Here is a 134088-nt window from a genome sequence, read left to right as displayed (position 1 = left end):
ACAGGACTGTCCCTTGAAATCGTCTGGTTACACTGTCTAGCGCCCCCTAAAACTCTTGAATGAACAGGCCAAGGAAATGCAATTTTCCCGGGCAATTTTCACATTTGAAATTAATGTATTGAAGGTTGACAATTATGTTGATTATGTATGAATGAAAATGAGCTAGGCTTCTATATTTATAAGCTTTTTCCCACATATTTTTTTCTGGCATTAAATTTTAGATATCTGGACGTCCAGAGTTTTGGTTATTTTGAAAGTTGAACAATCCATATTAGTCCTCCAATCTTGACAGTTGGAAGATCTGCTGATTCAGTTCAAAGCCAAATTAACATTTGACACAGTTTCAGTATTCGGAAGCCGGCAACAGCTAAAAATTTATATTGCAGATTACTGGAAAAGACCACACTTGAGAAACCTGGAATAATTATTGTTATATTCATTTATATTTATTCATCTTCTAATTTGTACATATTTTACTATCAAAACTTCATCACAAGGGCCCAGCTTGTGAAGTCACTTCAAGTCAGACAGTTACATATCGTATTAATCATGATATATCATCTGAGATGATTTGTTCGTTACCCCCGGGGCCACTTACATTGACGAGTGGATACCATACGCAACCAAAAAATAACACGTAAAAGGATGTCTTTTTCAAGATATGGCACGTTACATACGTAACGTGAGAAAGTGTCAAAAACACAAAAATAATGAAAAAAGGGTATATTTCGTTAGGAAAATAACGTGTTTAGGGTCGAATTTGCGGGGATGATAAAACAAAATTAAAATGTTTTACAAAGGATGTCCTTTTTACCCCAACACTTCGCGTTTGGGAGTCCGATTTGCGCGAGGTGTAGAAGGTGGGGTCGTACTAAACCAAATAAGGTAAAGCCGACGACCGAAGGACCCGTAACAATAAAAAAATTACTGTACTTGTTTAGGGGTTCATTTCAAGGAATATTTGCCAAGAGTATCCTTTTGGTTTCCAATACTTGTTAAGGGGTGCTTTTTCAGAATATGGAAATTACGTGTTTAGGGTGCTTTTCGAGACCCCATGGTCGCGCATGGTATCCACTCGTGAATGGAAGTGGCCCCCTCCCCGGGTCGTTACCTCAAACGGCTTCAAGAATAAAACACACTATTCAAAATGAATAAGTCAACTTTAAATCAAACCTGTGCCAAATATATACTGAATTAAATGTACATTCAATCTTTGGTTGATTCGCTAAATTCTATAGCAACATTAAAAAGCAAGAGTTCTTTTACAAACAATGAACAAACATAAGAATACGATTAACAAAACTGAAATATAACAAGATTGTCAATTAAGTTCAAACACCCTGCAAATGATAATATTGTATAACAATCATAATCTGCCTTTTCAGGCAAGAACAAACACCAGACGAGAAAAGTTACTACATTATAATATTGACAATCTCTCAATATGAAGTTGTTTTTTTTTCATGTGTAAAGCACACAGACGACTCTTCAAAATGTTGCAGCAATGTGCAAAATAATTTAAAAAATTCTCTAAAGATCTATTCAGAATATATAATTAATTTAGAAGAGCATTACACTACTTTTGTTATATCTCTATGTTTACCCAGAGAGGGAGGTACTATGGGATCTCCACTGAAAAATATCAAGTACACAAACATGGCAGAAATGTCCATACCACATCTTGTCACACACAGTCAACACATCATATTACCAATCTGATTTATCAAACAGCTAAACTTTTTTGTTCTTCCTGGTTCAATTTCTTTCAAACCTTTTATCTATCAGTTTCTTCTTATCCTCCCCCCCAAAAAAGGATTTTAATGCAAAGGTTGAAAAAGGGGGGAAAGGCGGAAAAGGGCATTTTTACATTACAAATTTTAATTTTGCTTCTCAAAAGGGGGCATGAGCCCTCCCCCCCCCCTGGATCCGTGCCTGCTTTAAAGCATAGCATCCCACAGACATGGGCAGCTCACTTTTCAATGAGATGTACTAAAAAAATATAAACTAAATGTAGAATATACCATTCACACAAAGCAAGTAAGGCATATACACCTGTAAAGCTTTTAAAAATGTTCAGTGCTCTTATATTACCGTCTCTGGTAAAATAAATATGCTCCCGATTGGGACTCGCAACATTCGGTATAAAGATCTCCACTTAACACCCGGCATTAATTGCCTGTATTGGAGTGCAGTCTTTTATTTCAAATGGGACTGAAGCTGCAGTGAAGAAGATATACCTTAATTCATCATTGAGTTGAGATGAATGTGACTACATGTAACGGCAGATCAAGATGGGGGGGGGGAGGGGGAGTGCCCCCTCCCCTTCCCCTAGCATTCAAGGGGAGGGTGGGTTTGTGATTGAGGCTATGATCTATTCCTCTTTTATTAGGAAGTAAAACAAAAATGAAAATTGGTCAGAATATTTTTGAAGGAAAAGGGGCCACCTCCCCCCCCCCCCCCCCCTAACATCAATCCTGCATTTATCACTGGATATGATGCCCTACAGGTAACTTAAATACGATCTTCCAATATGGTGCATCAACTTGCCATGAATTACAAGGAGACTGTCATAACGCTACATGTGCTCAATTAAAAATATATATTCTTGATCATTAGTCAATTACAGATTGTGAAATGAGTTTTAGATCACTTCCCATACAGTATGGTCTAATCATTATTTTCCTTTTTTGCCAAAAGTTTGATATACTGTTGACTTGTCTGTACTAAAACCCCAATCCAGAATAGAATGAAAAACAAAATTATGATGTCACTTAGGGTTAAGAACTGATGCATTACATCAGAAATTTCACAATCGTGCAATAGACAGTGTTATGCCCATTTGACCAATTCTAGAGATACTGTACATTAACTATGAACTAATATTCAAATGATTGTTAACTCCTTAAAAGTCCATCTATCAAAAGTTGATTTGAATCAAAAGAGAAAAATTAAACAAGCATAATACTGAAAATTCCATTAAAAAATTAAGGTCAAAGTACTGTAAAACTAATAAGATTTGAATCATTATAATCAATTGCACTCACTGAAATCACCAACTTTTGAACACGAACATGCATCACATGATATTTGAGATGTAGATGGCAACATGAAAATAAAAAACAAAACATTGCAGAGCTTCTGAAAATACAATTCTCCATAGCTATCGAAAATAATTATTGGCAAAAAATGTAACAAAACTAATTAACAGCCGATATAAGCAGCAAAGGTCGGCAACATTTCTCTATGAGATTAAGCGATTTGTTACTGAGACAAAAAAAATGTTTCATACATGTACAAGCCACTGAACAATAGAATGATCAAAAGGGTTAACATGGAATCACCAAAGTCCGGCCAACAAACCCATGTCATGTTTTTGCATCTATGAGCAACAAGAAACATTCAAAGAGACTTTAATGACATTGATTTGACTTTTTTTAAATCTGAGCTGCAAGGTCCAAGGCCCCCCCCCATGATTTCAAAAAAATAATCCCCCAAAAAACTAATCCAAAATATTGCTTATTGGTGAATTGAAAGTGAAAAACAAAGTTACCAGATAAACATCTGAAATTTTCCATATACTAGTTCCGTTACAATGAGAATTCCAGGAGATAAGTTTTTTTTAAGCCAGATATGTCAGCCAGATACAAGTGTCTGGAAAATTTCTTCTTTTTTTTTTCCTGAGTGTTATATTTGGAATAAGATCTTTGTAATGTTAACCCGTAAGACATAAAAATGTACATTTATTAATAGAAGATAAATTATTTTATCTTACCCATGTGTGAACACTGAAAACAAATATTAATTATTAAAGTATCATATTAATAATAATAATAATCAGCTTTTATATAGCGCTTAATACATCGGAACCATGTGTCTAAGCGCTTAATAGATATATTATTATCTCGGTCATCGGATTAAATCAGTCATCACGCCTTAATACCGAGACAAGATTTAACTCCTTACAAAATTACTGAACTGGGCCACATCTTACAAAGAGTTGCAATTGATCCAATCAACCACAGAAAAAGTTTTCTTGGCAATCTATTGCCAAGAAAATGTTCTGTTCACCTTTGTTGACAATTTCCTGTAAAATCAATTATGACACTGATGGATTTTCATGAAGTTCCGAATCAATCCTAACCATTTGTAAGACTGAGCCCTGATATGTTTATCATTCATCTTTATAAACATCTTGTCTATATCTATACGTAATTCAAAATGTACAAGGTAACTCCGCAATAAGGCTTGAAAAAAATATCTCTCTCTGACATGGAATACCACATACAACTCACCAAATACAAGTACATTGGAAGATTACATTGTACCACATCTTGCATATAAGGCACTTCAATATTACATAATGTGGAAACTATTTGTTGAAACTAATGTTGAAAAATCGAAAAAAATATATGAAATACATGCATAACATAGAAATAATGGCTATTTATATAGTGTAGCCGTGTTTACAATGTTTGTGATAAGAATAATGTAGGCATGTTCAATATAAATGGAATAGAAATAGAGATCAAAATAGATCATACATGAAATCCTAAACACAGTATACTTTAGAATCAATGAGAGAGGACCCCCTCCAATCCAATACATATTATCATGGATTACATGTATGTAATTAAACAATAGTTGCCAGATCTTCATACATGTAGCATTTCTCGTATATGTATTGAGAAACTGTGCACAATGAACACATTGACGGTCTTTGACCTCAACAAAACATGACCCAAGTTATATATCAGTACGGTACTATAAAGGGTATGAGTTGCATGGGTGCATGAGTTTTAATTACTATGGTTACTGGATTAAATACATGTACCTGACCCCCCCAAAAAAAAAAAAAAAAAAAAAAATCTAGATCTGGAGGAAAAAAATTACTTATAGTTCAGCAAGGGCACATCATAGTTTATAATGCACTTTTAATGAAACAGCTAGATAAAACAATGATGTAACTAGATTTACATGTGTCGTTTTTCCTTCCTGATGAGATTTAATAATTTACATTCACTCTAACTGGCCTGGAAGCCATTTCTTTGCGCCATTTGTGCGCCTCGAAATAGAATATTTCTAGATAGATGGCGCTATATAAATGCCTATTATTATTAATTGTACTTAGAACAAACAAACAAAACAAGTGGAGTGCCTCTGTCAGTCTCGCCAGCATTATGGGATTCAATACAGCAGCAGTGCTGACTTTCAATAAAATAATTTATTTACAATAACCACCAGACATAAAAAAAATAAGAATACTCTATCTCCACAGTCTCGTTAGGGACGTTCTTATCATTATCATTTTTACAAGTACCCTGGATTAACCGACATAAATTAGTAATATAATGCTGCACTGGATGGTACATGGGCCTTGTCTTCCAGATATTTGAATGTTAATAATAATAATAACACATTTATTATGCGCTATCTTACTAGTAAACTATTCCAAGGCGCATATTAAACCCGTTATCCATACATGCAGTTCGGAAATTCTCACTTGTATTTTAATACATATTATACATATGGCATAGTGTACGGGTAGACTTAAGTAGTTAATACGCACCCTGTTAAATTTATTTCAAATGATAATATAGGCCTATTTGAGGTTTGTAGAGGTGGGGGATTGTCCATCAGCCTGTCTTCTCGGGAGTACATAGCACACATGCTAAAAAAACGTCTCTAGATAATAGACGAAATGCAACATTGAACGTAAAACAAAGTAATACATCACTTATTTCATGAGAAAGTCTTCATAATCAAGGTTTATTGTAACCAGATTGTCATAGATCTAGATCTTGTACATTGAAATAAACTTTATCTTGGTGAATTCATGAAATCTTAGCTGCAATCCGAGAATTCTGATGATCACTAACACAGTGTTTGAATACTGCTTGGAAAAATACCCAATATTTTATGGAATTCCATGCTTATTTAGCTTATTTCTCAGCAATTACACATTTTTTTCCAGAGCCATTTGGCACAAATGTTTTTTTATTTCAAACAAACACTTGGGTAGTCATTTCATTGGATTCTGTTTAAATTCATTTCAGGATTGTTAACACAACTGGCATTCTATCTTTAGTTTTGGTAAATATAAAAAAAAAGCATGTTATTGTCGTGTTTGGGACAATCATGAATATAATAGTTTTGAAGTCTAAGCTTAAGATTCTGAAGTTTTTAAAATATTGGATAGACGTCTAAGTCTTGAAGTCAGTCTATATGGATCAGCGTGGGTCTAGTTTTCTCTCTTTCTAATAATCAAGACTTCAAGAAGTCTTATTCATATCAGTAGTTTTGGGGGTGTAACAATTGAAGGTGGGAAGAATCTAAACTTGATCTGATTGGTGTACAGGTAACCGTCTATCAAACTTTCTCTGGTATAAGGGGTGTGGTGATGCTCTGTGCAAGTGACTGGGGCTGGAAGTGTGAAGCAAACTTCTCAGAACGTTTGCTCCTCTAAGTTAGCCGATGTCACCGAGGATTGGTCATTTACAGTCAGTGTTTAGGAGTTAAATGGTATTGGGGGTTTTGGAATTCTCAGATAAGTGAAAGTAAACGACTGAATAGATAACAGTAAGTTAAATACATACTACATAACATTACTATCCAAAGTCAATATACTAGAACATATTAATGCATGTGCCACATAACGGTTGTCGTGTGAAGGATATGAACTAAAAATGTGTGTTATTGAATAAAATTATAGATTTTACATTAAATATTAATTTAATCAGATGGCTGATTAAACTAGAATATCTTTGTACTTGTCTTGTTTATATAGAACACTTTCTCAAGAATGAAATGGGCTGAAAATGTCAGGATATAATCTGTCAGTAGCTTTCTAATACCCAATTTAAACTGAACATGTTGAGTAAGGGCTATTTAAAATAAAAGCTTGAACTATCACTGAAGGTGATTAATATCCCTGTCCTACGCCATTACCATGGCAACAGTTTCCAACACATGGGGAAAATATGCCTTGCCCATCTTTACCCCAAGACCTATATGTGAGTGAAATATGAGAATTGGATAAAGACTGATGAAGTAGTTTGAACTGCAAGATTTTCACCTTAATTTCGGCAAAATATAGTTGCCATGGTAACAAAATTTCTGATACATGCAAAAAAATGTGTCTTGCACATCTTCACCCCAACATCACCATGTGTTCCAAGTTTCATGAGAATTGGTTATAAAAAAAACTAAGTGGTTTGATGCGCAAGTTTTGCATGGACAGACGATTCCTTTCGACCCCTTCAAACTTCCTTTGGCGTGGATTTAATAAATATATCATCAAAAGAGGATGCTAGATTAAAATTCAAATCCTGAAAGTCGTGATAAATGCTGTAATCAAATTCTAAGGGGTAAAAATGCGACCGATGATCATTTCTTGTGATAAATTCATTAGCGATGGTTTAGCGCGTAAGAAAGGATCACCAGTCGTTCTTGAAGTTGCTCTTAACTTAAGAACAGCTTTACGAAATGGACCCCGGGCCATGGAGGATTATATATTGTTACTGGGACTGCTGTGATAATTCTCAGCACCCCTAGTAACAACATAACATTCTCCTTGACAGGATCCCTGGTGATGCTTAATCAATCCCCCCCTTGAGTTGCATGCAAAGGCAATTACTAATGAAAAATTTCATCTATCATGATGCATGAATGGAATATGATTGGAATATGATTGCTAAAAACACAATACAATGAAGATTGTCTTCGGAGTAATAGAAATAAAATCCTTGAAAGAAATAGTTTAATCCACTAAGATTCCAATATGGACTATGATTGTTGAAAGAATATTTTGGATGTGGCTTAATGATAACTATCTGTGTACCTTATCGCATACAAAAAAGAATAAAATTTCAGCATGTCAGCTTTCTCTGATATCGACTTCCGTCTCTTCTTTATTTTCTAAGTCCATGTCATCATCGCTATTACTGGTATCGTCAGTTTCTTTTTTAGAATGAGATGCTTTCCATTTCTTTGCTGTAACACCAAGAGAGCTAGCCATAACCAAAGCAGCTCCGAGCAGCGACAGCCAAAATGGGACAGTTCCAAAGACGGCGAATTCAAGCAAGAAAGCCATGATGACATTGTTGCTCTTCACAACGGCTACATAAGCTGCCTTATCTAATTTGAATGCATAAGTCATGGAAATCTGTGCCAGGAAGCCTATGACTGCAACAAAGATGAGCACGAGGCGATCCATCCCGCATCTGGGGACAATCAAGAGTCCAAGAATGGCAGTCAACATGGTTGTCATGATAAAACCAAAAATTCCGAAGTAAAACACACTTGGGTGAAAGGATGCAGGCTGATTCCGCCAAGCTTCCTGATGAGCACAAAAACAATTGCTACGAAAAGAGCAGAAATCAATGCACACACAACACCAAGAACAGTGTTTCCCTCTCCAGACACCTCTGCTTGTACACGGTTTCCAAAGAGGAAAGATGGACGGGCGATTAAGACAACACCAACAAGTGCAAATACAGCTAAGCCAACATCCACAAGGGAGAACTTCTCTCCAAGAAGCATCCAGGCAAAGAATCCTGTGAAAATGGGACTGATAAAGAAAATAGCATTGGCATCGCCAACAGGGATGTTTTGGTAGGCATAAAAGACAAGGCAGATTCCTATAGTTCCACAAGTGACTCTGAGCAGCAGCCAAGGTAGCTGCTTCATGGTAACCCGAAAAGAAATCTTATAGCATAAACCAAGTATTGCACTAAGGACAAAATAGGCAAGAAGGCGAGCTGCTGCAATCTCAGTGGGTGGGATTCTGCCAGAGAGCAGTTTAACCCCGATTGCCCCACTTGCTTGGAAAATACAGGACAGAAGTGCAAGGAGTAGCCCCTTATGGAGAGAACATGCTTTCATAAGTCTTGCACAAGGTCCACGTTCTCGGACATCCCTCAAAGAAGTCTTAGATGATATCATACTATCGTCTCCTTGAAAATCATCCTCTTGATGATCAAGCGACCCTGCAGCATCATCACAATGCTGTCTTTGCCTCATATTTATTCCATCATCACACTTGTTCTTAGTCATCGTGATCAATATCAATATTTACGATTAGAATAGAGAATGGAAAGGGGGGTAATACAGGAAAAAAAAAATCATTTGCTTCTTTTGAAGGTGATGAGTTTCACAACAGACGAGAAGATTCTGTCATATCTACATACCCATAGCTTCAGTCATTTTATGGAGATAAAATAGTACATTCTTTGGTACAAACCTCATTTACACTACCACATCTTAAACATTACGCCTACGCAAAATTCATAATACTGTTCAACTGAACGAAAAAAAATACTTAAACGGATGCTCTGATATTACAAGTACACAGTTACACCTTTATAACTACACATCAACATATTCATTGAAACATTACATGCAGTACTTATTCTTACTCATTCAACAGAGTTCTGCGAGCTCACACACGGACCTCATTCCTTTCTTCTTTTACATCTATCTTCTTGTATCCTGATCAGTGCTTTTTTGTCTTTTTTTTTTGTATAAGCAATAACCCATCAAAGAACCCTTCTTTTGGCTGAGAAAACCAGCAATGTACATATGCACACAAGCAGACTGTGGTGAAGAATAGCTTTCAGTATAAAGGTTGACAATTTCTGTTCCATTAGATTTCAATCTTTGTTGACATCTCCGACTATACTCATTGTCCAGATGGCTACTCTCATGCCTGCACACAAAAAAATCAAATAAAAAATACATACAGGTATCTATACATAAATTTCCATGTACATTATACTGTTATGAATATTCAACAGCTGGTGGATTTCCATCATTTCTTCTTGAGACTTTTACAAGTATGCATCGAATAACTTATCTAGATTAGGATGTTGTTTCATTTCAATGTTCTTTATGACATGTTGTTTTGTAATTGTATTAATCATGATTACTTGCAAAATGTATCCGATCATAGCTGTAAGGCTGAGGTGTGCAATTTTTTTTACTATTGAAATAAATAAATCAGGGTTCCAACAGAAATTTGAAAACAGAATTCCATGACTTTTCCGTGACTTCCTGTGACATCCCAACTCCTAGGATGTCACAGGAAGTCACGGAAAAGTCATGGAATTCTGTTTTCAAATTTCTGAAAACTGAAAAGAAATGGAAATCATGAACACCAATTATGATATCATAACAGCAGAGTGTGGTCAGAGTATGACAGTTGCGAGACACGACAAACTGGAAAGCTGCAATAGCCAAGAAGTAAATGCAATTCCACGACTTTTCACAAATTTTCTAGATTCCCGGACTTTTCCCTGACTTTCCATGACCACATTTTTTCCTGGGGTGGTATTCTGTAACTCTGTCATAACTTTTGTCATAAATTTTGTCATTTCTCTCCGAGATGTGACACCGCTATGATTGTCACAAATCGGTATTCTGAACATTGTCTTTTCCCTGTCATATCTCTCAAAGTTCCCGCCCATCTTTTCGGAAGCAATCCAATCAAAATCATCGTTAGTTCCAAGTGGGAGCCCTTCTAGCCAATAGGAATGCCCCGTGACAGGTAGGGGGTATTCCCAATTCTGTTGGTGGCATCGCGCAACTACGCGAATATTGATGCGCTTAATTACAAAGAGAGACAGGGAGCTGTGAAGGATTTTAGAGGAGAAGTAGAAAAATAAGGAAAACAGAGAAAAAAAAGAGAAATTAATAATAGAGCCTAACTAATTGTAGCATGAAAAAATTATTTTAAAAATTGTCGTGGATGATGAGTGAAACTAATACCACAATCTAATCTAAATGATATCGTTATATGCTTGACATTCAGTCGGCAGGGTATCGGGATATTTGGTACTAAAAGATAAGACAAAATTTATGACTGCTACCCCCTGTCATAACTTTTGTCATATCTTTTGCTTGTATAAAAGGATTACGCGCATTAAAGCCGCGTATTTTTGGTGCGCGCCAAAGAGATAAGACAAAATTTATGACAATTTTTGTGACAAAAGTTATGACATCCACCAGAATACCGATTTTGTCATATCTCTGAGATAAGATAAAATATGGAGATAAGACAATGTTCAGAATACCGCCCCTGGATTTTCCATAACTGTGGGAACCCTGTAAATAAATCACTATGAATCGAAGTATTCCTTTCCAGGAATTTATTATTAATGACACCAATTTTTTATTCAAAATGCAATGGCACTAAAACAAGTTCTGTTACATTCCATTGACCTGTACATGCACAACTCAAAGAAAAGTCAGCAAATTGTCTTTGCTTATCAGAAAATAAATGGGTGCTCTCTCTTCAAGGATCCTAATGTATATAAATTCCTGGGCCCCTTCTTGAGGAGAGTTGCAATGATCCGATCAACATAATCTATTTGGAAATCCATCAATGTCAAAATGTTCCTACAACAAATACGCACAACATACCTTTAAATGAAGACCATACTGAAATGTCAAGAAAACAATGAATGTACCTGTACATCATACCTTAAAAATATTTTAAACATGCATTTTAAATGTTGATAGTTGCTGGCTTTCCATAGTTGTGGTTGATCGGATCAAGCTCAATTCTTTGTAAGACGGGGCCTTGAACATCACAATCTCTCTATAGCTCCACTATCAGGTTGCACAACTACATGTATCTACCTTGGAAGGACCACCAGATGGAACTCATTCGCCACAAAGGACAAAATTGACTTGGTCTAATGAGAAAATGATAGAATGATATGTACACCTCAGTTGGTTTTCTCTACATTTGTCATAATATGCTACCTTGGATGTGCTACACGGGTCATTAAAGATATCCTTCAAAGCAACAACTCTCTCTCTGTTATAACCCAAAATGTAAGGTCATTTCGTATTTGCATTTAAGACATTGGAGGAGAATATGGACCTATGTTTAAGGCCAGTATCTAAAAATTGGGGCCATATTTAGGGATTTTTCAGCATAAACCTATACCCCATGTTGAAAGATTTCTTAAAAAAAAGCGACCAATTCCAGTGGCACAGCTTCGTAAGCCTTATTTCGTGAGTACCCTCCCACCCCCCCCCAGTAGATAAAAGCTTTTAAAAAACATTGTAAACGATGGTAGAAATTTTCAGAATAATTCAATAATATAACAATTTCAAGCTGAAAGCATGTCAACTTTGTCTGACATTGACTTCCATTTCTTCTTCATTTTCCAAGTCTATGTCATCATCCCTATCACTGGTATTATCAGTTTCTTTTTTAGAATGAGATGCCTTCCATTTCTTTGCTGTAACACCAAGAGAGCTAGCCATAACCAAAGCAGCTCCGATTAGTGACAGCCAAAATGGGACAGTACCGAAGATGGCAAATTCAAGCAGGAAAGCCAGGATGACATTGTTGCTCTTCACAACGGCTACATAAGCTGCCTTTTCTAATTTGAATGCATAAGTCATGGAAATCTGTGCCAGGAAGCCTATGACGGCAATAAAGATGAGCACAAGGCGATCCATCCCGCATCTGGGGACAATCAAGAGTCCAAGAACAGCAGTCAACACGGTTGTCATGATAAAACCAAAAAGCCCAAAGTAAAAAATCTGGGTGAGAGGATGCAGACTGATTCCGCCAAGCTTCCTGATGAGCACAAACACCAACGATGCAAACAGAGCCGCAAGCAATGCTGCAACAACACCAAGAACAGTGTTTCTTTCTCCTGAGGCCTCTACAAATTTCCCAAAGAGGAAAGACGGACGGGCGATTAAGACAACACCAACAAGTGCAAACACAGCTAAGCCAACATCCACAAGGGTGAACTTCTCACCAAGAAGTATCCAAGCACAGAATCCTGTGAGGACTGGACTGATAAAGATAATTGCATTAGCATCCCCAACAGGGATGTTTTGGTAGGCGTAAAAGGCAAGGCACATTGCAATGGTTCCACATGTGATTCGGAGCAGTAGCCATGGTAGCTGCTTCAGAGTAACTCGAGGAGATATCTTATAGTACAAACTGAGTACTGCAGCAAAGAGAGAATAGGAGATTAGTCGAACTGCAGCAATCTCAGTTGGTGGGATTCTGCCATAAAGTAGTTTAACCCCTATCGCGCCACTTGCTTGGAATATACAGGACAGAAGTGCAAGGAGTAGCCCCTTATGGAGAGAACATGCTTTCCTAAACCTTGCACAAGGTCCACGCTCTTGGGCATCCCTCAAAGAAGTCTTAGATGATATCATACTATCGTCTCCTTGAATATCATTCCCATTCAATTCATCCTCTTGATTATCATGCGAATCTGCAACATCACCGCAATGATGTCTTTGCCGGATATTTATACCATCATCACACTTGTTCTTAGTCATTGTGATCAATATCAATATTTACGATTAGAATAGAGATTGGAAAACGGAGTATTACTGACAAAAACACACTAGCAACTATCCCTAGATTCAGCCTTTCAGTAATTCAACTTATTGATCATTCAATATAAAATGCAAACAGATACAACATATACAACAAAATGTGAATGTAATCACAACAAAAGCCTATAGGTATGGCTTTGATGGTGATTTTGAATATTGTGAAGATACAAGAAAAATACTGTTCAGCAATTTATCGATTAACCGTCTGACGGTAGTTATTTCAGCCATTACATAGAGTTGCAAAGCTTTGATTACTTATTAACCATATTTTCAACAGAAATAAACATGACTTTGATAAACATACAAGTTTACACATGTACATTGAAAATACTTTCAAATACTGTTCAATTGAAATACTTCTCTGTTCAAGCTATTATAAGTACAGTACACATCCTACAATTAAAATTCAATATATTCATAACGTTTTCACTCTTACTTAATCATTCACTATGAAGATAATTTTAAAGTTCTTTCTATCAACGGAATTCTGATAAATGCCAGCTCAAACACGGACCTCATTTCTTTCTTTCGTCCCTTATACTCTATACCTCGTGTTCCCTGATGAGTGGTAGTATCATCTACAGCTCACATTGGCTAGGTAAGCAATAACCAATCAAAGACCTCGGTTCTTGGCTGAGATGCAGTCTGTGGACAAGAATAGCTTTCTGTAAGGTTGACAAACGTTTTTCCATTAGCTTTCAATCTCTGCTGACATCTGCCACTATTCTCACTGTCCAGATGGCTACTCATATGCCTGTAAAACAATCAAACAGAGAATACATAATCTGAATACATAAATTTATTTATTTATTTCGTTTTATTTATACAGGGTAGCCCCATCAGTAGTCATGTACTGTTTTCCAGGGGGCCCTGTAAACAAATGTTTACAATATAACAAACAAGCAAATTACATAAGGAAAAACAAACAGAACATGCAAAATAATCAGAAGTGAATACATGGGAAAAAGATGATGGTACATAGGTACCATGTAGGGAAGTAACATTAATTCATCTAGATTTCAATCAGCATTACAATACAGGAAAAACACCCCCCTACATTTCAATTATTTAAATTAAGGTTAATCAGTGTGATTGCTACTCAATGTGATGTAATATAAAGTTACATTTATATTATATACTGATACAAACATTAGTAGAACTGTAGAATATCAACAATTATGCTTTTAAAAAAACAAACAATGGTTTTAAGAAAGAAAACAAAGAATACCCTATCTGCCCTTTATTAGAACTAATTCACTTCCTTAAAAAACAAAGGAAGACAAAATTTCACCATATCACATTCATCTACACACAAATGTTTCATATATTTTCTTTAATAGTGGGCAATAATTGGACACTCCCAAGTTTATGCATCCATATTATTATTGGAAATATGAAAACTGGAAGCCATTAGAGAGAGAGGGAGAAAAAAAGTGCAGGAAAAGAATATCATGTAGAATCTCAAGATGTAGGTGTCTTCATTGTCTTCTGAAGTGAAAATATTTGTGTATTTTTGCTTGACAGTTTAAGAAATGGGCACAGGTATCTTTCCTCTAAAAAAATATGTAAGTTTCTCTTCACAATAAAATAATAGGCTAAATTCATCCTCTGCATTACTAATGGTAAATCTCAAAAGGTATATTTCAAGACCGCTTACATTCCTAAGGTTCGGATATTCCAAAGGTTCATTATTCCGAAGGTTCGTATACCCGAAGGTTCATTAGTCCGAAAACAAAATGAGGTTCGTAATTCCGAAGGTTCGTTAATCCTACAAAACTAAATGAGGTTCATAATTCTGAAGGTTCGTTAGTCCGAAAACGAAATGATCAACGAACCTAATTTCGTTTTGGGATTAACGAACCTTCGGAACATCGAACTTAATTTCGTTCTCGGATTATCTAACCTTCGGAATAATGCCACAAATGTTTGGATTAATGAACCCTTTTACGTTTTCGGATTAACGAACATCGAGGTATAGACAATTTACGTGTTTCGGAATTACGAACCTTCGGAATTGCGAAGTGTAACCTTTCAAGACTACTCATTTACAACACATAGTCAATGAGAGAAATCATGCAGTGTTGGCAAGTTCGCCCCACCCCCATTTAAAAACCTTACCTAAATGTCTGTGTTCTGTTGTCGACTTGATGTTCAAACCTAGCTGACATCCTCAGCAGGATAGCACACTGTCTTGGTCAAAACAATTACAGCTGAATGAAAACAAGTAAATAAATAAAGCATGAATTACAGGTTGGCAAAAAATAAGTTGAATTGACAAGCAAAATAAACTGAATAACTTGACCTTTTATAGCAGCAAGGTTATTATGTAAAATTTTTGCTTCTTATATTAAAGTTTGAGACAATGATGAATAAAAGCCTAGTGTGTCATATTTCATGCAGTGGAAGAGTAGTCTTGTGACTAAACATACATGGATGCAAGAAAACAATTACATGGACATGTACATGGCCATTGAGATAACCCTTGTGCCAGCCTAAGGAGTGTTATTGATAAAATAATGTAATTTGCGAAAGGTTTATCTGAGGAAATGCAAAATGGGAAAGAGTAATAGTTGTCTTGACCTTACAAATCAGAATTAAACAATGTTTAAAAATTCAAAATGTCTTAGCATTACAAGACTTGCAAAAAAGGTGAAATAAGAAATTACTGATACAAGGTCCTCAGAGAAGTTTACCTTAGTGACCAATCAAATAACAAAAAGGAAACTCGTCCAATTCCTAATGTCCAATTTTGAATGATTATTTTGTGTTTGATAGATAAATAGACTTGAATATTGGATATCAGGGGAACATTTCATAAAACAACTAGTCAGTGATTTTTACTGACAACAGATACAAATAAAAATAATTGGCATTCATATAGCGCTTTATCAATCTACGACGGTTCAAAGCGCTTCATAATAATTATTACCCGGTCACTGGATTCATAGCATTTCAAGCAGCCTGTTAGGCGCACACTTGCTAAACCAACCACAATGACGGTTGTTTAGTACCGTTACCCAATTAGCACCTGGGTGAGAGTGGCAATGTGTGGATTGACGCCTTGCCAAAGGGCGCTACATGTAGGCCATGGTGGGATTCAAACACACGACCCTCTGATTACAAGGTGAGAGTCAGAACCGCTACACCACGGCGCTTCCAATAAAATAAAAAGCTACAAAGATCCTTGCACCTCATTGAATCATAACATATTAGTCAGTATAAATCACAGACAATGTGCCTCGTGAATATAAAAACACTCCCATGGGGACCTTTGAGAATAAACTTAAGATTTAATCACTATTCCACATGCACTCTGAAAGCAATACTTACCAATTACAAAATCTGATTTTTTTAGGCCAATACAGGAAGGAAATACCAGTCCTTCAGAGCATGACGATAGTTATTCCTGCAATATCAATCATTTCTGAGCATCTATTAAAAGACAAAAAAAAAGGTTTTTCAAAAGTGGTGTTAACAGATCTGGGCCTAGAGGCAGTGGTGTAATGAGCAAAAAAAAAAGAAAGGAAGAAAAATGGCACAACATGCCGAATGTAGGAAAATTTCTTAAGGCAATTGAATAAGCAAGCGAACATTTTGCCATTTATAAATAGAAATCTGAAAATCATTTTACGTCTTTTTCCCCCTTTTATCTTGGTTTTGGATGGGGGGGGGACTGCAAGCCCCCCCCCACCCCCATGCCAGTGCCTACAGGGACAAAAATTAATCATATAATCAAAATCATAGAGATAATAGCAATAATCTTTAATGCAAAATATATCTTAGAGCTATGGATCAAATCAAGGAATCTTTATGAGAGCAAATTATGTTCCAGTAAATGAGCCAAGATGGCTTCTTAGAATACTTTGGAAAATATTGTTATTCACCTTGAAATTGGGTTATCCATGTGAGCTACAATCACTTGTTATACTTTCAGAGCTACCAAGTCTCACGCATTATGCGTGAGACTCAAGCATTCTGGACTCTTGTTCAACCCTCAAAATCTCAAATCTTCGTCTCACGCAACAATCACAGCCTATTTCCATATACATTGTACACAATGTCTGTGATCTCACTCAGATTCACAGAAAATCTCACGCAAAGCTGGTCTTTGAACTTGGCATCTCTGTACTTTCCATTATGGTCTCAACCTGCAAGGTAGGAATCTTTATTTGGTGTAATTGTTATTTAGCCCTTTCACCCATTAGTATTAAATTCCCTGTCATCTTAAACCTACATACTGTTGCCTAATATCCAACACCACTATTAAAAGCCTACATGTACATGTACCAGGGGTGGATACAGGATTTTCCAAATGGGGGGCACATTTTCTCTATGAAAATTCTACAACCAAAAAATAATGTATATATTAGGTCATTTCGTCTGTGGAAAATTGGAAAAAGCCCTCCCCAAAGATCCTCATTTACATTTCAAATTTAATTATGGCTCTCAAAAACGGAGGGAGGACACAGGCTGACTTCCCTCCCACCCCCCTCCGCCACTGAAGTATATGTTTATGTACCGGTACCAAACTTTTATTGAAAAGTGTTAGAAAGCAAACTTGTATGAATGAAGTATAATTTGGATCCCTCTGGGTAATTACACTATAAAATGGCATTTACCTTAGTGATGTGATAGTTTGTGCGATATTAGTCTATCAGAAAAGTATGTAATAATGATAATATTCCGCATTTATATAGCGCTTTACATCGGAACGACGTCTCTAAACGCTTTTCAGACATATTATTACCCCGGTCATCGGATCCTTGCATGCCCGCATACAATGTATGCACCTTCTCCACTCCCTGGGGAGCATTCAAACAAGAGTTCCAAGACTCAATTGCTAGGCATAATACATGTACATGTAGGCTTTCACATCCTACCGGGTACCCATTTAGCACCTGGGTGGAGAGTGGCAAAGTGTGGATTAACGCCTAGCCAAAGGACGCTAGGCCATGGTGGGATTCGAACACACGACCCTCTGATTATAATGCGAGAGTCAGAACCACTACACCACAACGCTTCCATGTACATGTAGACCAACTGCTTGTAGACATTGTGAATAAACCATAATGATGTACACTGCCATAACTGTTTAGCATTTCTTAGCAATGGCAGAGGTGAAGAAAATACATATGAAATTGAATATATATATGCAGGTATTTACTTACAAATGGTCAGATCTGCAGCCAATGTCCAATCTAAACAAGAAGAACTGTACAGTAGCACAGCCTAAACTGAAAAAAAAATGGGGAGAAGAATGGTCTTCAGTGAAAGAATCAACAAACAATGGCTATGTGAATATCTCAATAATATATCCTTTCTACGATCAGAGATCAAGTACAAACAAAGAATGACTATGTCAATAAGATAATATGATAACATATCCTCTTTAAGTCAAGTATACATGTAGGAAGAATGGCTATGTCAATGATAACATATCCTCTTAAAGAGAAATTCCAGTAGTTGCAGTAAACACTGATTTCATGAGAAAGTCTGTAAAACAAGGCTTAATTGCCAGTATATCATCGAGGATCTAGATCTGGTACAGTTACATTAACTGGACTTTGTGAAATCTTGAAATCTACGCTGAAAAATGTTCACACCGAAAATCCCCAACACAGATAAGCGCACGTGGGACAATGTATAATTATTGCTTAGGGCGTCGGGTATTTGCTGATTTCGCAGCAATTACACAATTTCTTCTAGAATCCTTTGGCACATGCGTTTTATTTATACTAACAGACACTTTAGTGGTCATTTCATTGGATTCTGTACGAACTCATTTTGATATCGTTACCAAAACTAGCATTTACCTTTAATCACGATAATAAAAGTCAAGTCTAGGAAGAATGGCTATGTTATTGTCAGTAATAATATCTTACAGATATGTACCGGTATTCTCTAGAGATAAGGAAAGTAAACTATAGGAATAATTGATAGATGTGAATTTGACAATATTCCAATAATATTAATATAAAGTACATGTATCCTCTTTAAGGTGATAAGAAAAGTCAAGCATAGGAAGAATGGCTATGTCAATAAGATAATATCTAAATGATCAAATAATGTTTGCTCTCAATAGTGATAAGATAATAATCAAATAAAGCAAACAAAAGAGAAAGACACATGACTAGAATCAATTTAAAATGCAACCAAGTTGGAGGTGCTATGGATTAAGGGGAATCCAACCCAAATAATAAACTTCACTTTAGAGGAAAAAGAAAATCAGACAAGTTCATTGTTAAAAGTTTGAAAAAACTTAAACAATAAAAAAGTCATGAATTCTTTTAAAGTTGTAAAAATTTGTAGTCACTATAAAATGGAGACTTCAAACTGGCTGCATATAGTGATAAACTAAGCAAGGACTAATCTTCCACATGTACTCCAATACATACAATAAATTGAAAAAATGTAAAAAAAATAGATAAAAGTTTTACTTCAAATTATATGTTTCTTTCATGAGGATGTAATACAATATACTAACTGAATATATTTAGATTACTGTCCAGGGATTTAGGTATTTAGGAAAAAACCACAAAAATGACAAAATCCTAATAATTAGTACATAGCCTATAGGAAAGTTGTCAGTAGGTGGTTTCAAACCGCCTCGATAACAGAATCACCGTTAAATTACGAGAACTTTTTAAGGCTAAAAAATACCCGTTAATTATTCCTGCATTCACACCACCCCGAAACACATCCTTCGGGATAAGTTCCCAAAGTTACGAGCATGCGCAGTGTGGTCTGATAAGCAGGCAAGGCGCGAGATTCAAAATCACTAGCCCAGCAGCCACCCACGCCGCCGCGCCCAACGACAGGCTGGGCTAGAAGTTCCCGTAATTTGCTTTCACATTGCCAAAATACCTGCGACCTTGGAAAAATCCCCACGAAAGTTCTCGTAATCTCGCCTAGTACCTACTATTTAGCGGGTATTTTCTTTCGGGGAAATTACGCGTAGTTTGCTTTCACATTACCAAAATACCTGGTATTTTCTGATCAGGGTAAATTTCCCGATCAGAGAATACCTGGAACTGGCGAACTTCGAGGCGGTCTGAAACCACCTAGACTAAGGGATCTCAATTTAAAGCAGCCATACATGTAGCTTTCTTATTGCTTGTCCAATTTCTTTCAATTTTTTACTGTTTTATTTATTTTTTCCTTTACAACACACCATTTTATGAGAAATGATAAAATTTCCCTTTCATGCTAAATTTAAAAAGCAATATTGCTCTCATCTTTGACATGAATTTTAGATTATTATAAGGAATTCATTTACAGTATCAGTGCAACTTTCCAGTGCCCCCTCCCCTTACACAAGGCTTGAAATCATCATTACGCAACTGCCATTACTCTAATGTAACAACATATAGATCTGCTGGTACATGCTGATCCTACATGCAATTGGCAAAATAAAAAAATTTATAAAATTTTTATGCATGTAAATGTAGGAACATCTCTAATCAACCGGCATGAGCTAGAATATTATTTATAGACCAGAATGATGGGCAGATCTTGTAGGGGGTGGAAGTTTTTTTCATGAAAAAAAAAAGAATATGATTAGAGGGGTCAGTACTCCTGCATGGGGCAAAAACGTACATCCTTTATAAAAACCTTTTAGTCTTGATTGTCTATACCCTCGCAAATTTGACCCTATACACATAGCTTTTCTAGCGAAATAGATACCCTTTTTTCATTATTTTAGTGTTTTTGACACCCTTATTACGTTACGCACATATACGTAACGTGCCCTATCTTGAAAAAGACATCCTTTTTACGTGTTTTTTGGTTGCGCATGGTATCCACTCGTCAATGTAAGTGGCCCCCCGGGCCTAATGAATATCCATGACGACTGTTTTCACAATATATTGCTACACTTAAAACTCCAATAACTTTATTATTTGTTATCCGATTTTGATGAAATTTTCAGCATCTTGCTCAGTGAATTCTACTCTATGGAAATAAATATTTTAAGCCCAGACCATCCCTTTAAATGCTAGCTAACAAATTTTGCTAGCTAACAAATTTTATTTGTTTATCATGCATTTTCTGAAATATCGGATCCCGCATACAGCGCATCATAAAAGATGGGGACACGAAAGACGGTCCATGGAAAGACCCTTTCATGCAATCAGCCCCTGGTATACCAAGTTGTTGGGTGTCTGGACAGTTGATTTTAAACAGCCAATTGAAAAAGTTCACAATTCAAATCTCTTAAATGTTTTAGCACAAAATGTTTGACAATATACAAATAGCGAGATGATGGTGATATCGTGATGCTTTGTACTCACTGCCATTTAACAAATTATTTATAACATAATAAATTTTAAAATTTGTAAAAATAATTTTTATCTATAATGGTTTTTAAAAACGGCGTCGTTAGCCGGGAGTACGTCGTACATAGGCGGTTTAAGGCCGGGGGGGGGGGTACTCGACCAAAAAAGTGGTAGGGGTGTGCCACGGGGGAGACAAAAACGGGGGCCTTGGAACGGACTTTATTGTAAAAAGGAGGGTCCTCGGAACGGGCTTTGGAACTACAATTTTGTGAAAACGGGGGTCCTTGGAACGGATCACCAGCGTGTGAGTACGTGCGTATGCACCCCTTTGGAACGGGCATGCGTGCATGATGCAGCTAGCGTGGCCTCCGCCGGGTGCGTTCGGGCAGAGACGATGGTCGGACAGTGCTAGGCGGCCGGTTTTCATCAAAATTGCAGATCAATGCGACCGGAACGGCGTAATGAAAAATATGCAAAGCTTTGGAGCGTATTTCTTCCTTCTTTTTTCTTGATAAGAACAAAATGCTATGCCATGGAGCGGCTTTCTTTTTTTTCTTCTCAATAATACAAAAATGTTATGCCTTGGAACGGAAATTTGGGTGTGAAAATGGGGGTCCCCTCCGCGGCACATACCCACTATGCATTATATACTGCGGAATCAGGGACAACTCGGACCACGGGACATCTCGGACCGCGGGCCGAGTTGTCCCACCCATTACGAGATTTTTTTTCTCACAAATTTGCGTCTATTTTTCCGTCATTTCGAAATTTCTTGTAAAGATTTTCTAGAGATATGGTCTGATGGTAATGTTCTTCACTTTCTATTACTTTTTTTTCGCTGAAATAAAAAAAAGTGTAATTTTAGGCGTTTTTCGACAGCTCGCGATTCCCATAGGCGAGCGTGTATTAACTGTGTCGGTGCTCGGCTCGGCCCCGCTCAATAACTGACTTGATTTTGTGATCATTTCTCCTCAAAGTACCACTTTTATCGCAGAAGATGGACTTTGTTGTATTCCATTACCTCCATTTTCTCATCACAAGGATAAAATTTGGTGTATCTGCACGATTTTGATCAAGTTTTTCACCTTTTTCTCTCTGGTCGCAAGAAGCGAACAACCGATGAACGGTCCGCTGCTCTTCATCGTAATTCTCCGTAGCTCGGCCGCCTAAACTGGCGGGGTGGGATTCAGACCGAATCCACAATGGAAGTGGGCGTGCACAGCAAAGAGCTGAGCTTGACTGAGTGAGAGTGAACTCGAGTTTGAAGCTTGGCAGTGTCGTATAGGCTCTGCCTTTTTTTGTAAATATATATTTTTTCAATTTTTTCTATATTGATTTTCCCTGGTTTCGAGCTCTAAGATTGTAATGATATAATTATGCTTCAATTTCTTTGACTGAGTGTGACTATGGTGTGGATGTTTGAGTTGCTCAAAAATATTTTTACGTGGGTGGGGGCTCGGGGCGATTTCACTCTTGCCCCCGAAATGCGAAAAAAATATATTCGGGGTGTAGCTGTGTGGGCATGCCGGGCTGAGGCTAGCCATCAATAATTTTTTTTTTTTTTTTGAGAGAGAGAGGGGGGGGGGCTTAATTTTTCACTTTAAATTGATCATTTTTAGGCCTTTTTTTCCATTTTATTTTTAATATTGAATTTCCGTGGTGTAGAGTTGAGTTTTAAGTTGCAATAATCAATATGCTTTAATTTCTTTGACTTTGAATGTGACTGTGGTGTGGATGTTTGAGTCGAACAAAAAATACTTTTACGTGGGTGGGGGCTCGGGGCGATTTCACTCCTGCCCCCTAAATGCGAAAAATAGTGGGGGCTCGGGGCGATTTCACTCCTGCCCCCTAAATGCGAAAAATATTCGGGATGTAGCTGTGTGGGCATGCGGGGCTGAGGGTAGCCCTCAATAAAAAATTGTTGTTTTTTTTTGGGGGGGCTTAATTTTTCACTTTAAATTTATTATTTTTAGGCCTATTTTTTGTACATTCTATTTTTCATATTGAGTTTCCCTGGTGTAGAGAGTTGAGTTTTAAGTTGCAATAATTAATATGCTTCAATTTCTTTGACTTTGAGTGTGACCGTGGTGTGGATGTTTTGAGTCGAACAAAATACTTTTACGAGCTAGGGTGGTGGCTCAGGGCGATTTCACTCTGCCTCCGAAATGTGAAAATGATCTAAGTGTATCTGTGTGGGCATGTCAGGCTGAGGGTAGCCATCAATTAAAAAAAGTGTTTTATTTGGGGGCTTGATTTTTAATTAATTATTTGTATTTTTTTACAGGATTTAAATTAAAACTGATTTACTTTCTTTAATTTCATTTCTTGGTCTCAAGGGTGGATGTCAGGCTGCCGGGATGGAATTCAGCCACAATTGCCAATGGAAGTGGACATACTTGTACAGTCGTGAGCTTGGAGACTGAAGCTTTGCCCTACAGCTTAGAATATTTTTTAATCAAGTTTTAGGCCACTCAGTCTTATTCCCATTTGAAATATAATCAGGGCCGGATCCAAAATTTCCCTACAGGGCCGGGGGGCATTTTGTCTAGGAATTTTTGACAAAAGGTCTTTACTGCCAAATCACAGTAATTTTTTCTCAGGAAAAATTTGACAAGCAAAAAAAAAAGAAAAAAATGTTGTAAGTTGCCTTTTCAGTACTTTTTAAAGGGGGCGAATGTGCCCCCTCCCTCGATTCGCCACTAGAACTTATGTCCATATTATTTAGTTTTAATTTTTACAGGAGGAAAGAATACCAAATTAAATAAGTTTTATGTTTTGCATTTTTACCAATTATTGTTTATTCAAGTAAAATGTATTTAATTTAGTATTGTTCCAAAATGCATCACCTAATTAACTTGTTTGAATTTAAAATGCAAACCTGAATAAAAATGAATTATGAACTTTGAATAAATAGAAAATAATATGTTATATTCTGTAAATTGTAATATTTTCAAATCATATTTTATCTCCATTCTTATCTTATCATTGTCTCCCTTTCTCATTATGTTCATCACTCTCATTTCAATTAAATTTATATTCTAATACTGGAATAAAAAAAGACAATACTCAACAATGAAACATCGATCAATAGAAAAAAAACAAAGAAAAAGAGGGAAAATACAAAGAAATGACAGGTACAAGGAGGGGGGGGGTAACAACAAGTCATTCTTGTCTGGGTTTTAAAAACAGGAGAAGAGTCGTCAATACAATATTGCAAATAGCAACTATGAAGAGGGTTTGGTTTTTATCAAATAATTTTTGCAGTTCCTTTGGAGTGATGTTGTTTTTGTTTCACCCATTCTAGAAAGTGAACTTTGTATCTAACACTAAGTTGCCCTAGTGTTGTTTTCCAATCTACATTTTCTAGTTCCTTGTATCATGTATGGATGAAATCATTTAAGGTGTACCAGTTAGAAAATTGTTGACTTTTGGTATATATTTACATTAATCATGCAAGTTGCAGGTATGATCACCTTCTCAATGACTCTTAAGACAAGCTTCTGCAATTAATAAAATATATTGTATTTACTAGATAATTTGAACAACTGGACCAAATTGTGGCAAGATTAATGAGCTATATATAAGTGACAATGTGGAACCCGAGGCTGATAATGATATGATTTGAGCAAAGAAACAATAAAAATTTGATCAAAATCGGATAAGGAAAAACAATATTATCGCTGCATTTTAAAGAATGATTTGTATTTTTCTGGTGAAACAGGTCTGGCCTTTCTTCATGGATATTTAATCAGCAACCTCATACATGATGTCATATCCTCACTTGTTCTTTGTATTTTATTATGTGAAATTAGATTAATTTTTTAAAGTTGAATTCAATAACCCCGCTATTTGTTATCAGATTTTTATGAAATAAGCACTTTGATATGTGAATGTTGCTATGTCTACATTATTCATATATAAATATTTTCATCCCGGAGCATCCCTTTAAATGATTTATTTATTATTTCTTTTTCTCGAGAAAGAGTATAGTCTCTACAATAAAACAAGTCATTTAATAACCTTCGGTTATTAAATGACAGCATTAAGATTTGATGTTGATGCTGCCGTCGGAAAAGCGGCGCCTATAGTCTCACTCTGCCATCCAGGTGAGACAAAAATCATGACATGCACAGTGATGAAAAATAAAGCAATAAAATGAATTTAATCAAAAAGAAAAACCACATGCTATGTAAAAGAAATTAAATTTAAAATCATAAATTCGTCATTTTTATTGAATGAAGAATTTAATTTATAATTGGAAAATAGGATTACCCCTATTTTCTTTCAATGTAACCAAAATACTTGTAGGGCCTAATATGATTTTTCATCACATGACATGATTTTGAACAAAAATCAAGCCATATTTTTGGGTTATGTGGGACGGAATCTACATGGCGGCATTCGTGGGACGGATTTTTCTTCTTAAATCTATCTCTGCCGGCTATTCACCTTATCCCCATCTTCCTCGTCCCTATCATCATCCCCTTGGGCGCAAAACTGTCCGCAAAGGTAGAGGGGACCACAGGCTGCAAAATTTGACAAACATTTAAAAAAAGGTTTTCGCCCAAATGTAGGGTAATTTTTAACCCCAAAACAATTGACAAGAAAAAAAAGGGGGTTTTCAATAATAAAAGGTCATTTAGTCCTAAACACATGTATCATTTCAATTGTGAATGATTCATTATTTTGTTCTCCATGAAGAAAAATAGTAGGGTGGACATTTGGTATTGTGTCCCCCTATTTTTGGTAGGGGGACACGTCCCCCCCCCCCCCCCCCCGATTTCCTCCCATAATCATCCCTCACATCCTCGTCCTCACCATCTCATGCACCCCTCTTATCAAGAGTCATCATCATCATCTCTCTTATTTATATCCCTCATGCACCTCCTCTTCCCTCTCATCATCAAGGCCCACCCCTTATCATCGCCATCCCTCACATCCTCATCTCCATCTCTTTCCCTTTGTCCCTCTCATCATCCCCCCCTCATCAAGAGTCATCAAAGATCCTCATCCCTCTTATCATCACCATCTCTCACCTCCTCGTCCCTCTCATCAAGGCCCACCCCTCGTTATCGCCGGTATGCATCGCCATCCCTCACATCGTCGTCCCTTTTACCCTATATCCAAAACTCTGCTCTCTACACAAAGGAAACTCAATATAAAAATTAAAAATGAAATTGGCATGCCCACACAGATACACCTAGAACATTTTCACATTTCGGGGGCAGGAGTGAAAATGCTCGGAGCCCTATCCACGTATTTTTTGTTCGGCTCAAACATCCACACCACAGTCACACTCAAAATCAAAGAAACTGAAGCATATTAATTATTGCAACTTAGAACTCAACTCTCTACACCAGGGAAACTCAATATGAAAAATAAAATGTACAAAAAATAGGCCTAAAAATAATAAATTTAAAGTGAAAAATTAAGCCCCCCCCAAAAAAAAAAAAACATTTTTTTATTGAGGGCTACCCTCAGCCCGGCATGCCCACACAGCTACATCCCGAATATTTTTCGCATTTAGGGGGCAGGAGTGAAATCGCCCCGAGCCCCCACTATTTTTCGCATTTAGGGGGCAGGAGTGAAATCGCCCCGAGCCCCCACCAACGTAAAAGTATTTTTTGTTCGACTCAAACATCCACACCACAGTCACATTCAAAGTCAAAGAAATTAAAGCTTATTGCAACTTAAAACTCAACTCTACACCACGGAAATTCAATATTAAAAATAAAATGGAAAAAAAGGCCTAAAAATGATCAATTTAAAGTGAAAAATTAAGCCCCCCCCCCTCTCTCTCAAAAAAAAAAAATTATTGATGGCTAGCCTCAGCCCGGCATGCCCACACAGCTACACCCCGAATATATTTTTTTCGCATTTCGGGGGCAAGAGTGAAATCGCCCCGAGCCCCCACCCACGTAAAAATATATTTGAGCAACTCAAACATCCACACCATAGTCACACTCAGTCAAAGAAATTGAAGCATAATTATATCATTACAATCTTAGAGCTCGAAACCAGGGAAAATCAATGTAGAAAAAATTGAAAAATATATATTTACAAAAAAAGGCAGAGCCTATACGACACTGCCAAGCTTCAAACTCGAGTTCACTCTCACTCAGTCAAGCTCAGCTCTTTGCTGTGCACGCCCACTTCCATTGTGGATTCGGTCTGAATCCCACCCCGCCAGTTTAGGCGGCCGGCCGAGCTACGGAGAATTACGATGAAGAGCAGCGGACCGTTCATCGGTTGTTCGCTTCTTGCGACCAGAGAAAAAGGTGAAAAACTTGATCAAAATCGTGCAGATACACCAAATTTTATCCTTGTGATGAGAAAATGGAGGTAATGGAATACAACAAAGTCCATCTTCTGCGATAAAAGTGGTACTTTGAGGAGAAATGATCACAAAATCAAGTCAGTTATTGAGCGGGGCCGAGCCGAGCACCGACACAGTTAATACACGCTCGCCTATGGGAATCGCGAGCTGTCGAAAAACGCCTAAAATTACACTTTTTTTTTATTTCAGCGAAAAAAAAGTAATAGAAAGTGAAGAACATTACCATCAGACCATATCTCTAAAAAATCTTTACAAGAAATTTCGAAATGACGGAAAAATAGACGCAAACTTGTGGAAAAAAATCTCGTACTGGGTGGGACAACTCGGCCCGCGGTCCGAGATGTCCCGTGGTCCGAGTTGTCCCGTCCCCATACTGAGTGCCCCCCCCCGGGGTTTAAGGTTCAACGCTATTGTATTTCCATTGTTTACATGTGGATCGAGGGGTCTACGCGGCATCAGTGAGGTAAGAAATCTTTTTTACATTTTTATTTAACGTTTTTCAAAACCTTCCTACGCATTAGGCGTAGGAAGGTGTAGAAATTAATAAAATTAATGTATTTCGAGCGATCATGTTATGATTATGAAAAGATGGATTTCCTAGGGAAATCCATCTTTACTGTTCTTCGCTTAAAGGTCAAGTCCACCTCAGAAAAATGTTGATTTGAATCAATAGAGAAAAATCAGACAAGCACAATGCTGAAAATTTCATCAAAATCGGATGTAAAATAAGAAAGTTATGACATTTCAAAGTTTCGCTTATTTTCAACAAAATAGTTATATGAACGAGCCAGTTACATCCAAATGAGAGAGTCGATGATGTCACCCACTCACTATTTCTTTTGTTTTTTATTGTTTGAATTATACAATATTTCAATTTTTATGAATTTGACGATAAGGACCTCCTTGCCTGAAGCACAAAATGTTAAAATAATGGAATTCCACATGCTCAGGGAGGAATGAAACTTCATTTCACATGACAATGATGAGAAAATAAAAATATTTCATACATCATATAATAAAATACAAAAGAAATAGTGAGTGATGTCATCAACTCTCTCATTTGGATTTTATTGGCTCGTTCATATAACTGTTTTGTTGAAAATAAGCGAAACTTTAAAATGCCATAAATTTTTACATCCGATTTTGATGAAATTTTCAGTGTTATGCTTGTTGAATTTCTCTCTTTTTTATTCAAATCAAGTTTTTGTTGGGGTGGACTTGTCCTTATAGACACGATGGCTACAGTCATGACAGTGTCAAGATGTCAATGATGAAGAAGTATATATATGACAGCTTATAAAAACATCATCATTGCGTCCTCAAGACTACCCACCCCCCCCCCCCCCAATCCTGTATGCGCAACTGCGCCAGACTAGCGCCTCGGCCGCACTACAGTCCCAGAACCCTCCCGTAGCTCTGGCTCATCTATCGGTACCTTACTCGCTCGTGAAATTTACCAGATGCACTGCGGCATGCAGATAATAGATTGATTTGTGGGCGCGGGTGTAATTTACATCTCCTCGCCCTAACGCTAATCTTTATGCGAGGTCTACAAGTGACTTACACTAAATTTAACATTCATTCATACTTGGCATATAATCTAAATGTAGCATACCTTCTCTACAGAGTTCAGAAATAGGCTGGAAACGTGCACGAAAACATAGTTGATCAGCTGACGCAATTTTCTTGATTACGCAATATCTCGATAGCGCATGCGCATCAGCGCAGCTTCTTGAGTCTTCAATTTCCCGCGGCACCGGGGGCGCCCAGGGGCGGCAGAACCTGGAGGCAGGGAATTTTCGGCAATTTGGGGGGAATTTCTAAATGTTGGGATTTTTCAAAAAGTAGCAATATACCGGAATTTAAAAAGTGCCCTGGCAAATGATACTTAATTGCACTGGCGTAAATCCTGGGGGGGGGGGATGGGGGGATATATATCCCCCCACACTTTTCGAGGAGGGGGGATATGGCCTGTAGAAACATCCCCCCCCCCCCACTTTTTACGGGAGAAATGAAAAAAATCACAAGAGATAATCGCTTTGCTGGTAGAATTCTTCCTAAAATACCGCTTAATACAACAAAAACATTGGATCATAAAATGCAAATAGAGCCAGTTCACCATTTGCAAACGTAATACTTTTGTCCTTATAACATTGAAGAGAAACCCCGTTTCTTCCAATTCATCAATGTTGGGGTTTTGGGGGAGGGATTAAGATGGAATGTCAAAACATTTTTAATGTAATCTCTAATAAAACCATTAAACCACCATGGGGTAAAAAAGATAACAATATCGGAGGGGTATACAGTAGCGTAACTACCGGGGGGCATGGGGGGCACATGCCCCGGCCCCCACCCATCGGCTGACCACCCCCCCCCCCCCAAAAAAAAAAAAAAAAAAAAAAAAAAAACGGGGAAAAGGAGAAATGAGGGAGAAAGGAAGAGAAACGTAGTGGGAAAGAAGAAAATATAATTCAATATAATGTTAGATTATAATTATTTATGTTACATTACATAAGAAACATTTTTATCATAACTTTATAAAACACAATTTGCCCAGGGCCTACGTCTTTATTGTTCCTGGTGCTCGCATTGTCTGTTTAACAAGATATATAATCCTGTTGTACTAAAACATCACGTTTTCAAGTCAATATAAACCAAATATATTTTCTAGCACTTGAGTTATCATATATTGACATATGCTTGTTAAGGTCTCTGTATATAAACATTTCCTGCCCGTGATTACGTTCGCATTAGTGGATTGGTGAGATATGTCTGCTCTTCGTGAATTTCTAAAATCAGTCCTTAAAATGTCCCTTCTTCTGATCTGAATATGAAAAATTTTCAGCTCGCGCTTCGCGCTCGCATCATTTGGTTAATGAAATACCTATATGGTCCTAGTTAATTCCTAAAAAGAAACCTTAGAATGCCCCACTTCAGGTCTGAATTATCTAAATTTTCAGCTCGCGCTTCGCGCTCGCAATATTTGATTGGTGAGATGCGTATGATAATCATGATTGCAATGACTACAAAGAGTGTTTCATGTGTTCAGATGTAATTCTAATAAAATCAGCAAGCGCTTGGCACTCGCATTAGATGACTATGGTGAGATATGCATACTCTTAATGGATATATTCCTTAAAATCTCGCTGTTTGTGGTCAAAATGTACAAAAATTTAAGCTCGCGCTTCGCGCTCGCATTGTTTAGCAAGACAGGTACCTAGCTATCATGAATACATAAACTTGATTATAATGTCCTTTTTAAGTGTGAATATAAAAAAAATCAGCTCGCGCTTCGCGCGCTCACTCAGTGATTCAAAAAATTTGCTGGTGCCCCAACAATGCCGTGACCCACGGAACGCCAGTGTGGACATATCAATGACAATTCCTTGCATATCTAAAAACATGATTGCAAAAAAATGCCAAAATATTTCAGTCATCCCCCCCACCCATCAACACGGATTTACGCCAGTGCTTGATTGTGCTTTGTCAGCAAGTTTCAAGCCAAATATATGAGACAGTCAGACAAGGCAGAATTCCAATGTATTTAATGTAAAAGTTAATTTACTGTATGTAGTGCACATGTGTGCTTATAGGGATATACATTGTTCATGAAATGATGCCTGTTGCATATTCTGATCTTTTTGCAGATGATGAGATTCTTTTTATTGTTTTTATTAGCATTATCATTATTTAATTATTAGAGTGTATTTTATTTCTCATTTTTCTCTGCATAGCAGAAGTGAGAACACATTGTGCTGTTGGTGCCTTTAATTTGATGAGTATAAATACATATTGCTTGTTCAAGCTTATGGTCTGTTTTAGACCAATGAAATTAACCCTTTATTACACAAATAAATGGGGTTTGTCATTATTTTCAAAATATTAGATCAAATTAAATGAAAATGATATGAGATTGCAATTTGATATCACAAAAGATATGAACTTTACAAAGGCAAGTTCATGAAGTTTCTCAATCTCAATCAAGGTCGAGGGTAATTTGAGGTCAACAAGCTTATTGCATTAAGTTTTTTTTCCTCTCTTTGTGATAAGTTATTAATCTTGATTGTTTTCAAAGTCATCTCCATTAATTTCTCCCCCCCCCCTTTGGGGGGGAGCAGGGGGAGGAGATGAAGGGGCATCTAAAAATAATAAGTAATTAACCTGAACCTGATGGTGGGATCACTCTGCTGAGCAACCTAGTCTGCAGGCACAGACCCTGATTGAAACTTTGATCAAGCAACAATATTGTGGGTCTCCACGAAAAGACTAGCACATACAAAACTTGCCGTTTCCTCAGCGAGAGGGTCTACGGAGTACACAAAGCATGAGTAGGCTACACATTCAGACCCATAAGTTGAGTGAAAGTTTCGCCAAGCAGACTAGTGCAAACCCACTTGTGGATCAAATTTCCAATAAGGGTCTGTGCGTACATGACTACATAAACGGGCAATGTTCTACTAACATGTCATTATCTAATGGTAAATGGAAGCCAGGTTAACGTTTTTTTAAAAAAAATTCGTGTGTGAATGTTTATAATGTCCACTGAAGTTAAGGTGGGAATAAAATCAGCTCGCACTTCGCGCTCGTAATATTTAATTGTCGAAATAGGTACCCTCTTCGAGAGTCACTTACTGCGAACAGTCTTTAACATGCAGGTCCCTTTTCAGGTCAGTAATTAAAGGATTTCATCGGACGTTTTGCATATGCATTTTGTTCATAATTACAAAGTAACCAATGAACACTCATGATGTTCTATTTTCAGGTCGAAATTTATGAAATGTCTAAAACTTTAGGCTCGCGCTTCACGCTCGCAGGCCTTTTGAGATAAACCTAAGATTAACTTAAAACTTAAGTCTTCAGTTAGACTATCCTCTAAGCAATCGATTTCCTCAATCGCTCGCTCTCTCTCTCGTGTGTAAATTTTGTATTTTGATCATCAGAAATCCTCTTTAAAAAGGTTTGCTCGACTTAAATGACCACGAAATACAGCTACTTTCAGGCAGAAACGTAATAATTCATGATTATGAAAATATTTTTTGCACCTATTGCCCTTTTTAGGGCTTTGCATCCCCCCCCCCAAAAAAAAATAGCATTGTGTACATGGGAGACTATACTGACCAAGCAGGTACTCTCCTGCCTCTCCGCACCCAAATATTTTAGATTTTTTTTCATTTTATGCGAGGGAACATAGCGAACAAGCGAAAATCACACATTACAACTTGATAACGTCTTTCATCTACAAATAAGAACACGCACCAAGGATTATGATTTCATACAAGACTGGTAATCAAAAGGGATATTTTCATATTTTAGAGACATTTGGACGTAGTAGGTGTCCGTCGATCAGGGGGGCCGGGGGATATATCACCCATTATTTCAGGCGGGGGTGGCCTGTGTTATCATCCCCCAATAATTTTCGGTCTAGCATCATAATGACATCGATGACTCATAAAACAGGTGTGATCATAATGAAGATGATAATAATAAGCCTGTTCACGGTTGTTAACTGCGCACGATCAGAAAAAGGTCATTTGAGATAAACCATGAAGGTGGCTTTCAAATTCACTGACATAAGCATTTGTGATTTGATGATTATTCATGTATTCCTTTCAAAATATTCATTTTATCACATCCAAGCTGAAGAGTAATAATATAGAGCATTCATAATCACTGATATTTGACAGTAGCCTAAACAACAGTCAAATGTGCCAAAGGCAGACAATAATTATAACAGATTTCCAAACTTTATCCCTGATGTACTATTCTAGTCACCTGGTCTATACAATGCCTAATTGTTCTTAGAATTTGAATACTCTACCGGTAAAGCTTACGCAACATCGATCTACATTTGAAAATGATAGTGCTTATCCTAATGAAAAATCACAAAGGTCATTTGAGAAAAGTTGATCATGAGCTAACCGTGAACTGGCTTATAATATTATTATTATTAACTTAAAAGAGAGAAATAGAGGAGGGGGGACAGACAGAATGGAGCTGAAAGTGGTGAGGAAAACTGAACCAAACTACAGTAGCTGCTCCGACGGGCCTAGCCCATCGATATTTCTACTTCAGCCTCTCACAATCAAACGTGAAAAAAAAAACACATATGTCAATATAGATAGAAAGTATGAAATTTATTACAAGTCATCATATCTTTAAAAAAATGTCCAAAGTATCACCGTTTAAAACATACAAGAGAGACACCCTACCAACATTGATATAAATATGGCAACATCGATATTGAACATTTAAACGTTTATACGATATATTTTACAAGACATGCTAAAGCTACAAAAAAGGCATCTAGAATACATCGTTAAAATATATAATTCTACGAGTCTACTCTACACTCTAGTTTGTACCTCATGCAATAAATCTCTATTCATTTTAAAACATTTACCGATATTCGAAGGCAAAAGAAGGACACTGTATTAAAATATCTATACATATAACCCGAAATTATCCTGACCAAGTTTAACATGTAAATGCACAAGTACCCGGAAAAGGAATGAAATGATATTATAGAATACATTTGACATTTTGTCGATAAAAAGTACAGTTGGTTATTAGAAATCACTTACAAAACAAAATACACACCTGATACAGTTGTACAATACAAACACCGAATACAGAAAAAAAACATGTCAATTGATAGGAAGAAAATAAGCCAGCTTTTTTTCCTTTAAAATCAATATTTTCTTATATACTTTGGATAAAATATTTATTTCCCGCAAACAACATGTTATGTTGATTTATGTGATTTGTCATTGATATTGGACTGTATACCTGGCGACACACGAAACACTGGATTGACTGATTTATTTGATTATCTCATCCTATTATTTCTTCGAAAAAATTATGGCAAGCTTAATACGCATATAAACTATTAAAAAAATACCCCAATCGGATTATTTGTTATTGGATGGTGTGATGATGACGTGTGAAGTCCTTGCCTATCCAAGCTGTGGTCTGCGGGTTCGAGTCCCATGACTGAGCCCTACCTTGTGGGTTAACGTTAACAGACCACTGCATGTTCCATAGATACAAGCAAATATGTGTAACACAGAAAACACGTCGCCCCTCGGATAGGAAGACAAATTGGAGATGTCATACAGATTAGTGAGGAGAGGTATCATTATTACCACAGTAAGAATGTATATTTATTTATCCATTAGGGCACCATCTTACAAAGAGATACGATTGATACGATCAACCTTAACAATGGAAAGAACATCAACACCAAAGAATGCATTATTACGATAAAATATTTTCTAGATATGCTGTAAATTTATACAATCATCAATTTCTTGAAAATTCAGTATGCATCTATTTGTATGATGAGGATGTTGTTCAAATTGTTTGTAGACAAAATTATGATATCAATTAATGGATTTCCATACAGTTGAGGTTGATCAAATCAATCGTAAGCGAAACGCATTCATGATATTGTATTAAAATAAATTTCTAGCATTATTACAGGCCGGAGTATATTTAGAAATAGCCACATATATGATGAACAATAATGTTTATTTGTTTTTTAAATAATTATTTGAGATTACGCTTCTAATAGATATATATTTTTATTGTCTTTACGGCCTTGATAACATTTTCAAAACAAATGAAAATGTGATAAAGTCCCTATAGAAAAAAAAGATACAAGATGAAGTTCAACTTACTGTTCCCCTTATAATTATAAGAATATTTATGCATTGTAATCAAGTTTTAACAAAAAGAAATATATCGATAAAACTAAAGCCGTTTTATATGTACTTTCAATACTTTATGAAAATTAATCGCATTTTTTACATAATACAAACGATTTAGGTTAAACACATACATCTAATAATATCTCAGCCTCATTTATATATTCAGACAGCATAAAATTCATTGCATAAAAATGTGACATACGTGGATAAATGAATTTTCCTCAGTCTTCCCGTGAATCCGTATGCAAATTGAATAAAATACTTTTTTATGAAAATGTATACTGATACCTAACCAAATTTAACAGAAATATGTTACAATAGCAAGATGGAAGGCCCACAATATTCAATAATTCTCCAATCTTTATTTTTTGTGACTTGGGATATTTGTATTTTGATTTTATTGATGAAGCATTTCCCTAATCCAGATATTCATATTGAAAACAATTTTCAGGTGTTTTCTCACACTAAATAAAAATTGCTGCGCTTAAATCACACATGTAACTCTACTGAAGCTTTACCAGAGCATCCATCAATGCCAACAAAAAGTGACGACGCATTTCATAAGGGCTGGAATCTTTCAACTGTAGAAATGATCTTGTGAGTAATCAATAAGCTTCGCAGTGCTGGGCCCTTGTCGCTATTTGCTATTAAAAATAAAACATTATTGAAATTGCCGGTAGCATTTTTTGTTCGTCTTAACAGGACCGGTTTTGAACCCATGGTTGATATCATTACAAGGTTGAAGATATTTTGAATATCTCATTCTCCTTTAATCCGAGAATCTCCTATATATTTCAAAGTCTCCTTCCTTTAACTTTCTCAAGTTATCAAGAGTATACAATATGAACAGTCATATCGAAAATTAGATGCTTGTCTCCAAGTCCAGATTCACTCGCATCACGATTAGGCTACCGTTAAAGTGCCCACAATTAATGATTTGATTTTCCTCATACCGCGAGTCAATGTTACTCTTCTAGACTGGAAGAGAAATTCAGGCTGTTCCATTCATGTGCTCGACAGCAACGGCGGCAGTTTCATCAGTTTGTGGTTCTGTCGACTGTTCTTCTATCGACTCTTGGTCTCCGGTCGTTGCGGAGGTCGTAGATTTGGACCCGTTGAGGGCTTTGCGAACCTCACTAGCTACGCGCTTTCCAGACTTGACGGAGCCTTCCATGCAGCCGTACCATGAAGACGACATCTCCGCCCCGCAAAAATGGATTCTGAAGAGAGTTGAAATAAATTTTATTAGTCTATTATTGTCATCATCAGCATCATCATCACCACCACCAACACCACCACCACCGTCGTTGTCATCATCATCATCATCATCATATCACCGTCATGATCATCATCACCACCACCACCATCAGCAACAGCAGCGACATTGACATAATCATTAACATCATCAGCATCATCAGCATCATCATCATCAGCATGATCATCACCATCATCATCATCACATGATTGCCATATTTATGATCATCTTAACAATCTTTTCCGCCATCGTCATCAACTTCCTTATCCTCACCATTTACATTATTTTCAACACCACCAATTCCGACCTTGCATAGATCTACAACCAACACTCACAACATCATCATCGCCACCACACCACATTTGCTTACAGCAGTATTACCACCACCACCACCACCACCATCATCATCATCGTCATCATCAACATCATCATCACTTACATCATCATCGTCATCAATACCACCATCATCGCCACCCAAAACGCCCCAACCATCCCCACCATCACCAAAATTCGAATTCAAAATAAAACATAAAATAGGCCTACCTTCCATGAGGCTGCTTGATTCCTTTTGAATGGTGTACCATTGCACCAGGCATCATAGCACTGAACGGGAAACCAGACGTATATCGATCAACGCCCCAGTCCTACACAGAATGAAAAATGAAATTGAAGCAAAAATTAATGTTAGATAATCATTCATGCGCAAACAAAGGCGCTGTTATTTACCCGTTGGTTCGTTTATCATTTGATTGACGATATCATTGCATTAACAAATTGTTGGTGAGTGAATTTATGACAGTTTGGTTATATAATGATTGAATGAATGGCGGTGGGGAGGGGTAGTAAATTTGTTGTTCGATTGATAAGTAAATCAAAGACAGATATTTTTATCACGTTTTTTATTGGTTTGTACAATTGATCGATTTACTGGCAGATATTTAATCATTTGGACGGTTTCCCCGACCGACACTCGATTAGCACTCGATTAAGCCTATTTATTCACTTATCAATTTAATTCTTGGGTTAGAACTGCCATGATATACATGGAAACTATCCTATGATTTGTTGTGCAAATTTGTAGGATTAAAGGATTACTTTGCATAATATCCCGTTAGCTTATTCATAGTTGATCATGTGTCAAACGTTGTTTCAATATTGATCCTTTGATTAAAAAAAATGATTTATATTACTTACCATTTCTGCATAGTCGATAGGCTTAAGAGCTTCTTCACCAAAAACATCAGCTAGTTTGTTCAGCAGAATCTTCTTTCTTTCATCTTTCTGTTAAACGGAAAGAAAAAAATCATGAATTACAGATCTGGATCGAACAAATAATGTTATGATAATTTGTGACAAAACTGTTACTTCAAAAGATATATTAACATTAGGAACCTCAATGTTATCATTGTCATTATGTTTGAAATCATTATCAATGCGTTCGATAGACATTATAACCCGTATCTCATTTTTGGAGGGCACCACTGGGACTGCCCCTTTCGGTTTTTCAACAAGTGAAAAGATAAGAGGGAGAAATTGAAAAATAATGTAAAAAAAAGACGAAGCGATGTAACTCTATAACACCCCTCTAGAGATACAACAAATATGATGTCACAATAAGGTCGTTTCCCCTAAAAAATATATCCTGGCGCCGCCCTTTCAGTTTTTTTCAGTGTCACTAATTTTTTTCAGGGTCACTTAAGCTTTCGTTGCAGAAAAAAAACATCGAGACATTTTGAGAGTGTATTAATATCCTGAAAGCAAAGTTATTGGCTGCGTTAACATGTTGCAGGCACTAGCAATCAATCTATGGGGGATAATTCTGTCCTCTAGCTAGCTCCTTGGGCAAAGAAAACTTTTTGGGGAAAAAGGCTTAAAAAAGAACTCAATCGAAATGGAATAATTTTCTGCGCCCCCCCCCCCCCATGAAATCCTGGATTCGTCTCTGTCGCTGTTTTTAGTGGTCCGTTGCAGAAAGATTTGCGTTTGAACGCAAGTCCCCAAAAACAATCGCAAGTCCCAAATGCGCACTGTTGATTGGTTGAAAATCAAGTTACGCATGATTTTTAGAGTTGCGATTGATTGCAACTCTTTCTGCAACGGGCCCCTGGCGATATTGTAGAACCTACCTCAAGTTGCCTGAGTGACTCTGAAAAGATCATTCCCATCAGCGCTGGGTTCTCTGGCTCAATACTTTCTGGGTTCCTGTTGCATGAACAAGCATCGAACACGTACTCATACGTCATCAGGTCTTCATCGACGTCGAAAGCCTTCTCCTCGTCCGTCAACTTGATCACGTGCCCGCTCTTCCCACTTTTTCTCCAGAATGCCTGAATAAAAAAAAAATATTGCTCGGATTAATTTTTGTTTATTTAATGTAAATCTTGGTCATTTTCATTGGTCAGAGAACCTCTTGATATCCCATTCTTTTTTTATGTAGAGTGTCAGAACTGAAGATGAAAATGTTCGAATTAATTTTGTTTTATTCCAATATCGGTAATTCTTATTGGTCAGAGAAACCAAGAAGAGTTAATCTTAGGTATAATATATATTGACTTACAATTACCCACAGAACCGAACAATGACATTGTTTAGCTATATTTGACTTCAAAGTTATCTAGCGAACCGGATCCGCATATTTTGAGCAATTCCATAAGAGAGATACGTCCAACTATGTGGGACATTCCTGGAACTATTATATTTTTGTTTCTAGTTCATATAGGAGAAAGCTGTTTAATACTTTCAAATTATTGTGGCCATGCAGACTAGTTTGTGATGTCAAGTAAAATGGAGACAGATGGAGGTCAGACGTACAAAATGGCTTAGGCATTGCATTTACAACTTCAACTTTAGCACTTCAATTATTAGCTGATTTTCATGCGAGCCTGCATGACATAATTATGTCATAATTACCCTTCTCCATTCTCAAAACTGAAGCGCCTAATAAGACGGAATGTCCAATATCTTTAAGTCTGTTGTATGACTCGGTCCTGCCCGGCCGGGATCGAACCCACGGCATCTAGTTCATGATCCACCATGCCTTTGTGGTTGGACTTTTACTTTGTAAAAAACGAAATTCTTCTGAGAAGAAAACACAATACTTACACTTTCATATGTGACGACGTATTTGATGCAGTGACCGGCTGGCATCAGTCTCGTCATACGCGATCTCTTCACTGGATGATTAGGCTTATGCTGGATACGAACTGAAAATGGAAATAATAAAAAAAAAACAATCATTAATAGTGCATATAGGAATAAACTCCGATCAGAGCCACGAGGGTTTCATCATAACCATTGTCTATCAATGACTGGAATATCAAGAAGACCTGCAAAATGCAGTGATTCTTTCGGGTTGAATTTCAAGAGATGGATCACTATGTCACAACTCGTCAACCATCAGTGGCCATGATTATGACGATGGCGAGGAACCTCTTAGTCAAAAGTCGCTTGATCTCCCAAATATTGATTCAGAAGCATATTGGAGCAGATATGGACTTAATTGCCTAACATTTCCATGAAATTTTTCGGTTTCATACCCCATAGTAAAATATTTGGCTTATCTGTCGGTTGTCGAAAAAAGGGGCACTGATCATAATGGCCGCCTCGCAAAAAGGGTCGTTTTGATTTTCCCAAATGTTGAATCAAGTGAACAACTCAAAAGAATTGTTAATGATTTTCTGATAGTCATTGTGAGAATGTATCTTTTAGTTCGAGATCTTGTGAAACGCTTACCTGAGTTGTCAATCGATGTGGCTATGATGACCCTCTTGGCCCGGTAACGACACCCACTGTCGGTCGTGATAGAGACGAGTTCTTTATCCGACTGATCGATGAGTGTGACGGGGTCGTTTAGTCTGATGTTCGCCCGGTCGATCTCGGTGGCCAGTTTTTCACAGATCTGCTGGGCTCCACCCTAGAAAAGATAAACAATAATATAAAGCATTTGTAAAGCACCGTTTATATAGCAATCGTAACATGCAAGGAAATATGTATGAGACGATTATCAAATCAGTTTTTTTAGACGAAAAATAGAATCATTGTCCCGTATTCTGAAGTCTAACTAGATTAAGATATGCTACGGTCAACCTCTGTTCTAAAATTAAGGGAAACCAAAAATGCCACCCCCCCCAAAAAAAAAAAAATGTGACATTGTATGCTTTCTATACGTTTATGATGCTTTCCTCTCATACTTAATCATTTAATGAATGATTTGCGTGTATGTCAAATGAGTTGGACCGGGTGGGTCTTTCATTAACATGATAAAGCTGTTCGTAAGTAAGTAAGGAGCGACTTCAAGAACGACTGGAGATCCTTTCTTGTGGTGAATGGTATACACCAAAATGTTCATTGACGATGGTTTAGCATGTTTAGTGCGTCAGATAGGTTCACCAGTGACGTTTTCAAAGTTGCTCTTAACTTTCGAAAAGCTTTCTGAAACGCCCACCTAAACTTTTCGAGGTTTGCATCGCAACTGGGTATGAAGGGCTACTCATAACCACCGCTTTAGGTAAGAGATCAAGTTAGACCAAAGTTCAGAATAATTCCGTGTCTTTGTTTTCCCGATGTTTATCTCCCCCATAATCCTCTTCCCAGACTCTCGGATACCCGGGCTTAAGTCGGATACCTCCCTGTAATGCCGACACTTGCCTTGATTTTGAGTTGTCTTGCTGCGGGAAACTCTTCACCCTCACCAAAGAGCACCTTCCAACCTCCAACACTGTTAAGAACATGGCAGAAGAAGAGGAGAGACATCTCCCTCGGTGTGACTCCAAAATGGAACACCACAAGGGCGTCGAACACCTGGCGGGCAACTGTGGAACAAGAAGTGACAAAAACAGTGAAAAGAATGAAATATCAATACAAATGTTTCTAAGCGCTGTATACTATTACCCCGACTTTAGGCTATCCCGATCGGACGCTCAAGCATTCAAGGAATTCCTTACTACCGGGTACCCATGAACTACACCTGGATGGAGAGGAAAATCTGTCAAGCAAATGAAAAAAAAAGTCTTTACGTCCGATTGCCCGATCTTTCCCGCTAAAATATTTTGCGTGGCTCTCAAAGGGGGGGGGGGGGCGAATGCGCTATACCCCCGCCTACTCCCAGTTCTGCCAATTACAACAGTTTGCTTTAGAAAGATGAACACACCATAGTTCGTCGACTTCGAAACAACTTGTGCAAAACATGAACTACAAAAAAAAATTCATTTGGTGCACATTCCAACCTAATATCCATACCACTGTTAATGCTCCCTTTTTATTGAACGACTCTCGTCACCCTAAATACGATGACGAGATTCCTTATTAATATCCTTATAAAAATGCGTCGGCACATCGTAGACAAAAAAAAAAAAAAAAAAAAAAACAGTCGTAGAAGGCATAACAGTTAAAGGACAAGTCCACCACATCAAAAAATTGATTTGATTAAAAAGAGAAAATCCAACAATCATAACAATGAAAATTTCATCAAAATCGGATATCAAATAAGAAAGTTATGACATCTTAATTTCGCTTAATTCCACACAACAGTTATATGCACATCCTTGCCAGTATGCAAATGAGGGGACTGATGACATCACACACTCACTATTTCTTTTGTATTTTATTATCTGAAATATGAAATATTTTGATTTTCTCACCCATGTCATTTGAAATCGAGCTTTTTTCCTCCCTGAACTTGTGGAATTAGCATCATATAACATTATGTATCAGTCAAGTTCTACATTATTGTCAATTCTGTGTAAATTGAAATATTGTATAATTCAAACAATAAAAACAAAATAAATAGTGAGTGATGGACATCATAGACTCTCGCATTTGCATATCACTGAGTTGTGCATATAACTGTTTTGAGAAAAATATACGAAACTTTAAAATGTCATAACTTTCTTATTTTACATCCGATTTTGATGAAGTTTTCAGTGTCATGCTTTAGATTTTTCTCTATTTATTCAAATCATATTTTTCTGGGGTGGACTTGACCTTTAATCATGTTACTTTTCAGACAATAAACATGATTGGTGATAAAAGTCTCTTTCAAGTACAGATAGTTTCATTTTCATTTTTCTATGAACCTAGTTTTACCGGATCGAAGCCCGTAGGCATACGATATGTGCACTTTTTGACATTTCGTCTTTAGTTGAGAGAATATACATTCTTTACACAGTAAAAAAAACTCTGTTTAAAAGTTTATGCATGTTTACCAGAATAACCTTACAACAGTTGTTTCAACAGTATAAACAAGTGTATAAACTCTTGAACAACAAAGATTAATTCTTAGTACTTGATTTTCATTAAACTTGTTAAATCAAGTATGGTTGTTGAAAAGGTTCAATAACTATATTGCAATTAAGATTCATATAGAAAAGAGCGTTGTATAAAATTATATCTAGTGTTTTTTACTGTGTAGTGAGATCAATCTTGTGTCATTGTTATGCCTATATATGGGGTAAGTATCCTGCCGGTGATAGTGGTGAGGGCGATTCTCCCTTTCGATGGAATAAAGAAGACGGGGAAGAAGAGGAAGAGTAAGTAGAAAGAAGAAATCAATATCGTTAAAATGAGATTTTATTTACTAAGTATGATATAACGTCGGTTTTATTTTCATTTTCATTGTACATTATATCACCTTGTGTCATCTGCCCCATCTTAACAAGACAATCGTAAAAAAAAACCAATGAAGCATACTGTAGGATTAAGCACATATATTAGATCTCAGAGACACTCGTAACAGACATACATGTATGTATACAATAAACACAAGAGAACCAAAAGGGGGTTTTTCCTTGGAATCGAAGGCTACTTCTATTGATTACGTAAAGAGTAACAATGGGTCGGGAGTAAAAAAAGGGATTTTCTGGGCTACCTTACTTCATTCATGCACTTTGGCAAAACATGATCAAGTGGGGGAAAATGCGATATTTTCTGTAAAAACTTCAGATTGTGTAACTGATTTTGTACATGTACACACATCAGTGGAATATTATTGTTTTCGATCACATAGCCTTACCCCAAAACAGACAAATCAGGTACCCACCCCAAAATTAATGAATAAACCAACCAACCATCCATCAATCAATCAATCGACAATCCATCAATCAGTCAATCCAATATCACAAAATAAAATCAAATAAAATAACAAAATGAATATCCCCATCAAAGTGTAAAATAACATTTTTTTGCGAAAGCAGGGCAGATGGGGTCAATATGTATCGAATCACCAAACATTATATTTCCTATCTTCCTAAATATGCTCACAAAATCTTCGCAGATCGCTGATCTTAAAGGGAAGTTCACCCTGACAAAAAGTTTATTGTAAAAATAGCAGAAAAATTAATGAAAAATATTGCCGAAGGTTGGAGAAAAATTCATCAAATAATTAAAAAGTTATTAGAATTTCAATTATTTGATTTGTGACGTCATATGCGAGCAGCATTCCTACATAGCGAATGGTAAAAAATCAATGAAATGTCATTTTCTCAGAAAATTGAAAATGGTTTTCACTGTAACTTTTGTATATCAATAGACAATCGTTTCACAGCCGATCATGAAAAGAAAATAAAATTAAGTCATCAGGAACCATACAAAATTTGAAATTTATGCATTTTATATTACATAACACATGGGACAGCTGCTCGTTTATGACGTCACAAATCCAAAACTTTGAACTCTAATAACTTTCTTACTCTTTAACGGATTTTCCTCAAACCTTCACCAATATTTTTTACTATTTTTTCTGCTATTTTTACAAGAAAGTTTTCTTCAGGTGAACTTCCCCTTTAAAAGAAAGTATGTTCTTTTCTTTAAGTTCGCCTAAAATGAAAGGGTTGATACTAACCATCCGTCCAAATATGTTCTTTCTTGAACTGCTCCAGTGTGATAGAGTCCCATTCCAATGACTCGCTGAGATCTGTTGGGTCCCTCTTTGATAGATCCTCCCTCATACTCTCTATCTAAAATTGATTTTAAGACAATCATAAACAAATAACTATTGGTTACTCTGTACACTCTAGAACAAAATGAAATGGTAATTTAGCATTTACAGAGTTTGTACAATGACTGCACTTCGGAGCGCTGATTTTCTAGTTCAAATTTGATTTAAATTAGCACCCCGAAGTCATGGAAGTGTTGTGTGGTCAATATGCAAGCTTATTAAGTGCTAAATTAGCGCTTCATTTATATTATTAGAGTGCTTGCTTAAACGCAAGATCAATTAATGATCCCCTTGTATAAAGTTTGCTGAATCCGAGAGCGACATTTTAATTCTACGGCACTTTCTAGAACACATATCCATGTTCTGTTCAAGCCACTCAATCTCTCCTCACTATTTTTTAAAGAAGCATGTCAATTTACTATTCTATATTACTTAGAGTATGGCCTTATTTGCCAAGGAACAAACAGTAAAGACAGAGGGGTCGGTCATGGGATCAGACCCCCCCCTACCACCACCACTGCCACCACAAATCGTATGTCATATATAATTTGTCCCCTCATATGATATATCGGATTTTAAAAAAAAAATCTCTGTTTAGGAAATTATTTTCAGTTTTCATTTGAAGTATTGGCATGATTGGTTGGGTGTATCACGCAACAAATTGTTCAATTTTCTATTATTATTCGACTCCAGCACACCTCATCAATTTTGCCCATCAAAATTTCTTCGCCACTAGAAGCTGACAACAATATATTGATCGTAAATGTGGCTTTCAATCTTTTTCCAAAAAAAAAATATTGAAAAGGGAACAACTTGTGTAAATACTGACTTATACATCAATTTACATCTTGATTGCGAATTACTTCTAAAGAAAAAAAATCCAATTGTGTCTGTCGAGGTCTAGTTTATTATTTTGAGACACGAATTCCATCGGGGAGCATATTACCCGTAGGACTAGTAAAAATGCGTGACAGATCTATATGTCAAATCGCTTTAAACTGCCAAATAATGTCTATCTTATGTATCTATATCTTTCTATATATGTATTTATGTATCTATCTATCGATCTACCTTTCTATCTATCAATCTATTATCTACCTATTTGTCTATCTGTCTATCTATCTGTTTGTCCGTCTATCTATCTATCTATCTATCCATCCATATATCTATCTATCCATCCATCCATCCATCCATCTGTCTATCTATCTGTCTGTCTGTCCGTCTATCTATCTATCCATTAAATCCATCTGTCCGTCTATGGGTCAGTATATCCACAAATATCTGCATGGGGTTTCAATGGCTCTATCAATCTAGCTAACCGTCCATCTTATTTGATAATTTGTCTATTTTAAGTTGTTTTCATTCATTAATTGCACTTTCGTGTAGGTGTTCAAATCGCCCATTAACATATTCACCAAGGTGATGTATATTATGCTTGGAGTAATTTGCATAATGTGATTCAATTTTTATCATCAATGTATAAAGTAAAATGTACAGGTACGAAGAGATTCCGATTTTTTTTCCAAGTTGTACGGCTCCATAATGATATCGGGTAAAATCAAATCACTTGATAAAACCATTTCTGAAGTATCATTATGTAGTTCAAGAAGAAAATCCAAAAAAGTAAGTGAATTGTGTATTTTATATAGGTTTACTTCTACACCCCATCCCATAGCATATTGTTGAACAAATATCAGACCTAACCCATATTCGTAATGCATCAAAATCTAGTCACAGAGGGGTCCACTCCCTGTATGCACTGTAAGCATGGGTGAAATACCCGCATGAAATTCAAGAAAATTATGATAACATGCAAGCCACATAAAAATATATTGACGACGTTATCAATTTCAAATTGTATACGGATTAGTCGATAGAGGAGAGAGAAGGGGAGTACAAGATAAAGAAAGAGAGAGAGGGAGAGAGAAGAGAGGGGGGAAAGATTGGAAGAAAATGGAGAGGGGCGGCTCAAAAGGCAGACAGGGGAAGAAGGAAGGGAAGAAGAAAAAAGGGGCAAAGAGTTTGTTTTTCGACCATGTACCATATACAACGAACAATCAAAGGCGAGACAAATTAAATGGTTTACACAATAATCGTCTTCTGAGAAGCAAAAAATAATTTACTTCCCGTTCGTTCTGTACTACATAAAAATGTCAAAGTGGTCAGAAGTATTTGTTCTAGGCAGGCTTGTCTATGAAAGAATCCACAAATTGAGACTTGTGCAAATATTGACAAGAATGCTGGCATTTGGCAGCAAGTATCAATAAACCTCGCTTATATTTGTCATTAAACTGTTCAACAAATTAGTTCTGTGTGTATTGCCATGTGCTTCTGTGTGATACAGTGCATTAAAACACGCTCAAACCGTTCTATTATTCACTGAATGATATATTGTCTTTGTATGATTTATTTCAGTCAGTTGCATGGAAATGTGACTGAAAATTGGTCTATTTTATGTCGACGATAAGATATATGACATTTGTATCTCTGGCGATTATACATGTTATGCATTTATGATCATCGAAATATCATTACTTCGATGTTCAGCTCCCACCATTTCAAGATAAACGTATGACGATCACTACCACCGATCATGATTACAATACACCACAGACCTACCACAAATCATGTCGTATGAAAATAATCAAAATATATCTTTATTCCAGTTGTTTTGTGTTGATAATACAATCAATATCTTTTTACTATTATTTTTTTCTGCCGAGGAAAATGCAAGAAACTTGTCTGTTTTTACTGGCTTTCTGAAGGTGAACTTGACCCGAGATATATCTCTTAAGCTCTAGGTCGGCTAGGATGATTGCCATTTTGAACTGGCTGTATGACCCCGCACGTAAACCAACTTTGATCCCTGTTACATATATAGAAAGAACGCACAAAATATGCCCCCCCCCCCTTTCTCATTCCCAGATCATAGTATATCATAGTGCAAGAATGATGCCTCTTCTCAGTTCAACTTTTCGTTCGTTCGAATAGCCTATGGCTATTTTGAAATATATGGATCATCAAGAATCACAATACTTAACAGACGGAAATGATAACAATAAAATACACTAAAACATGAAATAAAATCCCTTGGTTCATTATTTGCCAGTCTCGGGACTTTTTCTCAATCAATATGTCTTAAATACCGTGACGTTTTACATAAGCAGGATTAATTTGTTCACAAAATAGAGAAATAAATGACAATGTTCAGTGTTATGGGTCTTCTATGTAGCTCCTAGTCCTAGCTGAAAATAACTTATTTTGGAACCAGTTAGTGAAAAGAGAAGAATATTTGGTAAATCGTTTCCTAGATTATTTAAATAAGCAATATATTATTTTCCCGATGCTATAGGCCTATACCGTCTGAGTCGACGTTTATTTTACAAGAAGCAATCCCATATATCCGTATATTGCCGCCATACACTCTAACAGACGTGATGTAGAAACGCATTTTAATATTCATGATTAAGCACAGGTGTGCATATACTATTCGGAATCACCATGATTTCATATTTGAAGAAACCAGACAAGTGGAAAGATCACAGCAGGACATTATAAAGAAACACAGCTGGATGGATAAATATCCTTGCGAACTTGTATTGTGACTCGTATTAATACTAAAGTATAATAGGGGATAGATGCAATTTCCAATTTCTTTTTATAAATGTGTGATGTGTAGTAAAGAGTTTGACAGTACGACAGAGCTTTTAAACCATTCCCGGGAAACCATTACACCCCAGACTGATCCCACACAGCCACCACCAGTGTATGAGGTCACAATCAGTGAACATAATTATAAATGGCAATTTCGAGACCGTCATAAACATGAACAGACATTTGGAATAAGCTAATCGGAGAAATGTCCGTAACATAATTATAACATTCTCTAAATACACCATGCTCTATTTACCAATCTTAAATGGACTGAAACATTCACGATTTCTTTTTTTACCCAAGGTTATATTTTGCATTATTTTAAGGTTAAAAAGAAAATGAATTAAAAATGGTTATACATGGCCAATAATACGAAAGTGTAAAGGGCGCACAAAGAATGAAACTGCCCAACTGCCCTTATGTGGGCTTGTTCTCGAAAACAATCAAAATGTGGTTATAAATTTGCCCCCAGTTAAAAAGTATGTGAACCCCCATAAAAAATGATCATCTTTAAAGTGTTAAAATTCTGCCATGCTTTAGATATCTTATTGTCAACTCAGATCATGATAAAATATTACATTCGATAAAGTTTGCTTCCTTTGGTTTGCCTGACATTGTAGGGAAGTTGTCTACTTTTAACACTCACCATAAAGGAGTGTATTTTGTGTGGTGGGGGTTCACAATCTTTTGAGTACAACTAGATATCTTGCCAATTTCTATGAATAAATCATCTCATAAATCAGGACCAGACAGCTCGGGAACTGATGCCCCAGTAACATAGGGTGGCAGCAGTGGGATCAACAAACACGTAACTTTAAAGTCTTTTTTCACCATTTAAGTGTAAAATTTTAACAAAATTTTATAAAGAGCTGTCAAAACAAACCATCACCCCCATACATACACACACACAACATACACCCACACGCGCGCAAGCACGCACATACACACAATCTCTTGTGACCATTGAAAATTATAATTATGATGGTGATGCTTACAAATCTTCCACCATCGCCCTGTTTACCCTCATCAGAATTATATTCATCATCATCATCATCACCATCATCATCATCACCATCATCATCACCATCATCACCATCAACACCACCACCAACACCACCACCATCATCATTATCATCACCACCATCATCATCACCACCAACACCACCACCATCATCATCATCACCACAACACCACCACCATCATCATCACCACCATCATCATCATCAACACCACCACCAACACCACCACCATCATCATCATCACCACCATCATCATCACCATCATCATCATCATCATCATCATCATCAACAACACCACCACCAACACCACCACCATCATCATCATCATCACCACCATCATCATCAACACCACCACCACCAACACCACCATCATCATCATCATCACCACCATCATCAACACCAACACCACCACCATCATCATCATCACCACCATCATCATCAACACCACCACCATCATCATCATCATCACCACCATCATCATCACCATCATCATCATCATCAACACCACCAACATCATCATCATCACTATTCAATTCATCTCCACATTCAATTTCCGCTACCATCATCATAATCATTAAAATAATAATAATAATGATTGAAAGTATTTTTCCAAACACATACGTCGTCATTAACCTTCATAACGCAAAGTAACAACATCAGCAGCATCAGCGACTTTTACAATCAATAACATAACAATTTCTTCTTCAAAGAACACCGTTAATGTGAAAGGGATTCATCGGGTATGGTGTAATTGTTTTATTAAGGAAATCAACATAACACCATCCATGGGGAAAAGGAAAAATGATTAATATTAAAAGTGCGACTTACTCTCGAAACAAAGGAACTGATGTCCAAACGTCTGAAAACATTGATAGGGTAAACATTTCTCTCAAATTCTTCTTTATCTCCATCCGCGTGAACTAAGATGTTCTTGCCCTCCTTGTATTCGGGGTGTGTTTCTATGTTCAGTTTGTCCAAAAGTTCAAGGATTGTCCTCTGTTCTCTATAACATATATACATTTTGAAATAAGTAAAATATGTAAATTTATTGAAATGGAAAGAGGAAACAGGCAAGTTTATTCAAATATTGTTTGTTTTTATAAGATGGACATAACATTGAGGCCATCCATTCTGTTTACTCTATAAAATAACAGGCACTTGTACTGCTCTCTGATTGTTGTGATCAATCCTATAATGCATAAATCATCATACATTTTTTTTCATAAATACACAATTTACGTTAAATATTTTTTGTTAAATAGTTAGCACTCCCTGGATATTTAAAATCATTTATATCATAATTATTGCTACCATGATTAAGGAGTATTGCATTTAAATGACCGTGCTAATTTATCAATCCGTAAATAATGTAAATAGGGAAACAAACATTACTTCAAATCTACATTTGATATCAAATTTATCATTTTTTACTTACGTATTGACCCACTGGTCACCGAGGTCGAATCGCCTGGTACCTGTGGCCGTGTTTAGCATGGGTGAATATATCCTGCCACCCACATTATCTGTTCACAAAGACACATGAATCTTGTTTAAGATCATAGGCAGAAAGATTAAACTGGTTTTATACAAGAAATACTCCAGAATCTGGAAGATTACATCTTATAATTATTATTAAAAAAACACATTTTGTTTTATGTCTGATGTTTGAAAAACTATCTATGAAGTCAAAGATATTTGCACAAATATCTGCAATATGTATTTTTCTTAATGGGAAGTTCGCCCTAGTACCAGAACAAAAATATAGAGGTAAAGGTTTGAGGAAAAATCCATCAAAGATTATGAAAGTTATTGTATTATTTTTTTTATTTGTGACGTCACATGCGAGCAGGTGCCCCATACATAAATTTCAATTTCCTGATGGTTCAAATTGTCAATTCGTCCACTGCTAACCACTCACCTCATGGTCTACCTTAGATAATGCCACTCCGTCCATCAACATTTGGTCTCACAGCAGTTTGGTCCAGTAAAAATTTGGTCATATCATCACTTCGTCTAATCACCAGTTAGTCTATGACCATTTCGTCTCACAACCAGTCGGTCTAATATTCGTTTTATTTTCATTCATTAGTTTTGCCAAAATAACACTTATCCTGATCAGACCAAATTGTATATAGACTAAATGGCTATTGGACCAACTGCTAATTAGACGAAATTGTGAGTGGACAAAATGGCAGTTAGACATTGCGGATATTGGACGAGAAGATGATAGACCAAAAGATAGTAGACGAGTTGGCAATAGGACGAATTCGCATTGGACCAAATGAAAATAAACGAATGGACCATGGTCACCAGTTTGGCTCCGCATGTAAACAAGCTTTCATGGCTAAATAACATACATCCAGTTCAGTAGCTTTTATAAAAGAGTTAACGGCTTATCATAGCCTTGTTCTCATTATAAAACTTAGCCTGATAGATTTGAAAGTAAAATGTTTGGTTCCAAATTACCTTTCTACCCTTGAAGCCATTATTCAAGTTGTTTTCATTTGTAACATGCTACAAGTCTCCATTAACGCACCCCTTGATATAAAGGCCTGGTCACACCGCCCGAGCGTTGTTGGAGCAGTCGTGGAGCGGTAGGGAAAGAGGGTCGAATTTCGCTCACAAAATTGGGGAAAAAATCGAAAACAAAACAAAAACAATCGAAATCGAAAATGGTGAACGGTAGAGAGCGGTGATGATTTTTTTTCTCTCCGCTCCACGACCGCTTCAACAACGCTCGGGCGGTGTTACCAGGCCTTAAGAGCCTCATTCATCTCATTCATCCCCCCCCCCCTTCATCTTACCCCTTCCTCGTCTATCCCCCTCCCCCACCCCATCACCCTTTTACATACCTTTTGCTTCGAGAACGATGACACTGAGTTCTGGTTGTGCCTGTCTGATGGCATAGGCGGACATCAGACCAGACAACCCTGCACCGACGATAGCCACATCGACAGCGGGCTCGGGTTCGGGGAAACGGTTCGAAACGAGCTCTGGTAGCGATGACGAGATTTTGGGCGACATGGGGTCAAGTTTGCTATTGTTATCGTTTTCGTCGCCAGTGAAAGATCGACCGAAGATGAAACTTCGGGATCGGGTCTTGACGGGCGAGTCGGTTCCATCTACCTCTTCATTACCCGTCACCACTTCCTGTGCAAACAAACAAAACAAAAAGACAACAAAAATATTAGGAAATAACAATATTGGTTTATTTATATACCCGTCATATTCCTTAATTAGCGTCACTATTCAAAACGCCATTGATTAACGCAATGATCGTTGCGTCAAAAGGGACCGTGTTGTTTTCCATTTGCAACGGTCTAAGAAGTTATTTCGGGGAATTATTTCAATGAATCATAATGCAACTATCGATGCGTTATTTTAAGACGCTACTCACTAGCAACCGAAGTTGAGATCAGTCCATTTTCAAAGGAATTTCACTACCTTGTTGATGTACTTTGAAATGGAAACTATGATATCAAGAAGACTGCAATAAGGATTAAGGTTTAATTATGCACAACAAAGTGCGGCAAGACTGAATTTTCGAGGGTTTAAGCTTAGTCTTACTCCCTCACAAAATATGTGGAAAGTAACGTATGTACTTTACATGCACAAGTAGATTTTTATCAGTGAAAAGAAATCAAGACTAAAAAAAGATAAAGAATTTATAAAGACATATGTACAAAAAAGGGGTCGCAAGTTTAAGACCCTTATCGAATGTATCTTTCCTGTTCTTTGGCATGTGATACCATCTCTCATTACCCCCCCCCCCCCATGCCCTCCCCCTCTCGATCTCTCTTATAAAGTTTCCACTTTTCTATGACTTCTGATCATACAAGTATAGCAAACAAATCAGACACCGTACAATACATGTTTATATATTTCTATATATTCCCGAACATGGTGGTGAACAAATTGTACTCTTTCCACTCCTTAATCCTGCGGGGTTTTTTTGGAATGAAGCTCGAAAGTATTCAAGAAGAAAAGAGGAATTGTATTCTTCGAGGGCACATGCACTTCACAAAAGGGGCACAAAAGGCTCACAAACTCAGACAGTACTATTATATAGCCCAGCTTTGATATAAAAATGAACTTGCTATTCAGTCTAAATGCTTACACAGATCCACAGCATTCAGAACTGATGCAAAGTAGAATATTTGTGACCGTATTAAATCTTTGATAGCTGCACGAACCCGAAAAGCAATTCTGAATAATACGAGAAATGTAATACAAAAAGTACCGACAGGAGGCATTCTCTGATAACTGATGTTATTTTGACACTTAAATATGTCAAGTCTGTGGCATCAAATGTGTTTTCCCCAAAAGAAATGATCCTGTCTTTCATTTCATTCTCATGTTATTTGTTCTCTCTATAACAAATTCACATCATCTTTTTGTTAGAAGGAAGAAATTTTCAACATGTCTTTAATTATGTAATGCCATATCTGTTACTATTCATTAATCATGTTAATCAAAGGCAATATGAGCAAAGTGGAAGAAATGGTAGTGCCATCTATGCTTCTATATATTGCAGACATCGCATGACGGGCCTATCATCGAAACAATCACTTTCTATGGCCCATGCAGTCGATCGTTAGACTATAAATATGAAAAAGAAAAATGAGTTCAGTAAATAGAGATGGTAACAGGCTGAGATTAAGGATTCTTTCGGCATACCTTCTCATAAAACCATAAAACATTTAGAGAAAAATCCTGTTATGTCAACTTTTATAGATGTATTTCTTTATTTGCAAAAAGTGCTAAGTATCTTTTGACATCCGTAAAGTAATACTTTTTTATCCATCTTAAGATCATTCATTATTTCATTCTTTGCTCTGTTGATTTTCTAAATAGAGAGAGTTTTATATATTTTATGAGAATGGGATAACAGGCCTACAGGGGGCAAAATCGTGAAGAATATAGGTATTCGACCGTTGATGAAATAAAAGAGGTTTGTACAGAGTTGCTAAAAGAAGCTGGAATCCTCTTTTTGTTCCTTTTGTGCCCGGGGGGGGGGGCACTTACATTGACGAGTGGATACCATGCGCGACCAAAAAAAAACACGTAAAAAGGATGACTTTTCAAGATAGGGCACGTATACTTACGGAACGTGATAAGGGTGTCAAAAACACCGAAATAATGAAAAAAGGGGTATCTATTTTGCTAGGAAAGCTACTAGTTTAGGGTTAAATTTCGGGGGATGATAAAACAAAATCAAACTGTTTTATAAAGGATGTCCTTTTTGCCCAAACATTACATGTTTAGAGTCCGATTTTCGCGAGGTGTGGACGGTCGGGCCGTATACTGAACCAACCGACCGACCAGCCCATGACATTACAATAAAATATCGCTGTACTTGTTTAGGGATCATTTTAGGGAATTAATACTTGCCAAGAGTATCGTTTTGTTTCCAATACTTGTTAAGAGTAGGGTTTCACACGCCAATACTTGTTTAGGGTGCATTTTCAGAATATGGAAAATACGTGTTAAGGGTGCTTTTCGAGACCCATGCATGGTCACGCATGGTATCCACTCGTCAATGGAAGTGGCCCCCGGGCATTTGTGCCTGGGTCGTGTTTGGCTTACGATGCTCGTACGGATCTCGAAAACTCATCGTATCTTCTGACATCGTATCCTCTGCTGCAAGGTTTCTATGAGAATTCCAATATACCCGTTTGTTAATTTTCATGATTATAAATCGTGCAATTTCCGTAGTAGACTCGATCTTTTAGCCTCTTCTGTTTGGTTAAGAGTCAATCAAGTCTAATTTTCAGCTGACAAATCGTAAGCCCTAAACACGAAACTCACTGCATACAAATCAGTCGCAGAAGTAGGCTAACAGTTCATTTAAGGCCAGGGGGATACTGTATGGAAGCTGTGCTAATCGTAAATAGACCGTACGATTTTGGTTCATCAACAGCAAGAGCTTCTTCTCTGGGATGATCTACCTCCTTCGAGATAGAAGATTCTTGCAGCTGCATGTGCCTAGCCTCACGTTCGGGAGTGTAGCATCCTCGTAATCCTTATTCATCAAGGATGATTTGCATCACCAGTCTTGATTTAAATGCATCAGTGGAGCTTTCAAAGTCTGTTACCTCTTGTGACGCGTTTTTGTTTGCATCGTCTGGGTCTTTCTTTCAATTTCTTTAGTGAGTGACCTCACAGATAATTGTTCCTTGAAGAAGTGAAGAGGTGATTCGTGTTTTTGCGTGTAGGCCTGTCAGGGTCTTTCTTTAAATTTCTTTAGTGAGTGACCTCACAGATAATTGTTACTTGAAGAAGTGAAGAGGTGATTCGTGTTTTTGCGTGTAGGCCTGTCAGTGTCTTTCTTTAAATTTCTTTAGTGAGTGTCCTCACAGATTGTTACTTTGAAGAAGAGAAGATGTGAGTTACCATGCCTTAAATCCTCCTATACTACAGTGACTGTAAGTCCAATACTCTATGAAATACGAACCTATCTATGGATTTTATCTATGAAGGTTAAGAATACGATAATTATAAAAATATGTTACCATGGTCTTAGTCCTATAGGTCTTTGTACGTATTAAAATTCGCCTGATCAGAGAACCCTGGTCTGATGAATGTTTTGTGATAGCATACTTTTCAACTTTTGACGCTGTAAACGTCATTGGTAATTCATGAGATTAAGCTTTCAACGGCTTTCCGCCCTTTTCTTCCCTTTTTCTCATTATCTCTTGATTTTCCACCCTTATCCCGCTCTATTCAGTTGACCGTTGTGCCCCGCTTGAAATTGGTACATGGGGCACGCGCCCCCATACCTCTTTGGTAAACATGCACACTTAGCAAATTAGGATTTGGCGATTACAGTCATTGTTTGGGTTGAGTCTAATTTAAAAATAAATGGATATAGCCGAAATATTCAAGCCATCACGGTATAATTTCAATTAAAACATGTACATAGCCTTAACTTCATCCAATTTTTTCTTAAATTAAGTAAGTGAAGGATAGATAATGGAATTCTTGCAAGGTGCCTATTCTGTCCTCGTCCCTCCCCCTTCCCTCCAGATTTACTAGGCCTGCGCATTCACCTACATTGATTTTGATATTATCCCCATAAGAAAACCTCAAAATGGAGGGCTACAACTACGAGGGCTATTGGCCAAAAGGGTGCGCGGGAGATAAACTTACAATGTAAGTAGGTCTCTTCATCTTCAGGTAAGACACCGTTACGTAACGATCGACATCAGCATTATCCATAGTCGCCGAGATGTCTGTTCCATAGGTTGTCCCGTTCATGATGAACGCGCCAAAATAACTTTCGCAGACGACTTCAGTTCCTCGAGATTTCGTATGACACAGCGTATAATGGTACGAACCAGCAATAAATCTAAAAGCACTTCACTTCAATTCAACTGAACTGAAGCAGGGTAATATATTGCACTTCTAAAAAGCTAAATAGCTATTCAAATAAAGGGAGTGCCGGTCTTGCTTGCTTGTAGTTGATCCGCCTTTCAGCAGAAATACAAAGTTCCATAAATGACACTTCGATTATACAAGCACAATCTTGTTGCGTTTCAAAACGTTTTGTTAAGATTTCGAGTACACAGGAACTTCGAGTTTACTGTACCGTGTATATACCTCGTCCCAGGGAAATGAGAGCATTTATTTCCCTTCAAAAGCTTTGAGGTTTTGTGTGAAAAGCAAGGATTTCGTGCACCTTGCCAATCCTTTTATGTCTCGAAACGGACCGATGCGTTTGAATGTTTCTAATCCAAGAGCTTTGACTGTGATTACAAGCATGGTCGGACCGCCGAAATCACTTCGTTAAGGTCGATGTTGCATTCAGAACGAATTTTGTTTACTTATTAGCTATAGATACATGAATATGTTTTTCACACTATCGTTAACCGTGGACTATATTTTAAACCAACTATTTCATTTATTATCATCATTTTTATTATTATTATTATTATTTATTACTATTATTATTATCATTATCATTTAGTTATTTGTAATTATTATTTCTATTTTTTTTTTGGGGGGGTCAAACCGTCTATCTCCCCCCTCCACTATTTGCTGTAATTACTGTTGATGATCTTTCAAAACACCCCTTCCCTTCAGTGGCGTACCTAGGATTTTCCACAGGAGGGTGGGGCAAATTCGTCCGCCAATAATTGACAAGCAAAAAAGAAAAAAATCTTCAACCACAAATATAGGATTTTTCGTACCAGAAAAAAATTTGACAAGCAAAAAAAAAGGTCTTTAAGTTCAAAGGAGCGTGCCAGGGATCAGTTGTAACTCGTCAGGGGGGGGCAGTCTGCCCCCCCCCCCCCACGTAGGTACGCTAATGCCCCCTTATAATAAACGGGAACACCCATGATCCCCCGCCCCGAAAAAAAAAATCGTCAACTAAGTAACGAGATGGCGTCCTCCTTGTAGGCAAATCTTTCCCATTAAACATAACATCGAGGTGGCCACAATAATGGTACGGTATATTTACCAGAATCTAGTGGCAATCTTAACCGCTTGCAACTATTCCAATTCATGTATCAGCTAGATAGAAATAGTGTACCTAATGTCTTACAAAAGAAATTTATGAGAAACAATACTTTACATTCATATAATACGAGACAATCAAATGACTATCACCTACCTAAAAGTAGAACAGTATTTTCTAGCAAAACTGTATTTTTCACAGGACCAAAACTCTGGAATTCTCTGGACAGAGAAATGAAAGAGGCAGCTAATCTTAACCGATTTAAATTACTCATCAAAAAATTTATTCTGAATTCTTATTGATTCAATCAAATATTTTTGAACTTCATACTTATCCACGTTAGTATTGATTATTTTAAAGTCAATATTTAATTTTGTATATAGTGTATATATACATTTGTGTTACAGTGTTTATATCTATATAATTGTATAGAATTTGGCTAATTATTTTACTCTATTTGTATCATATTACCCTTGTATAAAGTTTTAATAAGGGGTCTACATTTTACAAGCACTGCTTTTTAGTAGGCCCCTCCACTTTTTTTCTTTTCATTGCTACGTTTCAGTACTGCATGTGTTATGCATTTTTTTTCATTGGAAACATGATTTATTACGAAATGTACTTTGATGATTGTGGAATAAGAATATATCAATAAATAAATAGCATGATCAACTGTCATTGTGACCACCCCCCCCCCCCCCATTCTCCTCTCTCTCCCTCGCCCCGACCTTCCCGCCCTTCCTTCTCCATGTTCTCCTCCCCTCTTCATGTATTTTAAAATATGGTTCATCGTCGTGATGGGGATGCATATTATAATTTAACACATACATCCCCAACATCATGATAACCAACATTTCTACGTGTTTTGATGTTTCTTATGATGTAGAATGCGTGTGAATTGAGCTTTCTATTTGATGTTGAATGTTTTTTTATACAAATTGTGTAAAAGCTTATGCAATTCGGTTTTCCAGCCGATATAAAAACCCTTAATTGTTATCACAAACCGTTTTAAATAAATGATTTAAGAATGACTTGATAATGTGCCCGTGGGGGGGGGGGGCGCGGGTCATTGAAAGAATTAGTACAGTCATCCGCTTTCTCTTTTCAAATTATAGTGACTTAAAATAATGAATGAGGAATGTGCAAGGAAACACTGATACGTTGCTTTATCCTTCAATAGAAAGTCTTTGGAAAACTCAATTCAGATGTAACGCTTGAAAGAATAAAGGTCTAAATGCTGTGTATATTTTTATATTAAAGATAGGAAGAATTTAGGCAAGATTTTAACTAAGTTAAACATTGAAAATGAAACGCTAGACTTCTACCAAATAGGTTTAAGGTGAAGCCCTCCCTACTTACATGTAATTTCTTCTCAAATAAATAGAGAAAAATAAAACCATTATTAGCACCGCGTTGATAATTAATCGAAAGCGAAATGTAAAAGGATCACATTACGGTATTTGACAGTTTCGCTTAATTATTTCACAATTATCACATCATTGATATTATGCAGAGAGCAGATGGTATCACGCACTCACTAGGCATATAAAAATGACAAGACGATTGTACGTAGCTGATAGACCACAATTTATTCCGAGCTTTCGGCCTTAGGCCTTCTTCATGGGTTCTGTATGTTAACAAAAGCGAACGAAACATATCAATAGTATAGACATGATAGAGGGAGCAACATATGGACATATAAGCATATACATGTATTAATATTATAACTGGTAACTGGTATGACAACATATCAACAACAAAGTCGTGGTACAAGACACAGTCGTCATGTTAAGGAGTAGATGCCTGGTTAGAATATATATATAAATTTGAAATGTCAAATGATCCACTTTCCCATGCAACAATACATTTTTTTAATCCTCCTTAAAAACGTGTAGTTTTAATTTCGCAATTTCTTATTTAATATTTCTTATTCAATCAAAGGCTTCTTTATTTTCTTATGTATATCACCCCCCCCCCCCCCCGCCCCTGACAGCACCAATGCTTCGGATGTCGCTGCAGCGGGAGATGGACATAGAGGAAAATCCAATACCTAGTACAGCAACACCAGGGAAGTGTTGAAACAACAATTAATAATCAAACCAATACTATTTTAACACTCTCAGTGTTGCTTTAATGCCTATCTGGTGTTAGGCTAACGCGAAAAACGTGTTGTTTCAACACTTCCCTGGCGTTTACCGATATGGCGTTTTTGCAGTGTATATACGTTGTGTTAAATAAAATTTCAAAAAGAAATGCAATCGGCTCCATCATTTGAAAAGAAAAAGAAACACTTCTTTTCATCGCTCCTATATTTCCCTTGACACCAATGACCAGATGACCCCAAAGATATCCCCTTCCCGATCCGCCAAATATGTGCAGGGGGAAATACAGACGAGGCCAATATACACTCTTAAAATGTTGGCCAACGTACTGTCAACACAACAATTGGTTAAAAATGTATCCTACTCTGGGTAGTTTTCAACCAATACTGTGTAGATTTCAACCCAGAATTGGATAAAGGTTTAACCAATTGTTAATATGGATAGTATGTTGCCCAACATTTAAAAGTGATGTAGTCAAAGCATTGGTTATAGGCCTACTAATCGATGTTCATGCTTATTTTTTAAGCAACTAAACAAAATTCTTCTTTTTTTTACTCGATAATGCATTAATTACTATAAAAATTTTCATGGAATATATCTTTTGACGTGTCTTTTTTTTTAATTACCACAACATATATTTTTTTGGCAACTTATTAGATTATACAGTCGGTTGATTAGACCCTGGAATAATAATTACTTACTTTATTTATACACCGATTAAATATATTTTGCCATATTGTACGATTAATCAAAATTCTAACCTTGTTCTTCTGTGGCAAAATCATTGCTGGTAGATAAGTGATATGAGAATATATGCAAATATGTAACGTATTTGCATTTTCAGCACCGACTCCGTTTAAATAAATATGAGGGTTGTTAATTTAATGAATTTTATTATATATTTTTTCACTTATCTCTGACTTGCAGGTTGTACAGTTATAGTCGGAACTTGAAAATTCCGAACACAAGACAAAAAAATGTGAATCACGTGACTTAATTTCGTTTTGTTATTAATGTTACCGCTTTCCTCTCTCTTATTACTGGTTACGATTTTGTGTTGGAATATGTCTCTCTGCCTTTTTATATCTGCTGTAAAACCAATAATGAGTGAACACTAGTATTATTTTAAATGGATATAGACATCTGTAAATGACAGTAATGATACAACAACATTCTAAAAACGGATTTGTCAAAATCACCACTCTCTTAATTGGTTGATTGTCCGACCGATAAAACTGGTCAAAATCAACCGTGATTCTTGGTAAATTTTACCCAATAATTTGATGATTTTGACCATATGATGTTTTGTCAGCTGGACACATGACAAACATGACAAAGGGAATGGTCATTTTGACCAATCGTTTTTAGGGTCCCTGTTGTCATCATCTTTTCTATCAATTTTTCTATTATAGGAAAAAAATGACACGATATTTGATGGCTCTGCCAGTATGATAATTTTCTATTCGGCGTGCTTTATAAATAAACATGCACTGTATTCCTTTACAATCTATGAACACCAGAACCATTTCCAATCGATACAACGCTCTCCAACGGTGTTAATTTCAGCGACTCATTTGGTCTACTGCATGATTCTCAACAGTTCGACAGGACAGTAATGAGTAATGGGTCCCTATATACCAAGCAAACAAGCGATTTGCCTTTTGTTTTCTGTACTTTTAATACAAATGAAATTCGGCCCATTCGTACCAGATCCAGCATACTGTGTGTATTGGTTTGGCTAATAATGCTTAAGTAATGCAAAATTGTTATGATCGAATTAATTCATTTTCAGTTTTATTTCTGGTTAGGAACATTCAATGGGCCTAATCAATACCCAAATATTATTGTAAGTATAATTTCATTTTCAGTTTTATTTCTGGTTAGGAACATTCAATGGGCCTAATCAATACCCAAATATTATTGTAAGTATAATCATAGAGCTCTGTAATAGCTCCATGGTATAATTACGACAGGTGTGGGTTCATCCAAAAGTGTATGAAAGGGAGGCTCTATAAAATAAGACAACAGGGAAAGCGAAATTGAAATGGGGAGTAAAACGGAAAGAGGATTTGGTTTGAAAAAGGGTGAACAAATATAAATTGCATAATGAATAACACAATCTAGCACTATTTTTTAAAATCATGATATAATAATCATCTTACTTTAAGCAAAATAAAAGATTAGACGAAAAATAACAAGCTACTCTTGTCTAGAATATTTCTATACTCACCTTAATGTTGTCGAAAACTTTCTCGGCATCGTCACCTAACTTTTTGAAAAATGCTTCCATGACTGAGATTATAAATAATTGAGGAAAACCCTCACAAATTTATGTTGCAAAATATATATCTGGTGAGTACTTAGAATCGGATTATTGCAACGAACATCTGTTCGCGTGATGCCTTAGGCTCGGGTATTGTTGACAGAATTTGTATACAGTGTGCGCCAATAATTAAAAGAAATATATGAAAGAAAACACACATAAATTATGAAATGATTACTGGACGATGAGATTTGACCTCTGCGTCACTTTACCGGGTGTGAGAGCAAATGTACAGATGTCGATTCCAGAGGGGGCAAATATGAAAAATAAATTACATTTTTAATGCTAAATAGTGCTATTAAACACGTTGAACACATTCAATAATACTCTATAGGTTTAGTGTGTAAACGAATATCTTTTAAAAATCGTTTATCAAAATGGAATCGTTCAGCGCCGAAAATTTTGGACATTTTTTTTTGCCACCCCCACCCGAATCAACCCCTGAATGAAAATGCCTTGAGACAGACAAATACTCTTTGATGCGATGCATACCAATTTTTTTTCATAAGCTGATATCCTGAATCATAAGAATTTTAGATGCATTGTTTCTTTGCTCAAACGTCGGTAGATCGTTCTGATCTTGCTAAAAAAATTTGAACATTAAGGTAATGAGTGATGAAACAAGTTTAAAGGGTGGTGAATTAGGGTGCATGGTAATTATGAAGATGCAGATGGAGTGTAGGCTATTCATGTAGAACACTCCGAAACAAATACACGATGTTGTAAGATAATATGATATAATCGCGGATAATATATATCCGCGATGAATAAAGAAGCGCAATATTCATATTTCCCGTTAGAATCAAGAGCGCCCCCCCCCCCTCCCCCCAAAAAAAAAATGATTTCTAGTTTTCGCGATATGCGATCCTTCTTAATTTTCTAAAATCCGGGACTGAAAGTCAGGGATGCAGCTAGGACCCACTATTTATCTGTTATTATTGAATTGACTACGAGGTCTCAATCAGCTATGCATTTATCATGTCGAACCTCTAGGGAGGTTTAGGGTTTTCACAAACGAATTTTCTTCCAGTTATTCGTCATATAATCAGATAATGAGAGCCTTACTTTCAGTTTACAATACGCCTTGTAAAGACTTAGGTTAGTTCTTAAAACGAAAGATAAAAATTGTAATGAATATATATTATGATTATAATCTATACATGCATATGAAAAATGTTGACTATTGAATGAGATTCAAGTAAACGGGCGTACACTCTAAAAAAAGTTTTCCTTAATGTTGGGTAAAATGGGAAGATGCATGTAGGTTGGGTAAAAAGATACGCAATATTTTTGTAGATTTAACACTTTTATGTTGCGTTGAAATACGCAATATGGGGTAAAGAAAAAAAATATCCGCAAATATGCATGTTCACTTTTTACCCAATATTGAGTAAAATTTTACTCAAGGGTTTTGTTAGAGTGCAACTAGATATGAAATAAGTTTATAGAGAAAGAAATACGTTCACAAAATTACATTCTACATCCCAGTATATAAGCACACCAAAGAACATGGTATCACTTAAACCACATAGATATTCCATTCACCAAATATATATACACTGCAAAAACTCCGGTGTTGATTTAACACCAGCCCGGAATCTATATCTGTCCACATCAGATGAAACACCAATTTGGAATCAAACCGATGCTGTTTTAGTACTAATTGGTGCTGTATAAACACATATCTGATGTTAGACCAAAACCAAACTAGTGTTGTTTAACACTTCTCTGGTGTGGACAGATATAGAATCCGGGCTGGTGTTGAATCAACACCGGAGTTTTTGCAGTGTATATTTATATATCACTTAATCTTACCTTTATGTTTTCCAGCAAATTTTCAACTGACAGTTGCTTCAGAAAACTTTTTCTTCCTGATGACATCTTGATTTAAGGATTTCTCTTCGATCGTTCGATGCTTATTTTTTCGTTTGAGGTCTACGTTGATCGTTCTATTGCTATATGTTCGTGAAAAAGTTAATCAGACTTAGAAGTAATGAACGAACATAAAAGAGGTCACCGTCTTTTGGTTAAGCCGGCAGTGTGAAATCAAAGAAAACTGGCCATATCTTCTGCCTCTTGCCAAACTTATACGAAGAATTCACGTTGCATCCGCGTGGTTATCTTGTAATTCAATACTTTACCTAAACAAAGAGAAAACTAAGTTTTGAATTACTTTCATATAGCATTATCTTTTATGAGACCATGCAGTTTAATGGACGATTTGTTATGATGGACACCCACCATCATGAAATTATATTACTTTATTGTTATGCACAAAGGACGCCTATAAAACGATTGGCTTAACTTTCCAATAAGATCAGTGAATTTTTAGTGAGAATACACTGGTATGATAATATTTGATCTGATATTAAGACGTGACATTCGATTCGTGATTATCGTTGGTCTCCAGTCAATAAAACAAAGCTTGATGGCCAACCTGAGGGTCATTTTGGTCAAAGCAAAGTGTGTACCAGCATGTGATAATTTCTAGAACACATGCCTTTGGACTCTACGTTATTTGCGAGAGACGTCGCCGTCACTATGTAGCAATTCCTGAATTGCCTAGATTGGGCTTCACCTGCGCCTTAATAGTAATACATGTCCCTTTCATGATGCCCCCAAACGTATCATTGTCATATTATTCTAATTGACTCCGCCACCCACCCACCCCCCCTCCCGCTGCCCATGGTACTATGGCTATATTAGCAATGGCGAATATATGGGGCCTTGGTAGCCACGGACCCCTATTTTTTACAGCTAAGAAAAAAAGGAAGAAGGGGAAAGGAGAAGAGTGAAATATGATACTTTTTTATCTATTATGTCGAAGCATTAAATGAAAATTATATTATCTATAAAAGGTCAATTTCGGAGCTCACTTGCTTCGCTCACACGCATCTATTTAATAATAATTTGCCCCATTTGCCCGTGTCTGCCCCCTCAAAATGTTTGGCTTATTAAGCTTTTGGCATTTATTTTATAATTAGCTTGGAAATGCTTCATGAGTATGGGTCCGGATCCAAGTTGCCAACTCCAAGATGCCCAAGTTAATTGGCATAGGCCAATACCTTATTCCATATACCATCACTTTGTGTCTTAAAGGGCTTCTAAAACCTGCCATCACTTGTGACATCACTAATTTTTGACAGGTCATATAATATTTTTTCAGATTCCCATTAAATCAAGCGGGATGCTTTAAAGTGCTATCGACATGATGAGATGGTGAGATTTTCTTTTGCCTTCATTATCACATTGACAATCGACAATCCAGACTTCATGTTCCAAAGAGCAACGTATCAGAGTACCAGAGGTCATTCCCAAAAGCTTATCAAAACTCAATCCAAACTGCCGGGATATGAAAGGTCAACCACACCCCACAAAACTGTTGATTTGAATAAATAGAGAAAAATCAAGGCAAGCATATAACACTGAAAGTTTCATCAAAATCGGATGTAAAAAAAGAAAGTTATGTTTAAAGTTTCAATCCACCCCTAGCCTTTTTGCCTTCCCTGGTAGGCATATTAGACGAATTCACCAGTGGGTGTCGCGAGCTTTTGTAAGATCACCGGGGTCTCGAAACGGTTCTAAAGGGGAGGGGGGGGCTGGCGCAAAGTGGCAGCTGACCAAACAAAATGTCACAATGAAATGATTATTTTTACGTTTTTGTACAAGGCTTTTTGGGGAAAAATGTGTGTGTGTGTGTAGGAGGGGGAGGGGGTATGCCTCCTCCGGTTCCGCGGCCCCTGTATCATAATTTACAAGCCCGTCCAAATATGTTTATTTAAAGAAAGGTCGTTGAATATAAAATTATTTCGTTTGGACCTCTCCCAGTTTTAGAATCCCGTTCAAAATTTTAACAAATTTTCTGATGGACTGTCTTGTCCCTTTCTTTTTCGGAAGGGGGGGGAGGAGGAGGGAGGAGGCAATTAATTACACCAATTTGTTTGTAGGCCTATATGCTCTTTGCCTGGAGACTCTTTGCTCAAGAAGAGAGTGTAGAATTTTACCTTCTTTCGGGCCTCGGAACCGGCAGGTCGAGGGGCTAAAGACCCTATACCCCCAGCATTTTTCCATTTTTCAGTAATCGCAAAAAATGACCACCTCCTGATTATGAAATGTCGTTCTCAGTGTTCGGCACCATTTCAGAAATGGTGCACACTCTCCAACCCTCTAGGTCTATTGTTATTTATTTTTGTAGGCCCTATTCCTTTTTCTTCCTTCTCCTTTTTTGTAAATGTCAATCGCGCCACCAAGCGCAAAACCCATCCACACTCCAGTAGAGCTATTCATTTTACTGGTTGGGAATTAGCATATGATGTTTGCCTGATTTTTTTTCAACACGGAACGAATATATTAGATGTCCTTGAGATTTAATACTAACACACAACTTCGTTCATGCAAGCTTACAGTCCTGCTGACTTTGCAGATATTTATTTGTGAATTCCATACGATTTTCGTTATATAGAGTGATTTTCCCGAGACAATCATTGTCTGGAGATCAACATAATAACGTCTAATTATGGATAAGCTGAAATCTATGGCTTCAGAGGCAGGGACGTTTATCAATCGGACAGTCCAGGTAAAAATTGCATATAATTTCCTTTACCATGTTGATTAACCAAGAGCTCGATCGGGGGGGGGGGCTTTCGGGGCACTGCGACGTCGACTCCCCCCCCCCCAAACAAAAAATGCTCCACGCCAGTGTATGACAAAAAGGAGGGGGAGGAGACAAAAGAAAAGTAGAAGGTGTGAAATATGGATATTTTTGTTGAATAACATGTCCATAATTGTGCCCCTTGATATTTTCGGCTGGAAAAGAGTTAATATTGTTCAAATTTTATTTCTCCTGTTTTGAGAATCACTTGGCATGGTTGAGCGGGACCTTTTCCGACTCCTACTCAATATGTAATGTTAAAAAAATACCTTAATAATTCTGCACTAGTGTAATCTATTTTGTATATTTTATTTGTACATATCTAATTAACTCATCTAGAGCGAGCGCATTTGACCCGGGCCCACCCCTTGAGTATATCTTAGGCATAGCTAAGACAAAAACTCTTATTGATACATGCTGTAACGCGCTTTGGGCCATTCTGGGAAAAGCGCTTTATAAAAATTGGCTATTTTATATATGCTCCTTCTGAAGAATATAAAATTAACTCTTATATACTTCTTCTTCTCAGTTTCTTCGTGTTGTCTTCTAATTATTCTTCAGCTTTCTTAATTCTTTCTTTCTTCCCTTCTTCCTTCCTTCCTTCGGCTTCCTTCCTTCGGCTTCCTTCCTTCCTTCCTTCCTTCCTCCCTTCCTTCCTTCCTTCGGCTTCCTTCCTTCCTTCGGCTTCCTTCCTTCCTTCCTCCTTCCTTCCTTCCTTTATTCTCTCTTTCTGTATTCCTTTCCCTCTTCTATATTTCTTACCTATTTATCCTTAAACTGTTTAAGTAATCTTTATATTTCGTGTGACCCCTGGCTTCAGCAACTAGGGCCTTTTATAGGCTTATAAATGCGCGGTTCAAGCGGGGGCTGCACTTTTTTTTCCAAATCCGTGTACAAAAACTTAAAAATGGCCACATGATTGTGATTTTTTGCACTGGTCAGCCCCCCCCCCACTTTGAAAACCGTTCCTCGGCCCCTGCTATGGAGCCTTGTTATGTTTTTTTTTTGAGGAAGAATAAACTAATGCATTTGAGCATGGACTGCAATATGTAGCAAAGCCAGATAGGGTCCATCGATTTGCAATTTGGGACAGAGCTGAGGTAGAGGCGGGGTCAATCGAGGTCATTTCCTTTTCAATATGGCAATGGACAACGTCAAAAAATTTGCTGGCCAAGCTGGCACATTTCTCTCGAGAGCGAAACAGGTAAATTTTATCCAATTCGATTTAGTTTAACTGTTCACTTGTGTTTCAGATTGTGTTTTTAACAGGGAATAATTTAAATGACTGAAAATAAAAAATATTTTTATATTTCCATTCCGTTCTTCTCATACAATTTTATCCTAGTCCCTTCTGATGATTTTTGTGTTTGTAGGATCTGGGTCCTGTTTCATAAAGGACTTGAAACTGTTGTAACTTTGCCATTATGGCAACTACCATGGCAACCTTGATTCTGATTGGCTGCTGAGCCCTGTTACCATGGTAGTTGCCATAATGGCAAAGTTACAACAGTTGCAAGTCCTTTATGAAACGGGCCCCAGGTGATGACGTTAATGCAATGCAAATCAAATCATGCTCGCATGCAGTCGTACGATTTTTGCAATATACAGGGCATGCAGGGGGGGGGGGTTACAGGGTAGTGTAGGACGTTTACAGTGTATTCTTGCCTTGAAAACATCAATATTTTAGAGAGTGAACACATAATTACAAATACAGTCAATGCATGTTTTACAATACACTACAGTACACAGTTAAGGCAACATGCCAACAGAGGAATTTCACTTTGATTTTCTGGAAAATAGATCTAGGCCGCTGCCTAGATCTAGTTTAACTTGATTGCTTCACCCGCCTGAAAAGTGAAATACACTGCTGATATATGTTTCTGAATACTTTGCCGATCCTATAACTATAAGTCGAGAATAGAAAATTAGAATGTTAAGAATGTGAGGAAGAAGAAGGTGAGGAGAGCGAGAGGAAGAAGATGGAGGAGGAGGATACTACCTTTAGTACAAAGAATATTATTACTAAAATGAGTGTTACAAGTTAAAAAAAACATTGAAAATATCCTGGAATAGAAAATTGAAAACTTAATAAACTTATCATAAAAACATTTGCAAAAAAATACTAATTAAACCTAGCCTGCCCTTGAGTACTCTGTGATGATATTCTAAAATATTTTTACACATACTTTTTCATCACGGAGCCTATTTAAACTAACACTCTTTTTACACCTTCATACGCAGTAGGCATAAGAAGGTTCATAGATAGATAAAATAAATAGATACAAACTGATTACACCCTCTAAATATGGATATCCTAGGGAAATCCATCCGGGTGTATAGGTCTTGCTTATGCATGTATGGGAAGGGTTTCAAGACTTCGTGATGAAAAAGTATAAATAAAAATATTTGAAGATGTCATCACAGAGTCCTCAAGGCTAATTCAAACTAAATTATTTCATTCCCAGTATATGTCATTGTGGCAATATATTTTTTTTTTTTGGCAAACATATTAAACAATATTACCACAATGACAAATACTGGGAATTCAATAATCATTACAAATTGTTGGCTGTTGAGTGATTATTATCCTTATTTAACCACAAATATAATACCTGCCTTGAAATTTTGTTTGTTTAGTAAATGTGTCTGTGTTGCTTGAATATTAATTTTTATGGTCGAGTGCCATAAACCGTTCCATAAACTACATAAACCGATAGATTCAATTTTGTTTGTATTATCTTAAGATTAGGCCTTTATACAATGGATGTTTGCATTTTCTTTTAATTTCATTACGCCAGCATTCAGGTTTGTTTTTATGATATGATTTCCATGGACCAAAAAAAATTTGTCAGTTCATTACGGGGCTGCTAAACAAGTTTGAAAAGGTGCAGTGCATAAGATCACAGTCATTTTTGATGTACAATGTAGTGTTCATTTTCACTTCGGGGAGGGGCCCGGTCGCACCCCCTTTTCTTTTATACTTTTATTTTGATGACAGTGTTAAGAATTTGCTTGGGTGCGTATGTCACTTCACCCCACCCCCTAAAAAGCAAAGGAAAAATAAAACTAGAACTAACTTAAAGTGAAGGAAAAATAAAAAGCAAACAAGTTGGAGCAATAAAAAGTCATCCTAGACATTTTTTTAAATAAATATTTCATTTTTGGTGTTATACAGTACAGATTTGGGGAATTTATTATGTTCCTATGAGAAAAATTAACGTGTACTCTGAACTAATTCAAACATTATATTAACACAAGTTTTAAAATTGATCACCTAACAGGGAGGCTCACCATGCTAGAGATGTCCTTTGAATAGTACACTACTTGCTAATTAAATAATGATAGCGCATAATTATAATCATACCTGTACATCAAAACACTAAATTGTACAAAATTACATATAAAAACTATAAAATTTCATACAAATTAAAGCAAGACTAGTACACAGAAATAACACAATTATATCCATTATTATAAACATTATTTAAAAATGAACATGGGTCTTGAAAAGAAACTATCCCCTCAAACAAAGACAATCTCAATTTATCAAGACATGATTTGTCTTTGTTTATGAGGATACTGTTTTCTGGGACAATCCCAATTTTTGGACTGGCGCCTCTACTGATGAATGAGGTAGACTCTATCTTAAATTTACTTGCGGCCATGGCTGGATGAAGTTACGTAATAAGCAAAGTGTACGTCGACCACTTGCACTGAACATTATAAATTTCTTTGCCATTGTGTTCTGTGGCCACAGTTTTATGATTTTTATGAAACCAAGTTTCTGAGAAATAAGAAATCTAAGCTATGTTTTTGTTTGTTAGGAGTTTAATTTTTTCATTTATTTTTTTATTTTTTGCAAGCTACCAATGGTATCTTCAAAATGGAAAATATTGAAAAACAGACCAGGGGGGAAAAAATCCATCAAAATTATAGTTAACAATTCAAACTAACAACTCTCGTTTTTAGGATTTCATGTTGGCAGGAATGGCTGCTACTTCTGGGTTGCATATCATTATTTAATACACAATGTGTGATTGTCATAGTATGGGGGACATCCAATCTTGAGATGGAAATTTGAGTCTATGAAATATTGCATAATATATTTATAGCTTTACCATTTGAATCATGGGACATTTTACTCTAAAACGATAAAAACTGATGGTGTTAAGCTTTATATTTTTAGTACATGTACAAAGTTTTACTTTCATAATCATGGTGGACTTTCCTTGCAAAATACTATGGAATCAAGTTCCTGCCTACTCCTGCGCAAATTGAATTGCCATATCACACAATTGTGATAATCCCAGTCACAATGCATGCATAAGAATTACTTGTGTCACTAATAGCCTTATTGAGTACGTTCTTGTCATTGTTGAAGTATAAACATATTTGGCAGGTCTCTATGCAAAATAGATCATATTGTATGTCTGTCTAATTGCCACAGTACACAGAGGAAAAGCTTGGCAATGCAGAGAAGACAGAGTTAGATGCTCGCTTTGAGAACTTACTCCAGAGAGCAGACCGAACTCGACAATGGACAGAAGCGATCCTGGCCAAAATGGGAGCTGTACTAGAACCAAACCCAAGTGAGTTCTGCATGCAATCCTTGCATTGGATTTTTTTTCTGAGAGCCTGTGATCAACAGAAATCAGAAATGATTGATTCATTGCACACTTTTGAAAGATCAAGACCAAAACTAGGATCTGAATTTGTAGAACATTTATATCCAGGCATGTAGCAAAAGACTTTCCTTATAATCTACGGATCTGTACAATACATGTAAAGACAAAAGTTTTTAATTTCTTAGAAATTTTTTTATGATTTTATGAGGGCATAACCAGTCAAACAGATCATGATGGCCTTTAAATATTTGGCATATATGGTAGTACAGCAAAAGTGACTAAGAAAGTTGAATCTTAAAAATTGTTTTATCTTGAAAAGATTCCAGGCTAGAGGACTATGTCAACACGAAGCTAGACCGCCGCACAAGAGACAGAGAGAGCAATAGTGAGCAGTTTGGAAGTGCAATGATCGATGCAGGGAATGAGCTTGGCCCAGGAACACAGTATGGTATGTGATAGGTCAGGCAAGGGATCAAGTGTTATGTAATTAATGAGCTTGGCCCAGGAACACAGTATGGTATGTGATAGGTCAGGCAAGGGATCAAGTGTTATGTAATTAATGAGCTTGGCCCAGGAACACAGTATGGTATGTGATAGGTCAGGCAAGGGATCAAGTCTTATGTAATTAATGAGCTAGGCCCAGGAACACAGTATGGTATGTGATAGGTCAGGCAAGGGATCAAGTGTTATGTAATTAATGAGCTAGGCCCAGGAACACAGTATGGTATGTGATAGGTCAGGCAAGGGATCAAGTGTTATGTAATTAATGAGCTAGGCCCAGGAACACAGTATGGTATGTGATAGGTCAGGCAAGGGATCAAGTGTTATGTAATTAATGAGCTTGGCCCAGGAACACAGTATGGTATGTGATACGTCAGGCAAGGGATCAAGTCTTATGTAATTAATGAGCTTGGCCCAGGAACACAGTATGGTATGTGATAGGTCAGGCAAGGGATCAAGTGTTATGTAATTAATGAGCTAGGCCCAGGAACACAGTATGGTATGTGATAGGTCAGGCAAGGGATCAAGTCTTATGTAATTAATGAGCTTGGCCCAGGAACACAGTATGGTATGTGATACGTCAGGCAAGGGATCAAGTGTTATGTAATGAATGAGCTTGGCCCAGGAACACAGTATGGTATGTGATAGGTCAGGCAAGGGATCAAGTGTTATGTAATTAATGAGCTAGGCCCAGGAACACAGTATGGTATGTGATAGGTCAGGCAAGGGATCAAGTGTTATGTAATTAATGAGCTTGGCCCAGGAACACAGTATGGTATGTGATAGGTCAGGCAAGGGATCAAGTGTTATGTAATTAATGAGCTAGGCCCAGGAACACAGTATGGTATGTGATAGGTCAGGCAAGGGATCAAGTGTTATGTAATTAATGAGCTAGGCCCAGGAACACAGTATGGTATGTGATAGGTCAGGCAAGGGATCAAGTCTTATGTAATTAATGAGCTAGGCCCAGGAACACAGTATGGTATGTGATAGGTCAGGCAAGGGATCAAGTCTTATGTAATTAATGAGCTAGGCCCAGGAACACAGTATGGTATGTGATAGGTCAGGCAAGGGATCAAGTGTTATGTAATTAATGAGCTAGGCCCAGGAACACAGTATGGTATGTGATAGGTCAGGCAAGGGATCAAGTCTTATGTAATTAATGAGCTAGGCCCAGGAACACAGTATGGTATGTGATAGGTCAGGCAAGGGATCAAGTCTTATGTAATTAATGAGCTAGGCCCAGGAACACAGTATGGTATGTGATAGGTCAGGCAAGGGATCAAGTGTTATGTAATTAATGAGCTTGGCCCAGGAACACAGTATGGTATGTGATAGGTCAGGCAAGGGATCAAGTCTTATGTAATTAATGAGCTAGGCCCAGGAACACAGTATGGTATGTGATAGGTCAGGCAAGGGATCAAGTCTTATGTAATTAATGAGCTTGGCCCAGGAACACAGTATGGTATGTGATAGGTCAGGCAAGGGATCAAGTGTTATGTAATTAATGATCTTCGATATTCATGTCATGATTCTTTATGGCGGGTCTGAATTCTGGAAGCAGTTTCAGTCAATCATTTGATGAAAGTATTATGTAGGGATTGAGCTCGGTTGAAAAATGCAATGTGATTGCTGACGTTGAGTCTATGGCTCAAGGGTCAAGTGACATTATTTTAGGTCAATTATTGAAGGTGAGTCTGGGAAAATGTTTAGGTTTCATCTTTGATTTGGAGTCATGTGTAAGGCAAAATTGATGAATGGACATGTTGCTGTGGCCTTAGTATGGTCTTACTTGAGAACAATCACTGATTGTAAAATGTCTTAGAATAAACTTAAAACCTAAACAAGTGGCATTAGTGTCATGGTTTGGTGGTTTGGTGGTAGTGTTCAGTCAGTGTTGTAGGTTTAAATTCGTCTTCAGTCGTTGATTTCCTTTGAATAGCAAGAAATTGACTTCATATTGATTGCCCTCAACCCAGGTGAGGTGAATGGGCACCCATTATGATTTATTCATTGAGTGCCTTGTATGGCGGCTCAACTATTGCTGGGGTATTAACCGGAAGTATCTACACTATAAATGGACCTACATTGTATGTCTAATTGACTATTGTTATTAGAATATCAGTTTTAAAATCATTTGCCTAACCAGGTGCAACACTGATCCAGGTCGGACAGAGCCAGAGAAAGATTGGTCAGATCCAGAGAGAGTACATACAGTCATCGCTATCAAACTACATAGTACCACTCAGAACCTTCCTAGATGGCGATATGAAAACCATCACGGTATGTCCTCTTTGTTAATATTGACTTGGGGGTGCAAGCTGATGGTCTTATTCTCAGATGGTCTCACATGATCACGGTTAAACCTAACTCATTCCAATTTGGTCTAATTACCATTGGGTTACGATTATTACTTTGTCTAACATTCAACTCTTTAATTGCCAGTTTGTCTAATTCTCAGATGGTCTCACATTACCATTGATAAAACAGAGCTGCTGAGTAGTACTGGTTTTCAGTAATTATTACTGAAAAAAATGAGAAAGAAAGTGGTTTCATGCAAATAACTGATTTCTAAAGTTTCATTTTATGTGTTAGAACTATGGTATTTCTGTGAAAATACTGATCTTACCAAAATACTGATGTTCAGCCTATAAAATACTGAAATGTTCTTGATCAGGTTGGCATCTCTGCAAAAACTACTTGGTCTAATTTGGACTTATTACGGTTTGGGCCAATTATTACTTTGTCTTTTACTCACTTCAACTGTCAGTTGGTCGAATTTCTACTTTGGTTACTTATTATTTTGCACTTTTTTCAAGTGAAATATTGGTTCATAGACAGTTCTTCTGATACATAGTATTTCAAGTAAAATATTAAGTGAGCAAGTGAGCTGGATATAGCATAACTAGAAATTAGACAAATTGGTAATTTGGCTTGAGACAAAATGATTTAGACTATTCTGCAGAGGTCCATAACACTACTTTGAACCATCTGTGAACATAATTGATGACTGAAAGAATACCTCAACAATATCTGAAATTTCATAGGTCAATTAATGTGAAATTTCATATTCACTACATCCTACTGAGGTGTGTAACTTATTAGCCTATTGGTTAAACAACATTTGAAGAGGTTAATGGGGAATTGAATGTTAGATTAACTATATGTTCATTGAATTTTGTCTTTACAGAAAGAGCGAAAGATTCTGGAAAATGTCCGGCTGGACCTTGATGCCGCCAAAGGGAAGGTCAGAAAGGCTCGATCTGCTGAAGCCTCCAAAACAGTAAGTCCAGTGCTGCCTAATGCCACAATTACACTGATGAAACAGACTACAAACTGACACCAGCATTGTTTCCAACGATGTACCATCAGTCGGTTTGGAGTCGGTCTCATTTGTGTGACTGTAGTATAAACATGGGGGGGGGAGACATAAGGGGGAAGGCTCACATGTCCCATGCACCAAATGCCCAAAAGAGTGCAAAAATGAAGGAGTTCCAAACACAGGAGAAAATAACCCTGAGAGTTTCCCTGGCATTATATGATACCTTGAATAAGGTTAAATTTTCTGTCCTTTTTCTACAGTATTAGATTTTGAGGTTTGGATATTTAGTGCTATTTTAACATATTAGGTTTTTTTTTTTTGGGGGGGGGGGTGGTAATATGAGGCTTGCACTGTGTACTGTTTCTCCAAACCAGTCACAGATTCTGGCATGTATTTTTTTTAATGAATTAAGGCTTATCTCTATGTAGTTGTAGGGTAGGGTAGTAGGGGGGGGGGAGTGGAGTGTTTCATCATACAGTGACAGCATCTGCAGGGGCCCGTTTCATAAAGGACTTACAACTGTTGTAACTTTGCCATCATGGCAACTACCATGTTAACAAGGCTCAGTAGCAAATCACAATCAAGGTTGCCACATGTGGTAGTTGCCATGATGGCAAAGTTATCATAGTTGTAACTCTTTATGAAACGGGCCCCTTGTCTTTCAAGAGTTAAAAGGGCAAGGCTGCCTGAACACTGGGGTAGGACATCGTTTTAAAAATAAAACACATGATTTTCCCCTGATTTTTAGATGAAACTTAGCACCCCAGTGAGACTATGATTTTATCACATACATTATGATTATGAAAACAATCTGAATTATCTTTTGCCTAGGTATTGGCAACAGTAAGTAATCCCTTTTGAAATTCATAATTTTGTCATTTACTCATTGGAATGTTATTATCTTACACCTTTTTACCATTATTTACTTTGATTACCAATACCATGGTCACATTTGTTCTACGGCAGCCGTACGGCGAGTCAAAAACAGCCGTTTTAACATTTTGTACCAGCTAAGTATAGGTGGTTTGAATAAAAATGAATGAAACGGCTGTTTTCAACTCGCCGTACGGCCGCCGTAGAGCGAATGTGATCAAGGTGTAACTGTTTTTTTAGGTTTGCATGATTGATCTTCATTATTTTATTTCAGATGATCCTTTTTTCATGATCATTTCTTCATTGTTTCTCATACATTGCCATACACTAGCCTAACCATGAAGAAATGATTAAAGCTGTAAGTTCTTAATGTTGTTTGTTTGACTATCCATTAGTACTCTAAGAGTGCAGACTGTTGAATGCAAAAAAAAGTACAGTATGCATTTTGACATACATGTAAACCGTGAACCAGTTGAAAATTCTGTTAAGTTAATTTTTGTTTGTCAAGGATAGCAATTGTATCTTCATGTATTTATTTGCTTGTGATGGCATTACGCTGATGGTTTATTTAATATTTTGAAAAAAGGGTAATTTTCATTATTCTCTATCCATGCTCATACACTAAATAGTCCCTTTGTGATGCCTGCAAGCTACATGTATGCCATGGGCAGTACTTTTTATCACTATTATGATTTGAATAAATCCCCCTCTTATTTTGATAGCAATGTCTTGATCCCATGTACATGTATGTTATGTATACCTGCATATATGCGACCCTACCCCATTTCTATTTGTCTTTTAACATGCTTGTCCAATATTCTTGTGCACATCAGAAATGATGGATGAGCCTACATGTATTTTTTTCTGATTTCTTACTCGTTTCAATTGTTTATTTTTTTTATTTTGGTTTGGAATATATTGGTTGATATTATTTGTTGCACTCTTTAATCTTTATGAACATATAAAAAAATATGCATGATCAATATATTTTTTATTATTAATTGATATATTCAAGGATCTGAACTTTTTAACAAAGCTTCCATTTACATGTAGTGTAGCACAACCTTCATGTCTTAACCTATTGAGTTCTATAATCTGCATGTAGATCTGTACATGCCCTTGCCGTTTTCCAGGGACCATCTGGTTCCAAGAGCCAATAGGATAAAACATAACCACTCTTTAGTTATCCGAATGTGAAACTGGTTTGATAGCATGCAAATGTAAGAGGAAAAACCAAGGAAAATCTGAGTTGCTTGGCATGTATTCTCCTTTCTACATATGTTTCTTGTCTATTATTGCCCTGGAAATTTTGGTTCTTTGTCAATTTCTTGGAAGTGGTGACCGCAAACTTCATAGCTTGCTGTGTTCTTGTAGTTGATGACAGTATAATGAGAAATAATGGAAGAAGTAATCTGTATTTCTAATAGTGAAAAAGATGGTGATGAAGGCAGGATGAAAGAGGAGCTGAGTTTCAAATTGTTAGTATTTATTAATAAAAATAGAAGATTTTCTGTGAAAAGGGAAGAAGTCATTTGGAATCATACCCCTTTGTTATCACACCCTTTACGGTAACCCAGGGAGCTCCGGCCCGCGAAGCGGGGCCGGAGCCCAGGAGTCCACCGTGCATTTACCATAGACACAGGACTAGGGTAGATTGTGGTCTCAATAACTTGGAAAGGAAATTGTGAAAACAGAAATTATGCTCTTACCACGATCATATGGATGAAGGTCTATCGTGTGGCAGTATCCTGACATCGAGGCACAGACTGGAACCTCAAAAATACGAAAAGTTCTGTCGCGATACCTCTCCTAATTCTTTCAAAATTCATAACAAAATGGCCGATTGAGACTGGGGTAGAAGGAGAGAACTTTTAGTTTTTTGAGGTTCCAGTCTGTGCCTCGATGTCAGGATACTGCCACACGATAGACTTTCATCCATATAATCGTGGTAAGAGCATAATTTCTGTTTTCACAATTTTCTTTCAAAGTTATTGAGACCACAATCTACCCTAGTCCTGTGTCTATGGTAAATGCACGGTGGACTCCTGGGCTCCGGCCCCGCTTCGCGGGCCGGAGCTCCCTGGGTTACCTTTAAGGCCACTGCACCCCTTACGACTGTTTGTGATTTGATTTTGGAACAAATCCCATTTTGCTCATTTTCTGAAGATGTGAATGGAACATATAATTTTATTTGAGGTTTAAATTGATTGAAAGAATACTAATATAACCATTTTGAAAGATTGCAAGCCTTTATTTTGGAGTAAAGGCCAAATTAGTTTCAAATCGCAGCCAATTGAACAACTACCTTTGACTGATGTACAAAACATTTTCAAATTGAAGTTGTAATTGTATAGGATTCAATAATGTAGTTTAGAATGCAAATATAATATGGAACTTGGTGAATTTAATAATTGTGGCTCCTCAATAGAATGAAAAAAAATTGAGTGTTGATCATAAGTTTGTATTTCTCTTTTTCATAATGATGAAGATAAAGAGATATCATAACACTTTGAATAAGTTTCAAAGTACTAATTTGCAAATTGAAAAAAAGACTGCATCACTTACAAGTCATGCCTCCAAAGTCCATTATGAAACAAAAGAGTACAAATCATATTACATGAATATATATATATTACTCCTTTTTTCATGAACGTTAGAAGTGTACAGTTTCGTAATCATTTGAAGTACATGTAGATGAACACCTTTTAAAAAAAATACATTCATTTTTGTTTTAATTATAAAACAGTGATAAGCATATAATGTAAGTTGATCAAGGTTTATGGATACATGACTTAGAATTCATAATGTACTGGTACTAGTACAGAAATAACAAGGTTATAATTCACAATGGAACACAATGTCAATTGCAATTGTATGAAATATGATAGTATATTAAAATAATGGTAATGATTAAATTTACATTTTCAAACACTTAAATCACCTGTATTAAAACAAGATCAAATAAGCAGCAGCACGTACATGTGCATGTGTGTGAAAAACTGCATATGATGTGTATAGACTATAGACTTTGTGGAACAGCTGCTTGAGCCAAAAATCAATTAATCTAGGCCTGATGAATGTTTTATTGTACTAAAGAATAATAATCCGGTTGGTTGGGTACTGTATGCATGCATGCAAGCAGATACAGGGATACAAGATTATTTTTTTTTTCTTGAAGAATATAGATTAGTGCTTGTGTGGTGGTTATAGTTTTGTAAGTTACCAGATTTGTCAAAGTAACATGATAACATTATTATCCCATTCTCTTCTCTTTCCCTTCCTTTCCCCTCCTGCTCTCCCTTTTCCTCCTTGTCCTCGTCTGAACACAATTCCATCACTTAGCAGTAAATGTACACCCTTAAGTCTCAGCTGTCTGTTTTGTTTGCTAAGGCCCTGTAATTACTATAATTTAATTAATGTCTGCCCCTTCTAATAAAACAGTGTCAAACGGTAACCCGCTACCCCCCCCCTTCCAAAAAAAAGAAGAATAAAAACGTTGCTCATTTATGACCAAAGTTTGAATTGGTTAGGACTGTGTGTCCTTGTCTAGAGATTGCAACCAGCTATTTAAAGGTCAAGTCCACCTCAGAAATATGTTGATTTGAATCAATAGAGAAAAATCAGACAAGCACAATGCTGAAGATTTCATCAAAATCGGATCTAACATAAGAAAGTTATGACATTTCAAAGTTTCGCTTGTTTTTAACAAAATAGTTACATGAACGAGCCAGTAACATCAAAATGAGCGAGTCGATGATGTCACTCACTCACTATTTCTTTTGTTTTTTATTGTTTGAATTATACAATATTTCAATTTTTACGAATTTGACGATTAGGACCTCCTTGTCTGAAGAACAAAATGTTAAGATAATTGATTTCCACATGTTCAGGCAGGAATGAAACTTCATTTCACATGACAATGAATATTTCATATTTCAAACAATAGAAAACAAAAGAAATAGTGAGTGAATGACATCATCAACTCTCTCATTTGGATGTAGCTGGCTCGTTCATATAACTGTTATTGTGAAATGAAGCGAAACTTTGAAATGCCATAACCTTCTTATTTTACATCCGATTTTGATGAAATTTTCAGTGTTGTGCTTGTTGAATTTTTCTCTTTTTATTCAAATCAAGTTTTTGTTGGGGTGGACTTGTCCTTTAAAAAGTCCTGTAAACTCCTGTACATTTTGGTACTTTCTCGACAGCATTACATGTATGTGACCTTTACTTTATTTATTAAGTCAAAGTCACCTCAGTAAAAACTTAATTTAATATTACAGATGAAAACAGCTAGATCTGATTCATTCAAATAAACCTGAAATTATTCTTCAAATAAATGTCTGCAGTTATACATGTATGGCATCGGTGCAATTCTCTTTGCCTCCCGTCAATTTTGTTTTGTGTAGTATACGTGTACAATAGTCATGTTTGTTAGGGACCCACATGCTCATAGCAGTGCAACAATATTATCTACTGGTAGTGATAAAATTAAGCATAATTTCACTGGTCATAACATTTCTGAGAATATTTTATCTCATTGCGTGTAATTGTGTTTGCCCTCCGATTTTGTCATCCACTAAAACGTGAGCAGGGCAATTACAGGTCAGCGTTGGTGACGTTGTGTGCCACAGTTATGTAATTCCCACCCATATGATAGCATGTAATGGAGTAGAGTCATAAATGTAACTGCTTTTATGATAATGTGCCCTGGGAGAGATCCAACTCTTCAACCTTGATGACAGAAAGACGGATGACAGATCCTTACTTGAAAGAACACAGTGTATCACAGTGTGTTCATTCACATGTAGTGTTGAACACAATGGGATATCACCACTGATGGATCCAGGGGGAAGGGGGCACAGGCAGCCCGTGGCCCACCCCCCCCCCCCCCCCTTGAGAGATACAATAAAAATTTGGAATGTAAATTGTAAATATGCCGTTCTAACACAATGAAAGCGATGATTTTTTTTTGCTTGTCAATTTTCATCGGGGTAAATGTTCTCTTTTGAAAAATCCTGGATCCTAGATGTATAATATGCTCAAATTTATCACTGTGAATATCATACTCACATAGAGTCCATTGTATGGACCCATTGTGGACACATTGCAAGATCATCTTTACACTGCTACTTAAAATCACATATTCATACAGTCCACCATATGGACCTATTGGCCTGTATTCTGAACTTGGGTTTAAAAGACTATGGCCTAACTCTGTGCTTCAAGTATGGGAAGCCAAACGTGTCAAAATGTGTTCACATAGTATGTTTCTTATGTTCTCTGTGCTCTTTCCTAATTCTTTAATGGTGAAGACACTTATCTTAGAATCCTTCCCAGACAGTTAAGAATGATATTGAGAGTCAAAAGAGCTGATACTATGGACATCTGCTGTTAGAGATTTGTGTCACAATTTGTTATCCATAGTTAAACCACATGTTTAGCCCAGAGTTTACATTAAATCTGACTTCAGAATACGAGTCATTGTGTGCACAGTACAAAATTCATTTCAAATTGATTAATTTTAGCATTTTGACAGTGAATCACATCTGCACACTGTATACTATGTGAAAAAAATCATACTGTAGCTCTGTCCACAGTGTGGAATTGTAGTAGCATAATGCAACTCACATTGTTATATTTGATTATTGTAAAAGGTTTAATCACATCTTTGTATGGTCCATTACATGTGTGTGAGCACATAGCACTGTTTCCTTTCTCACAGGGACACTACTCTATTATATATGCTCCTATGGCTGATTGGGACAATTGACAAGGGGTTCATGGTAGATTTCATTTTCAACATAGTTATCACTTCATATCACATTTTAAATCTTTTTTGTATATTTCTTCAGGCTGAAGCTGATCTCCGCAAGGCCCAGGCAGATTTTGACCGACAGTATGAGATAACAACATTGCTTCTCGAAGGGATCACTAGTGCACATGTAAGCAATGATTTGTAGAATTTAATCTCTAGCCCCCCCCCCCCACGCCCATCCCTTCCCTCTGTCCCCTCCCCATGGCCATCCCTTCCCTCTGTCCCCTCCCCATCCAATTTCTGAATTTCAGAACTCTCGTTCTGCTCAGTTTCTTGTCTTTGGGACATTTATGATCCCTCTATTAGTGCCAGCAACATTTTACCTGCTGCTTATTTTTCAGAGGAATAAAAATCATGGTACATGAATGCATTAGTTAGCATGCTACTGCACATGTGCCATCTGCGTGTAGGTCCAGCTTTACTACTCTATTTTGGCAGAGCTTCAACAACTTAAAGGTGAAACTAATCTTTAACTAAACTTTGACAAAAGTAGAATCTTGTGATTATTCTAAAAGTTTACCCAAGATATTGAATACAGGAAAATTCAATATCCAGCCTTTTGAAGGAAAGTTTTTAAGTTTTTTTTTTGTGTGTATAGGGAACATGGGGGGAGGGGGTCAGTTGAGAGGTTTTTATTCTGCAAAGGTTTTTGGTTTTCTTGAGAAAATCAATCGAAATATGAACTTTCAAATCATTACTTGACCATCAAAACCTGGTATGATGTATTTCATAATACATATATTATTTGCTAAAAAAAACCCTTAATATAAAAGCAATGGTATGTGAAGTACTATTTACTCATTTTGATGGATTGTAAATATCTCCTCTCTTGAAAACTCTTGTCTTCTTTAAACAGTCAACTCACTTGGAACGTTTGAAGGACTTTGTTGAGGCTGAGCAGACATACTATGCTCAGTGTAGCCAAACCATGGCTGAGCTGCAGCAGCAACTTGGAAAGTAAGTCACATGATTAGTCACATGATTACAATCAGAACTAAAAGCCCGTATAGCTCTGGTAAAGGTTGAATAATAAAAGTACCGTCTGACATTCCAATCTTGAAAAAGTGTAGAGGATCCTCCTTTTAATTTTAACCATTATTTCTTTGTAAAAATTATTCTTAAAATATTTGTTTGTATCTTTCTCAATAACATTTTCATTTTTCTTTAATAAAAAGGGATCCTTTCAGCTTTTTTAATGAAATTTTAACTGTACTAACGGAAACTACAGACAATCACTGCATCATTAAATTTTTCAGCACATTTCTTTTTGAAGAAATGTTTTTATATAGTAAAGATATGCAGATACATTCAATGCAAATCCCCAAAATTATCAAATAAAACACATTTTTGTTTTTTATAGTCTCTCCATTATAACTATTTTTGGGTATAATAAATACAAGTATTAGTTGTGATAGTGATATGCACTTTCATGGCGGTTTACCAAAATTTTAGATACATGTATATTTTTCTTATTTGTAATACATTTCAGCTTGGATTAATGATGCAGCAGATAAAGGAAGCTGTCGGCTGATTTGTTTAAAAGTTTATTTTTAAAGAGAGATTTATGTCCCACACCCCCTGGTATTTCATACCAATCGGCAGCATCAGATCACTAGTTAATGGCAATGCCTACCTCAGCATAATACCATTGCTCCTAAAATGGTATTCTTTTACATAACTATTTTCGTTGAAAGTTCAGAGTTGCCCCTCGCCTGTCTCAAAAACTTTCTTCAGACTCTATATCCATGATTATAACAGATTTATGTAACATCTCTCCATTATTCTGCTTCTTGCACCTCTGAGCTGTGCAACTAACAAAGAATGTTAGTTCCCACTTCCCAGAATCAAATGACGCCCCATTGACCGAAATGAAAGCCCCCAAAAAGAAGGGAAAAAAGGCGATTCATACTCTTTGTATTGGTTTCTTTCAGTACATGTATTCACTTTTATTAAAAAAATTATGTAATCTATGATTATGTATTATTGAGCTGGACATGGTGCTATAAAGGTTTCTTTTTTAATTATGCAAATTTCATTTGTGGGAGTAGAAAGGTTTATCACATTTACAAGGCTTATTGTTTTTTAGCCAGATGCATTTTGAGTCATTAATTTGGTTCATTTCTAAATTCTTGAAATGTGTTTAAATTGGTCATTATTTATGACATTTAATGGAGAAAGGAGATATAAGTATTTTGTGTAGTTTTCTATGGATGTACATGTACCTATACACAATGATCGAGGAACTTTTTAAAATGTACTTTTAACTTTTATGTACATGTATAGTTTTTATATGTATTTTACTTCAAAGTGTCATTTATTTTGCTGAATAATGAAAAAAAAGATAAAAATGCTGGATGGCATGAAATTTTTTTCTTTAGACCTTTTGTTTAGCTGCATGAAATATCACATTGTGGCAGATTTGTACATGTACCCATATCAGACACGATGCTTGCTCAATGCTATGCTCAAATTGATTATTGCATGCACATTTGTTCTCCAGTTCCATCTGTCATTTTCAATGTTTGATTTTAAACAAATTTCATCCAAAAATACATGCACAAATGTTGTTTTGTCCTTTTACACTAGTACTTTTAGGATAAACCAGAAGATGGCTTTGTTGACTACCCAAGTTTCCAATTCTCAAATGAAGACAAGCTTTAGTTTCCTGATTAGTTATTTGCATGCATTATAGTTCTATTGAATAGTAATGATTAATAATGAACAATTCTTGTAGAAGGAGAAATGATGATGAATTATAGATTTAAAAGAAAAATCCTTGAAAAGAATATCATCAGGCATGAAAGGGGCGGGGCAGATGTTTTAAATCCTATTTACAAAGTATACCGGTGTACAATTGTATTTTTATACTTTATGTTTTTAGAGAATGTTATATTCAGTCTAAAATCTAAAACATTGTTATTTCATTTGTTTGATAACAATTGTGTATAAGGATATGTAGGGTGTTTTCTTTGAGTGTGATCATTTGCTACTTATCTCATTTAAAGCTGAAGTTGCCAGTATGCACCATATTATGTCAATTACAAGAGTTGGTAGAAAAATCCTACATCATGGGGAAGACTAGTTGTATGACACATAAATAGAATTACAAATTGTAGTACATGTATTTGAATACTGTGGGGCAGCTATAACATTCATGTTTTCATATCAACCCCCCCCCCCTCCAAAGTTATAAAGAAATAAATAAGGAAGGAGAAAGAACAAAGAATATTGAGAGGTATTGAAACAGCATTGCTCGGTTTATTTCTTCATTATGATACTGTAATATTTGTCACTGCAAGAAAATGAAGTTTCTTCCTTTTAATGCACCCCCACCCCCCCCCCCATCCAAATGCCAAATTAAACCCTGTATACATGTGCAAATATTCAGGCAAATGTACTCCAAAATTACCTTTTGCCCATGGATAATTAACAATGAAATGTAATTTCTGCTGATTCCAAAGCTAATACTTGCAGTGGATGGCTAAACACAAATGGCCTGCATTCTTTTTATACCCTTTATTTTGCTCTGTTGATTATTCCACTTTTCCTGTTCAGTGATTTTTTTTTTTACATTGATTGTTTGTCACCTGGCTGCTTAAGTTTTTTACTTTGAATAATGGATTTTAAGGGAAGTGCATGGTGTACATCTATCTATTGCGACTTTAGAGAATGATGAGTTTGACCTATTTGGACAGTGTGATAGTATCATTGTTCAAACTAATAAAAAAAAATTTTAAATATCAAATTAGATGTTGACAAATTTTTGTACATGTACAGTACAAAGGTCTTTAAAATGCTCTCAAGACTCCAGGTAAATTCTGCAAAATATGGATGAGAGACTTAAAGAATAAACATGGCATTATTTGCATACTGTGTAGTAAATATTTGAATTACATACTTAACTTGCCAAAGAAAAAAAAAATCTGCAGATGCCTTCTCGCCATTTGAAACATTTTGACAACAAAAAAAATCTGCTGATTAATGCATAAAGAAGCCACTTTATTGTTTTCAAAGCCCAGAAGTATTTGTTACTACATATGTAAAAGCCTGAAACCTGAAAAAAATTGATTCATTTAAAAAAGTTTTGCAAACGAGATACAAAGTACATTACAGATCAGGGATGTTGCAGATGGAACTTGTAGGCTACATGTACATACTGTCTTAAATTATTTCATATGCCTTTTCATTGGGAATGATTACGGGTTTCATAGAAAACTTTTCTTTATTTTAACACATAGGTTTGTATTTGTCTGAGCTAGCAACTATTCTTTCATTACATCAATTTGAATAAGAAAATGATAATCACCTTGTATGCATATAAAACTCAACTTTCTCTTTTAATCCAAATGTCACCGGGGGCATGAGTTGTATGTATTCAAATAGCTTGCCTAGCATCCCAAATCTATGTTTCTATGTATGCAGCATACCGGGTTCAATGGGTGGTATCAGGCCGCCACGCCCTGCCTCGGGCCCCCCTCAGGGTGTGGCTACCACCACGCCCATGCCCACAGCCCCACCCCTCGATACGATGCTCCCAGAGGATAAGTCGCGGCCGCAGAAAGGGGTCCGGAAAGCCAAAGTCCTTTACGATTACGATGCGGCCGATGATTCTGAACTATCACTTCTTGCCGATGAGGTATGAATGCCTGTTAAAGAGACATGTAACCTACTAATCCATTATTATCATGTGTGGAGTGTTTAGTAAGTTTAAAACATTTGTCATTTTTTGAAGAGTGGCCCTTCTTTATTATACACATCTATTAATGAAAGTTTTCCCCTTCCTACATGTATTTATTTATCCTACTTAAACATCTAAACAAATTGTTGTAATTTTGTGTTTAGTATAGGAGAGTAAATTTTCTTAGAAACACCAAAATCTTCCAGCTACAATATATCAAAGCAATTCCTTAAATAAATAAAAGTGTAGATTTAGGTAATCATCAAATATGAATAATTCTGGTTTTAATATTGGAGCTTGAGCCTTTCTCCTGTAACTATTAAAAGATTCCAATTCAAAACTTTGCAAGTTCCCTCCCCAAATGCTCTGTTGGTTGCATTTCTTTATCCCGGGAAATCATGGCATGATATTTTGATGCACATTTCATTGCTTATTCATCATTGGTATTCGGTGGAGGTTTTAATTTTTTTTTGCCTACCACTTCTATTTTGTTATAAAATTTGTTCAGTCTTTCGAGAGATTCTTTGTATTTTCCTTGTTTTTTTTTTCTTCTTGAAAGCTAGTAGCATGTTGTGATCAAGTAATATTAAGTATCGTGCTAAGTTTGATTTCCCATCCCCTTTATTTTGTGGTGTAAATCTTGTGGGTGAAATGTTTTCATTTGTGAAAAAAAGAGTTTTTATGTTTTTGATGATTTCAAGTTCTTGTTTGTTTGTGTAGCCTACTTGATAGTTGATAGAAAATTGTTTGTTTTCACAACACCCATGGAAGTTCTACTTCCAGTTTAATCAATTGATTGAAATAGCCTGTGATATTGTGTTTATCTCCTGACTACATGGTTTTGTGAAAAAGGCCCCATAAAGGAATGTACTTTAATCAATATGTACAGTGGTGTTCAAAAGTTAGTGAACCCCTCCAGAATTTAAATGAACATATTTATAGTGTTCAAGTTCTGCATTATGAAGTCGGGTGATAAGATATTACATTCAATGAAGTTTGTGTCTCCGGGCCCTCCAAACCTTGTAGCGTTGTCTACATTCAACACTTAGCATGAAGGAGTGCATTGTGTGGTGTGGTTCACTACCTTTTTAAGTTGTCATTGTGTTTAATGTTTTTAATTGGCTCTGTACTGTAGTATTGTCTTCAACATTTGTTTCTGTTTGGATTTTATTTTTAATTTGTAATAAATCACCAACACATGCAATTTCACAGTATACTATACATTCATAAACTAAGCACTCTCACACAATAAAAAAAAAGTGATTGCTTTTGTCACAGGTTGATGTTATCTCACACATAATGTACACATATCCCATTATGATACCTGTATTCATTCATGCAATCACTCATGCAATCAATTGAATAGAGCTAGCCTACATGTAGACAGTGCCTTGAATCTACAATGTACAACAGCTTTCTCAATAAAGGACCTGTTCTCGATTCCCCCACATGTTGCTAGACATACTACTCAGACAGTGGATTTGATTATGGCCATGATTGTGACACTGTATTCATGAATTTCACTTTGTCTTTCAATATGTCTCTGCCTGACTGTGACTCTAGCCATGACTAACTATGACTCTGCCTGACTGTGACTCTGGCCATGACTAACTATGTCTCTGCCTGACTGTGACTCTGGCCATGACTAACTATGTCTCTGCCTGACTGACTGGCCATGACTAACTATGTCTTCCTGACTGACTCTGGCCATGACTAACTATGACTTTGCCTGACTGTGACTCTGGCCATGACTAACTGTCTCTGCCTGACTGTGACTCTGGCCATGACTAACTATGTCTCTGCCTGACTGTGACTCTGGCCATGACTAACTATGACTCTTACCATTTTGTTGAAGTAATACTGCAGAAACAGAAAGTCATATTGATAGAACATAGAAACTACAGTAGAAAATAATTTGAAAAGGTATTAATCTGGACTTTCCACTCTCCACCCAGATATACATGTAGTTGTTGGTACCTGATAGGAAGGAATCCCAGGGGGTCACACTGCCATTGGACATTGGACATCATCCGCGACAAAAGGAAATACAGAAAGGCGAATGGGGTGTAAAAACAACACCCATAATCATTAAATGAAATCCATGTTTAGAGTGTCCCAGCGGCCTGTGCATGAATCCTTGTTTAGAGTACTTTTTCAGGAGATTTTGGCGGATGCTGTCTACTCTTCAAATTACAGTTACCCCCCCCCCCCCCCGGAAGAAATTCCTTGAATGATCAAGCAAGATCAGGGTAGCCTCCCAAAGTCGTATAATGAGTGCAGCACTTTAAAAAAATGGATATGAATTACGATACATGCATTATTCTTGTTACATAATTGATAAAATCGTATAAATTCATTCCATTTAAATTCGTCTTTTTTCAGTGTGACGAATATACTGTGTTCCAGAATTCAACATAAGGCAATTACACGAAACCACCTGAAATTGCCCCATTTGGAAATGTAAAGTAGACCATTTATGTGCAATTAGTGTGAACTGCTGTTTGAAATTAAAAAAAAGAAGAAGAATAAATGCCAACTATGCTTTAATAGAATGCAGCTCATTCATGAAATTGAGTATAAGTAAATAACATACATTATGCTTTTTATATCCCAGCTTTCTGTGTTAGTACAGTTCAGTACATTGAACAGTTCATGTACATTTTTAACAGCACGATCTTTAAGAAAGTCAGACAATACATGTATGATACAAAATGAAAGCAATATGTTAATCAACTTGTAAGTGTGGCTTGAAATGCATACTTGAACATGATCCTACCAGTACATTTCAAGCATGCTTACACTTAAAAACACCCAATTTACACTTTTTCAGGTTTAGCGTACAAACCAAAATCAGCCCCAGGGTCCCGTTGCAGAAAGAGTTGCAATCAAACGCATCTCTAAAAATCATGCGCAACTTCATTTTCAACCAATCAAGAGCGCGCATTTTGGACTTGCGATTGATATTTTGACTTGCGTTTAAACGCAACTCTTTCTGCAACGGGCCCCTGTGCTAAAAGTACTTAATTTATTCTAAAAAAAGAAAGCCTTCAAAAATAAAGTATGGCACTACATTTTAATGATGACACCCCCCCCCCCCACTATATTTCTGTCTCTCGTAATAGTCTAGAGTACTAACTTTGTGTGTTTTCTCATATATCTATGTTGAAACTGTACAATTTATATCATATAGCAAGCACTTACCATCCCCATACCCATATATTATATATAGTAGCTCATAGAATCAATCATCTAGTACATTTCAAGCATGCAAACACTTAAAAACACCTAATTTACACTCGTTCAGGTTTAGCATACAAACCAAATCATGGTCATAGACATGTACAGTATACGGTCTGTTGGAAATAAATCTGAATCTATTAACTAATTTGCTCTTTTCTCACATTCATGCTATATAGTTATCCCATGTAGTTATATATACCCAATTATAATTCTTGATTACATTATCACTAATTTTCAATTAGTAACAAATCTAGGGATATCCTTCCGGGGGGGGGGGTTGGGGATAAATAATCGTTCTATAATAATGGATATTTTTAGTTCTTCGTTTAATTTCTTTCTGGCCTGATATAAAAGGGAAATGGATTTAACCTGAGGTCCGTCTTTTATCATCATGCCGAATTAGTGATTTAATATGAAAGAATGTTTTTGTTGTAATGTAAACATATTTCCCTTTTTTGAGGGAGTGGATCGGTGGGTTATTATTTGCTATAATGATATCAAATGAGAAATGTACTGAATCTTCACAATTTGAAGACATTTTATAATCAAAGCATTTCAATTCTTTGGAATGTTTTTTGTGAGCATGCAGTCAACCGAGATGATCCCTTTTTATCAAATGATAGAAAAACTTCAGGGTCACCGAACAAATTCAAAATATGGGCATTGTTGCAAGCCCCAGGTGAATTGTAAAGCTACAGCATCTGTGGTACAATAACGGTAGAGCAATTATCAAACAAACCATCGATTCCTCATTCCATCATGGAATAAGCTGCCTTTCCTGTGAATACAATGACTTTATGAAGAATTTTTTTGTGTGTAAACATGAAACATTGCAAGACATCCTGAAAAGTGTAACGTGGCACAAAAAGGGGGGAAAATCAATTGGCTCTTGATAATACCGCAGTTCCATAGGATTCATGGAGCTTGATTTTGAAAGATTTTCGATTTAAAAAAAAAGCCCTATCCAACTTCAGACAGCCCCTGGGAATATTCAAATTTGTAAAGTAGATTCTATAGAGCACCTACTGTACATTGAAAGCTTGCTCCCTCAATCACAACAAACATGCATTGTACTAAAAAGGTGTTCAGGGGTCCGTTGCAGAAAGAGTTGCAATCAATCGCAACTCTAAAAATCATGCGCAACTTGATTTTCAACCAATCAACAGCGCGCATTTGGGACTTGCGATTGATTTTTTTTGACTTGCGTTTAAACGCAACTCTTTCTGCAACGGACCCCTGGTGAGTGAGGGAACATCTGGAGCCTATTTGATAAAGACTTTCAATATGGTATGATAACCATGGTAATGGGGCTAAACGGGGGGGGGGGACACTCACATACTTGGATATTGGTGGTACGGGGACGTACCCCCTTTTTCAGACCTAATATTCAGTTCTCTAGATACATCAAATGAAAAAAGTTCCATTCAGAAGCCACCCCGCCCCACACACAAGACCCCTGTTACGAAACATCTCAGTTCCCTTGCCCTGCCAAAATTGTCCAGCGCAAGCAACTCCCTCCGCTAGCAGCTCCATCAAAGATTTGGTTCCATGCACCGCTAGCGCCCACATATAAATGCACAGCGCTGTACTGTGATCCTGTTCCATAGACCCTGTTTTTCACACCGCACGGTATATATTTGCTTCCCAGACCTCATACATGTACTTTATCCTTATAGTCAATTCCTTAGACCCCCATTTAAGGGTTTCGTGAGGCACACCCCCATCGAAATATAATTTGAGTGCCCCCCTCCCCCAGGGGGCTGTACAGCCAGTCATAATCAAGATTTCCATGGTAGTAACAATAAATGCAAAGTTACCACAGTTTTCAGTCTTTATGAACCAGTCCACTGATCTTAAGTGGCAGGAGAAATGAAATCTCAAACCGGATAATTTATTTTAATGGATATTTGGAGGGAGGGTTGGAGTCACTGAATCAATTATAAGGGGAAAAAATACATGTGTGTTCCGTGTTTACGTCTTCAGTATGTAATTCATTAGCCATGAGTGTTCACATGTATTTCACTCTTAACCTCTGTTGCTTGAAGCAGTATTGTATAGAAACATTCTAGTGGAAGCAATAAGTAGTAAACTAATCTCTATTCATATAAACATGGGCCCTGTTTCATAAAACATGTTATAATAACAAATTTGCAAAGACAGTTAAAAGCTACTGAAATTCTTCAATCTCATTGGATGATAGTAAATTTATTATGAAATTTGTGCATTTGTTATTATAAAAAGTCTTCATGAATCAGGACCTTGGTCTTAAATTTGTTTTCAGCTCTTTGGTTTCTGTTTCAAAATACATGTAGCATAAAAATTGCCCTTTTTGTATTTAAAATTTTTCAATCTCAATGTTTGTAATTCAATTTGTTTACTTCTGGATAATAACTAAATAGGCAGTTAACACAGATTCTCTTTCTACATGTATGTTTCATCAATAATACCAAAAATATCTATTGAATTTGAAGCCTGTTAATGTTTTTAATATGTATGTACATGTAGTTATTATAAGTTTGATTCAGTTGTATTCAGATTTTGGTATGCAATAATCACAAGCTGTAGCTTACATTATGAACACTGAAATTTATACAAGTACAGATAAAATTCATTCATTTGTCAGATTCATAATTTCATAATCATATAAATGTATTTTGCTCTTTATTTTTTTCTCTCTTTTGTCTCCTCTTTGCTCCTTATCCCAAATCTCTTCCTGCTTTTCATCCATCCCCTACTTCCCTTTATCTTGGCCTCTCCTCCCCTTTCTCCCTTCCTCCCTTCCTCCCTCTCCTTTCTTGCCTCTCAATTCATCTTTCTCTCCCTCTTTTTCCTTCCTATATCACTGTCTATCCATCTTACCTATTTCCCTTCCTTTCTCCTTACTATCCCTGGCCTCCGTCTCCTCCCCTTACAACACAGGTCATAAATGTCTACAGCATGCCTGGCATGGATCCTGACTGGATGGTTGGAGAGAGGGGTTCGCAGAGGGGGAGGGTGCCGCTCACGTACATAGAAGTTCTGTAGTCATCATATTCAATGGGACGGGATGGGTTAAGTATAGTCAAGGATGTTCAACCTTACACAAAAAGCTACCCTAAAAAGTCTCAAATGTTGAATCTTAATGTTTTCAGCCCTGTTGATAATGTTGTGAACATATCTGTACCCCAGGGGGCTACTCGAATTATAACATACCTATGTGTCACACCTAAGTCGAAAATAGGGGGCTCTGGAACTAAATATTGGTCTTTAAAATGGGGTCTCCGGAACGGCCCTTGAATCAATAATTGCTAAAAATGCATTGCTCTGGAACTGAGCACATCAAAAATGGGGCCCTCTGGAACTCATATGACTCCTCGTCTATCGAGTTCACCGTCACGACCGGCTGAGTAGTTCATGATGGGCGCACACTGGAGTGAGAAACCATAAATTTGAGGGTCTCTGGAACAGGGAAAAATAGGAATTTCTATATGGCTTTCTGAATTGGTGATGCTTTGGAACAGAAATTTAGGCTGAAAATGGAGATCTCGACCGAGGCACATACCTGTCATACATTTATGCTAAGTAGCCCTCCGGGGTCTGTACCAGCGTAGGAAATAAGAGGATACAAAATGGATTAAAAATTAAGAATTATAATTGTATTAATATTTCTACTGATACGAGAAAAGCTACTGAGAATCATATTTATCTTGCCATATGGAATTCATTCTTAAAATTCATTCATAAGTTCACAAAAAGCTATATGAAACATATTTCCCCTATCAAAATGTGCTGATGCAAAAAAAAAGAATTGATAATTTACATAGCAATATTTACACTAATGCTATTTGATTAAGTATGAATTACATTTAGCTTTCCATATGGTAGTCATTCTTAGAATTCATTCGTTAACTTCACAAACAACTTTATGAAACACTTACTTGCCTCCCCTCAGAATACAAAGACGCAAATTAGGTACAAAAGTGAGAATTTTAAATTCTACTGATGCAATTAATATCTTTGATATTGAAAATCACATTTTCAGCTTGTTGTGGCAAGTAACTGTCAGTGATTTTTATTTTAAATAAAAACAATTCTTCAGCAAAATACTGTTCATGTGACCTTCTGAATCACTTAAAACCATGTGTAAAGTGATAGTGTCAAATTGCCCTATAAAATTAGGTGAACTTCACCATGTATTTGAGAGTTACCCTGAGTTCGGTGTCTCATTACTGATAATCTTAGCTGTTCTTGAGCTAAGGACCACTTACCCCAATAATTTTATACCTAAGTGTAGCATTTTACTTTATTTGAGTGGTTTCATCTCTTGAGAAGCTACATTTACTTGTGTACATGTAGATGCCTGAAGCCCAGGTGGTAGAGGAGGGGACTTGTAATGTGTTGAAGTTTCATGACATATTGGCCCGAATTCATGACATATTGGCCCGAATTCAGATAGGCAGTTTTTAAAACCATCTGTTAGAACCCATGGTTTATGCAGACTTCCTGTATAAATTACACTTATTTACCGCTTTTGTCACAGTGCACCAAATTGACGCCTGTTGAGGTGGTTGTCAACGCTATTTTATTCATCAGTCCACTGTTTAAAGAGTGGATTCTTGAATAAAAAAGCGTACTTAACCATGGCAACAGGCGTCAATTTTGCAGACTGACAAAATCGCACATCAGAATTGGACATTTAACATCGGTGTAATTTATACAGGAAGTCTGCATAAACCATGGGTCCATGGTTTTAAAAACCGCCTTTGTGAATTTGGGCCAGTGGTTCTGACTTGTCGTGTCTCTTAACCAGAGGCTCATGGGTTCAATTCCACCTCAGGCCTTCATATCCTTCAGCAACAAATATTTCCATTTTGTGCTGGTGAGGGAGGACCTGGCAGGAATTCTCAAAACGCAATGCCCATGACAGCTACTCCGCTATCAAAAGCCAGGGTAATTATGCTACAATGCTGCAGAGACTTCTGATAAAGAAAGTGCTAAGCACTTCATATATATTAGCAACTATAATGATTATTATTATTACTAGAGTTCATGCTAATATGATACATTCGCTGAGGCATTTATCCTTATTACCAGGTCTATAATAACAATAATAATGATAAACCCACAAAGTTTCCTCATGACAATATTTTCATAGGTCTCTTGGATAGCACTAAAAGTTGTTAGTTCTCCCTTTCCTGACATAGCAACATCTTAAGTATCATAATTGTACATGTATTATGCTGCATGAGTATCAGGTACAACTCATATATGTGGTTTTGTAGCTCTCGAGATGGTTTTAATGAATTGCGTTTCTATTTTTACTAGTGAAATCTCTCTGATACATGATTTACTTACACAGGTGGCATTTTTGCACATTATTGTTTGTGTACATTGTGGAAATATGTACATGTTTTTCTAATAAACTCATCCAAACAGATGACTCCTAAATCAATTAACCTTATTTTTGTCAAATCATATTTAGAAAACATTTTATATATGATCCAAAATTCATCTCAACAAAATACGATCAGGTGATTCTCAATTTCCACTTACATTTAGAGATTTTTGAGGTGAAACGTTTATCAGCTTAAGTCTAAGGTTGGACATCCTTATGAAAAAAATACCAAATACTGTTTATATAGTAATAATAAAATGGTTATGCATAGATATTTCTATTGTTTTAAATGTAAAATTTAGTTATATCATTAGCTGCTAGCATAGCTGGTGTATTTGTGTATGGATAGTGCCCCTTTAATAGCTACGAATCATTTATGATGAATCCTACATGTGGTACTTTAATGACCAAATATATTTAGATCAAGCCATGTGCTTCGCCAAGTATATGTGTTCATTAGTTGCATCTATTACATAGTTCATATTATATTTTCCCCAATTTCGTGGCAATCTTGGTGTGTTCAAAATAGCAAAAGCTATCTTTTGTTGATAACATGAAATCCCTAACATTTATAGCTGTATGTGGTTATAAAGTTTATGAATCGACCTGTTTTTGTTCCATCATGGGAATCCATTTTTCCTAATATTATTTTGGCTTTATAATAGCATAATGATATTCAAATATCTTTAAATGAATTTAATGGAAAAATCTTCAAACTTCTACCATTTTTCCTATTATTTTGGCTTTATAATAGCATAATGATATTCAAATATCTTTAAATGAATTCTATGGAAAAATCTTCAAACTTGTATTTTTCTCAGACCTATTGTATTTTGTATTTATGTAGCTTTTCTTCTATGGAAGGGCTTTTTTAAATAACACAAGTTCTTAGCAATATCTGTATGGTTATTTTATTATTATTATTAATTAATATTATTACTATTATCATTGTTATTATTATGAACATTATCATTAGTATCGTCATGATGATCATTAGTATTGTTAATATATATTATCAAAAGAGAGGAAGAGAAAATTTTTATTTCAAGTATTCCAACTTTATTTATGAATCCTTTCTCAAATTCTGTCCCATTATTTCAAAATGAGAAATGCGTATTACCTAGTGTAAAGTTGCTACAGCTCTGTTCACTAATCCTTGCAAACAGTTTTATGTACATGTAGTTTTTTTTCTTTAGTTGAATAGAATGTTTTACATGTGTATTGATGCTTGTGTGGGGCTATAGGTTCGTACATGTATGATCTTCTGCTCGATTATATATTCTTAGCCATTCCATAGAAGTGTTTAATATACCACCACCAAAATATTACTCTTATTAGTGTAAGATATTAAAGTGCAATTACATAATAAACATATAAAGGTAGTTCATTTTGGTTTAATATTATATACCAAAACTATTTTTCCTCAATTCTTGCTAACTGGTTTCACATAGAAAGGATGTATGGTGTAAGGGATGTATTATTGAAAAGACATAAATGTATGTATTTTTGGGGTGAAGAATATTGAATTATACACTGCATGAACAATTTGTATGTACTTAGAAACTATATGAAATATTATTGCATTTTGTTTAAGTTAAGCCATACTTCTGTTATACCAATTTAAATACTTGACTTTGAGGTGTACGTTAAGTACAATCTGATGAAGTTTCCAATTCTGTTGTTTTTTAATGTACATGTACAGTATATGTATAACTGTATTAATTAAATCTGTTGCTTGGTTCATTTGCATTGGTGTTGCAGGGGGGTTTTTTTAAAGAGAAATCTTAATACTTCATTTTAATTTAATGGGATTCAGGGATATTTTTTGCATGCACTACTACATTAAATTTACCACTGAAAATGAAAAATTTCATGTTTTTATTTTATTTATTAAAAATAATTGTAATGTATATATTAGAAAAATTAAACCAAAATTGAATTATTGTGATAAGATACACACGTATGTGTTAATAATGAATGCATGGAAAATAAGGCATTTGATATTCAATGAACACAAATTGTAACAACCTTTTATTAAATTATACAAACAACATCGTTTCCAGATTGATTTTTTTTTTTTTGGGGGGGGGAACCACAATAAGGACTCGTACAATGCAACACCATTGCAAATGGGCAGATTATTTCACGATGTCCACCAATTTTCTTCCAAACTATTGAAAACTATGTTTATCTACCATTGGACAAATTTATAGTCCAATTTTTAGCCATGCGTATTATGTGGACATTGAAAATACATTATGATGTATCGAGGGTGGAGCAGATCACTTACATGTAGAATGTGTATTAAGGTATGAATAGACTTGTACTAAATATAAAGGTATAATAAATCAAAACTTGTTAAGTGATCATGTATGTGTGTCTGGTCATAGCAGTTAAAGCAGCAAATTCCCACTTGGTCTACATTCTTGTTTAAATTTCCATTTGGTCTAATTTTCATTAAAGGTCAAGTCCACCTTAGAAAAATGTTGATTTGAATCAATACAGAAAAATCAGACAAGCGCAATGCTGAAAATTTCATCAAAATCGCATGTAAAATAAGAAAGTTATATGACATTTCAAAGTTTCGCTTATTTTCAACAAAATAGTTATATGAACGAGCCAGTTACATCCAAATGAGAGAGTCGATGTCACTCACTCACTATTTCTTTGTTTTTGTATTGTTTGAATTATACAATATTTCATTTTTTACGAATTTGACGATTAGGATCTCCTTGCCTGAAGCATAAAATGTTAAAATAATGGAATTCCACGTGTTCAGGGAGGAATGAAACTTCATTTCACAAGACAATAAAAATATTTCATATAACAAAATACAAAAGAAATAGTGAGTGATGTCATCAAATCTCTCATTTGAATGTCACTGGCTCGTTCATATAACTATTTTGTTGAAAATAAGCGAAACTTTAAAATGCCATAACTTTCTTATTTTACATCCGATTTCGATGATATTTTCAGTGTTATGCTTGTTGAATTTTTCTCTTTTTATTCAAATCAAGTTTTTGTTGGGGTGGACTTGTCCTTTAATAGCCTGTGAGCAATGTAATAATTTGTCTTATTTCATCTCATGTACCTAATATTCACTTGGTCTAACATCACCTTGTCTGTTCTGAGATGGGCTACTTGTGAACTGAATCAAATTTTCATTTGACAAAGTACAAAATGAGAAAACGTGGGAATATTTGACAATCTGGGCATTAGGTTAACTGGAATATAGCCCAAGTGAGTAACATACCAATTGATGGGTAATTGATAGTAGTCCAAGTGAGTTTAGCCATGATGATCATTAGAACTGTGATACAGAAAGCTGCATGGTAGGATCTTGATTCTCATAAAGGTGGGAAACATTTGCCATGGCACAGGAGTTAAAAGGTTAAAAAAAGAAAGAAGTAAGACTTTCATCAAGCCGCTTGGAGGGAAATATGATCGTTTGGAAAGAGAGGACGAGATGAGGGTCAGATGGAGGAAGGAAAGAACGAGAGAGACGGGCAGTTGGAAAGAGAGGACGAGATAAGGGTCAGTTGGAGAAAGAGGAAGGAAAGAGCGAGAGATGGGGGCAGTTGGAAGGAGAGGACGAGATAAGGGTCAGATGGAGGAAGGAAAGAATGAGAAAGAGAGATGGGGGCAGTTGGAAAGAGAGGATGAGATAAGGGGCAGATGGAGAAAGAGGAAGGAAAGAACAAGAGAGACTGGGGCAGTTGGAAATAGAGGATGAGATAAGGGGCAGATGGAGAAAGAGGAAGGAAAGAAAGAGAGATGGGGCAGTTGGAAAGAGGATGAGATAAGGGGCGTAAGGAGAAAGAGGAAGGAAAGAACGAGAAAGATGGGGGCAGTTGGAAAGAGAGGATGAGATAAGGGGCAGATGGAGAAAGAGGAAGGAAAGAACAAGAAAGAGAGACGTGGGTAGTCAAGGTGACCAGATTTGGACAGTTGAAATACGGGAAAAATTCAAGGTCAAAATCGGTGGTGTAATGAGCAAAATGTATCAATTATGATTCAAATTTTCTCCTCCATGACTGTTAAAATAACATTGAAATTTGATCAAATGATTTCCTGTGCAAATTGATGCCACATCATGTTTTAGCACAAGATAAGTTTGAAAAGAATTAAAGAAGAATTTTAAACTTCAAATAACATTTGTTGGCAAGGCAGCAACAGCTCATTAATTGTAAAATCAAAACATGGATAGAACTGTTTCACTGAAATACAAAATTTCATAATTCCTCATCTTTTTTTAAATTAAAAGGACACAATAAATCAAATACCTGCACATATACATTAAAATTTCTACATTTATTTACAAGACATATCATTTTCCACATTCACTATTTCTTGATGAAAAGTACACATAATAAAAGACAGAAAGTAATGATTTACACATAATGAACACAATGAAGTAAAATATAATTTGAGGCAATCTCTAATGCATGTTGTACAACAGGGAGTTTGCCTTGTAATAAACCCCATCCCCCCCCAAAAAAAATAAGCAGCTACATATACTGTGAGATGGTGACCTTATTTTCAATACCCAGTACACACATGATTGTAATGTTTATGAGTCACATAATACATGTACATAGCTTGAATAAAAATATTAAAAAGAAAGTAAAAAGAGGGGGGATGAATGAATTTGTTTGTTGCACTATCAAGTAATTCATATGCCCGTCATTCGGGAACCAGTGGTGATGTTTTCCATGTTATATTGAATTAGCTTGATATCACATGAATGCCTTTAAAGGCCTAGTCACACCGCCCGAGCATTGTTGTAACGGTCGTGGAGCAGAGAGAAAAAGTCATCACCGCTCGCTATCGTTCACCATTTTCTATTTCGATTGTTTTTTTTTGTTTCAGATTTTTTCCCCAATTTTGTGAGCGAAATTCTACCCTCCCTACCGCTCCAACAACGCTCGGGCGGTGTGACCAGGCCTTAACATTTTGAACTTTTATCCAAAACCAATTCACATTGTTCCGAACTTGACACTGAAGATTGAACAGGCCAATTCTCTGTCACAATGGTCTTGACCGAGATGCATATTCATGGCATGTTGGCAACAGCCTGCTTCCATGCATAAAGTCATTGGAGTGTCATTGTCATTGACAAACCCTATAATTGTTCAAATGCACATTTGCTAAATGAATATTCATTTTCACCGGTGATCCAATGCACATTCACATGATAGTCAATATAAAGTTCACTGGTAGTACAGCTCCAGATTGGCCCCATCTGAAATTTCATCTGAAAGATAATTAGGTTAAGGAAATTCACCAGCACAGTAATCGTAAATCAAAACAATTTTTGTTTATGGAGGGGGGGGGGAGGGTGGGATTGAAAAACTAAACTATATATGTCAACACAGTTTGTGTTTCATATAAATGCACACAAGATAATGGATCATACCTGTGACGTCACTCATTCACCGTAAAGATTGGTTTACAGCAGTGTACTCAATAACTAACATAATATAGCACTGTCACCAGGCAAACAATTTATTTTATTATTTCACACACTTTTCACAACTTACTACCTACAAGTAAATCTGCTACACTGGATAAGCTTTTTAACATTGCGATGAATGGGGATTTCCAGGACTCCAATCTTAGTATCCTGGGGTGGTATTCTGGAATACTGTCATAACTTTTCTATAAATTGTTTCATTTCCAAGATGTGACACCGCTATGAATGTCACAAATCGGTATTCTGAAAATTGTCTTTTCCCTGTCATATCTGTCTAAGTTCCCGCCCATCTTTCGGAAGCAAACCAATCAAAATCATTGCTAGTTCCCAGTGGGAGCCCTTCTAACCAATAGGAAGGCCCGATGGCCCATCATGGCAGGTTGGGCGTATCCCTAATACAGTAGTTGGCATTGCGCAACTATTGATGCGCTTAATAACAAAAAGAGACGGGGAGCTGTGAAGGATTTTAGAAGAGAAATTGAAAAAAAGGAAAACAGAGAAAAAAAGGTGGAAATAATATGCCTTAATAATTGTTGCATGAAAAAATATTTTTGAAAAATTTCATGGATAATCAGTGAAGGAAAGGATTAAGCGCATTTAAAGCCGCATACTTTTGGTGCGCGCTAAAGAGAAGAGACAAAATTTATGACAATATTTGTAAAAAAGTTATGACATCCACCAGAATACAGATTTTGTCATGTCTCTGAGAAAAGACAATGTTCAGAATACTGCTCCAGGGCTAATTTGAGCATTTCAGGGGCTATTCGCAGCCCCCAGCCCCTGCGTAATTTGTTTTCTTTCAAAGTGATTAAAACCTCACTAAATGTTTGTCTTTAGCTTTCAATGGTCAAGGGTCAGTAATGTGAACAATGCCTGTCTTTTTACCTGAGTATCATACATGTAGGACATTACAATATTTTTAAAAAGCATTGAATGCATTATATTATTATCTCAAATATTGGTACATATAATCTGGAGATTGAAGCACCCCATCATGTTCTACTAATACTACAGGTAACCCAGTACGACAATACACCAGACAGTGGACTGTACGGTTTCCAGAAGAAGACCTACTAAAGCTACAGGTAACTCTGCCTACTAAAGTCAGCCTTCTATAAGTCAAATAAATTAGAGTCAAAACAATTTTTTCGACAAGATTATTCAAAATGTGTTATATACCTCTTCTAAGTAAAATTTCTTGGGTTGAGACAGCTTTCTGTCGTCTTGAGTCCATACTAGCAGAGATAAGTTCTGGATGAGACGACTTCGCACCATCCAACCTCATGGCCTGAACATCCAAGAGAGGAACGACCGATCTATCCTTCTTATCCACTTTCCATTTGTACACACATATTTTTCCCCCTCAGCTCTTTTAGATTAGTTACACCATAGTTTTTGCCTCTACTTTCCTCCCATATCTCATATAAGCTCAGCTCCAATTTTTCCTCTCTTATTCAGGTGATATAATTATTATTATATATATATTATTTTCTCTCCCTTCATCTCTTTATTCTGCTTATTTTCATGTTTACTAGTTTTTATTTCTTAATAAACCCCCTTTCTCATACAGCATCAGTTTCTTTATTTGCTTTTAACCTTTTAGGCTATTTGCTTCCCTTCCATATATACAGGGTTTTTTTTTCTGTATAGTCTTCTGTCTTTCCCCTCACACCCAGTGGATTACAATATCAGTTACACCATTTGTATTTATATTTTTCCTTTTTGGATATATTTATATAATTTTATACTTACAGATTTAATTTTACACTTACCGTACTTTCTTCTCTTAGTTTGTTTAATGCTCTAACATACATACTTATGTCTTTTGCACAATATCAGTTCTCCATTCTTTCCCTTTTTCCCACTCTTATGCACCAGTTTACCAGTTTATTATGCCTTTCTTTGTTACCTGTTTGACCCACCTCTCACTAATTCTCGTCATTCATCTCTTCCTCACACCCTCTATCACTGTTTTGTTTCAGATCCTGTTTGATGTTGCCTGCCTCATATCTTAATCCCTCCCCACTTGAGGTCTTTCTTTGGCCTTACTCACACTAACTTCCCTTTGTGTCTGCATACTCCTTTTCTTTCATCCCCTTCATTAACCTGATTGGTCATCTCTTCTCACTAATGCCCCTTCTGTCTCCTTGTTTCCAGTGTTGCTGTTGAATGTCTGTGGTCTATATTATGGTTGTTCCACTTTATATGTTTGTCATTTTGCCTCCGAAGAAGATTCTGCTAGGATCAAAAGCTTAGGCCCCTTTTGACTCTCCAAATGATTTGACTTAGGTAGAGCTGCTGCAGAGTTACCTGTGCTACTACTATATAACCATGCGTGTAATTTGGTATGAATGAAACTTTGTAGAGTGGGTCACTTGAATTGTATCTAATCACATGATAATAAACCACAACAAACCAGCAGGCAAAGTATTATTTTTTTAATATTTTCAAGGGCTACTTTTCACAAACTACTGCCTACATCTGCTATGGTGGATAAGCTTGTACATAACAGAGAATGGGGATTTTCAGGGCATCTTTTTTGTTATTTTCAGGGCTCTTTTAAGCACTTCCGAGGCAAATTCACCCAGATACCAAGTCCAAGCAATTTTTCCCCCTGTAATAAACCGGTCATTATACAGATATATATTTTTTTTAAAGACAATAAAAGGATACAGTCTCCTAATGTGATGTGATCCTTATAGATGGTGTACCATTTCTTGATGACAATCCTATCCCATTTGGTTCCTGTCTGGGCAGCCACAAGCTTCTTCAAGTCTGATATGGTGTCTCGGAGGCTAAAAAAGCAACTTGGTTAAGGAAGTTATTTGATCTTATCTATTCTGTCAATTATGAAATTAATCAAGAAATCAAAACATGTTCTTGTCTTATCTTTCTGTTAATGCCCAATCATAGTGGTGATTACTATTGCAGTTAAACTCAGATTGACTTGACCTTCTAAAAGATATTTTGCTGTGAACACCTTACTCTTTTACAAATAGTGTATTGGTTTTAAAAGGTCATGACGCTCCTTTACACGGGATCAACATTTACGTCCTTTCCAATGAACAGAGTGTTGTTCAACTCCATTAACACCTGCACTGAATACACTGGTGACGCACGCTTACATTATAGCATGGTTTTTGTTAGATGTCTTTCAGCATTAGTTGGACTTGAACCCATGCATATCGACATAATATGCTCTTATCTGGAACAAGCACTCTTACACATCTTCCTATCATTAAAACTTAATATAACTGGCTGAGCCTATTGATGTCAAAACAAGTACAGAACAAGGATGTTCTACATGAATCCATGGTCTTTTCTGTCAGATGGAGGACTTCTAGACCTCTAATATCATTTGATTTTTGCAAAAAAAATGTGAATTTGACCTCTGACTTTCGATTCTAATTCATCATTCATATGTTCACAAGACCTATACAATAAACTTGTAGCATAACTGTATACTTTGAAATTTATCTAATTAAAAGGTGAGATTTTTCTTCATTATTTATTCTTCGAGATTTACATTCATCCTCTTGGAGCTTCAATGGAATGACGTCATATTAAAGAACAGAACCTCTCACTATGAAGTTTACCATTTTTTAAAAAAAATATTTCAAAGGATACTTGCACTTGACCCTGACCTTCTTGCCCAATCTGTCATTAAGTGTTACTTCAATCATGATGGCGATCACGTCTACTAGTAATCCTGCAGGAAGAAATCAAAACACAATTTTGTTTTAGTCAACTCAAAGGGCATTTGTGAAGTGGCTGTCACAGCTTAAAGCTTTAACCTTTGTTTGTACATTTATGGCAAGTTGCCATCTCCTGAAGGTGACAAGAACATACAGTAAATTATGTACCATACTTTTAGAAACATCAATTTTGAGTTGTCCTATTAGGCCAAGTAAAAAAAGAAAGTAGTTGATCGTCCTCGCGCGCATCTATTTTGGCCGCCGCATGGAAATTTTTGATATTTACTATTTTCAAAAATTGGCTAAAAAAAAAAAAAAAAAAAATGGTGATGTTCCCTTTTTCATTGCAGCATCAATTTTCTTGATATTTACTATTTTTTATGGCTGCTGAATAGCGAAAAAAAATCACAAAATTGGCGAGCGATTTGCTCCCATGTGCTTTGGGAACTCTCTCGCAACTTCAAAAACAATTGCAAAGTCCGATATCGCCGTAACTGCAAGAAAGAAAAAAATTCTGATTTGTTTTTCGATTGGAATTTTGAAGATACCATCATAAATTAGCGTGAAAATAAAGTTTGCAAACTCGGGGAAGATCACGGATTTCTTCATTTTTAGTGCATTTTCGGGGACCCCGCTTCCTGAATCTGAACTAATCCGTCGCATGCTTTGGAAATATGGCGCAGAAAAATCAATTTTAGTGACGTAACTTTGTATTTCGGCGGGGTTTTTGGTGAGTGATAGCACCTGTACTTCGATGTGTGTTACGGTGATTGACTGTGCTTGTTGTGACTCTGTTGGGTAGGTAATGCATGACTTGGTGTCTGCTCGTGTGCTGGGATGATGTTATTGACTGTGCTGGCGCAACATGTGAATTTGTGAAATGAATTGAATTTTCTAACGTCAGCAGGCAGTGCATCAAATATTTTAAAAAATAATTTCAAGTGGGTTATTCTTTATGAAGATTGAAAATAATTAATGGGATTCCACGAAGTGCCAATTCTGTTCAAATTTGATAAACTTTATTCTTCCTTGAGCTATTCAATTTGATGGAAAATTGTAAAAATTAGTATCTAACACTTACAGTTACAAACATGAAAATAATAAAAATTAGGCCTACCGGTATGTGAACAATTAACAATTAACTCAATCATCATTTAACATTTGATATCAATTAAAAATGAATAAATATTGAACAGTATTAAACAACATGTAAATGAATATACAAGCAGCTGGAAAACTGCGATGCAAAACCATGCATGCCCAGAGCTAAAAAAAAGAGATTGGCTCTGGAAAACTAAACATGGCTCCATGGTAATAAAATGACCCCACCCCAATGCATTTTACCTTTACAAGTATAATGTTTAAATCATTCACTTGACATGAACGTTTTGTTTTACAATACAGTACCGGTATACATCAGTATAAATACATCAATAGATTTTTATAATACATTTTCCATAGATTTCCAATCAATTGTATTTTATGCATATATATATATATATACATTTCTACTCATTTATTATTAATATTGAGCATGCATCGATCACATATTTCGAGCTTGACATGGCCTGACAACGATTTTAATAAAAAATAGCAAAAAAAATAGTAAATAGTAAGGACCTCCCTCATCACTGATGTCAAAAAAAGGGCCGAGAAAATGCCTCCTTGTTTTTAAAAAAAATAGTAAGATAGCAAATAGTAAGGACCTCCCTCATCACCGCTCTCAAAAAACCCGGACGATCAACTACTTTCTTTTTTTACTTGGCCTTAAGGACCGACATATGACCACACACAAAAAAAAATGTACCGTGAAACCGCTACACTTATTCTTTCTTCCCCATGGAAACCTTCACAATTTACAATTTCTTTATATCATGAAGTCATGTTGAGTTGTTAACAAAGATCAATTCTTTATCAAGAATTTGTATTGCATGTACATAATTAAACACAACTTGCTCTACATACGTTGGCATACACTTGTATGAACAGCTTTACAAAACATTATGTATGACAGGCAGCCCCTAAACTTTTAGTATTATATTTATAATTATTTATAATTATTTATAAGATTTCACGCATTATTTGTTAAATAGTAACTTATAAATTGTTCTTCAAAACAACATTTTGTAACATCGGCAATCGAAGGTACATCATTTGTTGACAAACGGATCAAGGGATCTACATGAGATTGGTCTGGAAAGAAACCTTCAATTTTCACCTTTTTATCAACAAATTTTTTAAACCTTACCCATTAGGCATGATATGAAGGTGTAAAAATAAATAAATTCAATAACATTTACATAATTTCTATCTTCAAAGATATGGGAGGCGGTTCAAGGCTCCATGATGAAGAAGTATATGTCAAAATATTAAAAAATATCATCATGGAGTCCTCAAGGCTATTTTTCAGCACACAAAAAAATGCTGGTTTTTTTTTGCTCCTTTATTTAGAAGTTCCGAAATTGTAAGTAATAACATTTTCAGAATAGGTGTTGAGGATTTATTTATAATGAATTATGATCTTTAATTGTGGTATCAGCTGCTGTAGACTGAACTTTTTGTTTTGCCTTTGGTTTTGCTCTGAATTTTCTCGATCATCAACATATTTTTATTTATTTTAAAATAAAAATCAACTTGTTTATGCATTTAAAATAAAATAGTAAAAATAATTGCTGCGCCTCATAATCAAATCCTATGCTGCCTATGTTTTCATGTTCTGGTGTGTATTCTCTTTCAATGAATTGATTAACAAAATATCAATTCCACTTGTCCAGACATGACAGCATGCAGCAACACTAACCATGCACACCGAATGGGATATGCCGGAGGACTTGGCTCCTGCGCAATTCAAGTTACTGTATCACAGAATTGTGCAAACCACACTGGATATGTGTGCATACGATTTACATGCACTGGTAATAGTAATGGCAATACGACGTGCCCCCTACTGTGGGAACACTACAGTAGGCAAAATTACTAACGGACGCACTCGAAAGTACCCTTTTAACAATTTAACAATAAAAAATATATACATCTACACCATTCGTAGATAAATTATACATACCAGACTAAAACTATTTGATAACAGCTTTTCCAGAGGGAATCAGTCAATTCGTAACTTAAATCGGATGCGGTGAGACTTCGAATACGGTGTCTTGAAGAATTCTAATGGAAATTAAATGCTCAAACATTGTCTTTTATTTATAGTCAGGTCGAGCGGCACAGTCAGGGATCGAACCAGGGTAATGGGGATGATTCATTATGGTTTTCATTATATTTTTACTCAACACTTCTATATCATTATCATTCACTGGCTGATCCAGGGGGGGGGGCAATGCCGGCTCATATGCCCCACCCCCTAGCTTTGAGTGGCACAAATAAAATATGCCCAAAAGCACTTAATACAGAAGTGTGCCCCACTTTTTTTTTTTTTGCTTTTCATTTTTTTTCGTGGACAAAATGTCCTTATTTTTGTTGAAAACCCTTTTTTTTTTGGGGGGGGGTGTCTGTCGAGAATTTCCTTGGGAAGATATATACCCCCCCCCCTCCTTATGGAAAAATCCTGGATCTGATATGATTTGCCTAGATCTATACAGTTCTGTCTCTCTCAGAAAATATGATTCACCCTCTTTCCTTCCCCTTTTCATCATTTCCCTTTTTTCTTAATTGGATGTGAAACTTTGTAATATATATAAATATATAGATTTTTTTTTTGGGGGGGGGGGCATGGTACCCCAGCTACCCTCAAATCTGTATGTCAATGATCCCTACTAAAATTACTTTATCACTACTGGCAGGGATCCCACCAAATTAACTTTTTTTATCATTAGGATTCTTTTAACAATAACACTCATTCAGGAATGAATTTACCATTACATATAACTTTATTGAAACCATACCGAAGAGCTGGAAGTGAATTTTATAGAGCTCAATTGATTTATAATATATGTGATCACTATTCTTTCATATTGAACAGTTGTAATTAAAGGGGAAGTTCACCCTGAAATCAAGGGTTTTTTTGTAAAATAAGCAGAAATAAATAATAAAAAAAAACATTGGTGAAGGGGATTGGTGTATGAGGAAAATCCAAGATTAATAAAGTTATTACAGTTGTAAATTTTGGATTTGTGTCGTTAAAAATGGGGCAGCTGCCCCATATGTTATATACAATATAAAAGGCATAAATTTCAATTTTTATTGGTTCCTGATGATTTTTTTTTTAAGGAACAGGTGTGAAATAATTTGTTGATTGATATACTGAAGGTCTACGTGGAGTAAAAATCATTTGCAATTTTCTTAGAAAATGATATTTCATTGATTATTTACCATACGATACGTAGGAAAGCTGCTCACAAATGGGGTCACAAATCAAATAATTCAGAATTATAACAACTTTTTATTCTTTGATGGATTTTTCTCAAACATTCAACAATTTTTTTTCTGCCATTTTTACAACAAAGTCTAGTCTAATAATCATATTAATAAATCTGTATTCTTTCTTTTGAACAAAATTTTCATCCATGCACACTATTAATTGTTGGTTTGTAACAAAAACAGAGGTATAGGCCTAACAGGTTGAGGCCTAATGTTAAAACTACATATATGTTTTTTTAAATACTTCATGAATGGTGCCAGTGGGCATGAATGTCTTTTGACTTTGAACCAAACAGAAGGGCCCAATACCCCTCCCCCTCAATTCCTTCACCACTTATTTACATTTCTTCCATTCTCAAAGCACCCATTCCTGTCTTATATAGGGCTACATTGAACAATATTACCTTCCTCTTTATATTAAACTTTCGAAATAGGACGGATGATTAACCCATTGGAACTATATGGCTCATGCAGTGCCTTCCAACAATTTTATCCAGAATATTTATATGGAACATGATTTTTTTTTTTTTGGGGGGGTGAATATCATTTCCACTGCAAAAGGCCTGGGTGGTGTTATTCCCAAAAAACAGTCAAAAGGCAATGCAATTAGAGCAACAAAAAAGCACTGTTAAAAATGTCATTTGTCATTATTTTATCAAAATGTTTCTTTCATCACTAATAGGACTCATGTTATATCCATATTCATTTTCTTTTTTGGATAAGTACTGTATGCAAGTGAATAATAATAATTAACAATTAAGGTCTGCATAGCTTCAACTTCAAAACTAAGCAGCATGCCCATATCAATGATGTATCTGAATCTTCCATCCTGTTTTCAAAAGCTCCCTTCTTCTATTTTAACGGTAACTAAACAGGAAACAAAAACAACCTTCAAATTACAGATGTACAATTTATTAAATTAAGTGTACATTTTTAAAGAAAGTAGTGATTATAGTGTATATTACACAATTTTATATCAAATCCATTCTTTTCTGTTACAAAGAATATGTTTCAATATCTATATACTTGTACAAATACATCAATTTGAGTTCAGCTTCATGATAAAGTCAATATGAAACACCAACCTTCACAAAATATGAAAATCTAAAAAGAAAAATTTAATATTGTGCTATTATGTAATGAGCACACAAATGAAAAGAGCCAGAGAGAGAGAGGGGGGGGGGGAGATGGACAGAGGAAAAAATAGAAAAGAAATTCACAGAGAGTCAGATATTAAAACAGAGAGACAGACATACAAACAGAAAATGTGATCAGGTATTAAAACAGAGTAGGCAATGTAACTGAAAGTGAAGTTCTGAGTCAGGAAAACACAATATTCCTCTCTTACAATAAACATAGGCCCGTATTCTGAACTCGGGTTAAACTTTAATGGTCTAGCTCTGTGCTAAAATTACGGACAGCCAAAAATGTCAAAATTTACCTGACATCAATAACAATAATAATAATAAATGGTATATTTATACAGGGTAGCCACTACAGTTCCGAAAACTTCTCCCAGCAGGCCCTACTACTATTATTACCCAGCTAAGCTAGGCTACCTATTCAGGTTCACACAGCTTTTTGAGGAATTACCTCCTGCTGGTACCCATTTACCTCACCTGGGTCGAGTGCAGCACACTGCAGATGAATTCCTTGCTGAAGGAAATTACGCCATGGCATTGGATGTTTCTTACTGTGCTCTTCCTTAGCTAAGAATCTTATTTATCCTTCAGAAACAGTTAAAAATAATTGGCTATCCATAGTTAAACCACAACTTTAAACCAGACTTTTGAATACGGGCCTTAAAAGTGTCTATTATCTTTACAAATACTGAATAATCAGCATACCTCGCTGAAGCCAGATACAAGGTTCAGAAGCGATACCCCTCTCTTTAAAACCAATATCGGTTTGCAGTATGTTATGTTGCATAGCTAGAACTCTGAAATAAGATGATTGAGAGACATCCCATCAAAGCTTTCACAACTAGCAAATTGACAAACAGTTTCAGTTGAAATTATTTTAGTTTGTGTGATTACAGTAATTCTAAATAGACATTCTCCACATTTCAATTGTTCTACCAGGCCCCATCTTACAAAGAGTTGCAATTGATCTGATCAACCACAACTATGGACGGCCAGTAACGTCAACATCTAAAATGTATGTTTGCTCAAAATATTTTCTAGATATGATGCATACATACTTTCATCGTTCTCTTGAAGATTAATTGTGATTCTCTTTGTTTACTAAGGAGATTGTGGAAATTTCATGTAGAAAAAATTATGGTATGGATGGATTTCCATACTGTTGAGATTGATTGGATTTATCATAACTCTCTGTAAGACAGGACCCAGGTATCATCACTTACAATTTAGCAAGTTGAGAAGAAGCAAACATGATTCTGATTTTCCTTAAAAAAAGACAACCCCTCTATCTAAATTAGAGCCTCAGGGCTATGTGTTATACAGAATTTCAAATTGATTATTGGCTGAAATGTTGTTGTGACCCCCGAAAGACAAAAAATACTGGTAAACAAATTCAATCTAAGGTCAAAGTAACTGCAGATAAGGGAACTTCAAAAGAAAAAAAAGACATTGTATGTGAAAGTTTCCCAAACCACACATCACTGTGAGTAAACTTAGTGGATCCACCGGATGTTTCATTCACAAGTTTTGTGAACAAGACACCCAGGTAAGACTGATGGCATGATTGCAATGATAACCTATGATCTAGAAAGCAAAATCATTTACAAGTTTACATAAATATTGATTGCATATCCTCATTTCTTTTTTTAAGCTAAAAGTGAGGACCCTTTTTGTGCATTTAAATCAAAACCAATTAATCACATAATTAATTTTACCACCAATACTGTTAACACATTTGCTTGGTATAAAAAGTAATAAAACGTGACCAGCCACCTCAAAACCCTTAAAAAATTAAGTTTGAGATTTTTATTGAGCTTGAAAAAGCGCATCCTGAACTTTAAAATTATATACAACTTGTCAAAATTGGTCAACAATAGCCCACACTGTCAAGTACTTGTTTGGGTGCAGAAGAAATTTCAGCGAGAGCTTGAAAAAAAATGAAAAAAAATGTTAGATAGTCAGGGTTCAGTCAAGCATAAGATATGCAGAGTGTGCAATCTCATAAACTTCCAAGCAGTCTGCAAAAAACTTGTGTCAAAGAAACTTTTGTATCTTGTTTTCTATTCAACTTCACTACTTAAAATTTTGAAAGTATGAAGAAGTCATGCATTTTTTCTCTTTTTTGTTCTTTTTGAAAACCAAATTTACAGGGAACCTTCCTCCGTGACTTATTGTTGGTTTTGGGGTGGCTGGTGACACATGAAACACCATCCTGAACCCATTTCATACAACTTGTTATAAGCTACTGAAATCCTTCGATTTGATTGGCTGATAGTAAACTTGTTACAGAAATTGCCCATTTCTTATCATAACAAGTCTTCATGAAACGGGACCCTGATTTCAGTAAAACTGATTGCAAAATGCACTCAAACTGACAAGTTACCTTTTTAAAACGTTTAGTGGATAAACTACAAGCATAGTTAGTACTCTTGAGCCAACTACACGTGATGTCTAATTAGATAGTGCACAGAAACAGATCAGTATGTGGCAAGAATTCCCTAACATGCATCTAATACACCATGTACAACTAAGTATTCACATGCAAGTTAGTTACCTCATCATTACTATTAAATCATTACATATCATGCACATACGCACCATTATTTAGCAATGAACCACCTGGGTAGTATGTCATAAAGCTTAGTTTAAGTTAGGACTTGTCACATCATTCCGTGCAAGCATGCGTGTGACTTGCTGATGACTGGTTTGCCACCCGGAGGTCGCCTGCATTGATAGCATCTCATATGTATCTTGCATGCAGTTGCCTGCAGAGCGCACACAAGTCGGATTTGCCCGCAGAACATGGACATACTCCAAACTTGTTGCAGGTGAGTTGCGTGCGATTGCCTGCAACTCATCCGCAAGGCTTGCATGGAACAATGTGACATGGTCTTCATGACTTCATCATGCATTGCTGATGACCCTTCCTTGTCCTTGATCAGATAAGGTCAAGATCCAATCTTTAGATTGAAATTCTTCTTGTTAACAAGCAGGTGAATTAAAAGTTCCCCCAACATTTGAGAAAATTACAGAAAGTACATTCCCATGCTCACTCAGCACAGGAAATCAATGGTCAATAATATGAACAACTTTATGAAATATCCATAAATTCAAAAGCACATCATATGATGGAAAAACAGCATTTCTTTTGTGTTGCAATATGTTCAAGAGAAAAGGGATACTCCTATTTCATAAAACATAAGTTTGAAAGCTGTTTCCTGTTTATATAAGAGTAGAAACCATGATGGAGAGTATACAGTGCATCCCACAAAAAAGAAACCGAGATTTAGCGATGATTTATCATAACTTAATCACAAATACAATAGACAAGTGACCTACCAATGTAAAGCTTAGAATCTCTTCTTTCATCTGATATTACTTAGATTATTCCTCATTCACGCATGAGTGAGCAAAAACAATTCGAAGAAAGGATGCCAAAAACTCATTTGGCGGGGATATCTAAATTTCAAAAAGAAAGTCACACGTCTAAAAAGTTCAATATCTGCTCTTTTATTTGATACCTTAATAACAGAAAATGGTCAAGAAGTAAAAAAGTTATGATCCCTCGAAACAATGCTTGTATTTCCATAATTTCATTAACTAAATGTGTTTTCACGGTTTCCCTCAGAAGCTATCGCACGGTAACAAAAGACTTAATGCATGGCTGATCATCAACAAAACGGAGTGTGGAATAAGTTTGAACACTAGCCTGTAAAATCTCTTCATTTATGAAATTGTGAATCAAGCCTTGTTTCAAATAACCAGAACTTTCTTATTTCTTGACCATTTCCTGTAATTGAGTTATCACATTAAAGAGCAGATATTTAACTTTGTGAAAATGTGGTTTTCTTTTTGAAACCCAGATACAGCCCACCAAGTGACTTTTTGGTATCCACTTTTCAAATTGTTTTTGCTCACTCATGCGTGAATGAAAAATAATCAAAGTACTTTCAGATGAAAGAGGAGATTCTAAGCTTTAAAATGGTCCGTCATTTGTCTATTGTATTTGTGATTAGTTATGATAAATCTCGGTTTCGTTTTTTGTGGGACGCACTGTACATGTACCAGAGCAGGAATAGAGCATTCTAATCTGAAGAACTGAGGGTCCTTCATCGTGTAAGTTTGTTAGTTCAGACACACATGTTCTACTGATAGTATGAGAGCAACGGAAAAATGATTCCAGATTCCAGAAAGACCACATTAATGATGAAAAGTGCAGTGACTAAAGGTCAAAGATGAGATAGGAGCAGGAAAATCCACACCCTGTTAATATAGATAATGGTCTTGGAGGAGGTGCATGATTCCAAAGATTCCAAGGAGGTTGATAAATTCCCTTTTCTCGCATCATCCCTTCTCCGTTTCTTTCTTTCTTTATTGAATGTCACTATAAATATAGAGAAAGGAAATTTGGTAGAGGTTAGTTTTTTTAAGTATCTTAGGTTTTGACTGCCAATGAAACACAAAAAATAGGGGTGGGGCACTTACAACAGAGGGAGGGGCACTACAAAGAGGGAAGCTATAATGTCAACTTGAGTGTGGTTTGGAACAATGTAGGACGGGTTAGGCTAGGGGATAGGTACAACATTTTAACACAGAGCACCAAACTGTGTATGAAGCACATCTTTGTGCAACAATTCTTTTTCTTAAATCTATCAATCAAGAGGAATGTATTTCTGTAGCATTATTTTATAAATGGGCAAAGCATTTTCTTTCCCGAAAATGATATAGTTTACAGCATCTCAAGAAAAGAAAAATTGATTAATTCTCACTTCTGTTTGAAGGTATGTAGTGCTCAATGACATGCAATACATTGTAATAGGGGGTCTAGAAAACCCAAAACAAATTGGCTACAAATTTTATGTGCAAGTCGTAGTGGTAATTTCTTATAATGAACATGCTATATGTTTTTCAAAGAGTATGGGAAGTTTTTATTACTATCATATTCGATCATTAGTGTTAACAGCCCCAAGCAAAAGTTGAAGTGAGAAATGGTGAGAATGAGAGAGAAAGAGAGGGGGTGGGAGTGTGGATGAGAAAGTCAGCAGTAGGTGGCCTTTTACACTGTGCATGCACATTCATGTTAGTACAAATTGAAAGCAACAGGAATATGAAACATGCTTCTTTTCTAGAAATCAATGGTGAAATAATAAATTCATTATCAATAATTGGAAAGCAAACATATGACAGAAACATTAAACATACATTGGTAATCAAAAGTTAGCGACCCCACCACAAAATGCACTCCTTCATGACGAGTGTTGAATGTTGACAGCAACAATACACTGTTTAGTGAGCCCAGGGAAACAAACTTTCTTGAATGAAATATTTTATCAACTGAATTCACATTTAAATATCTAAAACATGGCAGAACTTGAACACTTAATTGCTATTTTTCTGGTTGGCTTTACTAACTTTTGAGCACCACTGTGTATACACACAAATATTATGCAAATGTTATACACGTACAATCACTCTGCCTATAAAGTCAAATCTCTTGGGACAAGAGAAATTCTGCTCAACATTTGAGTTAGAAGGCCAAATTCTAGTTTGATGATGTTATACATTCTGGACTGAAATAATGATTTGATTAAGGAAATTTTTTCGACCAATGGAAGGTTGACTTATTCAGAGTCTACTGATGTAAATAAAGAGAAATTAGGCATTGAAAATTTGTATCTTGCTAGGACTACATGATCTGACATCAATATAAAACTATTAGGTTATCGTAACTTTAATGAATAGATTATATTGGGTTTTTGATGTGCATTGCCTCTCATATTGATATAAAAGTGGAGGCTTTAAAGGTGCATGATCCCTGGATTCAGAGGGTGCTGTTTGACATACATACGCACCGCTGCGGACGGCGCAAGGTGCCCATTGACATCAACATTATCTTGGTTATACGTCGCGTACCCAGATGCCATGTTCCAATGCCAAAGATCTGACGATTTTCAGTTCCAGTGCACTTCAGCCGCTGTTCGAAGAACTTTCCAGGTTGGCTCCACCTCCTTCTGCTGTGTGAAGTGACGTAAGCAGATATTTGGACCAATGCCAATGGAGCCCAAAAAACAGCATAGCATATATGTACTGTGAACGTGTGCAGAATCTGCCCGACTGGCTGATGATTGACAGCTGCATGCGATTTAAGTTGATGATCTTCGTAATGAAGATGGCGGCGAGTGAACACCAACCATCCAAGAGCACCAAGGATCATGCACCTTTAACATATATTTTTCTTTTACAAGAAACTTTGCCTTGAAATGCTATAAATAATGAGGTAAGATAGAACGAGAAACTATCCCCATTATACAATTCCAACTCACCAAAAGGTATCGTACTTCAACCTAACCCAACTATGTACCCTATCCTTTGCACCTGTTTCATGTTGACTTCAAGTGAACAAAATATAATGCTGCCAACATTTTAATTTCTCTTACTACATGATACAAAAAATGCAGATTGGACATAGATTTACAAAAATATTGTCGACAAATAGCCATTGATTTAAGTTGTAAAGAAAATTCATTATCAAGCGATTTTGTATATTGCTCATAACAAACAAAAATGTACGGTAGCACAAAATAATTTGTCCAGTATGTTAAAAAAAAAGATTAAACAATTCTTTGAATCAGATCCGAGTTACAAAATACCGTCCTTTCACCTTCTCGGGGATAGACATACTGTGTAATAGTTTATAAAACCCTGTACAAAACATCAATGAAAATATGAATAGTGCATACAAAGGGGACACTCAGTGTCATAAAATGGTTAATCAACAAAACATATTTATTAATATTTCACATATTACAAAAATATCCAGTAATATACATTTTGATTAAGGTTAAATTGGCAACATGATTAGCAGTTCTTAAATTTTTTAATATCAATGCTTCCATGGAATTAAACTTGGTATAAAATTTTTCCCTTAGAGTTAATTTAATATTACGATCAAATTACATACATGTAGACATAATCTGAGATAATAACACTTCTACAAGAAGTGAAATAATATAAAGTCTTTGCGAATAAATATATGTTAAATACAAAGTCCATTCAAATGAGATTCTGAAGAACATGAAATTCAGGAAAGGTTTTGTTGGTTTGTGCGATCACATATTTTTCATGTGCCCAAAAAGGGAAACGGTTAAACCAAAGGTTTGAAATAAGTTGTTTGCACTAACAAGTGCCAATCTTAGACAATCGCAAATGTATTCTCAGTGACTCCTGCTTTGGATCTAATCAAAACCAATGATATAACTCAAATTTTCAAAAAGTCACAATCGCAAACTAAACAGGAAAGACATAAAAACTATAATATCCCCATTCATGACTTCTCTTAAAGGGGAGTCCAACACTGCAACCCTGAGAAAGCACAAAAATAGAAGCAGAAAGGTGAAAATATAAAGAATGGGACAAAAAAAATTGATTATTTGAAACATGAGGACACCCAGACTGTAATCTTTAAATTGGGAATTTTGACAAAAGATGACATTTTAACCAGTTTGTGTATTGACACAAAAAAGAGGAGTTGAAGATAAACAGAAAAAAATACATAAGAGCTTAGGATGATTTCACACCTGTATGAAGTCAACAAAGAGCCCTGGAACAAAAAAAGAAGTTCCCACTCACTGCAACCTTGAAACCAGTGTTGCAGTTTCAGCAAGTAGATTGGAAAAAGCAGCCCTTGAAAAAAATAATAACGCAAAAAAATAAAATTGCATATCTTTTTCTTTTGTCCAATTTTATCAAAACTTGTACCTATCTGCTTCTCCTATTTTTACTTCTTTCTCTAAAAAATATCAATTGGGGAAAAATTCTCCTGAAGTAAGATCAACAGATTGGAGAATACAAAAACATGATTATTCAATTATACAGAAATCTAAATAAATTGAACACAAAAAATAAAGCTTTGGTAATTCAGATCACATAAGTTAAAGTTGAATACCTACAAAAATTTGGTATCAGAGGTTTCTGTTATACGCCATATTACCATTACTAACTGGTAAGAATAATACGGAGGCCATCATAACGTTTAATGTATTAGAATTATCCTTTGAATAAACATTTAAAATTTAACTGAATGATTGTGGTGTCATAACAGATTAAAAATAATAATCATCACTCATGTGTATGTGAAGATTGCTAATGACATGTTTTCTGTGTGACTTCTCATTGCAAATTAATAACTTTACCATGAGAATTACGGATTATCAAAAATTATGGAATAACAATAACTTTGCAAGCTCAGCATCTACTAAACAATTTCCATTGCAGAATTTGCTACTTCTTCTCTCCATCCTCCTCATTATTGGCTCAATCAGTCTAAATTGGTTCAAATTGATTCAATATTAAAGACACGCAATTTGAAACCAAAAGTTCTTGACAGAATCCTTCAATTTTTAAGAAAAGATCATCAATTGGCAATCGATTGTTGGATTTTTTTTGCAAAGATATGCCATACTTTCTTCAGAGAGAGTTCAGACATGAGTATTACTGCTTCTCTCGCATGACTTCTACCATCATATCTTTCAAGGTCACAATTAAAGGTCAAGCCCACTCCATCGATATACATGTAGTTGATTTGAAGAAATAGTGAAAAGTTTATCAAGCAGAACAAATGTAAATTTCTTCAAAATTAAATGCACATGTAAAATAAGAAAGGTGACATTTTTGCTTCACATGTACTTGGATCACAAAACAGTGATATGCATAACATGGGTGGTATATACAAATGAGCAGGGGTGAACTTGGCTATCAAAAACTCAGCTCAATGACAATATCTAAAAATGACTTTGTACAAAAGCAGCCACCAATACATGCTAAATATATACAGTAAATGTGACCAGTATACTGATTAAAGCCATGTTTTGGTATAGGCTGTGATGTATGCATGATTATAGTGATGGAAAATTTGTAGAAGTCAAGTTGCTATTTCAAACAATTCAGCTTTGAGCCATATAACTTGGGCATAGGTCTTTTGAAAACACAGACTCAACTAAAATTGTGTAAAAGGAGGGTTAAACATTGATCATTTAAACAAGAATGGGAACAAGAACAAGATACATCTGTACCACACAAAAATCAAGAAAGGAAAGAATAATTAAAAAAATATATATATTCTGCTCTACTTTGACAGCAAATGGGATACTTTTGTGAGCATGACCAAATCAATATAAACCTTATACTCCAATGAGATGATAGGTACAGATTATTTCTTTTAGAATACAGATTAGTTTCCTTTCCTTTATTATGTGAACTGATTTTTTTTTCTGAAGCAGATTAGATTGTTTAAGTAGGTTTTTAAAATGACTGCAAAAGGGTGTGGTTGTTCTCATCATGAGCAAATACAATGAATCCTTTATATAAAGACTGCCCCCCCCAAAAAAAAAAAATATACAGAGGAAATAAATGGCATTTCAAACCAGTAGCCAGGAGGGGGGGGGGGTTGATCGAACCCCCTCAAATTGTCAAACTTAAGAGAAAATACAGGAGGAAAAGAAAAAGAAGGGAAAAGAGGGGATCAGCCCCCTTATTGAAACCCCTGGAGGCGGAGCTGTTATTGCCAGATGGTTTTTCAACACAAGTTCTACAAACTGTATCTTTGAGAAACACTGTCAAAACTGGGTGGGTGGGGGGTGAAGTCACTACAATTTAGTGGTAAGCAGTCTTTATAAACAGATGGTATGTCAAAGCAGAAGCATTTTTATACTTTTTTTTCACTGTAAACAACAAAGTTCTGAACTCTGAACATGAACACATAAAACAACACTATATTGGCACTTGGTCTGTACCTGCTTTGCATACTTTCTATTTGGTGTCAACCCACGTGTTCTAATCCTGGTTTGTCTACATTCAGTTCATTGTGGTGGTGACGAATGCTTGTTAGCAAGCAACCAGAGGACCAATGGCTGACGGTCCTCTCTGAGGAACCTGGTAATGAGGATAAATGCCTTACCAAAGGGTACTAGCGCACCAAGTGGGAATCGAACCCAGGTCACACTGGAATCCGAAACCCCCGCTCTACCGATTGAACGATCGCGCCTCCTATGGTTTCCTGCATTGCCTAACCATTGGGTCCCATTGCTATTCAGCCAATTTACCATTTTGTCTATATCCATATCATCTAATACCCACTTCGTCAAAACCCTCTTAGTTATAATGATTACATGAAACTGTTAACATACACAGTGGAAATTAGACCATCTCGACTTAAGAATAATCAAGAATTAGTTTTAAGATGTAGGTGCTTATTTAGTTTACACTAAACAGCCATTGGACCAAATGGGTTAGGCAGAGCTGGAAACCTGAAAAAGAACATTTCAGGATTTGTACAGCTAAAAATTAGTATTTTGATAACGGAATCAGTATTTTCAAAGAAATGACATAGGACAACGCATAAAACTGAACTTTAGAAGTCAGTATTTTGCATGAAACCATTGATATTCGCACTGAAGTTAAGTACTACTTGGTAGCTCAGGATAAGCCCATGTGATATCAGACTACCAGAGAAATAGACAAAGCTTACAGACCAAATGAACGTAAACCTAAAGAACAACAAACTCCCTCTACAATCACCTCCTAAAGAAGGCATACTTTCTTGGCAGCCGACCCTCTTTGTGGAGCAATCCTGACTGGATATCTGCTTGGTCTGGTAGTTTAGTGAGATCACCCAACGCAGCAACGGATGGCTGGGACTGTAGCATCCTGCTGGCCACTCGTTTGATGTCTGCAGCGGTTACTTTCTCTGTGAATGAGATCAAACGTACACAAATAGAAACTTGTCAATAGAGGTGTAAGTATGTATTCATATCAATTGTCACAAAATGAGTCTCAATGAAAATATTTGTCATCCGTTTCCAACAAAGAAGAAAATTCTATTTGAGCCCCTTTGATATGAACTTTAATGCAATTATTATTTAAAAACATTAATCAAATAACTATCATAAGTGCAACTGTGTGTGTCGTGTTTTCAGTAGACAAAAAAAATGGACATGACCTCATACAATTTGACCTTTTGACCCAAGAATCATTTGTACCAAGTATGAACATATTTGATGCAGAAATAAAGAAATGAAAGTAAGTTGAACAAAAACATTATTCATTTTGGAACAGACAAACAGACCAACAGGAAAAGTGATCTCTGCCGAACTTTGTTCAGGCGAGACAAAAACAACTTTTAAACTATGGATGAGTAATCGATCTCAGTTCTTGCAATGAAAGTTTACTTACCAATAAGCTCCACATATTCCCTTGGGTGTTTCCTAGTCCCTGTGGCAAGAACCTGTCTTCCTATGTCTTCAAAGACAACTGGTCTAGACTCTAGGTTCATCATAAGCATGGATTGGAGCTGCCTCTTGGCTCTGCTTAGCTCAACCTGAAATCCAACAAAGTGACTCTTTTGAACTCTAACAGTTGGTCTCATATCAGGATATTTTCAAAGACAGCTGACTTTGACTCTATATTTATCATAAGCATGGATTGGAGCTGCCTCTTGGCTCTGCTTAGCTCAACCTGAAATCCAACAACAACAAAGTGACTTTTTTGAACTCTAACAGTTGCTCTCATATCAGGATATTTTCAAAGACAGCTGGTGTTGACTCTATATTTATCATAAGCATGGATTGGAGCTGCCTCTTGGCTCTGCTTAGCTCAACCTGAAATGCAACACCAACAAAGTGACTCTTTTGAACTCTAACGAATACCGGGTATTAGAGGGGTTCTTTTATCAGGATGAATTCAAAGACAACTGGTCTAGACTCTAGGTTCATCATATGCATGGATTGGAGCTGCCTCTTGGCTCTGCTTAGCTCAACCTGAAATACAACAACAACAAAGTAACTCTATTGAACTCTAACAGTTGGTCTCATATCAGGATATTTTGAAATATCCTGATTTTGTTTTCAAACAGCTGGTGTTGACTCTATATTTATCATAAGCATGGATTGGAACTCTCTTGGCTCTGGTTTATAGCTCAACCTGAAACACAACAACATAGTGACTGCCTTGAACGGGGGGGGGGGTATATTATCAGGATGACATCAAAGAGACAGGCCTAGACTACAGCTTCATCATAAGCATGGATTGGAGCTGCCTCTTGGCTCTGCTTAGCTCAACCTGAAATACAACAAAGTAACTCTTTTGAACTCTAACGAATACCAAGTATTAGAGGGGTTCTTTTATCAGGATGACTTCGAAGACAACATGTCTTGACTCTAGGTTCATCATATGCATGGATTGGAACTGTCTTTTTGCTCTGCTTAGCTCAACTTAAAAAGCAATAAAAACAAAGTGGCTTTGAACTGCAATAAAGAGTCTTATATCAGGGTGACATCAAAGATAACTAGCCCAGACTTTAGGTTCATAATAAGCATGGATTTGAGCAGTCTTTGGCTCTGCTGTATAGCTCAACCTGAAATGCAACAACAAAGTGACTCTTTTGAACTCTAACAGTTGCTCTCATATCAGGATATTTTCAAAGACAGCTGGTGTTGACTCTATATTTATCATAAGCATGGATTGGAACTCTCTTGGCTCTGGTTTATAGCTCAACCTGAAATGAAATGACATAGTGACTGTTTTTCAACGGGGGGAGGGGGTATTTTATCAGGATGACTTCAAAGAGAGAGGCCTAGACTACAGCTTCATCATGAACATGGATTGGAATGTCTCTTGGCTCTTTATAGCTCAACCTGAAACGCAACAACAACTTAGTGACTCCTTTGAACTCTACCGAATACCGGGTATTAGAGGGGTTCTTTTATCAGGATGACTTCAAAGACAAGAGGCCTACACTCTAAGTTCATCATATGTATGGATTGGAACTGTCTTTTTGCTCTGCTTAGCTCAACTTAAAAAGCAATAAAAACAAAGTGGCTTTGAACTGCAATAAAGAGTCTTATATCAGGGTGACATCAAAGATAACTAGCCCAGACTTTAGGTTCATCATATGCAGGGCTCGACACTAGCGGCGGTCCGACGGTCCCAGACCAGTAAAAATCGCTGTCGGGCTAGTAGATTTTCAGAAATAAGAAGATTTACTGGTCCGACATGACCAGTAAAAAATATCATTGTCGGGCCAGTAATTTTTCCCAAAATAGCAAGATTTTAAGGGTCCGACATGACCAGTAATTAAAACCATTGTTGGGCAAATAACTTTTCCAGAAATGGTCAAATTCACTGCAAACAATTTCCCCCCGACAAATTCTGTCATTCACACACAGAATGAATCGCACGTAAGTGTTACTAGAGTAGATACAGTGTACATGTAGCCAGCCACACAACCTACGTGGTAAATTCCCTACTGGCTGCGCGAACGAAACTTGGCTAAACTCTGGCAGAAATCTCTCACAGAACTGTCAAAATTCACGGTTCATACTCATGAAAGGCTCTTATAATGTCCATATTTCCTAAAAATTGGAGTAACTCTGTCATTTGTAAGCAGTAAAAGGAGAAATTTTCACTTCTGTTTGGTTCAAACAGATCGGGTTTCGGGTGATATCGTCTGAATACAGATGAGCCCCACATATGCATTTATGTGTGTGTTGATACACTTGGTTTCTGACTTTCTTTCGTAGCTATTTTAATTGAGCCAAAAAGATACTGATGAATTATTTATGATGATAGTTTTAGCTTTCTTCCTATCTTTCTTTCCTTCTTTCTTTTCAATCTTTCTTTGTTTCTTCCCTCTCTTCTTTCATTTTTTTTACTGTCTTTCTTTATTTATTTTCCCTTTGTTCTTTGATTCGTTCTGTCATTCTTTCTAGCCTTATAAAAAATATTTTTTCTTTATTTCTTTTTTTTTTTCTCTCTCTCTTTCTTTCTTCCTTCGTTCTTTCCTTCCTTCCTTTCTTTCTTGATATTTTTCTTTCCTTAATTCCTGAGTCCATCCATCCTATTTTATATTTTATCTCTTCTCTTCTTCCTTTCTTTCCTTCTTTTTACCCTTTTCTTTCCTTCATTCTTCATTACTTTCTTTGTTTCTTTCTTCCTTCCATCCATCATTTATTTACCCATTCTTGTTTGTACTTGTATTTCTTCATTCTTTCAGCCCTCTCTTTCATTCATTCATTCCTTCCTTTCTTCTGTCTTGTTCTCTCCTTTTCCCTTTGTTAAATCTATCCTTTTATACCTCTCCTTTCTTTTTTTGACTGCTGGCTTCCTTTCTCTCCTTTATTCTTTCATTCCTTTACCATATTTTTAATTGCTTCTTTTTTTCCTTTACTACTTTCTGGATTTATTCTTTCTATCTGTATTGCTTGCTTCATTTCTTTCTTTCCTTCATTTCTTTTTTTTCTTTTCTTTCTTTCTTATTTTTGTTCCTTCTTTATTCCTTCCTTCCTTTCCTTCTTTAGTTCTTTCTTTTTTTTCCTTCCTTCACATGTATCCTTTCTTTACCTTTTCTTTTTTCCTTCCTTCCTTGCTTTCTTTTATTCTTTCTTTTCCTTCCTTCCTCCCTTCCTTCCTTCTTTCTTTCTTTCCTTCTTCGTTTCTGTCTTGCTTTCTTTTTGTCCTTCATTCCTTCTTTTTATTATTTTTTTTGGGGGGCAATGAAAGGCTAGAAAAATAAACTTGCACCTTTTTTTAATGTTTTCTTTATTTTTGGGACCAGTAGATTTTAAGTTCGGACCAGTAAAAATTTGAAAAACTGGGTATCTACTGGTCCGACATGAATAGGTTGGACCAGTAGAAAAAATGGGTTAGTGTGGAGCCCTGTCATATGCATGGATTTGAGCAGTCTCTTGGCTCTGCTTTATACCTCAACCTGAAAAGCAAATGTGACTGTTTCAAACTCTTAAGGTTAGCCTTATATAGGGGGGGGTTTAACACTGTCAATCCAATGTCACAATTCACTATCCAAACCATCTTTTGGCTTGTGACCTCGCAAGCTAAGAGGTTTTATAAATATAACTTCTTGTTGGAACAGTACATTTAACTTTGATAGGTGACCATCACACAGCATGCGTGTCTGTCGGTTTAGCTTGAATATAAAATAGGTTTATGAACATCCCTACATTAACATTAACCCTGACAAGTGTTTGTAATCTGTATTACATTGGGATCAGAGCATGGGTATTGATTTGTGTTGTGAATCTATTGTTTCCCCCTCCCCACTTGACTAGTATGACGTCACAGATCGACACCAGTGGATCAGAGAGTTTTTAAAAAAGGACAAGTCCATCCAAACAGAAAGTTGATTTAAATAAAAAGAGAAAAATCCAACAAGCATAACACTGAAAAGTTTCATCAAAATCGGATTTGAAATAAGAAAGTTAAGATATTTTAAAGTTTCACTTAATTTCACAAAACAGTTATATGCACATCTGGGTCAGTATGCAAATGAGGAGACTAATGACATTATCCACTATTTCTTTTGTATTTTATTATATGAAATATTCTAATTTTCTCCTCATTGTCAAGTGAAAACAATGATTAATTCCTCCCTGAACATGTGGAATAAGCATTGTTTAATATTATGTGGTTCAGTCAAGTTAATCCTTATTGTCAAATCTATAAAAAAATGAAATATCGTATAATTCGTAGTTCGATTCACTAATTCCATGTCACCCATCTGTTTTCTTTGTTTATTATAATTTCTTGCAATGTAACTTATCGTAATGTAATTTAATGCAATATTATGCAACGTAATGTGATATAATTCATTATGCTCTTAATAATCTTTATACTTGTATTGCTTTAAGATATAAATGTTAAGCGCTTAGAAACTATTGTAATAAGCGCTATATAAATGTACATTATTATTATTATTATTATTATTATAATTCAAACAATAGAAAACAAAAGAAATAGTAAGCCATGGACATTATCAACTGACTCACCTAGTTGTGCATATCACTGTTTTGTGAAAAATAAGCGAAACTTTAAAAATGTCATAACTTTCTTATTTCACATCCGATTTTGATTAAATTTTCAGCGTTGTGCTAGTTTGATTTTTCTCAATTTATTCAAATCAACATTTTTGCTGGGGTGGACTTGACCTTTAAGCAGATAAAACTGGATATATATCCAATATGTTGGATCAATATAGAAACTTACCTCTTCAACTCTCCCTGCCATGTACACAAATTCCCTGACAATAACTTCTATAAGTTCTCGAACCTGAAACAACAAGGAGAGTGTCAGGATAATCTTGATGAAGATTTGTAATAAATGAATTAACATCATGCTTGAGTGAACCCAAAAGTTAAACCTCACTTCCTACTTACTCTTTGTAGCTCTCATTGAACTAACTCCATGTTCAATCAAAGATTTGTGTGGAGCTATTTCAAAAATAACCAGAATCAGATATAAACATACTGCCAATTATCATATTTCATTTTCTAATTTGAATATAAAAAACAATGTCTCAACTTGTATTAACAGATCACTGTAACAACTTGTTGAATACTGAATTCTGTGATTCCAATAGACTTTGTTACAGGGATCAATGGTTCCTTTGGAAACAGGTTAGAAAATAAACATATCTTCCTGTTGTTACAGAGAACCAATCATGGTGTATAATAATCACTTATGCTCGATGAGTTCACCATACTAGAGATATAACAACGGTAATGTTTGAAAACGTCTAGAGCACTGTTTTGGGAACGGTGATTGTACCGGTAAATCAAACTCAAGCCAGAACTGTCAATATTCACCATCTAGACCATGTTTGTAATCACAGTGTTCATGACAGATCATGCACATCAGTGCAAAAAAATGCAATCCCTTGAACTGACTTAACTTCCTATTTGCTTGCAAAGGAAGTTTGCATCATACATGTAGCCATAGTATTTTTGGGGGGAGAATGAATGTAACAAGATAATAATTTTTAAAATACATCTTTTTGAAAATAAGATATGCCATCATATCTTTATCTCCTCCATGGTCCCGTTCACTTACCATACTAGGATGAGAGCTCGCCTGTATGCAGAAGATACCACTGTCCTCATAGCTATAATGAACAGCCGCAGCCGAGTACATCCAGTGGTACCTATTCAAGACGTTGAGGTAGAGACGAGTGTACATCCCCTTCCCGGGACCCCCAGCGGAGAAGGAACCTCCTCCGCCCATCAGCATGTTGAGGACAGCAAAGGAGATGAAGTCGGGATCCTGGTGACCACAGCTCTCCAGGGCCAGGACCACGTGGGCCAGTTCAGGGATGGGGGTACCGGGGGCAATGTTGGACATGTCCTTGCTGATCTGCAGGGGAAGTGTAGGTGTATAAGTATCAAGAGGGTGTCAAAATTATCTCAAGGCACATCAAAATTTTTGTGACACTGAAGGTTTTCTCTGAAAATAATTTACTTGGAATTGAAGTTGCAAACATAGAGAGCTTCAGAACAATATCAAGGACTTTGAGATGTCAGAAAGGGTGGTCCCCAGAATCATTGCCAGGTTCTATGATACAACATCCAAGGTATAACCATAACACATAAGTAGCCATGAATTGATTGGCTAATCAAACTCGTAGTTATGTTCCATATGCATATTTTGTTGAACATGTCCACTATCGCCCAATGACTCACAATTAATGTTGGACAGTGTCATCAATAATAAATGATGACATAAGCTTCCATTTTGCTCTCTATTTTAATACAATTAGACTGAATCTCATCATTATTGATGACAGAGTCATCAGTCACACTCTTCCATGCAGGAAATAGATAGGAAATTTTGAATGACTTCCATACTTTGTACGAATTATTTGTATTTGTTATTTATTTTCTTTTTCAAGAGAAAATAAAATTGTAAAATTTCCTTTTTTGGGGAGGGAACAGACATACGATAGATTCATAACGTTTAGCCTAACAACCAAATGGTGTGAAGCTCAATGACTTTAATCTGGATACTTAAAGGCCATCGCACACCTTACGACCCGATTGGTCTACGACTGGCTTGAGACTGAGTGAGAGGAGATGTGACGTCACAGCTCTTGTCAGCTTGAGAGTCGCAGAGCGGTCAGAGACAAGTCGCAAGGAAAATCGTAAGGATTTGACCGATCCTTATGACTGAATCCCAAGCTCAATCCAACTTCCAGCCAATCAGACAGCAGAGTTGCACGACGCATATATGATAGACAATGCACATATGCTGTAGTAAGCGCAATTTTCTCTGTTATGGCAAAATGCAAAAAGCGCATGCGTGAGTCACAGACAGCATGGTAGTCAGATCGCAAGGTGTGCGGTGTCGAGGCTTATGACTACCTTGCGAGTCATCTCCCCTTACTCAGTCGCAAGCCAGTCGTAGACCAGTCAGGTCGCAAGGTGTGCGGTGGCCTTAATATAAGTACAATAAGTTAATAAATTAATTCTGCATTAAGGTGAATGTACGGGAGGGAATCTAACATACCTTCTGTACGCCTCCTGTATATTGCGATATTGAATTATCAATCCTTCCGCCCATCTCCTGAATCTCAGGGGTGCTCCACGTCGGTTTCGTGTTGACGAAATACCGTTGGGCGAGATCGACCAGGGCTTGGTGGTCCATGCCGACCCCAGCCAGGACCATTCTCTCCGGGACCAGATAGTTGTTCATGTATTGCAAGAGGGTGGGGCGTCCAATAAGGGGAATGTTCTCAGCGGGGCATACCCTGGGGAGGCCTAGTGTGTTGTTACGATAAGCAGCCTGTAATAGGGATGAAGGGGGAAAAGCAGAAGTTTAGGATAATGTTTAGATTATGATGGCAGCTGAATAGATTTCTTACATCACAACAAGTCTGGAATATTCAAGGGAACTTGATAGTCAACTCCGGTGGCAAACACTATTAGAGCGTAGGGCACAATATAAGATGATGAGGAATCATCGTATTGTCAACCAGCATGTAGACATTCCACAGATGTACCTGATTCTGGTGATAACATCAATCTGATCACACTCTCGAAGATTCCAAATACCTTATGCAAGGACTCTCATCTGTCACAAGTCCTTCTTTCCAGACACAATCAGGTTATGGAATTCCTTGCCAGATGAACTACCCAATGTCACCTCTGTTAGACACTTCAAGCAAGAGGCACAGACATCCTGCTTTGCTGATAGAGGAGCATGGTTTTGTACATGTAGCTGCATTTTAGTAACTTTGTAGAATCTTCTAAAATGGCACTGTACATACTGCATACCAGACCTCCCAAATATCAGGGTCGGTGGACTGTATTCCATCAGAAGAAGAAGGGGGACTTCATAAGTCTGTGCTGCATCTTTGCGCCTGTTAATTGTGGCTTTTTGGCATTCCTCATCATTTTGTTTGTGATGAAATGTGAGGATCTGTAAAGAAAAGCTGTTTGCAGGGTACCTATCGGGTAAGACGCAACTCTGATTTCTATCATTGGCCCATATTCTGAACTCGGGTTTAAATTAAACCCTGGTTTAAAGTTGTGGTTTAACTATGGTAACGCTTATCTGAAATGCGGTCATGCCTTTCAAAAAAGCATGCAACTAGGCATTTAAGTGCGACTCTATACTTTTTTCTATTTTTTTCTACTTACTGCATGTATAAGCTCTGTCATCATTATTTCTGGATCTGGTGCCATGTCAAGGGCTTCTAATTCAAACAATATTGCTTGCCGGCTATCCTCAATCTATATAGGGAGAGACATACAAAGGGATAGTGATAAATAATTACAGAGACCAGTCTGAAGGCATTGAAAAAAAAAACATGGAGTTATTGGATAAAACAATATATGCATCAATAGCAATGTGTCATGCAGAATCAAATTAAATCTTCAAGGTAAATTAGGAAAAAAAATGTTTTTGAAGGATAAGATTGAACCTCAGGCAAGAAACGATCCTAGATATCCACACTGCAGACACTTCTCTTTACATTTATTGATTTTCTTTTGCAATCATTTCACAATATCGATTTGTCACAATCATGAAAATTTAACCATATGTGATAAATAATGCACATTTATGAGTGTGTAATGGCGATGCATCGCACTGTTCAAATTCCTCCAAATTTTGAGGAGCGAACAGATGAAGATGTCACACATGCTTTCTATTATGACATCCCATGCTTATCTTGTATGCGTGCCTAAATGAGCACCTGCAATTTGTCTTTCCTTTGAAAAACGCATATTTCAAATGGCGTGTCAGTTTTTAGGTGTTATGGTGAGAATGATGCAACCAGAATGTGCAGTGCTGCACAATAAATGCACAATGCTGCGCAAAATGTGCAGGGCAGAGAGGATGCATAGAATTGAAGCTTGGACACATGACTTGCACACGCACTCACTATTGGCTTCATCCTTGAACCTGTTTTATAATTATTCCTAATAATTCAATGCTTTATTTAGATCCCCTCTCCCCTTTCACTTTGCATCATATTCACCTGCGCATACAACAAATAATGCAATGACATAGATGTTAAAGAGTAGGGCGAGGACGCTGTAATTGCTTCATTGTAATAATGAAAAAATAAGTCTGATATTTATTCTTTATCAATTCAATGCTTTGCAGATTCTGAATCTCTTTCATTTCATATCGTATTCGCCCGCAAACTCTACAACCTGAACCCCACGATGGGCTGACAAGTCTAACTCTATGAGATGGCATGAATACGAAGGACTACCCACTCGTCATCACAGAATAAATGACTTGAGAACTCATATAAGGTTAGGATAAACCATTTTTAGACTAATTTTTCTTTCCAAAAGCAAAAGGGATACTCCAGTCTGAAAATAATTATACCTAAATAAAGTAAAATTCATCAAGCAAAATGCTAAAAATTTCATAACAATCTGGTAACAATATTTTGTGAAAGCGTTATGATGCACATCTTCATGGATATCCATTCTTTGGGCTGATGATTACATCCCTACTTTCCTTATTCTTATCATCTTACTTAAAAATCAGAATTATTTCATGTTTTCGTACATCTGTGTATGATAAGTCTCCCTTACAATAAAAGAAGTTGCAGCATTGAATATCTAATGCACTAAATCAGTTAAAATTCTAAGTTTATTAATTCTTAAAGAACAAAAGAACATGTGTGTATATGACATCACCAGCGTGCTCACTGAAAATTCATGAAGACGAGCATAGAACCGTTTCTCTGAAATAATGCAAATTTTTAAAATGTCATAATTTTGTTATTCCTAGTCCAATTTTGATGAAATTTTTCAGTGTTTTGTTTTTCTGATCTTGTTTTTCTGATCTTGTTTTTCTGTTGAAATTGTATCATTTTCAGTCTGGAGCACCCTTTTCAGATTATCATGAACCAGGTTTTTTACTCAAAGAAATATCAGAAAACATTCAAGAGATCTTTACTTACTTCTGTATCTGAAAGCTTGGGTTTGAAAACTACCTCTGACAGCAAGTGTATGACATCTTCTAAACCATCTCTATTTGCAGATACCCCATATACCAGTGTGTCCCTGAGAAAAATACAAGAGGAAAGTAAACACACAAATAACACATACATGTATATCTACTGTTACAAGATAACGAAGGTTAGTTTTGTGCAAGTGACCAGGCATTTGCTTTGCTTCATGCATAAATTTACTTAAGACCGGTGATGAGCAGTAAAATACAAATGACTGGTCATGGTTTCGAGATACAGATAGTTTGCTTAATTTAAATAAGAAGGATCTACATAGAGTCAACACCACAATCATGTAAAACAAACAAAACACATCACAAAAATTTTGCTCAATCACTAGTACCCACTCCGTACCTTTCAAACACTTTCCTCAAATATACCTCTGGTGTGTTAACAGTTCCAGAGGTACCATATCTATTTCTAATTCTCACTAACGCCCCCGCTGGTGTGTATTATTTATATATTAAATAACTCGTATAGCACCTGCTCAAATAGAATAAAGAGAAGAAAAATCATGATTTGAATTTTTTTAAGGTAACTATCTCATTCTCATTAAAAATGCAATATATTTCATATAGAAATATTTTTATAACCTTTGTGACCCGATATATACTCCTGCATATTTTCATTTTTAACTCACAAAGCGGCAGGGGCACTACAGATGCTAGAACTTGCTTTGAAGTAAAATTGCAATTGTATTAAATTGCAATTGAATAACTTTTTTTAACAAATGCTAATTTTCATCAGAAATTATGATAACCTGTATGATTCAAGTATAATAATAATAATAATATTTGTAGGGCGCTTTATACTGGTGTTTCAAAGCGCACAGGTTGGCAGATTATAATAATATACAGTCAATCGGTCAAAAAAGAAAGAAAAAAAAAGTTATGAGAAAAGGTGAGCTTTAAGTGACGATTTGAAAATTTCTACTGAGGGAGCATTTTGGATATGAATTGGTATGAGATCTACTGTAACTCCTCACTAGAAACATTCTCAAATCAATTTGAAATAAAATATTAATACAGCAATGCTTCAAGCATAGACTTATGGTTTTGTGGGATAGATGCTAGTCTATAATACAAATCCCCAAAATGACACTCAAAGACAATGGCTGTGAAAAGATAAACTGTCATTGTAAATAACTAAAATATGAATTGATGTGTAATCCTGGAGCTCATGCCATATTGTGAATTCATTGATATTTGTTCATATCCTTATTTAATTGAGAGCATCAGGTTGATGGCAGAAATGAAAAGGCATTTAGGATCAGAATGATGTGTGGCTTGGGACAAGGGTTAGACTGTGTTAGATTATATCTTATATTCCAGATCTGTACCAGTAGATTGTCTCTAGGAACAATTGACATCACAAACATCATGGAACTGTTTGATACTCTACCTTGAAGCTTGGCAATCACATATTCCACCATGCTGTTCTAATGACTGGAGGATTTCATCTCTGCTTCCAAACTTATCTGTTTCCTGAAAATTTCAAAGAGTACAGATTCATAGTGATAATCAATGAAATCACACAGATTTTTTTTTAAAATCTATATTTGCTCACATACATGTATCAGGGATGCCAGTAGGAATTGATCAGAGGGCCTGAAAATCACCTAGAATACAATATTTTGTACACAAAAATGCTAAAACTATGGTCTGAAAATAAATTGCCAGAGCCTGAATTCAGGCTTTTGCCTGAAAACTGGCATCCCTGACGTATGTCAACTCTTCTTCTTTTTTCCCAATAGGACAGCAGACTTCCCTCTTCAATATTCTACTATCTATGCTCGGAATAAACTCTTCTTAATTTTATCATCTACCAGGTAAAATTTAGTGAGAGAACCTTGAGCACAGGTTTGTCAGCAAACGGCCGTTTTCATCAAATGTCTGCACGTACGACAGGAACACAGTCCAAGACAGGAGATAGTCAATAAAGGTGGGTGTTTCATAAAACTGTTCACAAGTTAAGAGCGACTTAAAGAACGACTGGTGATTATTTCTTGTGGAAAATGGTATATACCAAAATGTTCATTGGCGATGGTTTATCGCGTAAGAAAGAACGACCAGTCGTTCTTTCAGTCACTCTTAACTTATGAACAGCTTTTTGAAACGCCCACCAGGTGTGGACAATGGTTTTCCAAAATAAAACTGATCTGTATTGACTCTATAGGATAATTGCAAGGAAGTACATTGTTGTACAGAATCATCCTGATACCATTCTATGATACCAATGTATTGGTAGAAATGATTGACTTACCCCAAATGCTGTCTTTTCCATAAAATGTGCAATACCCTTTGGATAACCTATTTCATGTCTTGATCCAGAGTTCACCAAGACTGCAAATAGACAAAAAATACAGATGCATTTTCAATTTTTTTTTTCTGCAGGGGGGTGAAAGTTTTCTATTGTAATTTTTACAAATCATTTAATAAATTACAATCTAAGTACAATTTAGTCAATAATGTAAAGAGCCACATGTATATGAATAAATATAGTAGGCCTATGTACATTACAATCATTGATCCAACAAATTCTTCCAGTCAAAATAAGATTTTCCATACCATGTTTCTCC

General features: G+C 36.2%; 4 protein-coding genes, 1 long non-coding RNA gene and 1 pseudogene across 10 annotated transcripts in view; 1 reads left to right on the top strand and 5 right to left on the bottom strand.

The window, feature by feature from the left end:
• Positions 1 to 3635: 3635 nt before the first annotated feature.
• Positions 3636 to 18582, bottom strand: LOC121428381 (annotated as a pseudogene).
• LOC121428380 (solute carrier family 35 member G1-like) lies at positions 11071 to 13414 on the bottom strand. Its single transcript, XM_041624970.1, has one exon. It carries the CDS (start codon positions 13312 to 13314, stop codon positions 12130 to 12132), a length of 1185 nt encoding a protein of 394 aa, XP_041480904.1. The 5' UTR covers positions 13315 to 13414; the 3' UTR covers positions 11071 to 12129.
• A 15517-nt stretch (positions 18583 to 34099) lies between the features above and the next one.
• Positions 34100 to 64491, bottom strand: LOC121428513 (probable flavin-containing monoamine oxidase A). Of its 2 annotated transcripts, none has more exons than XM_041625188.1 (12): positions 64250 to 64491; positions 52404 to 52701; positions 50987 to 51074; positions 50380 to 50554; positions 44783 to 44897; positions 41593 to 41756; positions 40678 to 40858; positions 40048 to 40148; positions 39072 to 39272; positions 38140 to 38226; positions 37489 to 37589; positions 34100 to 36910 (listed from the first exon to the last, which is right to left on the bottom strand). In XM_041625188.1, exons 1-12 carry the CDS (start codon positions 64313 to 64315, stop codon positions 36682 to 36684), a joined length of 1806 nt encoding a protein of 601 aa, XP_041481122.1. In that variant the 5' UTR covers positions 64316 to 64491; the 3' UTR covers positions 34100 to 36681. The 2 variants fall into 2 exon arrangements, with proteins under 2 accessions (XP_041481122.1, XP_041481121.1); XM_041625187.1 differs by lacking the exon at positions 64250 to 64491 and adding an exon at positions 56701 to 57171.
• Positions 64492 to 66745: 2254 nt separating this feature from the next.
• LOC121428385 (endophilin-B1-like) lies at positions 66746 to 94194 on the top strand. Of its 4 annotated transcripts, none has more exons than XM_041624975.1 (10): positions 66746 to 67010; positions 71533 to 71674; positions 72030 to 72158; positions 74361 to 74494; positions 75402 to 75494; positions 76738 to 76764; positions 82262 to 82351; positions 83081 to 83181; positions 86647 to 86860; positions 93062 to 94194. In XM_041624975.1, the coding sequence occupies exons 1-10, from the start codon at positions 66951 to 66953 to the stop codon at positions 93164 to 93166; spliced, it is 1095 nt and encodes a 364-aa protein (XP_041480909.1). In that variant the 5' UTR covers positions 66746 to 66950; the 3' UTR covers positions 93167 to 94194. The 4 variants fall into 4 exon arrangements, with proteins under 4 accessions (XP_041480909.1, XP_041480908.1, XP_041480910.1 ...); XM_041624974.1 differs by lacking the exon at positions 66746 to 67010 and adding an exon at positions 68184 to 68289; XM_041624976.1 differs by lacking the exons at positions 66746 to 67010; positions 76738 to 76764 and adding exons at positions 68184 to 68289; positions 76365 to 76376.
• A 5614-nt stretch (positions 94195 to 99808) lies between these two features.
• Positions 99809 to 107767, bottom strand: LOC121429028. Its single transcript, XR_005971862.1, has 4 exons — positions 107749 to 107767; positions 104617 to 104698; positions 103663 to 103784; positions 99809 to 100770 (listed from the first exon to the last, which is right to left on the bottom strand). It is a non-coding gene; the product is annotated as an uncharacterized LOC121429028 (long non-coding RNA).
• A 6447-nt stretch (positions 107768 to 114214) lies between these two features.
• LOC121428558 (mitochondrial-processing peptidase subunit alpha-like) overlaps positions 114215 to 134088 on the bottom strand; it is a 21665-nt gene continuing 1791 nt past the window's right edge. The window contains exons 3-12 of one of the 2 annotated variants that reach the window (XM_041625264.1): positions 133773 to 133852; positions 132912 to 132994; positions 131463 to 131565; positions 129679 to 129771; positions 128546 to 128821; positions 127097 to 127396; positions 126254 to 126316; positions 121430 to 121574; positions 120776 to 120944; positions 114215 to 114584 (exon numbers count right to left, since the gene is read on the bottom strand). In XM_041625264.1, the coding sequence (XP_041481198.1) occupies positions 114572 to 114584; positions 120776 to 120944; positions 121430 to 121574; positions 126254 to 126316; positions 127097 to 127396; positions 128546 to 128821; positions 129679 to 129771; positions 131463 to 131565; positions 132912 to 132994; positions 133773 to 133852 (1325 nt within the window). In that variant the 3' untranslated portion in view covers positions 114215 to 114571. Of the gene's footprint in view, positions 114585 to 119077; positions 120945 to 121429; positions 121575 to 126253; positions 126317 to 127096; positions 127397 to 128545; positions 128822 to 129678; positions 129772 to 131462; positions 131566 to 132911; positions 132995 to 133772; positions 133853 to 134088 lie in introns of those variants that run through there. The other variant, XM_041625265.1, reaches the window with a different exon arrangement.

Source organism: Lytechinus variegatus, chromosome 15, assembly GCF_018143015.1.
Source record: "Lytechinus variegatus isolate NC3 chromosome 15, Lvar_3.0, whole genome shotgun sequence".
Lineage (NCBI taxonomy): Eukaryota > Metazoa > Echinodermata > Echinoidea > Temnopleuroida > Toxopneustidae > Lytechinus > Lytechinus variegatus.
The sequence above is the reverse complement of the archived record's forward strand: the minus strand, read 5'-3'. Positions and strand labels throughout refer to the sequence as shown.

Excerpts from the sequence above, each read along its gene's own strand:
- LOC121428513 (XM_041625187.1), bottom strand. The coding sequence starts at position 56,808 with ATGAACGGGACAACCTATGGAACAGACATCTCGGCGACTATGGATAAT. Across the intron at positions 50,555-50,986 it reads GGTGACCAGTGGGTCAATAC|AGAACAGAGGACAATCCTTG; the intron begins GTAAGTAAAAAA and ends TATATGTTATAG. Across the intron at positions 38,227-39,071 it reads AGTCACTCAGGCAACTTGAG|AAAGATGAAAGAAAGAAGAT; the intron begins GTAGGTTCTACA and ends TCCGTTTAACAG.
- LOC121428385 (XM_041624974.1), top strand. The coding sequence starts at position 68,224 with ATGGCAATGGACAACGTCAAAAAATTTGCTGGCCAAGCTGGCACATTT. Across the intron at positions 72,159-74,360 it reads TGGCCCAGGAACACAGTATG|GTGCAACACTGATCCAGGTC; the intron begins GTATGTGATAGG and ends TTGCCTAACCAG. Across the intron at positions 82,352-83,080 it reads AAGGGATCACTAGTGCACAT|TCAACTCACTTGGAACGTTT; the intron begins GTAAGCAATGAT and ends TTCTTTAAACAG.
- LOC121428380 (XM_041624970.1), bottom strand. The coding sequence starts at position 13,314 with ATGACTAAGAACAAGTGTGATGATGGTATAAATATCCGGCAAAGACAT.